The sequence below is a fragment of the Kryptolebias marmoratus genome, linkage group LG8 (genome assembly GCF_001649575.2).
Source record: "Kryptolebias marmoratus isolate JLee-2015 linkage group LG8, ASM164957v2, whole genome shotgun sequence".
NCBI classification, from domain to species: Eukaryota; Metazoa; Chordata; class Actinopteri; order Cyprinodontiformes; family Rivulidae; genus Kryptolebias; species Kryptolebias marmoratus.
This window is the reverse complement of record NC_051437.1, coordinates 24,501,303-24,645,481: the sequence shown is the minus strand read 5'-3', so window position 1 is coordinate 24,645,481 and position 144,179 is coordinate 24,501,303. Positions and strand designations below refer to the sequence as shown.

At 38.6% G+C, this 144,179-nt stretch overlaps 3 protein-coding genes across 4 annotated transcripts in view; 1 reads left to right on the top strand and 2 right to left on the bottom strand.

Annotated features, from left to right (window-relative positions):
* agrn (agrin) overlaps positions 1 to 34,352 on the bottom strand; it is a 278,848-nt gene extending 244,496 nt beyond the window's left edge. The window contains exons 1-2 of one of the 2 annotated variants that reach the window (XM_025004894.2): positions 33,879 to 34,352; positions 30,715 to 30,976 (exon numbers count right to left, since the gene is read on the bottom strand). In XM_025004894.2, coding sequence (XP_024860662.1) covers positions 30,715 to 30,976; positions 33,879 to 34,070 — 454 coding nt within the window. In that variant the 5' untranslated portion in view covers positions 34,071 to 34,352. The remainder of the gene's footprint in view (positions 1 to 30,714; positions 30,977 to 33,878) is intronic. The other variant, XM_017411271.3, reaches the window with a different exon arrangement.
* An 11,090-nt stretch (positions 34,353 to 45,442) lies between these two features.
* mtor (mechanistic target of rapamycin kinase) lies at positions 45,443 to 108,873 on the top strand. The gene is made up of 58 exons (XM_017411317.3): positions 45,443 to 45,611; positions 46,011 to 46,147; positions 46,371 to 46,479; positions 46,562 to 46,794; positions 47,146 to 47,346; positions 47,539 to 47,673; positions 47,755 to 48,030; positions 48,594 to 48,702; positions 48,892 to 49,075; positions 49,196 to 49,324; positions 49,421 to 49,665; positions 50,274 to 50,483; positions 50,617 to 50,822; positions 51,253 to 51,375; positions 51,593 to 51,676; positions 52,542 to 52,634; positions 52,796 to 52,930; positions 53,554 to 53,683; positions 57,281 to 57,531; positions 57,644 to 57,730; positions 59,689 to 59,856; positions 62,572 to 62,684; positions 62,991 to 63,153; positions 63,564 to 63,656; positions 63,955 to 64,101; positions 64,499 to 64,641; positions 64,866 to 65,028; positions 65,965 to 66,110; positions 80,080 to 80,155; positions 82,221 to 82,360; positions 84,962 to 85,062; positions 85,513 to 85,628; positions 88,212 to 88,289; positions 88,796 to 88,903; positions 90,230 to 90,355; positions 90,895 to 91,026; positions 92,961 to 93,076; positions 94,893 to 95,010; positions 95,501 to 95,698; positions 95,837 to 95,937; positions 96,110 to 96,206; positions 96,395 to 96,493; positions 96,586 to 96,708; positions 97,111 to 97,293; positions 97,960 to 98,094; positions 100,403 to 100,577; positions 102,081 to 102,216; positions 102,907 to 103,054; positions 104,634 to 104,756; positions 105,168 to 105,250; positions 105,333 to 105,405; positions 105,499 to 105,573; positions 106,039 to 106,174; positions 107,255 to 107,320; positions 107,414 to 107,494; positions 107,689 to 107,769; positions 108,081 to 108,186; positions 108,336 to 108,873. The coding sequence occupies exons 2-58, from the start codon at positions 46,019 to 46,021 to the stop codon at positions 108,349 to 108,351; spliced, it is 7,551 nt and encodes a 2,516-aa protein (XP_017266806.1). The 5' UTR covers positions 45,443 to 45,611; positions 46,011 to 46,018; the 3' UTR covers positions 108,352 to 108,873.
* Positions 67,882 to 71,219, bottom strand: angptl7 (angiopoietin-like 7). The gene is made up of 5 exons (XM_017411318.3): positions 70,661 to 71,219; positions 69,477 to 69,577; positions 69,201 to 69,395; positions 68,745 to 68,940; positions 67,882 to 68,623 (listed from the first exon to the last, which is right to left on the bottom strand). Exons 1-5 carry the CDS (start codon positions 71,019 to 71,021, stop codon positions 68,454 to 68,456), a joined length of 1,023 nt encoding a protein of 340 aa, XP_017266807.1. The 5' UTR covers positions 71,022 to 71,219; the 3' UTR covers positions 67,882 to 68,453.
* Positions 108,874 to 144,179: the final 35,306 nt, after the last annotated feature.

Below are 144,179 nucleotides of genomic sequence, written 5' to 3'. Positions count from 1 at the left end.
GTCAAAGTTTTCTTTAGGAAAAACAGGATTATTGAATTTTCTCAAGATTGCCTATTGACATCTTCCAGATTGAGATTGGAAAAAGAAAGCCTGAGGCTGAGCAGGTGTCCGAGGTCGAACACGTCGAACATGTCAATGGGACAGTAACTTAGAATAAGCTCCACTCACAGTCCATCTACACCACCCCTACGTGCAGTCTATGGGGGGAAATTTGGCCAAACCGTGGCTGAGACTTCCACCTCATTTGTGTGTGTTGCAGACTGGGTGTTGAGACTTTCGGTCATGCAAAAGCTAATTTAACAGGTCTTGAAATATCAAAAACACATACACTACATTTAAAACCTGTGCTTTTTGTGTACGCCTGAACTAAGTCAGGAGTACAGTTAGAAGAGTCTTCGCAATGACAGTAAGATACACAAGTGATGTACAGTCATTGCATGATTTGTATGTCTCAAAGGTACAACATAAGTACGTAGTAAGGGCTTGGCGGTGCTGTCATCATCATCAACACAAAAAAACAACAAAATCCTCCTCCTCCTCCCTCTCTGGTGTTTCAGGGTTTCTTGAGGATGCTCTTCAGGCTCTTCCCCTTCTACATGTTCAGGAAACTTTATCTTTGCTTCCTCCTTCTTCCTAAGTGCCATTTTCTAACAATCAAATTGATGCGTTTTACAAAAAATTTACACAACATTCATCAGTTCTAACAGACATGAGATATTCTGCAGACATGCTGAGGACATGTTTTTTTATACCAACTGCTCACACTGTGTCAGAAGCCAGGAGTCACTGTCACGTGCTGACCACTTTTCACAAGTGCAGCCTGTACTCTTGGCACACAAGACTGGTTAATTGCAAGTTTGTGCAGGCTCACAGGGCAGCTGGTGCTTATCTCCAGTGCTCACTGGGTGAGGGGTGCGGTACACCCTGGACAGGTTGGCAGTCCATCACGGGCTCACGCAGAGACAAACAACACATCACACTCTCACTCACACAGTGACAATTTAGAGTTACCAATTGACCTAACATCCATGTTAGGTTCATTGGGTTAATCAGTGGGAGGAAACTGGAGTACCCAGAGAAAGCCCAGGCTTGAACAGGGAGAATTTGTGAACTCCACATAGAAAGGCCACAGCCAGGTTGTGAGCTGTGAGGCGACAGCTCTAACCACTGTTCTGCTTTGCTGCCAACCTGCACTTGACAAATACGTTGTCCATACCATTTCTCAAACTTTGTTGGTGATCACCAGGACCCTGCAGCCTGGCAGTGAGCTATCAGTCCCTGGAGCCATGCGCATCCACAACACTTATGGTTGGTTGTGATCTTGGTTTTGCTAAACACACACACACACACTCTGTTCAAGAATACGTCATACAAAACCGCAGCTACATTCCTCTGACTTGTCCCCCAACAAACAGGGACATTCACTTTTAGGAATTGGCTTGACCTGTTCCAGCCAGAATCAGTGATCGCAAAGTGCTTTGTCTTTTTCTTCTTTTACAACCGGGACCACACACAGACATAAACTGTGACCATGGCCACAGTGAAGTGTCACCCCGGTGTTGTTCACATGGGTTGCTACGGTGCCTCTAAAACAGTCTCATGAAGAACAGAAAGTGGCCACAAATTTAAAGTAAGTGAATAGCCTGAGTTCAGCCTGCCATCAGTGCTGGTTGTAGAAAACTGAAGTTCAGAGGAATTCTTACGTACACACCAAAACATATCTTAAACACAAACAAATGTTTCGCGTCCTGGTAAATGTTTTAAGGTAACAGATTTTGAGGTAAAATTTCACATGAAGGACTATTTTCTGGTGGTTTGTAAAAAATATTTTGCGTGACAAATCCAGACAGAACCCTCCTCATTAGGTATTTAAATGAAAGGGATTATGAAGGATTCAAAAGCGTCTGAATTATGTCAGCCATGTAAAATACTCCTAATCCTTTTGTCAGACATAATGCAGTTTTGTCTTAATAACCAAACTCGTGATGAATCTGTCAGCTTCTGTTCTGCAGCATGCAGAGACTCTTTGATGAAGATCCTTAAAAAAATAAATAAATAAATGAGTGACTAGATTTCTGGAATAAAATTTTAAATCTGTGGAATTTTAAACAAAATCAAAGTGAAAAGGCTATTGATTGAAGTTGTTACAGTAAGGCAGAAGTGTCTTTTTGAGGACAAATTGTTCAATTCATCAGGTAAAGGATGTTTGAGTCAAGTATTAGTTGAAAAGACATTCTTTTAGGTGTTCTAGTCTTAAAAATGTAATTTGAAATAAGAATTCAGATCTTTTTAGGTGGGGTTCTTTAAAAAAAGGTAATTATTAATATTTTACAATTATATTATATAACATGTCGACAGTCACTCGCTATTTAAAATCAGTGTGCCAGCTTTTTCCTGCACTCAGAACAACTTTTAAAACCGTTTTTAATTATACCAATTCATGATGAATATATTTAAAATCAAGGCTAAAATTTTAATTTAATCACAATTAGACTACTGAGAATAAATTTCATTTTTAATTTATTCCAAACATAGTGTCAGCTAATGCTTTGTCTCTGGTATCCCATGAAAAGATTTAAACTTTAGGAACGATATGACAGAAAAACTGAGTGGTTTTGACACTGTGACACCGTGATTCACACTGAACCCCGTAAACAGAACTATACAGGACTCAGATTTTGCAATAATGGGATGTGATCTGAAATTATGGAGAAGATTTGGAGAAAAAAAATTGAAATTACAAGAAGATCACACAAAGAACTTACAGTAAGCTTACCTTTCCATCAATTTGCATTTGTATGCAGTGACTAAACAAGGAAAAAACAAATTAAAACAATCAGATCGAGCACAAAGATTAGTAGAAAAATCTGACTTCTCTCCAGGTTGAAACAATGCCTCACAGGATGCCTTTATTACAGCTCATTTCTAATATCATTAGCAGCATGTCAGTCAGTGTAACGCTAATGACGGTTTAACATGACAATGAGATTTTCTGAATGAGCAGTCGAGAGAAATGTAGCGTTCATTTAATTACACAGCACTGAGCTGCAGATCACAAGCTCAGCACGATCTGCAGCATTACACCAGTCGTGTCAAGGTTTGGTTTCCAGGAGGCAGACGTGTTTTCAAGCACAGATTTCCAGAAACCAGAACAAGCTCTACGCTTTGTTCTTTACTGTATGTTTAATAAGCGAACCTTTCCTAATGAATGTAATTGGATTTGCATATGAACAAAATTGCAACAAAGAAATGAATAATGTAAATGAGGAGAACAACACCAAGTGTCAGTCAAACCCCAACAGAAACACTGATTAAAAAAAAGAGAATGTTGCAGAGATAACAAGCAGGTCTGCCCAATAGGAAAAAGTGTTAATAATGGTAATGAAAGACGGCAAAGAAGAGTAATGACCTGGGAAGTTCCATCTGCATCAGCCCCACCATGGTGCCGTTGCAACAAAAGTCAATTCACAACAACAACAAAAAACAAGTTCAAATCATAAATCCTGTTCACATCCAGATTCAAATCCAATTCATTCATTCACAACATTCACATACAGTACCATTATGAAATGCAAGCAAACAAAATTAACTTAATAACTTAAAGCAGAAATAAAAAAAAGCTTAATCTGACTTTTGTGTCTAGAAATCGATTCATGTTATCAGTGTAGAGACTTTCATTGCTAAAAATTCTGATAAGACAACCAGTTACCTAAGTAAAACTGAAACTCAGCACATTCATCTTTATTCAATATAAACTACATTATTAATAAATGTTGTAATTTAATACTTTAACAGAGAAAAAAATACTCTTTTCTTTCAAGGATTTTCATTAACATTTAAGAAATGGATCACTTGGCCTATGTGCTTATGAAGAAAAAAAAAGTTACTAAAACATTTTTAATCAAAAACCATAATTTTGCTCACACACACAAGGCTAAAAAACAAAAATCAGCAAGCCTCAGTGCTATATATATATATATATATATATATATATAAATAATTGCGTGATTTTAAAGGGATTATAATTTTCTTGAAAAGCCTATTTTACAATGTACTTCAGGAACTCCATGTCTGGCTCATGCTCACTGGCAGTGGGTGAAATAGAGTACGTAGGTGTTAAATGATCTCCTGTGTATAGGTTACCTCCCCATGATTAGAAACATATGGCTCAATGTAAAATTGTACGTATAGTAAACAGGTTGAAGTGCGAGCTAAACAGCCTTCTGTCTCTAGCAGCAGTCGCATGTAATGCAATAAAAGCAGTTTAAATGAAAAACTAACAAACTAACAGGTGCCTCTCCACTGCTTTCAGAAGTTAGAAATACAACATTTCCTCTCAAAGCTCGGGGGGGTTAATCGAGAGGGAACATATGCTTTAAGGATCTGTGTCTTATTAAGTGTAATAGCTGCCAGCCTACACTTGGATCTGCTCTGAAGTGCCTTTGCCTCAGGCTATTTAGCTCCACACCAGCTGAAGTACAGCACCACTCCGTCACTGCAGCCAGGCGGCTCTGCACCACTCATCTGCTTTTCTTCCTCGTTTTCCTTTCCAGTTTGACCAAGTTAACCATTCATACTGTAAAAAGTGAGTTAAGGAGCTTGGAGGAAATCGACTGATAAAAGGTTTTCTAAATATTCAAGTCATCTCAGATGGAAAAAGAAGCACTTCCTGGGTCAACTGAGAAGTTGTGGTGCAAAGGAGACACTATGCAGCAGCTGTCGCAAACAGGATCCTGAAAGGCTGGGGGTTAATAAGGGTTGGCAGGGGTGTTCCCATGGTAACTGCCATGGTTACCTACGACCTCAGCTAAAAGATGGATGAAAGGGAGGTTGAATCAATCTGAGTGAAAGCCGAGGCGTAGGAGACCATTGAAAAAGGGAAAATTCGATCGACTAAAAACAAACTTTAGAGGCAATAAATACTGTGGAGAGACTGAAACATTTTTTTTATTAAAACACTGACACGAGCTCCAGGAGATAAACTATTTGTAGAACTGCATTTTCAGGAGCTGGGAACAGTTTCATACATACTTGACTGTTAGTACTTTCAAGTCCAAACTGGAGGATAAAACAAAAACAAATAAAAACCTTTAAAAAATTATTTTATATTTACACAACAATTAAACTAGCATGCGACCCTTAAGGCAAATGATTTTTTTGCAAATGTCTGATGGCTTTACAAAGAATTAAAACACAACCTCTGCTTTTGTGTGATTTTCCTGTATTTGTTATATCAATCACAACTTATAAGGCTACAAAGCAAAATTGTGTACTATTTACATACTTGTTCAGTTTTTCCATTTACCCTTCAAACTTTATTCTTAATAAGCACTATGTAAGGAAATGAACTGGATTTGTGAGGATGTCTGTCTTCTCTCAGAACTAAATGTCATGAGCATCATAGTGAAGTCATAAAGACTTTTCTTTATACTGTTTTAAAAGCTTCTGATAACTCAAATAAACACAGATAGCTACAGCATTCTAGGGATAAAATTATACACAACAGCACTTAATCATGAGTGAAAGGCAAAAGTTAGTTTGTGAAATTAGTTCTGAAAGAAAGATAAACGCAAACTTTCTGCACCACCATGTTTTCTGAACTCGATCTGTATGCTGTAAAATCCATGGGAACAGGAATTATCTGCTAAATCTTGAAAACTATTCGTGTTACCTAGCAAAAAGAATTAAACTTTGAGTGAAATGTGCCCTAAAGATAAAACTTCACAGTCAAAAGATGAAGACTACAGTGACATAAAGGTCTTTATAAATTCTTTTGCAGAGCTCCTTCTGGTCCCAATAAGAAGTGTTGTAAAATGATCTAAAAACTGTGGTGTTTGAACTGACAGGAGATATGATGCCTCACTCTCACAAAAAAACAACCCTAAACCCAAGGGGAAACGAGGAGGTTTTGAGGTTTAGTTGTGCTGGTTTTATCTTTTGTTCCACTGAATGGTTCGTCTTTGTAGCCCAGAGGGCTTACTGGACAGCAGCCTGCTTTACTGTCTGGGCTACGGTCCAGACCATTGGTGGTTGTGGATGCCTCCGCTTTAGGCCTTAACCCAATGGTCAAACCTAAGCCTCGCAGCTGCTCATTACTGTGCAGCAGAAGCCCTGGGATTGTTTTATGAGCCCTGGGAAAGTCAGAGGGATTCTCAGCCCACTACAAGCTAAGCAATCCAGTTAGATCAATGCTGAGCTCAGGGACACATGGCTAGTACAGCCTAATCCCAATATCCAATTTAAAATATTAAAAAATTAAATCCAGATGTCTAAAGGTGTGTGTTCCTGCCTTAAAGTCTAGTATGGAACAAAGCAAAAGACGTTATGGAGGAAATGGAACGTAAAACCAATCCACCTAGAGGAATCTGAGTTTAGAGATTTTTTCAGTTCCTAGGCAATTTCTGCACTGATCATTAAAGAACACAAAGGATACAACAGTAGTTATCATTGGAAAACTGTAAACAGAGATTCTGACCTAAAACTAAGAGTTTTCCATCATAAAAACACATTTCATTTTCCAAAAGGCATGCAATCAACTCTATAAACTTTTAGTGCACTGAATTTTAGGAATTAAAGTAAAAATCCCCAAGAATAAAAAACTAAAGCAACACAAATGTGCCAAAAACTGGCACCCAAAGAAAACTAATCCTATTAGACACAACTTTCCAGCAGAAACAAACATGATACAAAATAAACCACTGGCTGATGTGAGTTTGTCAATTTTCATTTGCTTAGCACAGTTCCATTAGAACAGGGGTGGGGTTTTTTTTGCATACAATTTAATATTTTTCAATCTACAAAGAACTTGTTAATCTGATACACCAAATGGTTTGATACATATACCATCTAAGAGTCATCCACAGATGATATTTTGTCATTAATAATTCATTCATTGTTTCTTTATGACATTATCCAGCCTTCTGTTTTCTAAACCATCGTGATCCTGTTCAGGGTCCCAAGGAACTTGTGCCTATCTGCAGTAGTCATTGGGCAAAAGACAGGACAGGTCCCCAGTCCATCACAGGGTCAAATAAAGGGCGAGCAATTATGCATGCACACACTTTCACATAGGGCCAATTTAGAATTGCTAATTAACCTAACGTGCATGTCTGTGGACTGGAAGAAACTGTAGGACCCGTAGAAAACCCACACTTCCACAGGGTGACCATGCAAACTCACATACAGAAAGGCCACAGACAGGTTTGGAACCAAAAACCTTCTTCCTGCATGGCTACAATGTTAACTTTACCATCATGCAGCCCACAATGGCAAAGTGGAACTAAACAAAAACTAATAATTTATGTAAAAAGAATTGGTGACAACTGAACTTCTTGAAGTCTGTTTCCCATTTCATATGGATTATTTAAATCACTATCCCTTGTGACTTCAGATTGAAAGCCAATCTTGTAGTAAGACTATGGGTAACAGTAAGAAATCAGATTCAGGCATACAATGTGTTTATCAAGCAGCTCAAGAATGCTGGGGTGTGTCAGATCAAGTTGCTTGTTCTTTCACATGTGCTGTAGTTGCACTACATGCTGATCTATTTAGGTTTTCATCTGAGATTTCAATATCTATTTTCTGAACACACACAAAAAAAAAAATCCCATTTGGTGTTTGAATCACAGATTCAAATGTTAACTTTTTATTCAATGTTCTTTCATTATAAAATGCCAGTAACAACAGGTACCTGTAGTTAGAGAAGTGATTATATTACAATAGAGCTCTCTACATTCCTGATTAATATTAAATTGGCATGACTAAAAAGCAGAAACCCAAATCTGTTGCTCACACAATATCTTAATTCATGCTTTCTATACCAAATTTCCAAGTACCTTCATTTCTGAACTGACTTGCTGCACACTTGGAGAACCTACCATCTTTAGGGGACACGGTTAGGTTCAGCACAGTACTTTTATAATTTGTATCGCAAACAGAGTTGATGGCTTACATTTTGACTGGTTCTGTTACTTAAAGTCAGCACCTCAGGACAGATGCTTTTCGAGTATGTGGCTTATATCCAATGGCTATGAAGAAAGCTGGAAAAGCTCTCATCACATTGGCTGCATTTAATATCAGTCAAACTGCTTAAGTGGGTCAAATGCAGGTTAACCTTTCACTATCTTTGCTGCCTAGCTACACCCATTAACAAAAGTTATAGCCAGTAACACCCAGTGGACCAAATAATAACCTTTGAAGGAAATTTAAAGCAGCTGAAATAGCCAGGACTTGCTTCATTATAGAAAAGTAGCATTTAAAAAATGTAGATAGATTATTTAATCTGCTTAGTCTATTCAACATGCTTATTTTGAAGTTATATATTAAATACATTGTTAACTACTTCTTCGCACTGAGGACATGTTTCATTTTGTCACACAACTTTTACAGTTAGGTGTGGCTGAAATCTGGTCATCCAAACCACCTCTGATGTTTCAGAGAATGTCAAAGTTGTCAAATACCAAATTAATACACCAACATGTCTCTATGTCTCTGAAGTTATCTGCAGACATTAAAAATGTGAGACAAACTCCTCAGATTCACTCCCTCTTCCTTGTTTTAGCTCATGAACTTTGTTGAGTGCATTTCTTGAGCTCTTGTGAATCATTACCCAGCTGCATTAATGAGCAGGTTGTTCACCTCAATCTCTGCCTCTCACTCTAGCCTGTCTTGCTTCTTATCACCCCTACTTGACAAATCCAAATGAGCAAACACTGAGTCACTGCATCTACATTTCCGACCTTCAATCGCAGCGATTTATCACTCTAGCCTTTAAAGGCATCTTCTCGCTGCACCGAGAGCAGGCAGTATTTACCTCGACGAAAGAAATGACCTAGAAGAGATCTTCTACCATGAATGACAGAGTACATTAAAGAGGCCCACTTCAACAACTGACACCTGATATTTAAATTAAGGCAGCATATTGATATCAGCTCAGTGATAAAATGTTTACACCAATACACTGTTTGGCATTTCAGTAAAGAACTGACCTTTAAAAATGGTCCACAAAATAAAGTAGGTGTTTTAATCTTTTGCAAACAGTCAGAAAATGTCATGTCTACAGAAAAATATAGTTGAAATGCCAAGTACCAGCTGAAGGGTTAGTCCGTTCATGGAAATGGCATTTTCCAATCCTGACAATCACCTTTAGCTCTTTTTTCTCTCACACAAAAAAATATATTTTTTAAAATATTTAAACTCTTATTCGTAGTTTTCTTCTTCTTCCTTTGAGTAAGTTGAATTTGGAGAGTAAAATACTTTTGGTTTGCTAAAACCTTTCTGCTGTCAAACTCCGTTGTAGATGCAGCTAGCAAGTTAGTTAACTTCAGAACAAAGAAAGAAAGAAATGCTTAGGCTGTGCATAAATATAAAAACACCTAAAACATACTTGTATTAACCTAATATACATATCTGTTCAATGATCTTAAATCTAATATCAGGTTGTATGGAAAGGAACCCAGATTCATCTGATAAAACAAAAACTGATTTCTTTAACAAAGAGAAAACAAAAGGCTGACATGGCAGCAAAACAACACGAAACAAAATACTGAGGATCGCGAGGAAACGCAAGAAGCAAGACCTGAATGTGGCGTGAGACCAACAACCAACAACGAACCAGCCTGGATGGGATGGAAGTGACTGAATATAAAGAGCTAAGGGTGAGTGGAAGATTAACAACAGCTAAGACTAATGGGTGAAGGGGAACCAGGAAAACACTGAGGAGATGAACTGCGGGAAAGAGAATAGTGATACAAGGAATGCAGAATAAACTAAAACGAATAAACTAAATATAAGAATCGCAAGAAAACAAAATACATCTATAGAAACACGAGTGAAAACAATTATAAAACCTTACACAAAAAATTACCAAAACAAAACTAAGAACAACAAATACTGACACCTAAGAATTTAACTCACACAAGCAGACTTGTTGTATTTATTTATCCATTTATTGAGCAGAAAGCTAACCTTGCCCAGGCTTATCTACACACTGTTGTACCTCCCACTATAGTTACACTTTTCCATGTAAGATCCCTCATAAAACACGGAGGAGAAAAGACTGATTTGTTTCATCAGTCTGAACACAGTACATCCACTTTAGGGATCTCTTCACTAAAGAATGAGCCTTTTCTTTCAATTTTTAGCTTATACTCATTCTTTCGCTCCTATACCGCAAAGAAAACCTCTGTGTCTACAACACAGGTTTTTGTTAAGACCTCCTTCTTGGAGGTAGTAATTTAGAGTGTTCAACACCAGTTAATTCCCCCTCTAGTGTTTGAAGTTGAGAGAGTAAAAGAGCGAAGAGACTATAACTGCTAAGTACGAAGTTGAACAGAATAAACAGAAAATAATCAATTACAGACATGATTATGGTAGTGTGTGTATTTGTCTATGTTATAGTAAATATGCATGAAGTATGACCAGTTTAGGGGTTTTGTTTGTTGCATACACCATCTCCAACTTCCTACATAGAACATTTTCTTATTTTCTTTGTTTATTAAGTCATAAACTGCTCTTTTAAATGTCAACAAAGAATGTCATAAACGACAGCTGACAGCAAGACTACCCACACTAAGGTGCACTTTACATAGTATTTTTTTTTTATATTAGAAGGTCAGTGATGTACTCACATGTTTCAACATTCACATAAAATATGAATGAAGGGAAGAATTCAGAAGTTAACAGGGCACTTATTTACAATACTTAGTAAAATGTCTTCCTCATGCTTCACAGTTAACCTAAACTGTTACTTATTCCAAGAACATAATTAAAGATTGGAACCTGTTCACCCAGGCTCAAACATCCAATGAGGTGGTTAATATTAAACGAGCAGACAGGGGACTTACAGAAACTGTAATGTCTGGCTATTTTTAGAAGAACGAAACGAGGACTACAACAGGAAAAATCTGAGGACAGGGGTTAAAGAGTAAGGCTGTTGGGAATCTAAAACATAATGTAACCAAAGTGGTGCACAAGCTCGGACAATAAAGAACATATGCTGCTTTCCATTTACAGGTGCTTATGTGGAGTTTGATACTTTAGGTACAGGTGAGGTTGTGCTAAACTGCAGAATTTCGGACTTAACACACACAAACACACACGCCAACTTGGTTTTATGACTACTTTTATTACTGGCTTGGAGGTGTCTGTGTGCAGCATCAACTTCAACACGCTGTTCTGTCTTTGAGTTGATACAAACATGACACTGATGCACAACAATGTCCTTCAAATTCCCACTTTCAACAAACAGTGAAATCCTTTTTCTTGTTCATTTTTCAGATTTTTTTTTTCAGCATGGATTTTGCTGTTCTGATAACTAAAACAAAATTGTTTGACTGATATACACTGAAACCTTCAACCTTCCATTCATCATAGAGTGTTTTACAACTGGTGACAAGCATACTTTGTCTGTATTCTAGTCAAACCCTTTGGTTTTGGTTGTTTGCCAGCAGTGGCAGCAAAGTTGCCACTTATTTTGTTCCAATGCTCATATGAGCTTAATGTTCAGTTGAGCTCATCCCCAACTCTATAACTTGCTCCAGCTTCCACTCCCCCTCTCACTTGTTCGCTTGGTCTCATCACAATCAAGTGCACCCGTCAGCATTGGGCATTTCATTACCTAAGTGCCAATTCCTAAGCAACCAAGCAGGTACAAGAGCACTTAGGCAGAAGCTGGAAACTGAATGCTAATTAGAAAGCCCAAGCTAGTACCTAGGCTTTACACAGCACATTTATGTGCTTGGCGTTAGAAGTTTAGATTTTAGAATGTGGGTTTGTACTAAAAAGGTTAACAGAGTATGCAGCTAGATACATTAGGCGGTTAAAAGTTTGTCCCATTGTGTCGTATCCTTTCTTAGAATATGAGATGTTTTCTTACCATTGTGGTGACTGTATTGCTTCTTCTTTATGATATATCAGTCAGCATGAAAGTGATCTCCTAGGGTCCATGCAAATAACTAATTGTTTTAAATAAGCTAGAGTAAGCATGGAACTTGCACAGCTATTACAACTAGTAGGAAAGTATACTAGCTCCATTAATTAAGTTATGCTTACAACAAATTTGACTGGAGTCTACAGGACTGGACAAAACCTCTGCTGGTAGTTGTCTTGGTGAGGCAAAGGGAATAATGTAAAAAAGTATCTGTATGGGGCATTTTATTTAGGGTGAATCAATATGTCTAAGTACTTCACATAAACAATAGTCTTTCTGGGCCTCTGCCAGTGGTCCTCTGCCTGTTCCTTTGTCCTGTAAATGTCACTGTAACTTGATTTGGAATGACTGATGGGGACATATTCTTAGTTCATGGCACAACCGATTGATTAAGTGGATCTGTGTGGCTAGTAAGAACTACACTGATACTGAACCTTGTGACATGGAAGCAATAGCTTGAATATGCAAGTAGTCAGCCCTGAATGGGTGGATTTGGGTGTAGGCATTTGTGTCAGCAAACATCCACATTGTTAAAGTGGTTTCAAACAAGAGTGAATTTCTGCTTCTGGATGTCTACACTGCAACTGAACCCTGACCTCTGACCTTTATGAGGAGGGGGCAGCAGAAAAGTCCTCAAAACGTTCAGTCAAGTGCCACGTATATTAATTGAACTGTTAAATAACCAATGACCAGATGGACAATAAAATAAATGCTTCTCTTTTATTCTGCAACACAATGTGGTTAAGAAAATGGTTAGTGCTGCCCTTAAAAAGGAACATTTTTTCATTTCAGAGTAATGACAGAGGCATCTCCCATCCCCCAGGCTAGAGATGGGAGAAATGGTCATCATCAGGTAAAATGATCTTTAATGCTCACTGAATAGAGCAGATAACTTTATGTGGCCAAGTCATTAAGGAGACAAAAGGGCTGACCAAACAGCAGGAGTGCACCCCCAACAACCAGACACCACACCCCCTTCCCCTAAATCACAGAAAGTCTCCAAATGTAGTCTGTCCCTCCCGCATGAGCACTTGTCTCGCCATGATTCTCATCAAACTTGAGTCTTCTGTGTGCACCAGAGCAGAACAGGACATTCAAAGATGGAAAGGAATGAAGCTATGTGACAAATCTGGAATGGAAAAATAAACTGAGATGTTTGCATTTGGCTCTTGTTTGGATGAAGTAATCTAAATAAATGAACGTGTGCTGAAGTTGATAATAGTCCAGCACAAACAACCGCCACTGCTGTATGGGAGAGGCTGACAGTCATCACATTGAGCATGTTAATGATGTTTGCAGAAAGGTCTGAGGCCAAGAGAAGACCTTAGGGCCTGAGGAGGAATCTGAAAAAGGGGCAGCAGAGGCTGAGTTTGTGTGGTTTTCCTGCTGACATGCTGTACCTGAACACAAAGAAGTCCATACAAATACACAAAAACGTTCCACCTCACTTTACAGTCAGTTAGGACGTCAAAGTGGCAAAGTGTTGGGTATGCGAGTATTTACAGCCCTACTGAGCGACCACAGAAATACTTCCATGCACCCAAAGTGAAACAGAAGGCCAAGCCTGGAAAGTGCAAATATCCAGAGTTATGGGGCTTTCAGACCAAAAGCGGTATGTGTTGAGCAACGGTGAGCTCTGGGAGCAAATTGCAGAGGAGTTCAGCACAAAATAAGTGGCGTTTTCAAAACTATGAGTATCAAGAGCTCATTGTTATTTTAACACCATGCATGCTTTCAAAAGCAGCTTCCAACAATACTCCATTTCTTCAGAACCACTGTGGTCTGTTCTTCCTGAAGCTTGGTTTATACTTGACCCATTGAACATTGAGCAAACAGTGCAACATTTTTGTTGTGTGACTATAACTATTTGTTCTCTTTTTTACTACATTTACATAGGTTATCTAGTGTATTGCCACCTGTCTTTTTGCAGAATACTGCACCAACGTATGTGTGACGTAAACGCCTTCACCGCTTGCTCAAGTTTGCAGAGTCCTGCACGACACTCTGAAGCACGACTACAATGAGCCCCTAATTCTTCTCCTCCCAACAGTTCATGCTTCCATGAACTTGAGTCTGGAGATGCACAACTGATGCTCGTTCTGATTTATCGTCCTTCCATCCCAACAAAAACATTGTTTGTTTCTGCTCATCTCAAAGGATGAAAAAGGTGAGAACTGAGTATATGACACTTAAAGTCTGGAGTAACAATCTGCTTATCTCCAGAGCTTTCATTATCAGCCGATGTTGGAAGGCACATAGCTGGGAGGGGAGGATTTTAAAAGGCAATAAGTCAACAACAAAGACAGCCCGTCAAAAAAAACCTCCATACCCCACCAGAGGCTGGGCTCCGAGTCTTTGTCAACACTGATCTGAAGAGAACAAGTTCGTGCAGCGACCTGACGGTGATCATTAATCTGCTCCACTGCCAAGAGCACAGGCAATACAATAAGGACTCAATAGCTGAACTCCAGCTCATTTTCTGCACTTAATAAAGTAATCTGAATAAAATAGCAGTTTTGTCTCAAAGTTTGGTTTTGATGGGGAACTTCTTAATTTTATATCCTTTTTAATGTAGCCGACGAGCGGCAGAGAGGAGGGAAATTAAAAAGCTGAATCGCAGGAGGTTTTATACTCTGCCCCTGCAAGTGAAAAAAACGCCTGGCAGTCCCCTTCATCCCAGTGAATATGCAAATACACTGAACAATTTGAATCTACATGAAGCACAGACACACAACAATCAGAGTGAGACATCGCACTCTTGTTTCAGCACCACCATCTACGTACATCATTAGTCCAGAATGGGGGGAAAAAAGGCTCTCTTGGGAAAGAACTTTTTAATAAAATTCACGCTCTGTCAGTTCTTCGCAGCGTGTGTGGTGCAGAATCATCCTTTATCCGGACTGTGAGCACTCAAACCAGCCGGGTGATTTGCATGGTGAATCTAATTTCAGCCTTTTCTGAGGAGCGATGGTCGAGTTAAAGGGAGCAAAACCAAAACTCATCAGCTGTGACTGACTGCAGATAACCCACCAACTATAAACTTATGAGATGAACCTTACATGACCAGCAGAGGGGGACTCAGTGTCCATTCATCCTATTCAACCTGCCCAATGTAATTTTCAGTGGAGGAATAATGTTGATTATGCATCATTCTGTAACTTTCACAGTAAAAGTTAGGACAGATTTGTGCTTACATTGGAAAGCCTACTAATTCCCACTGTGTTTATTTATATCTCCTGAATGACTGCACTGACTGGCGAAGGATGATATAACTTCTTTGGCATTTCCTTATGTGTTAATTAAGGCATAAATAGTAAGGTCCTCACTTCCCCTGAGGCAAAACCAGACCCCGTGTGTGCAAGAAAAATTGATATAATTGATATAAGTGTCCATATAAGTGTCAAGAAGGAGTCAAAAAATTTGTTTGGCCTGCAGGTAAAACATTTCAAACAGAGCAGCTAAAAAGTCTCCTTCCCAAGCCAAATAAAGCAAACAACAAATCAAAACTGTTGTTACAGTGGTCTGAATGATCAAGTATTGGGCTCTGCTTCACTGGGTGATTTCTGGTCTATTTGCTTATAGGGAGCGAATATGGATAAGCAAAAAAACACCTAGGGAGGTGTTCTGGACATGTCCAACCGGCAGAAGACCCTGGGGAAGACTCAGGACATGCTGGAGAGACTATGTCTGTTGGCTGGCCTGGGAACGCCGTGGAATTCTCCCGGAAGAGCTGGAAGAGGTGGCTATGGCAAGAGATGTCTGGGCTTCCTATGAACCAACTGATGGCTGGCTGGATTATAGTTTATCCTGAACATTGAATGGGTGACAAAAGTCATCAAAAACGCTGTCACATGCACAATGATGCAATGTTATTACACTGAACCAGGTGCAGAAAGTGAAAGATTGTTGTCATTGAAAACACACTATTTGCAGTTTTCTTGGCTGGTTTTGATTTTTGCACTGTAGTAAAAATCTGACCGGCCAATTCTAATTTTAGCTCATTTTATTTTCTCTATATGAACTATAAACAACATACAAAATGATTTATTTTTATTTTTATGGTTGAACTTAAAATTTTACTGTGTTCATAACAAACTGCTTACAGAAAAATATAGCATCAAATAACAACTTTCTCTCACAGTCATGGGAAATCTCTGCAATGTCCTCTAAATTATTGGACAAATAAAATTAAAATAAAAAAGATCATAATATGTCTGTTCAGTGTTCAAGAAAAGATTTGGGTAAAAAAAAATGATTTCCAATTGTTAAATGTACTCACCAGAATGTCAAAGATCAATGAAAGAAAAATTCATAAAGTAAGAAACAAAATCAGCACAATATTTCTTCTTATATCAGTGGGTAATATGTCCTTATATTAAAATCTTCTGAAGAAAACTGTGCTACTGTTGTCATCAGCAAAGTATTTGGTGGATTCTAGTTGCAATCTAGCATAAACTGGACATTATTATTTTCATTTTGTTTTATTTTATGTATTTTTAGTTTGTTATTTATTTTGTATTCTTCTAGACCTTCTAGAAATATTGTTTCTTTGTTTTTTTTCATGTATGTATAACAATTTTTAATGAATTTGTTTTGATTTGAATCTTAAACTGAACTCGAATCTTGGGTTGTATAAAGAGATTAAATTTAGTATTTAGTTAATTCTTTTAGTATGTTTTATGGAAGATTCTTTTCTCAGCCATAATAATGTTGAGATTTCTAATTATAATCCAAGTATTAAATGTTGTTAACAACAAAAAAGATGCCTCACATCCAACATCATATTTAAATTTAAATGAAGTTACTTCTGAATAAACCTCATTCTAAGACCAACCAATTCATCCCACCTAATGTCTACGGTAATTTATAGAATGGACCAGAAAAGCATTTATTTTGCCAAGACGTTTTCAGTTTGGAGAAATATTTTAATCTGAGACAATTTAAGCTTTTGTACAGTCTGCTGTTTGTTTGTTTATCAAAGCACATTCTGTCAAATGCTTGAAATTCAGTCTCTGAATATGATACCAGAATTGATGCCAAATTGAGCTTATGTTAAGAGATGATACAGCGTGGTCATATGTGCACAATACCATTTGGTCATAATGAATAGACTGCAAAGCATAATGTTGGCTCTGCCTTCCAAAGCTTGTTTAAGGGTATCACCAGATTGTGTTTGTGCACAACGACAACTGTATGGAGCCCATTATCCTCATGAGCACAGATGAAGTCCAGAAGCATTCAGTTTAGTCTACTGTCAAAGTGGTTCCCTCTTCATCCTTTATTTCCCATCTTCAAAAATAAAAAGACACACAATAAAGGAGGAGGGATGGGGCCGACTGGCAAAGGCACCAAAGCAGAGAGGACAAAAAAGGAGGAACAGAAGGTTCAAGGAAAGGAAAACAGAGCAAAAAAAGAAAAAAAGGGGAGAAATCGCCTCTCCACTCATACCATTGTTTAGATGTAAATTTGAGCTGATCAAGATTCTGCCAGCATCCTGAGCAGAAGTTCAGTCTGAGCGGGCTGAGCAGTCAGAGACAGAGAGGCAAACTGAGAAAACCTGAGGAACACAAAGACTGAGAGCAGCAACATGTTTCTGAGTGACTCATACATGAAGACACTCAGAAACAGACACAGGGACAGAAACAGGGTGACTGGCCTGAAGAAAAGCAGCAAATGTACCGCTTTAACAAACAATGAAAAGAAAACGCTTATTATGTTTATACTTTAAAGCACAAATCATACTTTTAATGTTCCTGTTCAGATTGTGAAAAAAGTTCAAATGAACCAAAAACAGTTGCAGCTTCCTGCTTGTTGGACCATAATCACGTTTAATCAGTTATTTCAAAGAATGCGTCTTTTGGTGACGTGGTCACGTGTGACTCTGATTCCACCTCTCAGCTTTAAATCCACTCCCCTTTGACCTCCGGTAAAAGCTAACTGGAGGCTGACGAGTCGATTTTCACTCCTCCCTTCATTTAACTCAAACAGAATATCTGGAGGGTGAATCTCGGCGCTCCTGAACCCTGGATCAGCCGGAATGAGGCTCTGGAAGTCAACAGGTGAAAAAAAAAAAAAAAGGACTCAAGGGGAATTCCAGTGGGAATTTTGTTCTGTTTCTAATCAAGATCGACTGCTTGTGGAAGATTTGTCCCTGCTGTCAAAGATATCTCAGATTTCCCATGGATGACAACTATTGTTTACAAAAAACAAAAGTTTTAGAATATATTGTATGTCTAAAGAATACATCCAGTCTTCAAAGATGGGTTTGTTTGACTTTTGGAGCACATTTATTCTTTTGATTAAATTGAAATGACACAAAGGAAAAGCAAATATTTACAGACATTCAGTAAAAGTCAGGACATCACATTTTCTCATCCACCAACAGCAGTGAGCTCACACACTGAATGAGTAAAGGAGCTCTGATGACCTCAAGCTGAAGAACTGCCATGAGTCACATTCATCAGTGTTGGTTTTGTGTCTCAAGTCTCTGCAATGATACCATTTGTGTTAATTATGAGTCTATTTACATTCTATTTTCCCAAAGCCTTTACAGTTTTTGTCTGTTTTATAAATGTTCTTTTAATTTTTATGTTACATACCCGCTTTGTTCATTTGCACAAATGAACTTGCCTTTTTAAGACTAATCAGAAACAATGTCAAGATTTCTAGACACTCAGATAATCAAGACAGCAATAAAATACAGAATCAGCAGCTGATGGGAGACTATGGATCAGATTGCAGAGGAGTTTTCAAAACTGAGTGTGCAGTGTTCTCCAAACCTTTGTATAATTATGATTATAAAATTATAAGCACTTGGTCAACACTGTTGTTGTTGGGAATATAGGCTAGTTCTTTAACTGATCAAAATCGCAATTTTTTTCTTTAAAATAAAAAATAAAGCTGTAACATTATTCTGAAATTGTTTTTTTTTAACTATTTTTAGATGCAGTTTTTCCACAGACTGGTGAGCCTCTGCTAGGGGTTGAACCAATTAGTCGACTAGTCGACTAGTCGACTCTAGGACGTCTCGCGAGTTTTTACATTTCATGTCGACTAGTCGCAGTCATGTGATTGCCGGTGGTGACAGCCTGTGCTGATCTGACAGCACAGTATACGTCACAAGACACAAGAAAAATAAGTTAATACATTAGTTTAAATGATATGTAGATGGATGCATATTTGTGGTTTTACAGTGTTTTTAAAAGGAGATGGAGTTGCAGCTGCAGTCAACTACAAAATACGAGCCGTCTAAAACTCGCCCCCTTCCCGCTAAGGATGTCACTTAGCCGGCTCGCGAGTGTCTTTGTCACGACGATCTAACTAATACATTATGATGTTATGTTGCTGATTAAATAAAGATCTGTGGTAATGACAGCTGCTGATTAAATAAAAGCCTGTAGTTGGTAATGACAGTGTATACTTGTCTGACATATATATAGCCGTGAGTTCGTGCTAAGAATGACACTTCGTGCTTAGAAGTGTCATCAGATCAGCTGTCAGAAGTGTATGACAGTCTGACAGCAGATCTGACAGAACACTGGCTACAAAATGGCGTCTTCAAAACAGATCGAGGACAAGCCTGCATCTTGTCAAACAGGTAGAAATTCGTCAACAGTGTGGAAATATTTCACTAAAGATGACTCTTCTGGTTTAACTACCGTAACATGCAAAATCTGCAAAGCTGTGCTGAAGTACAACAAAAGTACGACCGCGATGCACAGTCATTTGAAAAGGCATCCGCTAATGCTAGCTCCTGAACAACCGGCTCGATCCAGTCAGTTGTCAGTAACTTCATTCATGAAACGCCCAGCTGTGACAGGACACCGGCGGCAGCAAATCACAAATTTGCTTGTGAATTTCATTGTCAAAGACATGAGACCACTAGCTGCTGTCCACGGAGAAGGATTTAGAGATTTGCTACAGTTTTTCGAACCTAGCTAGGGGTCAATATTTGCCGTGAAAATAGCTAATAAAGCCTCCAAGTAGTTGTGAAGAGTTTTTGCGCTTACGTCACTATGACGTCACCGCGACTAGTCGACATCGACTCGACTATTATCATGATGTAGTCGACCTTAAAAATATGTAGTCGTTCAACCCCTAGCCTCTGCCCATCTTTACTTCTGAGAAATTTTGTTCTTTATACCCAATCCTCCTACTGACCTGCTGCCTAATTTGTTGCTCCTCCAACTGTTTATTTGTATAACTTACTTTTCCAGCCCTCTGCTGTCCCTTTCCCAACATTTTTGAGATGTGTTGCTGCCATAAAATTCAAAATCACCTTTTTTCTCCAAAAATAGCACAGTTTATCAGTGTCAGCACTTCATAAGTTTACTATATACCGTTGTGAATAAAAGATGGGTTTATGAGGTTTGCAAATAATTGCTTTCTGTTTTTTTATTTACATTTTACACAATGTCCCAACTTTTTCAGAATAAAGGTGTTAAACTTGCAATACAGTGTCCAGATCCTTGACAGTTTTTGCAAGCCTCAAACCTTCTTCCAAAGTAAGTTTTCTAGTATGTAGCTGTCAACTTGAACAAGCAATGATGTCGAAACAGACACCGCACTCAACAGAAGAGCTGCTGGACAGATCCGCAATATTCCTGATCTAACAGCCAGTCCAAGCAAGTTAGATGGACTGTTGATAACTACAATAACACAAACCCAAACTCTTCACATTAAATGCCTGCAACCTTTCCAACCCTAAAATATTTCTCTAAGAGCCCTCTCCAACATGTCTGCTTCAAGTGCTCTTCCAGACAATCTCTATACCCTCTCACAGAGCAGGAGTGCCAACCTTTTGTTGGTCCAAAGAGGATCTGGGGACATGTCAAAATGGCCTACAGCAATAAACCATGCAACTCAGGAGGTTTCAGAGTGACAGTACAGAGGAATTCAGAGACAATGACCAAGGCTGATATTAACATCTCACACAGAAGTCATCCCCTTCATGTCAAAAGCTTCCCCACATCACTCAAATGAAGTCTGGCCCCATTTCTTTCTTCTCTTTTTTTAACATTTGCAGTTTATTCCTGCTAATTACAGCATTGTAGACGCGTGTGTGAAAAGTTGTGTTTAGCCAAATTAAATTAAAATATAAGTGTCTGTGATGTCTGCCCAATAGGTTCAGTTTTATGTTCTGTGAGAAGTAGATTGTTTCAATTTCTTCCCAGTTTCTCATTTTTCCATTTCCTTTCCAGCTCATTTTACAAGCTCTGACTATCAGCCAACAAATCATTTCTACTTCCATTTCCTGCTTTATTGTTTCAGAAACTTCTTCTGTTTCTATTTCTCCTTTTGTTTCAACGCTCTCCATCACTCAAATGCTTTAATTTTGGACTCCTATGTTTTTTATTGCACTGCTTAAACATACTTCCATTTTCTTTGTTGCACAGATAATCCTCTTCCTTACAGTTGCAGTATTTTCTCCAAGATAATAAAATATGTTCTTACAACACTGAACCTTAGAAAAACAATTGTTTTTCCCCAGTGCATTAGCTACTTCATTGTAAGGCTGCAGTGAACTCTCCTGCCTGACTTGCACTAAATGATAACCATGTGTTCCACATGTTTCAGGACCAACAGCATTTATCTTACAGCTGGCCAAAAATCACTGCATGCAAATGCCATTTGCAAGCACAAATATGTTTCTTATTATCTGCTTCTGAATGTTTGCCGAACTACTCAAAGATTTCTTTGAACTTTCATAGTTTCTACCCAGGTCAATTACATGATTTCATATAATTAACCTCAGATTATAGTAACTGATCCCAAGTTATTCTGTAATCCAATCAAAATCAAATCAATGACAATACAAGATTTTACTGAATACAAATGATAATTGCTACGATGTCTCTTTATAAGTGGCAGCACAGTCGCAAGTAGTCCTTCCTGCCATTACTTATGACTGCTTCTTACATATTACAGCTGCACAAAATCTAAAAATTTTATTGTTATTGCAATATCAATGTGCGCAATATCAATATCTGAAAAGACCACCTGGAATGCCATAAATCATAGACTATTATTTTCTAAATGTGTACATTTATCCTCTGTAAGCTAATAATACTGTAAATCTGTCCATTTCCAAAGGCTCGCTGCTCTGGATGCTCACAGCTGGTTTAGATAATAGCCGTCAAGACAGTAAAAACACAGAGAAAGAATTGTGAGCATCATGATGAAGAAAGACAAAAAAGGAGTTATCACAACTGATTGTATCACTGCAGTATTCAACATAATCAAAATTGTATGTTTCTTCATCAAATCAAGTCGTTCTTTTGCAAATTTAGTTTCATTTTATTGCTATCAAATAGCTAAAAATTAGACCAATCTGTGCTGAGAACACCAAGTCATGTCAATAAATTAGTTTTTACTAGTTTGACTCAATATTGAACAGAATCACAAATCTATGGCTTGACCAGAAACGTGTAAATGCATGTATTGCATTTTTTCTGATGAGGACAGGGTAAAGCCTGTTTGTGTTTGTCAGTATGCTCACAGACACAAGCTAACGCTCAAGACAGGGAGGTATCATTTCCCACACATCTCTGTTCGTCTCTGAAAGTCATTATGTCCCTCACCATTGTTGGCTGCATACCTGAAAACTCTGTCAGTCACAGGGGTGGGGGTGGAGGGTGTAGCTCTCCAGAGAATTTCCATCTTCAGCAGTTTTTCAGAACACACTTTAGATTTGTTTCATGAAATCCTGACTCAAGAAAATACAGAAAACTAAAAATCTTAAAATATTTTCAACTGAAAAAAAGTGTTAACTTTTTATTTGAACTCTTTTGTGTATTCACCATCTAAATATTAGGGTTCATCTATTTGCATCATCTTGAAGAATAATTTTATGGATTTGATCATTTGTTTCAGTGGTATTCCACTGATTTGGCTGTGTATCATGCTGGATATTAAAACTAACACTGATGAGGCTGAATTCTTTCAGTTCACATCTGGTTTCTTACCAAATCTTTGTTTTAACATAACTGTATGCACTATCATGTACAGAAGGTGAGCTGGCTTCTTTCTAACTCCACAGTTTTTGTTGTGTTTTTTTCTTTTTTCCAACATTGCAGCCTTTAGTCTTAAATGCGACAAAAGATTTACCCTGAGGTAATTTCACAGACTTTGTTCTGCTCCCTCAGGAAGCACAAACCACTCTTTTTCCTTTTTCTTTTACACAGAAAAGTTTAAAGAAATAGTTAGTGAATCCTCACAGAAAAGTCAGGACTATTTTGTAACTGGCTTAATAAACTGACTGTTACTTTGGGAGGAAGCCAACAGAGATAAACAGAGGGAGTCACATGGAATTAGGTCAGACGCTGCACAAAGTGCACCTGGTTGTTAGGACTATGACAGTTTTACAGAGCCTGGGATTCCAGCCTAATTACAGGTGGAAGTAAAGCAAGTAAAATAAAACTTGGAGGAAGAAGATGACTGTGAGAATGCAGCAGAGGGAGGCCAGAAGAGAGGAGACAGGTGGGACAACAGAAAACTTTCAAGGTAAAAGTGAAGATTTAAAATGATGGGTCAGCAGGCTGCCACAAAGGTGTGACAGCGATCCACCAGACTGATACCTGACTGACACATGTGGAAGTCATCATTAGGAATGTGAGAACATGATTGAATATCACAACTGAAAGTAGGAAGCGGGACAAACGCATAATGACAAATGCAGAAGGAAATGGAGTGGAAACAACACAGGGGAGAGAAGGGTCTGTGGAAGCGTCGTCAAGGTACAGAGAAATAAATGTAGGGGAAGAAAAGGAAGTAACGAAGACAGAGCTGGTGTCCAAGGAGCAAAAACACAGGAAAAACCTGAACAGCCCATGATTTGAGTGTAAACCTGAGACCCAAAGCTGCCAAGTCTCTCCTGTCCTGAATGTGCAGCGATGTAATGAAGACAGAGTTCAATCTGGAGGAGAATGGAAATAAATCTATTGATCCAAAGCTCTCCTAAAACATCTGGAAAACTACATATAAGACAGTATGAAGGTTTGCAGCAGGTGCATACCTGAAGAGAAGAAGAAACAACAGTTGTTTTTGACCCACTGAGTGAATGAAAACACAGGTAAAGCTCAGCTTATATGTAGAGTTAAAGGAGGGTAACTTGTCTCTCTCCAAACAATAAAAGTTAAATAAAGAATCCTCCAGTTTGCCATGTTTCAGGTCTTTTACTTATTTCCTTTCCCCAATGTTTGTTGCTATAGTTGGTCAAGATGAAAGATCCATCAATATCCATCCATCCATAAAAGATCCATTAAAAACAAGTCCAAGTGGAAACAATGTCTAAACATTAATTCCACTTGTAATTTTTTAGGCTTGAAAATGAAAACAAAATAAAAATAGCTGTGGTCACATGTTGCACCCTATAGTTTGAGAACCACTGTCTTAACCTGTCAAACTACATTTAAAGCAGATTTTTAGAGTAAAAATATTTCGATTTAGATGTTTATAATGTTCGATTTAGGCTTTGTTTTCAGTCACCTCCAGATTAACTAACCTGGTGTTAAGTAGCTTTAACGTTAAGATCATCGAAATTGAAATGATCCCCATGGCATTCTACCCCTTAGGTAAACTTTGTCAAACTAATTTCAGGGCAAACATTTATAAAAGAGTCCATTTTACAACAAAATGAATAACAGGACAAGAACAAAAACGGGGTTTCCTTTTGTTTCTTGATCTGAGAAGCTCTGGAGTTACAACTGAGCTGACCTAAATACAAATCACATTTGGGCCCATGCGACCGTCCCCTCCCCCGGTGTCTCCTCAAAACCCCCTTTTTCTCTAAACCTGATGTTTTTGGCGTTGCGACAGTAAGTAGCCGCACTTGCCACAGCAGCTGCCCTGCTCCAGAAATGCGGCCTCGGTATCAGGAATTTTGTCACGGATCCAGTTCCCCGGAGGGAGCCCAGTTCTCATGCAGGCTGCTGCTCCGAGCGCTTTATGTTGGGGATAGAAGAGGGAAGTTTCCGGGTCATCGTGCATCCAAGTGCTCTGCTTAGAGCCCCAAAAGTAAATTTCAATTTCCCGACCTTAACTAAAGATGTGCTTAACTGTGACTTTCACACCAGTGAACTTTACATCTTCCTTACGTCATTAGCTTTAAAACAACGTTTGTTCAACTACAGCTGTATCACCTTTATATTCAAGTTAATTTGTAAATTACTTAATTTTACAAATGACATACTTCAAATGCAAATGGGTACTTTGGGTTAGTGCAAGCAACCAAATAAATAAGAATACAGAGTTTTTGGTTTTTGCTGCTTTAAAAAACAAGTGTCCTTTTTCACCTAATATAAATTATACTGAGACAGGTTTAATGTTACACTTTAATATGTCACAGTCTGTAATGACAGGCTTGCTGCTACATGTGAGATGTGACATGCTTCTGGTGTACTATCGATACCATCTGTGATTCTTATCAGCAGCACAGAGATACACTCTTGGTTCTGCTGGGAAACAAGCCAAGGTGAGCAGACTGCGGTTAGGAGGTCCATTCCTCCTTTGCTCTCTTCCATCTTTCAAGGCTTTTTCATTTCAGAGTCTTTTATCGTGATGCCAAGCAGACTCACCGCTCCCACAGTTTTAATTAAAATCTAAAATCTGCAATAACTCTGAAGACTAAGGGTTTGCTGGCAAATGGGTCCAATGATCTTGTTTCTCCCTCTTAAGTCTTTGCTGTTTATTTTATCAAAGCCTTCAATCAAGCTTTTCCATTTGCCCACCTCTGTTCACTTCACAGCATAAATGCTTTGACATAAGCCAAACAGGATACTGATTTACCAAGGGTGCACTTTTTTAAAGAAGAAAAAAAAAGCTGTACACCAAGCAAATAAACTCTCACTCCTCGTCAATACTCTAATCCATTCAAAGAGCCTGAGAAAAATCCAATCCTTAAAGTCACTCCTCTTGACTTCCCATGACTCCCTGAAGACAAAAGGCTGCCTGTGTAGACACGGACTGGATAAAGACCCCAGTGCTTTAAGTTCAGTCATCTGGGTGCGGCTGCATCATGTTCTCACACAGAGACGCAATAAAATAAATTCCATCTCCCCCTTCGGAATTACCCAAAAGCTATACGTTTCTCTACCTGGGACATCAGAGGCTCGTCAAGTTTCACACTGCAACACAAATGATCCAATCTATCTGGAGATTTTCTTGGTGAGATTAAAATATGAGCAGGTGGTCGGGAAGCTTAATATTTTAATTATAAGGCAGAAAACAGGCAGCAGGTTTTCCCAGAGTGCTTAAAAACGAAGGCGGACCACCACCATGCATGGAATAAAGAGAGCCTCCATAAAACTCTGAGGAAATCATTAAGTTTGAAATAACATTCAGATAACAACATCGGCTGGAACTTAAGCTAGGATGGAAACATCTGCTTATAAAAAAACGATATTCTGTACTCTACAATATAAGAAGGCTCTATGATTTGTGGAAAATATGGACAGAATCACAAAATTGGATGTAAAAAATGAAATTTACTGTAAAACACAGAATGTTGCAGAGTTTGGTAATAATTTGATTTCATGTTTGACATTTGCAATGAGCAAAACCATTTTGGCTGCTGCAGCCACCTGTAGCTGCCTGTGATGAGAGGAGGGGATGGGGTTAGGGGGGCAGAGAGACAACATTCAGAAACTGAAATAAAAATCACTGACTGGACAGGGTGGTGAAGAGGAAGGCTGTTGTCTACATAATATTGAATTGTGAGACGTTTCCACTACGAGTGATGTCATCAAGGAAAATGCAACAACCAAACATTTACTAGACAAACATATGCAGGCCCACACAGGCCATCCATGTTAGAAGGGTGTAGAAAAAGAAATAACAAGAACCAGCGTCAGGTTTGCCACTTTTAGCTTCTAGTTACCGCTGTCCTACTTATATTTTTAGCTAGTGTTTTGCTCCTTCTATCTATCTTTTTGCTACTTTTAGCTTTTAGTTAGTGTTCTGCTTTGTTTAGTTTTAATGACTCAGTTGTAGCTTTTTCCACAAATTTCAGCCCTCACTCAGCATTCACACTGCATTTTCACAAAAAACAACAACATAATTTCTCTAGTTGTGTTTGAAATATGGTGTCACCTTAAAAAAATGTCCAATTTAAATAGACAAAAAGCAGCATAATCAACATACTTCTTAGTAACTTTAATTAACCAAAGAATATTTCTGTGCTCAACATCTTTACCTGCAGGAAACACCATGATTCTTTAACATTGAATACACAAAATCACTGTTTCACCTGTCTCATTTGCTCTTACATCATTAAAGATAGAATTTTTTTTTAAAAACGAAACTTCGAAAACTTAAAACAGTTTTCATTGGGTCCTATTACAGGTGTATTTACCGGTCTTTAAAATAAGTAGTCAAACTGACCTGCAGTGAAAATTACAAGTAAAGACTGAAGTGTTCAGTCCGACCCACTTTGTTATCATTCTGTTATCTCTTCACATATCAAGAAGGTAATGGGGGAGGAGGCAGCCAGGTTAGGAATTCCTAGCCTCCTCCTTGCACAAACAGTGGTAAAAAAAGCTCAAAGTATTCTGCAAGGCCACGGCTCATTCATTGAAAGAAGCAGTGGAGGAGAAATAGGAAGGGGGGGTCACTCAAACAGTCATCCCACATCCCACCCACCCCGTGAAGCATTCCACAGGTCTGTCTGCTCACCCATCATTAAGCAAGACCACCTGCTGGCAAATCAGAACCCCCATCATGTTCTCAAGAAGCCCGGTTAACCTCATTACCAGTGAGCCACTGGACTGCAGTACACACATATCGCATCAAGTCAGCGTTAGGCTGTGCAGTAAGACACTGCTCAGTAACATTCCATACAGACAGCGTGCACGCTAGCTGCCCTCAGATTTGTAGATTTAAATAGACACAACACAAAGAGGACAAAGAAATGATTTCTGAGACAGCTGTTGCATGACTATGCATGGAGTTCTGACTGGCTTGTTTCTCTCATTGTAAAAAGTTGGAGATAAAAAAAGGGAAGGGGAGGAAGAGATCAAGACTGAAGAAAGAAACAGCCTCTTTGTTACCGTTTTTCGTCAGGGCCCTCGGGGAAAGACTTTGACATGAAGTTATCAAGAGCTGAAACAAAAGCAGCAGATAAACAGTGCGAGGCAGATACAATCTCTCTGCCTGCTCAACACTTCTCCATCAAGAGCGCTTCCTCTCTTCGACGCCCAAACCCCCCCGGCTGCTTCTTTTTTTATTGTTGCAAAAACTAAATGGAAATGATAAATACTGCACAAACTTTTCTGATGAGCCTTCATCCACTCATAGAAAAACACAAGTTTAGTTATGTTTCCAAAGAGGCACTAAGGGACTTTGCTGGATTCTGTTTGACAAACTATCTGTCAGCTCTGAATGACAGAAAACACCATTCAGCTGAAAGGACAGGAGCAATGTTTCATGCCTGAACAACCCTAAGCAGGTGAGCAGGGAGACCATTTTCTTGGGGGGACTAAAAAGAAACAGCAAAATCGGTAAAGAGGCAGATGACCACCTACAATTTGTTTCCTTGTTACAAACCTTACGCTAAGCCCAAGGCTGTTAAGAGTTTAAACTTCTTTTGAAGTATGCTTCTGAAAAAGTATGCTTCTGAAAAAAAAAACATTTGCAGGGCCAGATAGCCCTACCACTTCACCATTTCCCTACATCACAAGAAAAAAAAAAGGACACTCCTAGCTCTTGGTGGGAACATGCAAAACGTAAGGGTAGGGCTAAGTGGCAGGGGCAAGGGGCGAAATAGGATTTAAAGGGAAAAGGGATTTATTTTCATGAACCTCTGATCTAAACTCAAACATTGCATCTATTACATTTCATCTCACATGATCAGAAAAACGTGTTTTCCCTTCACGTTATATTGCTGATCTTATTTCTCCTTATACCCATGTCTCTTCCAAGTCTTTCAGTAGCAAAGGCACTCACACAAAGCCTTTTTTCTTCCACCTCAGACAATGCACCTCCCCACCTAGCCCGCTGCCAGGCATTCCTAAGTCTATCCTAGCTATCGAAAATGTCAAGAATGAGGAGAGAGCAGAGGAAGGTGCAATGAGTGCTGCGGCAGGTAGAGTCTTGTCCCGCTGCGCGCACTTCCCACAGTCTCCGGGGTTAGTGTTTGCGTGGAGCGGATGGGATCTGACTCAACTTTCTTAATTAAAACTCTTCACTTGAACAAGCCTCAAAGCTCATTCTCCTCTGGGTAAAGGCTTTCAAGCTAATTATCAAGGCCAGTTCCACTCACCAAAAACAAGAGGAAGATATCATGATCAGTCTGGACATGAGAGGTGTCCTCAAATATGACTTGTTGGATCATCAAAGGACAAGAATCTTCTGAACTTTGCTAGGCTGTGGCTAAATCTTTTCAAACATGAATCCTTTCATGAGATTTGTGTTTAGATTCTGTCTAAAGGCCCTTTAAAGTATTCCCTTGTCACTATCCCTTTAAATGCAAGGCGATATGAGAAAACCAGGTTATGCAAAGTAAACCCTCTTCAAACATAAAGCCTCAAAACAAAAAAGGCACATTCTCAACAGTTTTTCAGAGCCAAGAAACTCTCCTTTCCCTTGCAAGAGTCCAAGACGAAGAAAAAGGGTGCTGAATAAAAAGGTTAGAGGAGCAGTGTTTCGTGCCTGGACAGACAAACAGAAGAAGTTTTATGTGTGTGCCAAATGCAACTTAACACTGCAAACAAGCTCCATCCACTGGAACATCCTACTACCCTGAACCGTTCAGAGAAAAGTACTAAGAACATAGACAACGGGACTCTAAAACAGTGGCCGCCTCAGAAAACCCTAAGTGAGGTGATTCATGCTCTGGTTTACCTTGTTTCCGGCACTCCCGGCTGGTTAAATTCAGAGTTAAATTCAAACTTTGAACAGCTGCCAACTTTGTCAAGCCCCAGTAAAAAGTTAAACAGCAGCAGGCTTACTGTTCACTGGTGAAGGGGCACAGCCTGCTACAGCCTCACAGACACGGTCAGAGGTAAGATTTATTAGTTACGCCTGCATGATTATTCTTGTAAGCATCTGACAAATTACCCCTAAACCAAAAGAAAGATTTCAAAGAATAACAGAACTTAATTAACTTGGTCCATGCTAAAGCTTGTTATGCAAAGAAATATAATAAACAACCTTCAAAGATGAATAATTCCTTCTTTTTTTCATGGGGCCATGGTTGATTCACTGACTCAGGGCCTCAGCTTGTTGTCTTACATTTTGTTTTACAATAAAGTTAAAATGCAGAAGCCTTTGAGTCACCTGCAAAGATTTATATTAGCCTGTGCTTCCCAGTAAATGTCCCAAGTGTTGTGTGTGTTTGTGAAAGTGAGAGAGTTCAAGTTCTGGCCAAATAAAATGGCCCGGCTACACGGTGCAAAGGTTGAGAATCATCCCTTAACCATGTCCCCGAGCCGTTTATTAGTCACGCCCACCTCAAGGCTTCACTGAATGTCTGAAGCAATACCATAGCAACAAAGCCTCTAAAATGACTCAGTGTTCTTGTTTCATGAAGTTGGGGGAAACCTTAACACACTGACCCTGAGGCTATGTCATTTTAGCAGCCAGTGTGAAATCCTGGCTGCTGTAAGTGACTTACAATTACTGTGAGTCTTCAAAAACAAGCATGTTCCTCATGTTGTAAGACATGCTACAGAAATATATCACAGGTAATTGACTCATAAAATATGAGAAGACTATGATTTGCCCATTTTTTCCCCAAACATGGCATAGTGAAAGTTTTTTTTTTCCCCATTACACACATTCTGACTCCTTACCTTCTACGCAGTGCTCCACGTCCTCCAGGTTGCGAAGAGTAATCCTCATCAAACTTGAGTTGAGCTGGAGTTCGTTCTTGTGCTCTGGCCCTACGGACTCTGGGGCAAGGTTGAGAAAAAATATGCGAGTGTCGCCTGTGGCTACTTGGTTGTCACAGATCCGGGGGTTGCCAAACCCGCCGATCATCACTTTGTTGCCACCATCCAGAAGGATTTCACGGTTGACGTTGGACTTCCCTTTCAAGTAGCGCCAGACCCTGACCTTTAGAAAACCACAGATAAGGAATGCTCATCTTAGAGTTCTGTAAGCATCAGAAACATGCATTATATCTATACCAAAAAGTTTCATTAGTATCCATCCAGATGTTTACGAAATGTTGCGCTAAGCAGACAGAGTTGACTCCAAAGAGTTTTTGGCACAATTTGACAGTGTATCTGTGAGTTATCAAAGTTCTTTTAATGTTTTAGTGATGATAGGTAAGTTGGAATCGGAATATTCAGACTCATAACCTTCTTCACAAATAAGCCTCATTTAGAAGCTTCAGCTACAGACTAAGTAAGGCCACTGCTACAGCCTCCTGTAATGCTGCACGCATGAATAAACACTACATCACAGCAAGTGAAGAAAAGGCAACTTTATGCATAGTCATGGAAATGCTCTCTCCTTCGCTTACATATAGGCGGTCCTGTCTCATTTTAGCATTTAGTGCTGGTTTCTGTTTACAGACTGCGAACTGTGTGCCTCTAATCTTCCCCATTCATTCACCAGGACACGGGAAGCAAGTGGGCGCAAAAGGAAAAGAGGAGCGAGGGAGCTGACCAAACACAACTTGTTTATTCTTCACAGATTATAAAGTGGCCTACCACAAGTCTGCCATGGTGCAAAAGTTAGTTTCACAATGAAAGGGCCAGAGGGGGGGAGAGGATGCAGGAAGGGGTGCTTCCTGATTGGAAATCAGCTTTTTGGGAGGAGGTTTTAGTCAATATGTGCTACAATAAAGTCAATTAATCAGAAACAAATGTGACAAAACGCAGAAACTTTATTTTTAGGGTTTGCTGTCTTTTGCAGATACACAAGCTTAGCTACACATACAACTACAATTCCAAAAAAGTTGAGACATTGTGTAAAATTTGAATTAAAACAGAATAAAGTGATTTCACAAACCCATATTTTACCTACAATGAAACATGGTAAATATGCAATTTTTAGGGGGAAAAAAAAGGTAGTTTTCAATTCTAGGGCAGTAATACATCTCAAAACAGTTGGAACAGGGGCTACAAAGGGCTGTAAAAGTAAGTGGTCCAAAAAGAAACAGCTGAAGGAGCATTTTGTAACTAATTAGGTTAACTAATTAGGTCGGTAAGAGGACTGGGTATAAAAAGAGCATTTTAGAGAGTCTGACTCTTACAAAAGTAAAGATGACAGATTGAATAGTCTTCAAAAAACTAAAAGCAGTAAAACAACTTTAGAATAATGAACCTCAATGGAAAGTTGGGAATATTGAATATCCCATCATTTACAGGTAAAAATATCATCGGACGTTTTAAAGAATCAGGAGAAATCTCTGTGCTCAAAGGACAAGGCCAAAAGTCAAAACAGGTTATTAAAAACTGAATTAAAACAGGTCTGATTCTGTTGTGGACATCACTGCACAGGCTTAGGAACTCTATCTGGAAATGCTGCCATCTTCTCTGGGTCAAAGTTCATTTTAAGTGGACTGAGGCAAAGAGGAAAACTGTTTGGTGGTCAAACAGATCAAAAACTGACTTGTCTTTGTTTATTTGTTTGAAAACCAAAGACGCCATGTGCAGAACTAAAGAGGAGAGAGACCATTCAGTCTGTTATCAGTGCTCAGTTAAACGCCTGCTTCTCTGATGGTATGGGGGTGCATTAGTGCCTCTGGCATGGACAGCTTACACATCTGGAAAGGTGCCATCAAGGCAGAACAGTACATACAGGTTTTATAATAACATACACTCCCATCCAGGACTGTTGAACAGCTAGAATCACACATCAGACAAGAACGGGACAACATTCCTCTCCAAAAACTCCAGCAACGTTCTCCTCAGTTCTCAGATCAGTGGTGTCCAATCCTGGTCCTGGAGGGTAAATATCCTGCGTGTTTTAGATGTTTCTCTGCTGTGACACACCTGATTTGAATGAATGAGTGACTAACAGGCTGCTGAAGAGCAGGGAAACAACTAAAACATGCAGGATGGTGGCCATCCAGGACTGGACACCACTGACTTGGATGTTTACAGGCTGTTGTTAAAAGAAGAGAGGAGGCTTCAGTGGGAAACATGGCCCCGTTCCATCGTTTTTAAGATGTGTTGCTACCATAAAACTCAAAATTACCTTTTTTCCCCAAAAGATGGTAGTTTTAAACATTTTTATGTTGTGTTTTCTATAATCTATTGTGAGTAAAATGAGTGTATGAGGATTGAAAATCTTTAAATTATGTTTTTATGTCCATTTTATATAAGTTCCAACTTTTTCAAAATTAAGGTTGTAGTTATTGTCACAGCCACGCCTTGCAGCACTTCTGCTAAGCCAGTACACATAATCTTCCTAATAAAAGTGACTTAAATTAGTTTTTTTGTGGCAACCCAGTGATCTTTCTCTTAATTATGTACTTAGGTAGCCCCTGGGATGCCACTGTTAACTTACTGCCACTTGTAACACATCTTTTGTCAACTACACAATAGATTAAATCTAGATTCAACACTTTAGTCCTGCGGCTACAGAGAAATGACAAGTTGCATATTTTCAATTTTTATGACAGTAAGTGAGAGCTGAGAGTCAGGGAGTGGGGGGGAGGGGGGGCACAGAGGGACCAGTTTTCCTGCTGCAGTGTGTTTTGGATGATTACATGCTCGGTTAAGCCTGTGTAATTGGTGAGTGGAAAATAAAAAATAAATAAAAATCATCATCTAAGAGAGGATTCACTGTCTGCGTCCATGTAACCACTGCCAAATGCTCATGCCTGAATGAGTTTATATGGCTTGTTTTTCAAAAGTTCTAACATAAAGTGTTAGTAACTTTTATTAGCTACACATATACTGCATAAGATGAGTTTTTTTTATCATTTAAAAGCCTGATAGCAGGTGTTTTTACCCTGCAGAGAGCGGACATACTTCACCTGTTAGTCCTTTCAGACACTCACCTTGCAGGAATAGGTGTTGTGCACCGGGTCCATGTTTATGATCTCGTCCACGGTTCCGGTCAGAACCACATTAGCTTCCTCCTCCCTGGCCTCCAGGTCTTTCTCGGGACAAGTCGCGGCGCCGAGCGGCCACAGAGCCGCGAGCAGCCCCGCGAGCAGCAGCGCCGTCCGGCCGGCCCGGAGCGAAGCCATGGTGGCGACCACAAAGTTCACTTTTATTTGTTTGTTTGGTTCTTTTCTCTCTAAATAAATATGGGCCACCCGGCGCGTCCACAAACAAACTCCAAAAATAAAAAGAAGAAAAAGGAAAAAAAAAAAGAAAAAGAGGAGCAGAACTTGGAGCGGGGTTTAAAATGTTGCACCGAGCCTGAACTTCCCGGCAGCGTGTGGTTCTCCCTCCTGCAGCCCTGCTGCTCGCATCTGCAGCCCGGGTTCAAAATCCCTGCGTGCCGCCGCCGGCTGGGAGAGCAGGAGGAGGAAGAAGGAGGAAGGGGCAGATCTCTCTCTCCAGGAATGCAACTACACTTCTCTCTCTCTCTCTCTCTCTCTCTCTCTCTCTCTCTCTCTCTCTCACACACACACACACACACACACGCACACGCACACACACGCTCCAGGATTTGCATGCAATCTGAATTGCTGATCCCACAAGTGAGGATGAGGGGGGTGATGGTGGTGGGGGTGAAGACATGGATGTCTGAAAGTGACTGTCCAACGCCGCCCCCAGTCGGACAGACAAAGTCTTTACCTCTGGTCCCTGTCAATGACACATGACACCCCCCACCACCACCTGAAACACACACACACACACACACACACACACCACCACCCTCCACAACCTGTACATCCTCTGGGATCAGTGGCAGCCAGAAATGAGTTTACAGCTGTGCCTGGCTGAAAGCTGGCAGGCCACCAAACTTGAAAAAAAAAAAAAAATTAAATATATATATATATATATATATTCACAAGGTTCATTTCAAAACGAATAATTTCTCTTGAAAAGGGTTCAAAAATATTCAAACGATACCAAGATCACATATCTTGATTGAAACAAATGAAAGCATTTTAAAATCCAAGATTCTGGATTCATTAATGTCCTTGAATTTACACTGAACAGTGTGAAGAGCTGCAGCTCGTCTTAGATATTCTTAGATATTGGCATTTGTTAAAACCTTCAACAAATGCCATTCATTAAAATCAACTGAACTGAATTTAATTTTTTATTGTAACAACTGTTGGTTGACGACCCAAGGATGCAGGCAGGTTGAATCCAAGAAAAGGGGGATTTATTTAAAAGAAGACAAAACCAGGAGTTGTATAATTAGTGGGTGGATTGATTAGTAAATGGAAGCAGGTGAGTTAATTGCAAATGGCTGACAGGTGAGTAGCAAGGCAAGGCAGGCAACTACAGCCATGGAAAAACAGGGATTTACTCAACTAAAAAGCAAGACAACAATAGAAAACACTAAAAAACACAAAGTCTTATAATTAGATTTGAATTTGTTGTGTTATTTTCCCTGTAAAGAACATAAAATGACTTTTCCTTGTGGCCTAAATCAAATCGGTTTTGATTTATTATTAGAAACTTGTACAGTTATCAGCTGGTTTTGTTTCAGCACCTTGACATTCGCTGATTTGGGTCAGTCTCTTTGACTTCACACCCTTTCTTAGGACTTCTTCTCTCAAGGAAACACCCAGGGGTCGGCCTACAGTGATGCCAAGGCAGTGAAGCAGCATTTACCTGCTGCAGGGGCAAACGTTCTCTGAGGAGCTGATGGGAGAAGAACACAGAGAGGGAAAAGAAAGTCCGAACTGGATCAGGAACATGACTGTAAACCTACCAGAATGGTTCTGTGTGTCTGATGAAAGTTTATCAAAAACAGACAACTTATTTGTATTATAAACTGACCAAAACAGCTTCACATGACATGATTTATGTTGTAAAAAAAACTATTTTATATATTTTAAAGTGTATATTTCCTATCTGTATATGTTGTTTTTAGATTTGCATTATTCAAACTCTTTCATTTCTATGTTATATTCTCTATAGCCTCCAGCTTCAGGTCACTGAGAGGCGTGATTATTCCGAATGTTTATCGCCTGACCCCTCCAGCGATTGAACATGTAACTCACGTATGTTGTGTATTATTAAAGATTCCCCTTTCGTCGTAAAATGTTTCAGCCTGTAAACGCAACCATATGGGTTTTTTGTTTGAGGTTTCTTTTAAGAGCAGACAGAGCGTAAATTTCCTCTCTTCAATTTTAACTACAGATCTATTCTCGGGAAAATGACAGGTTTGGTTATGCACAGTTGCTCGCAAAGATATTATTGCAGAAATTTGTTCAAGTAGGTTTCAGCTGAGTCGACCCAAGTGAACCCAACGTGTGTGTTGAATGAAAAATGATAGTTTGTCGCAGGGTTTTCTGCAAATTTATGCAAAAGCTTTTCATTCCATGAGAACGCTCTCTTTAGCATGCTTTCTTTCTGGTCATGTGAAGTGAAGTTTTCAAACACAAATCATGTCCTAAATCATCCGATGACATAATGTGGAGTTAAAACGTGGAGCTGCCTCGCTGAGAGCAAACGGCAGACTCTGTGGTCCTGAAGCACATTTTCATTGGCTTTCACATTGGAATAAACTTTATTTTATAACAGTAATGACTACTTTAAACCAGAGTGCGTACCAAAATACATAAACATCTCAACTGCAGGTTGTTATGTATTATAAATTATTCCTTGAGTGTGTTGGTGTTGGACTGGGATCGTAGCTGTAATTTGCCCACCAAACTGATCTTCATTCGTTTCTCTGGTTTTATTGCAGGAGTTAAAACTTTGAAACTAAGTATTTACTGTATAAAACACACAAACACACAAATTCTTTCTGTTACCTTTGTTTGTGAGTCTTTTCACAAAGAAATTTGTAGTTTTAAAACTAGCCTTTGCTTTCTCCAGTTTGATTATTTTAGGACAATTCCCAAAAAGAATAGTGAAGACTGTGCAGCTTCCCCAAAACTGTGGGGATGAAAATCCTGGAAACAGATTTGGATCTGGATACACACCAAACGTTAAAACCAACAATCATACAAGTACCGTAGGGACACGTTCTGTAAACCTTGGATCTGTGCTAACCTGGTCCACCTGCAGTCCGGACCTGTTACTCACTAACACGTTTATGAAATAAATTAAAAACATAACATTCTTTGCAGGAATGCATGTCACCCGCCACCTTTCATGCCAGAGTTTCAGTCTAAGAGAATCCTATCTCGAAAAACTAAAGTTTTAGCTGTTTTGGTCAAACCTTGAAAATAATGTTGTTTTTAACGCAACATAATGTAACACAACCTCATGTGATATTGTGAGATGTCATGCTCAGTACATGTTGTGAGTCTCAGCTACTACCACGTCAAATTCTAGCTCCATCTCTGTAGAACTGACTGAGTTATAGCTATTTTTTTAAGGTTTCTTAGCTGTGGCAACCATCTTAAATTAAATTGATGCCAACAGTTAATTGGTTGTAGATGAACGTGCAACGCTTAATTTTTTATTAAAGTTGTATTTAAATTCACCTACTTGTTCATGAGGTCTTTTGGTAACAGACCGACACACAAACACGCACAGACAAGGGCAAATACATACAAAAGTAATGAGAAACAACTGACTGGATGAACTGGATCATATGAGAACAGCAGCGAAGATAAAAAGGAAGTGGGAGCAAAAAAAGTTTCATGTTTTTTATTTTTCTCTCAAAGGTGTTCACTGGTAGAAATGGAGATGATCGGAATAGAAAGTTTTGATCATTATTCTGCTTTGAAACATTAAAAACACAGAAGACAGAGTTAGATGGAGGTGGGGGACTCGCTGTGGCGACCCATGAAAAGGGAACAGAAGAAGACCCAGCATTAAAAAATGTCATTTCTTAAACAAGACATCAACTCTCAGCAGTGGCCTTATGTTCTTGGCATTAATACAACAAAAGATTCCATTGCAGTCAATCTTCTTTTTTTTTTAATCACAACCTTTTTGAATAAATGATGTTGATGGCTGACACACCTGCGCCTGGAAAAAGCTGACTGCATTCAGACGTGTGTCACTGGAAAAAGAGCTGCAACCTGAGACGCAACATTTAGGAGCCAATTTGAATGCTGTCTGAAGGCTGCGTTTTCCTAAGAAGCAGCTGCTCTGCTGCACCTCTGCTCGTCTTTGTACCGTGGTGAAGCAGAGAATCGCAGAGCAGCACACAACCGAAAACCAAGCCGGCCTTCTGTCTTCTGTTCTGCTCGTGTAAGTGATATCTAACACTGTGTGCCGCATAAATAATGCAGCATCCTTTCCAAACGTATTATTCTGCATCTTTTGAGTTTATGTTTCCTCTGTTTTAACAGCCTTCATCCTGATCGCTCATTTCTTCTGTTCTGTTTTAAATGGCCTCCCAGATAAATGTGCGACGGACTCATACTCTGACACAGAAAGACATTCCAGCGTTATCAGACTAGGCTGCTGTAGCTCTTTTGTTTTTCTGGAGGACAGGCCCACACCTCTTTATCAGGTATCAGCATGAGAACAGCTTCGGCTGCCTGGCATCTATCTGCTTCAGATTACAGACACAGTGTTTGGTTTCCCTCTCTCTGCAGCCTCTTCAGACCTGCATGGACAAATAGTGAAGAGGAAGTCAGAAGGTTATGCACTTAAAAACAAGACTCTCAAAAAATCTAGTATTCCTTGAAGGATTGTGACATCACCCGCATGCCAGAGTCTTAAACTAAGATCATCTTATGATGAGAAGGGATGGAGTAGCTGAAACATTATATGATAAGATGTGTTTGTCAATGTTTATCCAGTGATTTCTTTCTGACCATCTCATTAGAATGAGTGGTTCGTGAGATATTTTGCTAATAGACAGAGCTGACTATAATAGTTAATGGCAAATTAAAAAACAAAAAACAAAAAGAAATGTGATCAGTTAGCGCTCAGAGTATAAGTTGGGGATCAGTCTCAGCTACTACCACAGCAAAGTTTAGCTCAATATCTGTTAACTTGTTTAGTCAGTTTTGTGTTAGGTATGGTAGCTTAGCTGAGCTGGTTGACTCCAAAAGTTAATCAGTTATACCTGTAATTGATTATTTACTTTCTGCAAATTGCATTCAAATCGGTTCAGTGATTCAATGTCCATCCTAAAAATTCAATAGTTTACTTTTAGACGTAGAACTGTTTGTTGGACACTGCAGCTGAGTTGGATTGTTTTGTCCCTGGAATAAATCAGGAGCAGGTTAAATTACTGCAAAGATAGATTTGTTGATGTCTCACATTTATGTTAATAGAACATCTGTAGCTCGTCTCCATTTTATTCCTTTGTGGATGAGTTCAGGGGAGGTCGAGAAGCAGATTACATGTTTTCCCACTGCAGTCTTATATTCCTGGAGCTGCGGCTCTGCTTTCCCAGGACAGCAGAGGCAGACAGTGGAGGTAGAGGAGCTGCAGCAAACAGTTGGCCGTCTGACAGAAAGCCAGATGGTCCTCTGCTTCGTGGTGTCACGTCCGAACAGCAGAGTGTGGTTTTACACTTGATTTTACTCCTCTGCAATTAACTGCAGTGTCAGATAGTTCAGTCTCATGTGGAGCTTTTCCTATTTTTTTTTAAATTTGCCCAAACTTTGTGCTTTAATCCAAAACGTCCGCAGCTTTTTGCCTATTTTTAAGCTATTTTGTGCTTGCTTACAGAGACACCATGTGCATACATCATGTTGGACTTACACATGCCTCCCTTTTCTCTACCTTAATATGCAACATTGCTCCAGTTACAGCCTCAAGGTTTTCCACCATTATTATCTGCCGAAGAAGCAGTTAATGTTTTTGCCTGTGTCTGTGTAATTGTTTGTCTGTATGAAACTTTCAGAAAGTAATCACTGGGTTGACATTTATAGCTGAATAATTTTTGGCAACAGCTCCAGTCCAGATGACTGCCACAGTCAACTGACCTTACAAAACACACAAATAGCTATAACTCGACCAATCTTACGGATATTGAACTAAAAATGGGTGTGATTGTAGCTGAGCAACACATACTTTGAGGGCAGCACATTGTGCAACATTTTTGCTAAAAAATTTGGCATTACCTGTTGAAGTCATTCATGTTTGTCTGTTAGCAAAATATCTCATGGACCACTGAATGGATTTTGATTCAACTTTCAGAAAGTAGTCACTGGATGTACATCTATAACTGATTAACTTTTGGAATCCACCTAATTAAAGATAGCCTCCACTGCTAATCAAATTTAGCCTACACAAATGTGGCTATACTTCAGTGAGTTTTATAGATAGCATGCTAAAATTTGATGTGGTAGTAGCTGACAGTCATTCACAGCACATACTCCAAGCACCAAAAGATCACGTGAAATATTGCGTGAGATTGTACATCATGTTACCTTCGGTTTGATCAGAACTGCTACATCTTCGTTATTTCTTATCTTACGATGATCTAAATCTAAAGGTTTGGCATTAAAAACCACAACCAATATGCTTTCCTTCAAGCACTACTAGGGCTTAATTTATAATCTTATCTCGAAGAACTGCCACAGATAAGGTAGAAAGGAGACAAGATAATGGAGTGTCTATGAGGAACACCATGTAGACTGAGTCTGCCTAATTATAGATAGGGAGCCAGATAAAGATCTACCGTTTTCTCTTGTCAAACATGGCAACTGTACTGCCTCTAGTAATAGATTTAGTTTGAAATGTCTTCACAACAATATACAATCCTTAAATGTTCTCCTAGTATTGGTCTTCTGCACGGTTTGCAGTAAAAGCAGGAATCTATCAGATGAAAAAAAAACATCCAAACTGGAGTTACCAGCAAATCTCAAATGCAACGTGCTTCAGCTAATCATTATATCTAAAAACAGCTGTGTCTTGTTTGCTGACCATATTGGCAGGCAGTGAGTGACTGTCTGACTGTGTGTCTGTCTCCATCCGTTTGTTACAAAACCCCCACATTCATCTGCTGCTGCTCATTTATGCAGAGTGGCCACAATTTATAGATGGCCATTTTGTCTAATGGAGGCCATTCATTCATTCCCAGTGTAGTGTTTGGCAGGCGCTGACCAGGGTCCATTAGGAAATGAGTCCACCATGAATGCCCTAAAATTGTGACTTTGGAGATGGATGACTGAGTCAACACTGTTGGACAAATGTTGCTTCTACATGTGTGATAACTTATTCGATGTGAAATTCACGACTTCAATCCAGCATTAATACACACTATTATGTGGTTATTGTTTGACAAGTCTAAATTCATCACAGCTTTTGGTTAAAATAGCTGCTTGCAAAAATAAGACGCAACACTTTATTAGGGATAGTGATGCTATTTAGAGACAGATGACTCGGGATTTACTGACATGCTCTCTAATTTTAATAAAGACTCCTTCAAAAAGTCTAATTTCCATAAACTGGGTTTAAAAATCCCTCTGCTGTGCAATTCATGGATTACCAGGAGTGTTTGATAAATATATCTCACCACTGGAAGAAAGATAGATCAATACATTCATTCTGTATGTGTGTTTGTGTGTGTGTGTGTGTGTGTGTGTATACTTGGATTTTGTTACCTTTTAGGACCTTTTCCTGCAGAATCATCTACTTCGTGAGGACTGGTAGTCCTAATGAGGTCCAAAGCTCAGTCCTATTACAGTGGAGCATCATTTTTTGGTTACCTTTAGAGATGAGGTGTGAATTGGGTTTATGTTAGGGTTAGGTATACGCAGGTATATGGTTAGGGTCAGGGTTAGGCTACTGAAGTGAACTGAAGTCAACACAATGTCCTTACATAGATAGAAATATATGTGTGTGTGGGTGTGTATGTGTGTGTGCAGCTGTCCTTCCTAACGTCCTGGAGCTGAGCGGAGTTCCAGAAGACAAACTAAGCACTCCGGTAAGAAAGTGCAGCATCATCATGGATTTCTCCTCTGCAGACCGTTTGATCTACAACGCTTGTCAGGTTGCATTAGCTAAATGCCCACTCTATTGTCTCTGAGCCACGCTGCACTTTTTCATCCAACCAGCTCTGCTAATTCAATTCAGCCTGACAGCTTCATCATTTAAGTCTACTGCCATGGCTGAATTTGAAACGACCTGCACTCATAAAGAGGATTACTAAAATTACTGATTAGGCAATTATAAAACTTAAACATTTACAGATTATTGAGTCTCTACATGGAGTGCAGTTGTTCTTTTTTTTCTTTGCTTGAGATCTGCTCTAACTGATCTCTCTCGCTGCGAAGTATGACTCAGTAGATCAGCAGAAAAGTGGTCATCTTTAACTGAAAGATGTGGAGAGAACAAAAACCCCTCTGCTTGTCAAATGGTCCTTAACCAAGACACTGAACTTCAGATAATTACAGACTGCAGGAAAAAGGACTGCATATGGAACATATAACCATACTGTAAAGTGCTTTTCAGACCTATGAAGTTATTGCCCACTGCAGAAAGGCATGTTTGTGTGTCTGTCACCTAAATATCTCTTTAACTACCACACAGATTTTAATGAAACTTGGTGAGATTCATCATTGGATGTACATCTATAACTGATCAACTTTTGGAGTCAACTTGACTCAAGATGGCTGCCACAGTAAACTTATCTTAAAGAAAGAACAGAAAAATGATCTATAACCCAGTCAGGTGTACAGATATCGAGCTAAAACTTGGTGGTTGTCGTTGAAGGTCGTTCACAACACACACTCTGAGCGGGACTCTTGCATAACATTATTTTTCAGGTTTGACCAAAATGACTACAGTTCTATCATTTCTCAACATAAGATGATCTTAGTCCTAAACTCTGGCATGAAAGGACACAGAGGATAAACATTCCTGCAAGAAATGCTAGGTGTTTTTTTACAGTACACGTTTCCATGACTGCATAGATGAAAACAATAAATCCCCAAGTGATGACATTATTGCTTTATTCTAAGGTAATTGGCATAATATTTGCTACTAAATGTTGCTTAATTGATGTGTTATTTTGAAGACGGGCCTGCTGCCCAGGCAGGTAGGCAGATATGTTTAGACCCAGATATAGTCCTGGTCTGCAGCCAGGTTGGGGATAAAAGCCCCCTTCAGCATCCAGAACCAGATGTTACCTCATGAATCCTTCCTCAGGAATCTGTGACTCATCCCAAATCCCTCCTTCCGCTCCACAAAAATCCCTGAAGAACCTGCAGAGGATTGAAAACTTGAAGAAGAGAGACAGCGGAGAGTTGCAGGAGCATAAATCATGAAATGCATGACAGGGGGAGGGATGTGTAAAGGTAGGAATTAGCAGACGGACAGGTGTAGATGAGTGAAGTGGGCGGAGAAGTTAAGTGCTGATGTGAGTTTGCCTTCTCTACGTCTTTGGAGCAGAATGAATGATGGGCTCCGTCAGAGGGAAAAAATTTTAAAAGCAGGGCTGAGTGAAGATGCAAAGCAGAAAATAAAACAGGAGCGATGCCAGAGGAATCAAAGCATCCGACAGATAAACGTGTTCCCAGCGTCCTGTCTGTCACGTCGCAGAGAGACTGGCTGCTTGTTGGGACAAGAGCCTCTATAGCTGTGAGTGTGTAGACATCCATACTTATGTGGCGTTCAAGTGTTGAAATCAACGAACTGCATGTGGGCCTCACCTCCTTGAAACACCCCTTGCTTGCATTTCTCCTTTTCTCACGCAGACACACACTTCAGTGAAAGTAAGTCTGAAAGAAAAGTGAGTGTTGCTGGCTGAGTGAGCGTCTCATCAGTGAAATATGTCCTGTTTGGCCGAGCCTAAGAGAAGAGGAAAGGCCCTTGGGTGAAAAAGTAAGGAGCTACTCCCCTTCTAGAGTTGTTTTATTTCTCTGCAACCACCTCACTGCCTCATTGTCTCCTTTTCTCCAAGTAACACAATATATTTGGGGTTCCTTTTCCTCTGTAAACCTCACATGTACATTCTCCCACATGTAAGGTCCAGGCTCAGGCCCCTAATTTTGTAATTAAGGTCATTACTGTATGATGCCCTGGGGCTACGGTGGCTTGGTGGTCAGTGCTGCAGTCTTGTGATCTTGAGGCTGCATGTTTGAGCCCAGGTTGCAGCATTCTGGTGGAAAACAATTACCAAATCTTTAGTTTACTTGCTGTGGTGACCCTTGAAGAAGGGAGCAGCTGAAAGAACAACAACACTGTATAATGAACGAGATTTACAGAGAAAATTAGGGATGACTGCTCTGTAGAGGATAAATACAAATGATGAATGTGTTCCTAATTTATAATTATTTAATTAGTTTGGCATTTCATTCATTTTTTTTAATTTGAAAGTTTGTAGATAAGAAGACAAAGAGGTTTTAAGTTTGTGTTTTATTTCTACCTCTTTTAATGGAAAAAATGCATCTATATGAGAAACAGCCTCAGAAAAAGGTGGATGTTGGGAGGTCAGAACCTCAGCGTGGTCAGGTGGATATACCTGGACAATGTCTCCCCCCTGTGGCTAAAGATTATTCCGGCAATTGTGGGGAGAATAAAAAATTAAAACAAAAATAAAATAATATAAAAACATGAAACACCTTTTTAAAATTAAATAACCAAAATATGAACAATTATATTAGGAACACTTCAGAGAAGCTAATAGAAAACATTGGTAAATAGTCTATCTAGTCAAAAATCATCTCCTAATTTAAAATTTTAAAAACTTTAGGGAAGAATCATCTTAAAAATGACAAAACACAATAATGTCTGGCAGTGGTTTAAACTCTTGACCCACAGTCATACTGACCACATTTCCTCTGCTGTCATTACTTTCTCCATGTTTGTATAATTATTGCTGTCATCAACCTGCTTTTCTTTGTTTTGTTTTTTTCTTCCCACAGAAACCACACCTGGACCAGTCATTCAGTGAAGACGGTGGTTCATACTGGTTCTGTTGGAGGTTTCTTCCTGGTAAAATGAATCATTTCTTTTCGTAGTCGCCAAAATGCTGCTCAGGATGGGGGATTGTGGTGGAGATTCGATCCAATCAGCTGGCTTCCTTAGATAACTTTTACTAACTGGCATTTCTTAATGTGCTATATGTGGATGGTTTGGTACAGTGCCCTTAGATGAGTTTTGTTGTGAATTTGCACTATACAAATGAACTGAAGTGACTGATTGTGTTCCATTGTGGGTTCTAATCTCCAGGATATATCTTCACTTCATTAAGTGTGTTTGTGATCATTGTTGTGCTGAAAATCTTAGCCATTGGCAGTCAGAGGCTTTTCAGACTGTATGTCATGGTGGATCAAACAGATTCCTTATAATTTAGTTAGTGACAAATTGTTAAAAAATATCTACATCTGGTTACTTGGTGTGCCACCATAACACAGGTTTATGTCCTCAGATATCTTCTTACACTGAATTAAATAAATCAGAAGTTATATAAGTGGCTAAAATTAGGAATAAATAAAAACAATAAATAAACAGAGCAAGAAACAAAAAAGAAATAAAAGAAAAAGGACCATTGTTAATTTGTAGACACTTCAAGAACGTCTGAGTTGCGTTCAGTTCTGCGCAGTGAGTCTGCGCAGTTCTGCGCAGTGAGTCTGCGCAGATGAACCCTGAGGTTTTCTGTGTTCTCCTCTGGACTTGATCCAACTCAAGCATACCGCAGCTAGACACCTTGTGCTGTCCGAGCCAGGCTGTCGTACAATGACAGAAGTTCAACCTAATACCAGTTAAGAGTCAGGCATATTAATACAAAACACGTAAGTAATGCATTGTTGGTACTTTGCTAACTCTAGTAGGCTACATAAGCTACATTAACCTTAGCATTAGCTAACATTAGCTAAACTCAAGCATGATTCAAGATTGTGAGCCTTAACTGAACCTGAACGTGTCAGACTTGCTAGGAGTGCAAGAAGTTATGGCGTATTTGCTCCGTGTAAAGTTTTTGTTTTGTTGCGTTTTTAATTAGGTGTTTATTTCACTCGTCAAGCAGTTGTGTTAGCCAGCTAGCTTAGTTGTAAACAACATTGACTTTTAGAGCTATCACTGACCGAACTCCGCAGAGATAACCTCTCTTTCTTGTGTCCTTATTCCTGTTTATGGTCCTTTTCGGATAACATGAATATTTTCTTGAAATGTCACCCATTAATTGTTCACAGATTAAGCCATGGTGATCATGTCAGGCACAGCAACTGTGCTGCAGCAGTTTGTCAGTGGGCTGAAGAGTCGGAATGAAGATACCAGAGCAAAATCTGCCAAAGATCTGCAGCACTACGTGACCACAGAACTCAGAGAGGTATGAGAAAAATAATAACACCTAATGCGAACCTGTCATAGGATATTTCATCACACACTGCACATTAAATGTTCAGTGTTGCGCTCAAGAGCTGGGGAGTGATCAGATATTGATGTTAATGTGAATCATTGTTCATGTTCAGCAGTGACACTTAGTTTATTATTGTTGTAGATATTTAATTTTCTTTCTGGTGTGCATTTGTGACTCTGGTTTTGTGTCACAGTTAAGCCAAGATGAAGCCACTACGTTCTATGATGAGTTAAACCACCACATATTTGAGCTGGTATCCAGCTCTGATGTGAATGAGAAGAAAGGGGGAATTCTTGCTATAGGTAACCTTAACCCTAAGCAATTTGTTTATTGCATCACAAGGTTTGTTTGCATCAATGTATCATTGTTATGGCTTCATTCCAGTGAGTCTGATTGGAGTCGAGGGGGGAAATGCCACCAGGATCAGCCGATTCGCCAACTACCTCCGCAACCTGCTCCCTTCCAGTGACCCCGTGGTGATGGAGATGGCTTCTAAAGCCATGGGCCACTTGTCAATGGCTGGAGACACTTTCACTGCTGAGTATGTGGAGTTTGAAGTGAAGAGGGCTCTGGAGTGGCTGGGAGCAGATAGAAATGAAGGCAGACGCCACGCAGCAGTAAGTTATTAGCAGCAACCACTGACTGTGGTGTTTGTTGTTTAAATACTACCACTCCTCCACTTGGTGGTGGATATGAGGGCAGGCGATAATTGCTTTCTGATGACCACATAGCAATGTATTTATTTTATAACCATATAACTTTTATAACCAAATTTATATTAGTTACATACATTTATTTTTTGAAACACTTGTCAGTTTCAGTCATGTTTCAATTCACCTCAGCTGTAGTTTAACTGCTAATGTATTTTGAAGAATATGTAAATTTGCCATTAACTTAACGTGTATTGGTGTAAACCTTAAGGCACCAATCACCAACAATGACAAACAATGGGTTTCTGTCTCCTCCAGGTGTTAGTGTTGAGGGAGCTGGCTGTGAGTGCACCCACCTTCTTTTTTCAACAAGTGCAGCCGTTCTTTGACAACATCTTTTACGCAGTTTGGGATCCTAAGCAGGCCATCCGAGAAGGTGCAGTGTCTGCCCTGCGAGCTTGTCTTATCCTCACCACACAGAGGGAGACCAAAGAAATGCAGAAACCACAGTGGTACAAAGTAAGCCACTCAACTATAATTTGTCATTTATTCTTTATTTGTCCAGGTATAATTCTCTTATTTTCAAGAGAGCTGGCCAAGAGGGGAGAGAATTTTTAATATCAAATAATGATCCCTCTTTTTATTATATATTTGCCGTGAAAATACTTAAAAGATCGGTGACATGCCTTAAGTGTTTGTTTTGTGAAACAGCAAACCTTTGAGGAGGCAGAGAAAGGCTTCGATGAGACTTTGGCCAAAGAGAAAGGGATGAATCGTGACGACAGGGTCCATGGAGCGCTTCTGATCCTTAATGAGCTGGTTCGAATCAGCAGCATGGAGGGAGAGGTGAGTTCTGGTTTCACTCTGAAACTTTAATTCACATCGAGAAGTTCGCTTAACATTCTGCTCACTTTTATTTTCCTCCAGCGTATGCGTGAGGAGATGGAGGAGATCACACAGCAGCAGCTGGTCCACGATAAATACTGCAAGGAACTGATGGGATTTGGAACTAAGCCCCGCCATATTACACCCTTCACCAGCTTCCAATCGGTGCAGCCCCAGCAGTCAAACGCCCTCCTGGGATTGTTGGGCTACAGCACGCCTCAAGGCTTCCTCAGCTTCGGAGCCACTCCGGTACCTGCTAAGAGCTCCCTGGTAGAGAGTCGATACTGCCGTGAGCTGATGGAAGAGAGATTTGATCAGGTAGGACACATCATTTTTATTTTCCAGAATGCAACAGGTTATGGAAACTGAAAATATTGATGCTGTTTGTTCATACTAGCATTCAAGACTCTGCTGCCCACTGTGAGCATTCTGTTACTAAGAAGCTTTTATGTGATAAAAATATCTGTTTTGAAAATGCTGCTTTTGACGGCAAATTAAACAGTTTTAGTTCAAAATAAAATTATGTGTTCACGTCTAGGATATGACCTCAAGTGCTTCATGAAGTTGTTATCAGTTTTGTTACTTAAGATATTTAATATATGAGCTTAAAAATATGTTGTCCTCTTGCAAATGAGCAATTTAAGATTTCAAATGCTTTAGTGGATTCAGTGGATGCAGGTGGTCCTGACTGAACCAAAATGATGTACCGTATGTTAAGATAATGCCTCTGTAGGTTAGACAATTTTTTTCTTGTTTTTCTGATATTTTAATGGTTTCATATAAAGGTAGATCTGATTCATTCCCACAGCATTGTAACACAAGGCCAATACTGCTTTATTTACAAAATTATATGGGTCTTTTTTTAACTTGTGTCCAACCAGGTGTGTCGGTGGGTCCTGAAATACAAAACCTGTAAAAACCCTCTGATCCAGATGACCATCCTCAACCTGCTTCCACGCTTAGCTGCATTCCAGCCACACACGTTTACAGGTAGGACTTTCAGAAGGTTCAGAGTTTAGTTGATTTCTATTTTAATACATTAACTTAAAGCTATGTACAACACGAGTGTGACCTTTAGAAATAGGGCTTTTGTTTTGTTTAGCATGTTGGCATCCTATAGAAAGCCCAGTAAATGAGATGAATTGTTTTTTTATTTCTGGTTGTCTCTTTGCTTGTCAGACCAGTACTTGTCAGACACTATGGGATATCTGCTGGGCTGTCTGAAGAAGGAGAAGGAGAGGACGGCAGCTTTCCAGGCTTTGGGGCTGCTGGTAGTGGCTGTCAGGACAGAAATCCAGCCGTATCTCATGAAGATCCTTGAGATCATCAAAGCTGCCCTGCCACCCAAGGACTTTGCACACAAGTCCGTAATCTAAAATTATTTGCTGCAGTTTTTAAGATTACATCATATTTATTATGATATGTTATAGGCTGAGATTGGTTAAAATAAATTTGTTTTTTTTTGGCTTTTTGATGTGTTCAGGAGACAGAAGACCATACAGGTGGATGCCACGGTGTTCACTTGCATTAGCATGCTTTCTAGAGCAATGGGTCCCAGCATCCAGCCAGACATCAAGGAGCTTCTGGAGCCCATGCTGGCCGTGGGCCTCAGGTGGGACAGACAAAACCTTTTGACATTTCAAAAGAAAAAAAAAAACTTACAGTTTAACAGATGTTAATTGTTGTCTCTTCCTTGTTTTTGGTCTAGTCCCGCACTTACAGCAGTTCTTTATGACCTGAGCCGTCAAATCCCCCAGTTGAAAAAAGATATCCAGGATGGTTTGCTGAAGATGCTTTCCTTGGTTTTAATGCACAAGCCCCTGAGACACCCAGGAATGCCCAAAGGCCTGGCTCACCAGCTCGCCTCGCCAAGCCTCACAAACATTCCAGAGGCCAGTGATGTTGGCAGCATCACTCTGGCTCTGCGCACTCTAGGAAGCTTTGAATTTGAAGGTAAGATCTATATATGGGTCTGTATTCTCCCGACACGATTATACTCACCTAATCATTGGCTATGATGACAAAATATATTATTATTTTTACTAAAGCACACAAATCTGTTAATAATTAATAAAGCCTTTTTCTTATACATTGCTTTGTACAAAAAGGGAACTAGCATTTTGGCTAAATACATCTCAACTGGTTTTTAAATAAACCAGACAAAAAATAATATTTTGTTCACTTGCAAGTTTTGTGTTTTTATAATCTGAAGATACCCAGATGATTTTAATCATAACTTGAACTACAAGAACTTACACTTACGTTACTATACATTGTGCAGATAAATTCTCTCCATCTATACTTTTATATTTCCCTCGGTCCAGACGGACCAATTTCCTAAAGACTCAAAGTGATATTCCAAACTTCTGTTCTTCTAAATGATCAAAAAGTCTAATCTGAATAGAAAATAGTTCTCAGATTTTTAATATGTTCACAAAAGTTAGATAAAAATAGAGGATGAATTAGACATTAATAACTAAAACTTTGGAAAACCATTTAGAAATGATGAGGTCGCTTTATTTTAATCAGTATTTTAATGTGTGTGGTTTTTTTTTTCTCAGGACACTCCCTGACCCAGTTTGTGCGCCACTGTGCGGATCACTTTCTGAACAGTGAACATAAAGAAATCCGAATGGAGGCCGCCCGGACCTGCTCACGTCTCCTCACACCCTCCATCCATCTGATCAGCGGCCATGTTGTCAGCCAGACCGCCGTTCAGGTGGTTGCAGATGTGCTCAGCAAGCTGCTAGTTGTTGGCATTACTGATCCAGGTAAAGCTTGTAGATTGTGGACAGTTAACAGAAATGCATAATTGTGCATCTGGATTGTACAATCTAAGCCCATTCTGATACATATAAGAAGAGTCATAGGATAGTACAATTTCTTCTTTTTGTTCCCTCTCAGATCCTGATATTCGATACTGTGTTCTCGCATCTCTTGATGAGCGTTTTGATGCACACCTTGCCCAGGCTGAGAATTTGCAGGCACTGTTTGTTGCACTGAATGATGAAGTGTTTGAGATCAGAGAGTTGGCCATCTGCACAATAGGACGCCTCAGCAGCATGAATCCTGCTTTTGTCATGCCTTTCCTTCGAAAGATGCTAATCCAGGTAGGAGAGATCCAGCTGCTATTACTGAAATAATGTCTTTAACTGCAATACATGTGATAAAATGATATTTTATAAAATATGCACATTACATAAGAGTCCCGGAATTAGCTTACCCAAACAGCATTTATTTATCTTGGATTTTGTCAGTTTTACCTAAGAAACTAACTACCGTAATTGAAAATTTAAATAAAAATTAAAATCTAATCTCAATATTCTGCATCTTCTCTGAAATATTGTTTGCTGTTTCAGTTGACTACCTGTAGAGGGCAGCAAAGCCCTTATCTTGGCACAAACCTCAGAAAATCTTTTCCTCTATAATCTTTTGTGGCATAACATAAATGTCTTAAGCTTTACCCATTAGAACCATAATGTGGACCATATTTTGCCTATAAAAGGCATTGAGTGCTTTATGGTTATTTTTATTTTGTAGATTTTAACAGAATTGGAGCACAGTGGTGTTGGCAGGAATAAAGAGCAGAGTGCTCGTATGCTCGGTCACCTGGTCTCCAACGCTCCCCGCCTCATCCGTCCATATATGGAACCCATTCTCAAGGTAAAGTTCTGCAAGTTCTCCATGTAATTTTGACTATAGGCCACACTTTTTTTCCTGAGAGAGGTTTTTAAACTCAACTCCCCCCACACACAAGTAAATTCTCAAGTTTATTACAACTTAAATTCTGTCAGTATCTCAAATAAATAAGTGTTTTTCTAATTTTCAACATGGAAAACAAAGCTTTGGCTGAAGGACCAGCTTTCTTTTCTGTTTGCAGGCTCTTATTCTCAAGCTTAAAGATCCAGATCCAAACCCTGGAGTGGTGATCAGTGTCCTTGCAACAATCGGCGAGTTGGCTCAGGTAAACATGTTGGTTGTTTTATGCAAATTTTATTACATGTTCATATTACATCTGCTGGTTACCTAAATTTATGCATTTAATCAGTTTGTTGCTTTCTCCACAGAAAACAATGAGTGTATTGTCTTAGCACACACACAGCTGATCCTTTTTTTTAAGTCCTGAATAAAGGGTGGTGCCCCACTCATGACTTTGCCTTGCTCCATCCTGTCTAGGTGGTTAAATGGTTCCCACAAAGGAGTCAGAAAAGAACAGTTAAAGACAAGCATACATTGCAGTGCAGGCAGAGTGCAGGAGATGCTCAGACATACCAAGTGTTCTCAGCTGACTCAGAGCAGGAAGAGGCAGAGGTGCAGCTGTTGAGGACTCAACACACAAAGAAGATGCAAGGCAACGTAGGGAACATGTAGTAGGCATTGATTGCAGTGTCAGTTTGCATGCTTTAATAAAAACATATTCCAAAGTATAACTGATGGCAGGTGTTGAGCTCAGGAGTAACATTAGTTCCATTTAAACATCTTAAAATTTTTACAGATTTTCCACACACACAGGCAGGAATAACTCAGTCTTCTTTTTAACAAATGCTTTGATTACACCCTAATTCTACACTAAAACACTATTAATTGATAAAGACAGATTAAACAGATCATTAAATGCACTTTAGTTATTTTGGTAACACTAAAATTACAGATCTGGATGGTAACTTTATTATATTAAAAAAAAAAATCTGAGAAATAGAAGAATAATGTCATGAATCTATTTTCAAATAAGCTCCTTTTATAATTTTCTAAGCTTCTGTTGACAGCTCTTTGATCACTTGTGAGAGTTCTATCATTTGACTTTGTTGCTTGTGTGCCTGACCTGTCAGGTGAGTGGCCTGGAGATGAGGAAGTGGATGGATGAGCTTTTTCCCATCATCATGGACATGCTGCAGGACTCTTCCTCCTTGGCTAAACGTCAGGTATGGAGAAACGAAATGTCAGATTCTAGTAGATTTGTTAATCCATAAAAACTACCATAAAATAATTTTGAATTTGCTTTTTGAATGAACAGTTCATTAGAAAGAAAACTGCCTCCCAAATGTTATACCTCCTATGATTTTGGTATTCTGCTTTCCTCCAGGTGGCGCTGTGGACCCTGGGGCAGCAGGTGGCCAGTACAGGCTACGTGGTGGAGCCCTACCGCAAATACCCTTCCCTTCTAGAAGTGCTGCTCAACTTCCTCAAGACTGAACAAAACCAGGGTATCAGGAGAGAGGTATGAACCGGCCTGCCTGCATCTTTGGCTCCTCGCTCTTTGTTTGCCTCGACAATATAAACCAAGCTTAGCTTTGAATAAAGACTTTTTACAAGGACAGGAACATTACCTGTCAGCATACAGTAAATAGATGAGGTCTGTTTAAATGTGCTGACTTAACTGTGTAAAGCTCTACACATTTTTCATCATTATGTGGAATGTTTTCAGTATAATTACAAAAGTCTTGAGTTGTGTTATAAGTCAGATTTGTCATAAGTTCTTTTTTTGCCAATTAGTTTTTGTGAAGCACAAAGAGTGTATGATCCATCATGCTTTATTAGATTAAGATTTAACTTGAGGAAGCCAAGTTAAATAATAAGCAAAATAATTCTATCATAGCCGAAATGTTGGTAAACCAGAGATATACACATATGTGGAAAACACAGAAAAACATTTGTTTGTAGATTCTGAAAGCTTTTCCTGCAACCCAGCATAGTTTTTCTATTGTTCCTTTTTATTTATGTAGAAATAATTTTATCTAGATGTAGTACATTAAATTTGGTTTCAGTGACTGTCTGATGAACTACAGGGGAGGCCATACATAACAACCACACAACCAAAGGACTTTATCTGCTGTCCAACAGGCTATACGTGTTCTGGGTCTTCTTGGTGCTCTGGATCCCTACAAGCACAAGGTGAACATCGGCATGATTGACCAATCCCGAGACGCCTCTGCTGTCAGTCTGTCCGAGTCCAAGTCTAGTCAAGACTCAGGTAGGCCTGTGATTAACGTTACTAACAACATGGAACAATAATTCTTCAGTAGCTACATGGTAGATTTATTTAACTTCATTTTAGTGTATTTATTAAATAAAAATGGCATAAAAACTGGTAAATTTCAAATTAATTGTGACACTTTTACACCTTCTTTACATCACTTGGATCATTTGAAATATTTAGTGTGTCTGTTATTATGGTGAATATTTTTTACAGCACCAGTATGCACACAATCAGACTCTAGGATTCATGTAAATTCAGTCTTTTTCCCTTTTAAGCTTTATAGACACAAATGACTTTAGTTAAGTATAATAACTTAAATCTAGGCCCCAAAATAAAGCAATCATTGTCATTTTTAACTGCTGCCTCATTGCAGAAAATCAAGAAAGAAAAACCCACCTACTCCACATTATCTGTCTCTCGTTTGAAATGATTTCCTAATTAAACAGTTTGCTCACAGCAGTATTGAGGTGTTTGGCTTTGCAACTAAATTAATTATGCTAATATTGATAGATGCTTGTTAGAACACAAAAAATTAAACCCCTCAAGAGAAACACTTAGTCATGCTAATTCTCGTCTAAGGTGTCACAAAAACATATCACGAGTGCACACCACAATGATGTGATTAAAAGAGCTAAATAATGGAAAGTATGATGGAAGTAGTAATAGAAAATGATGTTTCAGTCAATTTCATGCAACTGATTTGTCGAGATGAAGGGAAATTATAGGATTGAAATGTAGAGATGATTGATTAGGCACAGCATTGAGCTCAGACGGCTGCAATCAGGCAGTTATTGAATGATTGTAACGAGGTTTTAATTTATGGACCACAGTTCTTCATGGGTCAAAGTATAATTCATCCTCAGAGAGTCTGCTTTTGTCTTCAGTTTTAAAAAATATTGACTAACTCAAATAAACCAATGAAACCTTATCTGTCCAAGCCCACTTACCTACAGTTTGGCTGAGGCTCATTTTATAAATCTGCAGCTGATTAGAAATAAGAGTGCAAGGAATCGACATGCAGCCCAGAGACAGCACATTTTTAAAGTCTGATTTCTTCTTTTGAAAGCTTAACAGCAATTATAACTGGATTTGCAGTTTTTGTAAACCTTTAGTTCCTACCCTCTCGTTTCTGGCTCCCATTTGATCTGAACCCAGCTAAAAATCATCCAAAGTGAGGCTCCCCCAGCTCGGGGGGGTTGGCGGTGATACTCTATTTAGGGTGATCCAGCTGAGCTCAAGTTTTAAGCACCTGTTTTATCGTCTGTCAGTGATTTCCATCAACAAATCTTATGCAGGAGAAGTGATTATGTTTACAGTTCATGAAAGTTTCAGTCTGTCATGAAATGAGCTGAGCCTCACTATTTAGGGCTGTTTTGTCTATATGTGTTTGCAATTACAAATAATGAGGGGAAAAAACAAAAATATAAACTTTAAGTGAATAAACACAACCGCTGAGGTATGTTTTTACTGTGGCAGGTTCATACTTTTCCCATCAGACTTTGGTCCTGCTCTGACTTACTGACTAATACTCGAGCTAAAATCTAATTCTTCTACCTTTTGCTCTTAATATAAACAAGTGTACTGTATTGTTATTGGGTATTGATTATGTGGTGTAGCAACCTAAAATGTCCTTTAAAACAATTGTACCAAACCTGGGGTTGGGACCTCATTGTTTTTCATTAAATACCAATCTCCAGATGTCAACTTACATTTAAAAATGATTGATTTTGGCATTGTAACTGTTAAGGCTTTTTGTGTTGTCATTGTTTAATAGAGTTATTAGCAAAATGTGTATATTTAAACCAATAACTGAGGAGTTCACATGCCTCCATCACTGTTATTTCGTGGGTCAGAAACTAAAAGGATCGGGAACAGCTGTTCTAAAATGACAGTTGTTGAACTTCTCATGATAATTCAAGAGGGTTTCACAGGAAAATTCCATTCTAGTTATGATCATCGACAAAAATGTATCTCTGTCCTTTGTCATATGAATAGAGACTGTAGGCGTGTACATTTTTGACCCAGTTATGTCTCATAGTGTGATCTTGGACATTATGGCAATGATTTCACCAGTTTGTCCTTAAACTAAATAGACTGTGACCAGAACTGGAGGCTGAATATCTGTTGTCAGGTTAGTCAGGGTCACTGTCTGGAGCACAAGTATCTTTGACAGCATGCTTTTATGTGAGAAAAGAATGAATAGGTTCATTTCCTCACTTGACTTCAATTTTCCTAATCACATCAAAAGAGAGCAGAAGGCTCATAAAATTGATCAAATGCTTCCGTCTTAGTAAGTTCAAGCTCTGTTTTATGTTTCTCATTATGACCATTAAAATGCTCATTCTTTCTTATCCAACTGAAGGCTAAATTACTGCAACACTTGCTTTAATGAACTATATTGATGCCTTTTTGTGAACTGTAAAGTTTCAGACGCTCAGCCTTTGGTCGCAACTATTTATTTTTAAAATAGTTCAGTTTGGAAGAATAAAATCTCTAACTGTAAAGCTATCTTTCTAAGTCTGAAAACATTCTGCAGGTCTGTCTGCAGAGTCTCAGGGGAGACAACTAGAGCAGCTGAAACAGCACTGCCGAATAAAACATTTAATACCAGACATTTGGATTTTCAGATGCCTTGTAAAATTCAATAGCCCTGCATATATAAATGGACAGCAGGGCCCCATCTGGTTTTACTGTCACAAATATATAACTTGAGCATTTTATTCAAAAAACCAATTTATTACATTGTGCTGTGTTCTTTTTTTAACCTTTTGTTTGTGTTATTTGTGTCATAAGACTAAGTATTAGTAGTCACATGAACCACTGGAAAGTTTAATAAAATTTACAGAAAGCAGTCATTGGATGTACATCTACAAATGATTAACTTTTACAGTCAACCCAGTTTAAAATGGCTGCCCTAGCCAACTGATCTATAAAACAAACAAACAAAAAAAGCTATCAACGAGTCAATTTTACTGATACTGAGCTAAGATTAGATGTGGTAGTGGCTGAGACGGAGCCCACTGCTAACCGATTGTGCAAGCTCTTCGTTTATTATTTTACCATAAACTATTTTAAGTCATCTCTGTCTATTTATAAAACATCTCATAAGCCACTGGAAGGATTTTAATGATACTTTCAGATAGTAACCTTTGGATGTGTCTCTACAACTCACTAACTTTTGGAGTCATCTCAATTCAGGATGGCCGCCTCAGCTTATCAACATTAGCCAACACAATAATGGCTATAACTCAGTCAGTTTTTCAGATATTGCGCTAAAATTTGATGTGGTAGTTCCTGAGAATCATTAACAACACATACACTGAGAATGACATCTTGCAATAACTTATTAGATTGCACATAATGTTCTTTTCAAGGATTGACCAAAGTGCTAGGCCTTGAATTTAGATTTATTTGACTTGATTATTCACCAGTAATAGTGGTAGATAATAACAGTCAACATGTGCTTCTATAAAGAACAGCTGAGAATGTTTACTGTGATTATACCTCAAGATGGTAAAATACTAGTATTGGTGTTTTATTAGTTGGTAGAAAAATACAAACTCAGCCCCTTGTTTTATCTCTTTCTCCCAGCGGACTACAGCACCAGTGAAATGCTGGTGAACATGGGGAACCTGCCCCTGGATGAGTTTTATCCCGCTGTGGCGATTGTCACTTTGATGCGCATCCTGAGAGACCCCTCACTCTCCAACCATCATACCATGGTAGTCCAGGCCGTCACATTCATCTTCAAGTCTCTGGGCCTGAAGTGTGTCCAGTTCCTGCCGCAGGTCATGCCCACATTTCTCAACGTCATCCGTGTTTGTGATGGCAGTATCCGAGAGGTAGGCGGTGGTCCTGATAAATCTGAGAGTGGCTGGCTGGTTGGTTTGTTCTCTGGTTGTTCGCTTAGCAGGTTTTATATTCTACGGTATTTGTGCTCTTCTTGTCTTTCAGTTCCTCTTCCAGCAGATGGGAATGGTAGTGAGCTTTGTGAAGATTCACATCCGCCCATACATGGATGATATTTTCACCCTCATCAGAGTGAGTAACCGTGTCTCTTTTTCCAGTGTCTAAACACCCATCATGTAGCTTTTTTCTTCTTCTTTCATGTGAGTCAGTCAAACAGCTGTAAGCCATTAATTGCACTCATTCTTACATTGGACAGCACTCATTAGAAGTATTGGGCTCTGGGCCCCTGGATAGATTCTGACCCCATGTCACCCAACGATCCACAGCATGTATAGTGTTGGATTTAACTAGCAAAAGACTGTAGTCCTGTGAAAATGAGAAACCTTTTACTTTCCCTCATAGTTTAGATTTTCCTTTTTATTTGCAGTGCTTGATGTTGTCCTAAAATTGTTTCCTTTCACTCTAACAAGTTTTTTTAGTGGAAACCGATGATGCCTTCTGACATTTATTCTCATCACGTGATGTGCAGCAACTGCTAAAGCCATTGTCCTTGAACTTGAAGAAAACACTTGTCTAGCACATAATTATATAGGAAAGCAACAATATCATATGGCTGTTTTTGTATTGGAATTTTTGTAGCGCTCTTACTGAAACTTCTGCTGTGGCAGTAACTCATTCTGATAGTAAGTAATTGAGAGAAGTCGACCGCTTTGCCTCAAGTCCCTATGATTTAATAAATGGAAAGTGAAACAAAGAATCTATTCATTATTGCTCCAGTTCTGCCTCTGCATCCAGATGAGGGGGCTGGTTTAGCCATTCAGGATGTACTGCCACAGGCATGGAAGGCAGGAAGTTGGGTGGGGGAGAGCGAAAACCTTCTGCTAACCGTGAAAACACCTTTGCCAGATCTCACAGCTGAAGCTCATTGACTGATTGACATATTTCGTGACTTCAGGTCTTCCATCTTAACAACCACCTTTATTATTTCCAACGTGCAGAGTGACTGTGCTCAGATTCTTTATTGTAATATTATAATGAACACAAGCAAAATATCACTTCCACTTGACAGGAAATTTTCTTCATTTTTTGCCGTTTAGTGTGGTTCATTCTCTGTTTCTGGCAACTGAAATTTCAATATCTCCAGAGAAAAGTATGTGCAGGTGTTTCTCTCACACACTGTTGATGAAAACACATTTTAACCCATTTCTGCAGACTTGCTTAGGATCTCAGATTTGTATTTGAGCGAGGTGGATGACGTATTGCAAGGTGCTTTGGATGAACCGTCCTAATATTGTTGTATTTTTTTTCACATTTAGGCATTAGGGTTGATTTAGGTCCTGGTTCCCATAGATGGGGTTGGAACCTCCCTATTGGTTATGCAACATCAAGTCAGAGGCCTTAAAATGATCCCTGGAAACAAAATAAAATTTAAAGAGACTGCTAAAGGCAAATTTCTGCCTCCTTATATTGCAAGATATAAAAAGTAGTTTTATAAATGGATAAAATGGTCTTATGATTGCTGAGGCTGTTTGTGTTGTTATTATGCCCTTGTTTAATTGGCCTATTAGCAATTTATGTACACTTCAACCAAAGATATATGGGGAAACAAGTGTCTGTCTTTGTCACTTTGTGGGTCTGGGGCTGAAATGATTGGAAACCACTGATTTGGTGACAGTTCCTGGGTATCAAAATTAAGTTCAAACTTCATAGATGTACAAAGACTATAATTATTGTGTCTATCACCTTATTTTGTAGATATTGATAAATATTTTAGAGAGAGATTTGGCCACTTTGTATTTAATAGACTGGTATAAAAATGTGAAACAGCTCAGAAAGGTAGTGAAGTATTTCTGCTTCAGAAGATATTATTACACAGTGTTATTGCCAGAAGACTGATTTCAAGCACTGAGCCACTGAGAATGTAAAATCACCATCTAAAACTCTACAGGCTGCATGTTACTGACCGCAAATCTCAGTACAGCTGTTATGTAATGAAATTTACTTGTTTAGTTTTTTTGTGAAGAGCTCATAAGTATGAAACATAAGAATGGTTTCCAGTCAATATTAACATATTTTGATCTGTGTTGTAGGAGTACTGGACACCAAACAACCCCATGCAGAACACCATCATCCTCCTTATAGAGCAGATTGTGGTGGCGTTGGGGGGCGAATTCAAGCTCTACCTGCCTCAGCTGATCCCACACATGCTGCGTGTCTTCATGCACGATAACAGCACTGGGCGCAGTGTTACCATCAAGGTGAGTACGTCACTTTGCAGCTCAGAGGACAAAAGCATCTTGTCCTGGTCTATAATTACTCTCTTCAGATTGAAGCAGTGGCTCTATAATTCTGTCTCATTTCTTCTGACTTTGTTGTTGTGTACACTGTAAAATATTCATTTACCTATCCCATTTTATTGTCTAGAGGTTGAGACTTCACCTGTATTTTGGAAAATTATACCTCAGCGTTTGTAGTATAAAAACTTATTAAAAAGCAATGAAAATGAGCTATGAGTTGAGATGAATAAACTGCATAAAGATACTCAGGTTTAATAAACTGAGACTTTGCAGAAATAAATTACGTCTGAGGCTTTAGTCATGGTTACAGTTTAGGCTGAAATACCCCATCCCCTCCCCAGCAGGGGATTAACAAATTAAAAGCATATTTCATGAATTAATGTCCCATGAATGCTTGCCTGCCAGAGTGCACAGCAGTCTCTAAAACTAAAAAAAATTAATGAAGTTGTTTCATAAAAGCACTTGCTGCAATCTCTCTGAAAGGAAATATTAAAAATGAGACTTTGTTTTATGGAGTCGCTAATTTGAGATGTGTGGGTGGTCTTTGTGTTCCTTTTATTCATTTTCACTGGAGGTGCCAGTTTAAATCACAACCCCAGCTTTCTTATTGACTTGGGCCAAGATTGTTTTAATTTTTTTGTTTGGGTTCATTGCCATTTCCAAATATAGTGGTTTTTCATGAGTTTTTCTTATATTTTGTATGTCATATTTGTTTTGTATTGCTGTTCTTGTTGTTATCAAATTATTACAAGTATTACAGAACTGGTAAATTGGCATTTAGTTATGAGAAAGGAAGAATTAATCACCTATCATTCTGTCCAGATTCATTGAAGGGTACTTAAAATAATTTTTGACCACTTTCAGCTGTAGGGAGCAGTTGTTTTTATTCATGAACCCTGTAAAAGCCGCATGAAACTCATTCCAGCATTTATACCAGTGAGCTGAGGAGAAAATATATATGCAACATTTAGATTTTTGTTTGTTGTGACATATCCAAAAGCTTTACAAAGTACCAATATTAGAACAAGAAATATATGATTTTATTTTTACATTTCTGCAGTTTGGAGTCTTTTGCATGCATTTACACATGAGACTCTACCAGCATAATGTGATGTGTGCAGTGTCATAAATTTCTTAGTTAATGCACAACATCAAGATGAAATTTAAGATTTTATTTTTAGTGTTGGTACTGCCAAGAACAGCTGATGTTTTAAAAGAGCTTCCATCACTCCACAGTTTTTACAACTCTGAGCTGACTTGTTGGGCTGCTGTTTTCTGTTTGCGGTCTCCATCAGAATCGTAGAGGTTTAAGCTTTTCACTTGTAATATGTCAGTTCAAAGATGCCAGAAACCTGAAAGTAACACACTCTCTGGTTTCGGCAGCTCATGCCAACGCTGTCAGGATTTTTCCTACAAACCCTAAATCACAGTTTGTGTAGAGAACACAAAGACAGAGTCATAAGCAGAATGGTCATCTAGTCATCCTTTTCGGTATTCTTTTGTCTCAACGTTTACAATGTCGCATAATTTAGGAGCCCGCAGTCTGGATAGTCTATAAGTCTGGTCTGGGTCTGGAGTCTAATCTCAGGCACAGGATGGGGGTCATAAAATGAAGGAATTGGGAGTCAGATTACATTCTGGGTCAAAAGAGAAGAAAAGAAAAACATACTTCCATCATTTCATGGCACTGTTCAGCTGAGCATCCCCCACACTAAACCACACGCACACACACACACACACACACGCTCGTGCAACTCACCTCAGCTTCCTGCTGTCTCGCCGTGTGAACTTTAGACAGGGGTTGACGGTGCAGAAGTGGTCATGGTATATGTTGGAGATCACTGACGTCTTTTAAAAGTCCTAATTTAATGATAAAATGTGTGTTTGTGATATGTGAACTTCATGACTTGATGCATTGCAGATCTTTGCTTTTTTTATTTTTATATTACCACATATCACTCAAACACCCAAACACTTTTATGGAGTTTCTGTGATCCTGTGTGCTCATACCACGTGCAATACCTTTGTGCATTGATGGTAATAACAGCTTTAGGCTCTAGTTTCTTGAAGGTGTCATGAGATACACATGGTTGTTTTTTGTTCTACTATATAGTTTACTATAGTTTATTTTACTATTACTTTTATTACACTGGTATTGTCTGCAGCTGGGCTAAAACTGGGACCTGAGTACATTTATTCCACCTCATGAAGCATGTGATGTGAATTAATTATTTAGTGAGAGAGAAATTAGGCAGTGGATCATCAGCAAAATCAAAAGTGTCAAGTTTTAAATGTGTAACAACAAAAAGTGAGTTTTTAAGAAATTGTTTGGTCTGTTTTTTTTTTTTTTTAAATGTTTTAAGAATTTTCATTCGGTCACTACCCAAAGCTCTTGACCATAGGTGAGGGTAGGAATGTACACCGACCGGTATATGGTGAGAGAGTTTTGCCTTGCAGTTCAGCTCCCTTTTCATCACAGCAGAGTGGTACAGAGTTCACAGTACTTAAAGATGGATATGTTTTGGTTTTAGATTATAAGAAACTGGAGAATTCTTGTTTTGAAAGCTGTTTCTCGAAGCCCTGTGTTTGTGCTGCTAACTTGTTTAAACTAAAAAAAGCTCCTGATTTACTGAAACAGCTGTGAGATTAAGTATAAATATCTGTTTTCTTTTTCAGCTGCTCATTGCCATCCAGCTGTTCGGCGCTAACCTGGATGACTACCTTCACTTGCTGCTGCCTCCCATCGTCAAACTGTTTGACGCCCCTGATGTTCCCCTGCCAGCCCGAAAGTTAGTACTGCTTTACTCACTTAGTCCTAGAGTGAGTTTTAGAGCAGAGATTAAAATCACTTTCACTTGATTTTACAGTGGAATCTGTTAATTTGACACAAATGAAATTTGTACCATAGCATCACAGAAACTAAAACTATGGTTAGATCAACTTGTTTACTTCTAATAGCCAAAAAAGTATTTAAAAGTAAAAAAAATTCTAATATATTTCTATGGTCCTATTCAGTAGGGTGTGTTTTTGTTTGTCTCTGCCTCCTACAATACTGAAGTGACACTGAGCATTTTCTGCTTTTCTTTGCGGCTCAGGGTTGCCTTAGAGACACTTGACCGTCTCACGGAGTCCCTGGACTTCACAGACTACGCTTCACGTATTATACACCCAATCGTGAGGACACTTGACAGCACGCCCGAGCTGCGTTCCACCGCCATGGACACCCTGTCCTCGCTAGTTTTCCAGTTAGGAAAAAAGGTAGTCCCGTCTGTCTCTTCACATGAACAGCATTTCTGCAGCACTTTCTCCCCCAGTCTCTCTTACTTCCTACCAGACTGCTTATGTCACTGACTGTGCCGGCGGGTGGTGATGTTTATGAGTGAATGAGGTCACGTTTTGCACTTCCTCTCCTTGTGTGCCTTCTACTTCGTACCCCTACACCCTTGTATTGTTTTGAGGTCTAAACTCGGAACCACTAGAATTCCTTCCAGCTATGTTTGGCAACAAACATGTGGAGGAACCTTTGATGTGTGACTTGCAGAGGTTAAATGCTCGTGCTTCATACCCACTTATTTATTTTATGGTGAAAGGAAAGACGTATCTAGACTAAACCACATGAAGCACACGTTGAGTTTTATTTACTGAAGGTCCTTTCTTTGTGTTTACAGTACCAGATTTTCATCCCCATGGTGAACAAGGTGATGCTGAAGCACAGGATCAATCACCAGAGATATGACATACTCATATGTCGTATTGTGAAAGTAAGCATTTATTATATATTCAGGTTCAGATATAATATCAGTCACTAATTTAAAGCGTATCTCTTTATTCATGAGCATTCCTCAGCCAGGTTTAAAAAACAAAAGTTTCCATGACACAAAATAAAAACAAATCGAAACAAACATTTTACGTACAGTTTTCTGTTTATCAGCATTCCCCACTCGGAGGAAATGCAGATTCATAAAACATGTTTTGATGCTTTGATCAACAGTTAGCATGCGTGTGGGCTGTTTGCGTGTGGCCTCTGTGAGTTTATGTGTGTATTTGTGGCCATAATAGGGTTATACTCTGGCAGAGGAGGAAGAGGACCCTTTAATCTTCCAACACCGCCAGTCTCGGGGGAACCAAGGTGATGCTTTGGTCACTGGCCCTGTGGAGCCAGGCCCTATGAAAAAGCTTCACGTTAGCACTACCGCACTTCAAAAAGTAAGCAGAATTTTTGTCTTTGAAAACTGAATTCCTATTTCTACATCCATTTCAAAAGACGGCACATAAAAGTGCAATGTTTGTTTACTGGTGTTGTTGCAGGTGCTGAAAATCTATACAGTAAACATGTCTGACTGCAAACCCATAGTTTATTTCTAGTGATGACAATTAAATCAACAATACAATGATAAATTACAATAAAAACTTCCACAAATGAGCAGAAGAACACTACGAATGCTGACGCTTACTTTTAGAGCTCATGGGGTCACGAAATGGTTTGAAAATGAGAAGCGTGTGCTTTATTTGAATGGTTTCAATATTCTCAAGTCTGGAAAAACTGATGCTCCCACACAGTTCCCGATGCCTTTTGAAATCACTGGTTTCTCTCCTCTTGCAGGCTTGGGGTGCTGCTAGGAAGGTGTCCAAAGATGACTGGCTGGAGTGGCTGCGGCGCTTGAGTGTTGTCCTGCTCAAAGAGTCATCTTCCCCAGCACTGCGATCATGTTGGTCTCTGGCACAAACCTATATTCCTCTTGCCAGGTACACCATAACTGACATGTCTACTTTTCTTGCTCCACTTCCTCCTCCCACTAGTTCTTCTCAATTTTGTTTTCTTGTCTGTGATGTTCAATTCTTCACAGCTTTTATAAACCACCAAAGCCAATACCATTCACTTAATTTCTCGTCAGGCAGAGATATAAAGTGTCAAATCTTTGATTATATTTTATTTGACTTTGTAAATGCTGTTTTTTTTTTGTCTACAGAGACCTGTTCAATGCAGCTTTTCTGTCTTGTTGGTCTGAGCTGAGCGAAGACCAGCAGGATGAGCTGATCCGAAGCATCGAGTTGGCTCTCACCTCCCAAGATATTGCTGAGGTCACACAGACGCTGCTCAACCTGGCAGAGTTCATGGAGCACAGTGACAAGGTGGGCAGTAAACAGCATCCAATCCCAATTGTTTCAAAGTCCTACTCATTTATTTCTTTATTTTTGTTCTGTTTTTACTCATTGTTCCACATTAATAATTAGTAGTTGTGACTGTGCTGTAATTTTCATCATCCTATAAGATGGCACACAAATGACTTCATTTTTGTTTGTTCTTCTTAAGTCTAAATTGATTAAAAATGGTTCCATTATAAACTGATTAATCAAAATGATCAAGTGATCAATTTTTAAGCAAGCAGGGGGCAGAATACTTCTTAATTTAACCAGACAAATACTTCCACGTACTGTTTTTCATTTACTTTTCTACAAAGCCAGCAGTGCATAAAAGTATTCACCGTGTGTGTTGAATTGTTACTTAGATGAGCCAGAAACTGACTGCTCATTTACTGTAATGTTTTGTTGATCTTCTATTATTTTTTGTTCTCTTCACTTTGGATATCTGTGTTACACAGTGCAAGTGGTCTTGCATGAAAATTAATAGTGTTTTTGTGCTTTAAGTAAAAAGCTAACCTTTACATCAGAGCAGTCTGACAGTGAAAACGTTGATCAGAAAGCCTGAACCCTAAAATTATATCAATTATTGGTCACTTAGGTGTTGTTAAACTACTCAGAGATTAACAGAGCAAGCATTTCCAGATGAGAACTCGTCTCTGCTTTTCTGTTTGACCACACAAGTTGAGCTATGTAGCCATGGCACAGTTACTTTGAGGGCTGAGACTGTCATGGTTTGATCATTATACACCATTTTAACGAGGACTTCTGTAGAATCAAGTATAACGTCTTCTATTCATACTGTGGGAAAATAAGGAATTTGGCTGCCGTTGGAGTTTGAGAATAGTATAGATAAAAAAACAACAGTGTGTACAGTCATTTGTAAATTTATGTTGGTTATTTTATTTAGTCTGTTTCTTTTTCCAGGGCCCTCTACCCCTCAGAGACGATAATGGCATTGTGCTGCTCGGAGAGAGAGCGGCCAAATGTCGTGCTTACGCCAAGGCGCTACATTACAAAGAGCTGGAGTTTCAGAAAGGTCCCTCTCCTCTCATCCTGGAGTCTCTTATCAGGTAGGAGGGCTGAAAGTCCCAGAAATAAATGGCATCTTGAGGACAAACACACAAGGCTTTCGTAAACTTTATAAAGTTGGATTCAATTCTCTCTAAATCACATAATCTAACAGAAAAAAACCAACAAAAGCTGGGTAAATAAACAGAACATTGTATTTAATTGTTTGGTGTGTGGTACAATAAAAACATTAGTATTTGTTGCTTAAAACACACAAACTTTCTTCTTGGAGCCAATCTTTCATCTAATCTGTAGAAATGATATCATACATATCAGTCTCCCCCAAAACTCTTCGATATCTTCAGTCATCTTTTCCATTCCATTTTCTTTCTTTTTTTTCATTTCTGTACTATTGGCATGGCGTGGAGAAATCTGTTTTCCAGGCATCTAATTGGACGCCTGCTTCTTTTTCATCTGTGAGTGTCTGGACTTGTGTTTCTTTGAGGCCTGTTTTCAATTTCTTGGGAGCCGTGATGATGATGAATGATGGGAGCCGGCACTCTGGTGTTATCCCCATCTGTTTCTCACCTCTCTAGGATTTCCCATAAAAAAATTTAGAACCCAGGATGCAAAACACTAAAAGCCTTCATTTTCTCAGTCCTGGCTGTATTGGAAAAAGAAATGTTCTGAGGCACTCGTTTTGATGACAAGGAAGCATCATCATGATTTTCCAATTAGTACAGGTGTTTATTTCATAGATAACGTTCAATGTATTAAATCCTAATAACTGAGAAATAAATATATTTTTCATGATTAATGAGAGATTTTTACATCAGCTGAATAATTGGAAAATGATCCAATTCTCAGATCCGAGAAATTAAAAGGAAAAAAATCGTCCTTATTCTTTAGCAGCATGCAGGAATACTGTTAATTGAGTCTTTATGATGGGGTAAAACCTGATATAAGAATCATAAATATCTGTAAAAGATTGTTTTATCTTAATCTATATAGTTAATAATTTTATCTTGTGCTAGATTTAATAATCAATTTTCTGCTAAACTAATTAGGTGTAAATATATGAATGTTTAATTAATTGCTTTCACTAGTCTGTGAAAAATATTTGTTGAAACCCATTGTTATAAATATTTTGCTTGATAATGACAAATCTATACACCTGTTTTATAAATCCAAATGAATTTTTGAAAAATATATTTTTAACAGAGTGACAAAGTATATCCATAAAGATTACACAAAAGTCAAGACCAGAACTCTACTAAGGTAGTCTCTGTTGCTGAACCACTCTATCTTTAATTTTCCCCTGAAGGAGTCTTCCCAAGGGATCAATAAAGATTTATCTATCTTTATTGATAAATAGATCTTATCGATCTTTTTCATTGTACTCTAGGATCGATCTGTCTCAGTTTAGTTTAAAAGGAGCCTGTAAATGCAGAGCTCACTGGCTGCAGGTTGTTGAAGGCTCAAAGAGATTCCTAATTGGTCGTAAGAATAATAAACTAGTGTTTTGCTTTTCATGGTAGGAAACCTCAGAGGCATTTAACTATATGGCAGAGTAGAGCATGTGTGGTCTCATTCCTTCTTTTGGCTTATGTACCCTTTGACCTTTTGGCCAGGATGTCAGCAGATGACCAAAGTGTTAAAGGTTAGGAGCTAAAGTCAGAAATGTTGCAATTACTTCACATAAATGGAAGCAAGAACTGGATTTCCATTCAGATTTTTTGTTTTTGCTTAATTAAAACATGTACTGTAGTTAATGATTTAGTGATAGGGTGTATTTATAAATACTCATTTGATTGAGTCTTTGGGCTATGTTTCTTTTAAAAAATATTTTTTATTTTCTCTCATATAAAACATAGTTAAAGAGCTGTACACATTTTACAAATTACACATTTCCATAATGAATTTTCAGAGTTTTACAAGGAAACAAATGCTGTGTGAGTTACAGGAAATACCTTTAGGGGTACATCAAATCCACATCAAGTCATTTAGACTCGTTTTAAATATCTCCTATTAGCTTTTATGGTTTAAATCTGATTTGAACTTGTATGAAATAAAAACAATCCTAGTGCTTTCAACACAAGTGAGAGAAATGATCAAAATCCAGGAGCCCAAATGGGTCAGTGGTTAAAAAAAACATTGATCAAAGCCTTAAAAAAAATCAAAACAAAATATTTTACTGATAAATACTCAAAATTAACTACAATTTACAATCAAATACGGCATAAACATTACACATTCATCTGACTGTAATTTACCAGACATCACAAACAGCCATTTCTTTCTTTTCGCAGTCAAAGGAAAAGCCACAGTTTGGTTGAGCAGGTTATTAGTTAGATCTCTTGATATTTGTATGTATAATCTTGGTCCAGTAGGAGCAGCTGAAGCACTTATGGTTGAAAATTCATTGGCCGGACCTTCATCTCGACTCTCTTGAGAGAGTAGTTGGGGCCGTGCCACGCATACCAAGTGATCCCATCTGTGTTCGTTGTGTGCTCACCGTAGCGGTAAAAAACGCCGTTCAAATTGGAGTCAGTGCAGCAGTTATACCAGTATCCACCTGGGAAGGATGAGGAAAAAATAATTAAACTCAAGGCTGGCTAAAGAGATACATCTAGTTTTTTTATCTACTGTAAACGAATACCTAAAATGTTTTGACTGTGTTTAGCTTTGTGTGTTACCTTTGCGCAGGGAAGCGCAGTCATCCACACATTTGTCGTTGTCCTTGTTGATGGTGCTGAAGTTGGTGTTGTTGTGGTAGCGCAGTGAGTTTCCAGCATTTCCACTATAGTTGGCTAGGAAGAGCTTGTAACTGTTGAGCTCATTACTCACAGTGAAAAAGCCATACTCAGCATAGCGTGTTTCTCCTTCCCAGTCCTGCATTGGAAAAAAAAAACATATAACATGCTTTAATGAGGGCCAGTTAAAGAAACTGAGATTATTAGCTCTTGTGGTCTGCGGTTATATTGATTTATTAGTAATTTTCTTTCTTTCAGTACTAATAGATATAAAGTGGTCCTGTCTATATTCATGGATTCCAACCTCTGGCTATGAAATGGTTTACGCATGGTTTAAATAACCTGCCCTGCAGTGCGTCAACCCAAACCCACATGACTGCTGTGCTTTCCAACACATACCTCCATCTCAATCCTGAGTGTACTGGGCTGCCTTGTTAGGCGGAAGATGTTGTCATTGCCTAGCCAGAAGTCCCCTCGGATAGATCCAAATCCCCTTTTGTACTGCTTCCAGTCTTGTTTGAAGGATGTCAGGCCAATCTTGCGTCGTTGAATCAGAGTCCAACCACCGCCGTTTGTCTCCATGTCACAGAAGACCTGAAACAAAAGAGCAGTTGTTTTGGCTGACTGCTGTGAGAACAAGAGAAACTAACAGCGCAAGATGCAAATCAAACTTACACTGAGCTCAGGTGTACCCAGAAAATCATCTTTAGGGAGTTGGTACACGCCAGAGATTTTGTAGTTTCTGCCAAAAAGTGATGCACAGTCATATATGGCATCTGGAAAAGAAAAATATTACAAGTTATGCTGAAACCATGTGAAGTTTTATGTGTGTTTTTGGAAAACTGGCTGCTGTAATACAGTGCTTTATGGGTTATCTGATTGACTTGACAGAGAGGAAAAAAAAGACCTTTAAGTTCAGTCAAAAGCAAACAGCAAAAAAAGTTTCACACAAGTCCCACTTTTTACTCTCATATCCCTTTTAATGATGCAATTAAAAGGACTATGATGTCACTGTGGAGCAATGAGCCCTATATGTGACGAGATATGGAAACTTTTCACTTCTTTTAATCTGCACATCCCTTCCTGTCCGCTACTCTCTCTGATTCACTCAAGTTTGACAAAGGTCTCTATGTTCTCTTTTTGTGTAGCATGAATGAGTCCCTGTTAGACCACACCGTTCAGGTACTGAAATAATAAACGACGTAATGGTTGGTTGTACAGCAGCCAGCGCTGATTAGTGGTGTGCTGAATGGTGCAGAAGATATGGCTTTGATGGAGCTATTTATTGACATCCCTGCAGATGGAACTGTGCAGTTCCAAATTATTACTTTTTACTCCTGTTGGGCAGCTCACTGTGTGCACTGTAATCAACCCCGCAACTGATTCCCAGCAGCTGACTTGGGCCCAGAAAGCAATGAACAAAGGCTGATTATAGTACTTTGTAGCTAAAATAAATACAGTATGTGATGCTGTCTGTGCCTATTTGAAAACGGCTCACATTCTACTGGGTGATAGCCTGTGAATAACTTAAAAAGTTTCCCTTTTTGGCTCTCAAAGAATGGTCACTTCTTATTAACAATATAACTAATACTAATAAAATAGAACAAAACCTAAATGTCAAACGCAAATTAAAATAAACCGAAAGAAAGAGTATGTCAGAGATTTTAATTTTCATGTTTAGTTTACTCTGAATTATTTTTCTTTACAATAGAAGATGTTTTAATACCTCAACAGACAAATGTCTGTAAAAGACATTTTAAAAATGCACCAGAATCACAAAACAAAATGCATTCAGCTAAGCAAAAATTGTTCCTAATTTTCAAGTTATTCAATCATTTTTTTAGAGATGGAAAACTCACCTGATGAAGTTTGTGTAGCTGACTGTAGAGTTTGCAGCTGCATGATCTCCACTCGGTTGTTGACCTCTGAATACTTGCTCTCTGCCTCTGTGACTCGAGTATCTAGCTGCTGCTTCTGCTTGTCCAGCTCCATTATTTGCCTCACAACATTAATCAAGTCTGTCTCCTGCTTGCGACTCATTTCTTCAACGATACTGGTCAGATTGGCCACCTGAACTTTGAGAGAGCGCACCTCATCGCAGCACTGTCCCTTGGGGGTCTTTGGAGGCACCAGTCTTTTCTTGGGCTTCTGGGCCTCAGTTCCTGCTAACAAGAGCAGCACAACTCCCAAGGCTACAATGCTCAAATTCATTTTTGACATTCTTCTGATTGAAAAGTACTCAATCCTCCTGTTTTAGGTGTCTTTGAATTTTTGTGGTGTGAGCTCTCGTTTCTAAAGTATCAAAAGACTCAGGTTTAGTGAAGCTAAGAGAAATGTTGAATAGTTGAGTTGAAGTTCTCTTTTTGACCAGCGGCTCACCGATGGTTTGTCTTCATTCCTCTGAGAAGCCTTCTCTGGTTGAGCATCTTAAATAGTTTGCATATGGGTCCTCCCCCTCTTCACTGTTGTGCTGACCCTGTCCAACCCTGTGGGTGGAGGACCTTTTTCAACTTTTTTTTTCTCTTCTCCCTCCACTACTCCACTACGTCACTTTCCTGTACAGGATGAGTGAAAGTAATCGCCCACGTTTCCCCCTTTCTTTGTCAGGTGTTTAAGGTTTCTGAGCAGTAATAGTTTTTTTGCTTGTTGCTGGAAGAACATCATGAGCATGAGAAAAGAGAACAAGGGTTACTGTCTGGACTTGTGGCATTTGTTAGTATGTGATCATGCAAAATCTTTAAACGCTTCGACTTTACTTTCCGGAGTAGCTGAAATATTATTTAAGCATCCTGAATAGCTGTTTCGTGCTGTGGAACAGCTGGAGGTAATTTCCTTGTCTGTTGTCACACTTAAGTTATCACGTTAATGACAGATTTTACTTTATCCTCAGGCCTTGCCACTTTTCTTGTAAATTTGGTCTTCACTTGCTGAGAAATGTGTGAAGTCACTAAGTACTCCTAATTGTAGGTTTTGTTTTCTGTTGATGCCACCCTTTTTGGCAAATTTTTAAGAAGGCATTTTTTTCCCCTCAACAAAGCCTTTTAGAGTATAATTTCAAATGGGCGTTATTACAAGAAGAATAGCTCCATAAAACTTTAAAAGGAAATAATCCATCAAAACACTGAAAATATGCTCAGATCCAAGTAAAACAAGACTGAGTACTGTATGATGCCTGCATTTTTTTTAAAGCTTAGCATTTTGCCACCATGCATATAGATCTTAAATATTTTATATATTTTTAACCTCAAAATAACAAAAGGCTTTAGTAAACATTAAAACGAACCACTCACTTGTATTTTGTCTTTTGTATCATAATTAATTTGCATTTCCCTATAATGACCCGGATAAAAGTTAAAGACCTGTGTGAAGGAGTTGTCTTGAATATGTTTGACAGAATAATTGCCTCAATAATTCTTTTCAAAATGCAATATTTCCATGGAAGAAAAACCTCTGGAAGCTAATACACACCCACTGAGAGTGACTTTTGCAAATACAAGCCAGATCCAGGTTTTTAACACCTGTGGTTTTGGAGGATACAGTGTAACTCATGGCCTGGAAATGTTGTCCTCCCTATGTTAACTGGTTTGTCAGACCCACTATTAAAATCTGCAGCTGAACTGGTGTTTGTGTGGCCTAATAATAATGTTTGCAAAATGTCAACTTCTGGGTTGTCTTCCCTTTTAAAAATGTCCAACTTGTCAGTCACAGAAAGGGCCAGAATGGTGCTTTTCGTCTTTCATTCAGTTGTAAAAAAGCATTACTGTTAGTCTGGTAATTTTTATACAATCATAAAATAACATTTTTTGTGATGATTTCAAAATATATTATTATTACTGAAGTATTTTGGTCATATATGCTTTCTTTGGAACACTAGTGACATAAGAACTAACTTACTTGAAATTTAAGAAAAACGGATATTATTTAGCATAAAATTATGTCTGGCACAAATTGGCCTAAAGTGGTGCAAAAGGTTGATCGATTTTTAGAAAACCAAAGCTTAACACTTGAACAGGCATCTACTGTTATATTACATAACCACGCACCACCAATTTTACTTTATACTTTGAAAAGGTCATGCCTTTTCTGTTTCTAAAAGGCAGAATGTTTGGCAGGCATTCTCACATAATCACACTGTCAAACAAACAAATAAGGAAAAGGTTAACCAGTTAATTTAGTTATTTTGTGTCACAGGAACTGGAGATTCGAGAATAAAAAAGTGCTTGTCTTCTTGTTCCAAAGGATTACATAAAAAGTGCTCTTTTTTAATTTGTTTTGATGTTTCACAGGGTTGGCACTAAACATTTGGGCACACTGTCCTTTTTCCTAGCTTCACTGTTTCCTGAATACTGAGCCTAGGAAATTAGAATTGGTTTCTAATTTTCTGTTTATTCCTTGAGAGTTTCTTTTAGTTGTCTTTGAAAGTGTGTTTTGAATTATTGCCATCCTATTAGTTTAGTTTTATCTAAATCGATTAGGAGGTAAATTTTACTCGTTTGTCAATTAAAGAAAAAAAGGAACAAAAACTTCCTCAGCTAAAACATTTTATGATTTTGTGGCTTCCCTAATGTATAAGTACAGTAAGTACAAGTTAGTCACGTGGATATAGTTGTGGTTTCAACCTAAAACACAAAAAAAGGGACAATTACAACATGAGAAAACAAATTGTGTTTGTTTATGTTAATAGAATTAGCAGCAGCTAATGAAGCTTCCTGAATGGGTGTCTTATTGTAGTGAAATGATTTCCTTGAATTAGGAGACACTCTCTGTCTGTCTGTCTCTCAGTGTATAATGCTGATTATAATATTACAGTATTATAATGCTATCTAGCACCTTCCGTACTGTTTCTTCTGTTTTTTTTGCTTTTGTAATCAAAGATATCTTTGGTTACTGGATCCCCTGACTACCTGTTGGTCTTCCTGTAAATATTAACCTTTATGCACTGATGTGTGCCAGTTTTTCTTTTCTGCTTTTTCTCATTGCGGTAACTGCTCTGTGAGTCACATCTTACTCTTAGCAGAGCTTCCCAAAGGCATCCTTTTCTTCTGGCCCAGGACTTTTTCAATGTGTGTTATTTCTCTAATGTGCAGTGGAATCTTGTTTGTAGTGATAGCTTCATGGTGTTTTTCTGCTTTGAAGCAGCTTCTTAAGCTTCTTTCTTCAGGCATTTTTATGTCCCCAAGAACAGTAAAAAGCCATTCTGTAATCAGAGAGTGATTACCAAGTTTAGCTGTCAGCACAGAGAGTTCATTTATAAGAAAGACAAGATGTGAAATCAGCAGCCAATAGATTCCAAATTACAAAACCTCATATAATCTTTGTTACCAGCAGCCTTTTACACATATAGGTTATGTGAGCACAGAGGCTAAATGAGAACATTTTGTATCAAAAATTAAATATAATTGAATAGTATTTTAATAATCTTTGCAGCTAATGCACTTGAGTACCATTGTGTCAAAAATTTTTATATTATGTGATTAGATTGACAAAAAACATGTAACACTTCTTGGGTATATTATTAAAGTATTAGGGTATTGATTAAGGTTTGACACAAACAATACTAAGGCTAATCACCCAACACCCTGGAGTAAACTTTCCCTTGGAGGCTGATAAGTGTGATCCTTTTATGGACCCTCAACAAAGACGCGTCCCCCTGGGTTGTTATTGGAGTGCTACAAGAATATGGGGTAAAGTGGTCGCTGTTGTGGGCTTTTCTGTCCTTGTAAAGCTAACAAAAACTTTGTTTGTTTTGTGGGTATAAATTCAAGCTTGTTTGTGGTATGAGTTGGACTCTGCCAGTGCTCCACCTGTTACCAATCCAGTTTGTGATGTTCATGGAAAAGAGTTTAAGGTTTATTCATGGGTTGGTAGGTCTGGTATGGGAACCTTAGAGCTTTGTTTTTTGTCATATAATGTGACAGTGTTGGCTTCTTAAAACCATGGCTTTTAGTGTGCACTGGAGTGATTTATGTTTAGGAGGAGCATTTGGTCTCCAGAATTCTTTAAAATTCTTCAGAATTCTTTAGAATTCTGGAGACCAAATTCTGCAGAATTCTTCCTTTAGGTTGGGGGTAAATCTCTGCCTCAAGTGGAGGAGTTTTAGTGTCTTGGTAGCTTGTTCACAAATGATGGATGGATGGAGCAATAGTTGAATAAATGTATCAATGCTTTGTCAGCAGTAATGATGGTGCTGCTCCGGTCTGTGGTGGTTAGAAGGGAGCTGAGAGAAAAGGCAAAGCTCCCGATTTACTGTTTGATTGGGTTGGATCGTAAATGTCTGAAGGCAGGCAAACAGGCTTGGATTTAAAGTCAAATATAATAGAGTGAGCAGCATTTATTTTAAACCTGGTCATATTTAGGGATAAAATAAACTGTTCCATTCTTTCCATAATGAGGGACACAGTATGCACCAGGGCATCTTCTAGCTGAGGGCGGCAGACTTTGTGCCCTGGAAGACCATCAAAAACTCTGGTGCCTTAAGCCACCAGATGGCTGCCAGGTGTTGTTCATTGTCGTACTGTATATCCTGAATACAGGCCAAGTTGTTGCCGTCTGTGCTCAATTAAACAAACTCAGTAGCTGGGACTAAAAACTGAAGAGGAAGGGAATGGATTAGGTACTATCCATTTTAAATTGTTTTCTCTGCATTTGTGTAAGAGCATCTGCCATGTGGTCTTTTCTCAGAAATATATTTCATGACACAGTGGTGTTATTGGCCATTTATCTGCCAACTCTAAAGTGTTTCTGAGCTTTGTGGCTGTGATGATGACCTTGGAGATATATAGTACATAGCTTTTACTGATGTCTAAAAAGAAACTTTAGTTAACAATACATTTAGTTGATAGTAATTTTTGTTGTCACTTAATATCAAAAATAGTCAAAAAAGTTAACTTTGTCTCAGCTATGTGTTTAGTTTTTAAAACACGTTTGGAATAGATTTCCTAATTGTTAGGTTGTGTTTAAATGAGACACTGTAAATATAACTGGGAGTTTCCTGTTTTACATTTTGCCTGAATAAATTTGCTGTTTCTGCTGCTGATGTCAGTTGTTCAAGAGAGAAATCAGTTATAGCTTGATTGAACTGAAATTTAATAAAGCAAACAAAATATAAGATAATTGGACTAAAATGCAGTCAGTATGTTTCGTGGGGAAGGTACAGTTGTTAAACAAAACGTTTAGTACGGATCATTCTCTGCAGCAGCATTCCATTAAGGTGACCGTCATGTGTTTTCCTTTCTGGACCAATAGAGACACTTTGTTCTGTTGGCTTCTTGACCTGAAAGGGAGGATTTCAAGGGCCACACACTGTAGTCGTGTCCCAGTGTGGGCAGTAGTCTGGTGTACATAGGAATTGAATAATTTCTCCCGTTGATGTCTCAGTGGCCTCTTAACATGCCTAACTTACTTCAGAAAAAAGAAAAACATAAAAATGTCATCATGTTAAGTTGTGGGGTTATTCAGTGCTCTGTTTTTCTCGTGAGTATAATAATAACAGGCAGGGTTTTGTTCTTTTAGGTTTGTGTTTGTTCTTTTTTTAAAAAAAAAGCTTTCAAGTGGTTAATTCATACACACAGCATATATCTAATAGTCTTTTATGTTTGTACTTTTTATATATGCAGCACTTTTTTGACTCACATTTTCAGGGGTATAGAGAGTCAATAACTTGCCGGAGGACAAACCCCCATTTTCCAACTGAAGGATGTTATGGCCTCTTAGTTTTTAGTTATTATTGATCAGGTCCGATATACCTTCTATCATGTTTTTAAATTTAATCCTTTATGGCTTATTTCTATGTTGACAAAGGGTTTTACAAATATATCTCTGTTTTCTTGCTTCTGTTCATGTCTGATTCATGTGTCAACAATCAGTAGAACAGTATAATTTTCTTTCAAAACTCAGTCGAGCCTGTAACAATATTCAGCTGAAAATGTGGGAATGTTTTCAACTCATTAATGTCAGTCATTTACCAGTTGTGCATGACAGATGTCTGAATGAGATTGTCTGTGCAAAAGAAAAATAAAAGTTAGTCTATACTACACTGGCCACTATGATCCAGTGAACAAATCTGAATAAATGAGATTTTCCCCATAAGAAGCCAAAAAGGTTTTATGGTATTGCTGTTTATCTTTTTGTAATTATTTTTCTGAGTCTATTGTCTACATAAGATTATTTTTTCTTACAATGGCTGTTTTGTGTTAAGAATTTGTCCTATGCACTTTTGCCAATCCAGGCTCTTTGTAGCTTCGCTTGAGTTGTTTTCTCATAAACATGAGCTCATCTTGGCTGGTAATCTCCTTTTTAATTTCCCCCAACAACACCCTTTACTCCTGGGCGGTTTTTGTTCCAAAGACAGTGGTTTGTTTCAGCTGTGTTCTCCTCTGTTTTGTACCAGTGGAGAGTCTGCACAATGAAGATCCTCTTTCATGGCATGTGATAAATCACTTCCTTTTTTCCCTGGAATAATATTGATTGCAGTTTGGCTGGCCCGCACATGAACAGTTCTTTAGGTGAAAAGCCCAAAAGTGTTTTTTCCCCACATTCTACATGCATTAGCAGTAGTTGCTGGCTAATAACAGTCATTTATAAGGATCCATACCTTTTGTCCTGTAGCCTTCAACCCCCACCCATAAAACAATTCTGTATAATATTAAAATATTTTCAACTATATAGTCACACAGATGGCCTACTTGTGCCTCATTTAACTACAGCTTAAAGTTTACTTGATGGCTATTTCATCTCCTTTGTCGTAGCTTACTAATTATTTTTATGTGTGATTTCTGTTCTTAGTTTAATTAACAACTGCTAACACTGTGCCTCTATCCCACAACATTATTCAGTTTAACCTTTAGCAAACATGTCAAAATACCTGGTTTGCTTGCTGAGTTCGTGTAGAACCATTATAGCTTCTGTATCTAGTTTGTGTAGGGTACATCCAAATTTAAAAACATTTTTGTATTGAAATAAAATTAGGTAATTACGACATACAAAATTGACAGTGATATAAATAAGTTTTTTGCATGTTACGTTTTTACTTCAGAAGAGCATTATGCGGGCCTTTCCATCTGGATGTATTTAGACTGCTTGTGCTTGAAGCTGGGAGCCAGATGGCTTCAGTGGAGGGACAATGAAATCTCCTGGGTCTACAGTAGAAAACACTCTTATTCTGATTTGTCTTCAGATAAAAACACATCTGGACATCTTTGATATAGATGTGTGGTGGAGAACTTGCTGTTTTTTGTTCATATGTTGTTTGAAAGGTTTTTAATTTGCAACAGATAACAAAGTGTCCAGTAGAAAGGACAGAATATACAACATATTTATGTGATATCGTCATTGTTTTTAGAATTCTTTGTGGAAGTTGTGTTTATTGGAGGCTGTGTAATAGTTGTGTAATTGACTGTTGAAACAATGGCCTCCATCATCCTCCGTGAGAGTCACAAACAATGCTTGTTTACTAAAATGACTTCATTTTATCCAATTACACTTTGTTTAGTTTGATTTCCACAAAGTCAAGTCTTGTATTTTATTTACACCAGTGGCTTTTAAAAATTGCAAAGTGCTCACATATGTTGCCAAACAGTATTTATTATCGTTGTAAGATCTAAGATTCAGGACTTACGTTGTGTTATTATGGGCCAGTACCTGTTATTTAGTGATAAAATATTCTTGAAGGATATTTTTTACACATAAGTTATAAATAAGTTGCTGTCTTATACACCAGGATAGATCCAAATCACCATGTCAGTGGTATGAAGTTTTATTTCCTTAGTTTTTTCCTAACAAACCAGATTTAAACAGGACAAAAATAAATCAGAATCAAAATTTGGAAGAATTTACATACTTTTGTACATCTATTTGTAGTCATAGCCATAACATTGAAAGATTTTATTCTTTAATGCAGGTTGCCCTCTGTTCATAAATAATTTAAAGAGGTCAGGTGGTGTTTTTATGTATGTGAGATTTTCTTTTCTTACCTTTCATCATGCAGGTGGGGTTTTTTTTCTAGATTTTGCATGACCTTTCGCTGTGCAAATTTATCATATTTTTTGACTGTGCCCTACTTCAAACCAGGTTTTTGACTTATATGCTCACATATCCTTTATCAGCCTTTCCCTGCTGTCCTGAGGACCTTCAATGCATACCAATGCTCTTCAAACATTACGTTTTTCAGATGTATTGGCTGCTCAGGGTTTTTTTTTAGTGTAAGAAATATAACAGACTGGTGGTTTGTAGAAGTGTTTCCAGATGCGGTGGCAGCACGGAAATTGTGGTTTCTTGACAGACAACACATTGTTTGTCAAATCAATGTGGCGAATCCTAACAAGTACATTTGCGTGTCACAATACCTTTGTAGGAAAATAAAACATTGATTTTTGCATTGTTGAAATTCACTGCGGCAGCTTGCATGGTTTAATGGTTCTGATAAGGGTTTTTTCCATGGAAGAGCATTGAAGAACCAGGTGAGGGATTATTGTCCTGTTAACACAACAACCTACAGGTTATTTATCTCGTTATGTCTTAAAAACATGTTCTTCAGTGAGTTAATTTAGATTTGATAGGGAATGGTGCATCATATACTTATTAAAGTTGTTAGTCCAGAGTAGGATGATATTTAACCTCTTTAGTTTTACCCAACTTCAACATCAAACCATACTAATAGAATTAACTTGACCTTTTCTGAGGACAAAGGTAGAACATTTACATCGCTTAATTTCATTGAATACCTTTTACTCAAACCTTTTACTTTGTCTTCTCAACTTAATCACTGACACATTTGTTTTGACAGTGCCATTCTGTTTCTGCTGCCATTTTTCTTAACTAACATTCATTCTTCTAAAGAAGAATTGCTATTCTTTGTTTGGGCTTCAGTGACTCAATAGTTTTATCAGCCAAGAAAGATTAGGACGAAGGATTTAAATATGTTGCTTTTTTTACTCTTAATCAGCTACAAAACTACCTAAATCAGGGGGGGCTTGTATTTCACTTCATTTCATGTGAAACAACACATTTGAAAGATTTTATTTTTGTCTGTCTTGATTGTGTCATTTTTCTGTTTGATAAATTGATAAATAAACCAAAGCAAGGTGTACTAACACAGTTCTGGGGCGGGTAGGCCTAACTCCTTGTTGATAATAGTGTTAGTTTCTTTTTTTCTTTTACTTTGTCATCCATTAGTGTGTGCATTTTGTCCACATTTTAAAACATTATTTTGCTTAAAATAGTTTTCAGGATTTGTCTTGAACTAATAAACTAAATGATGTTGTTTTTGGCAAATTTTCAGCATCAACAATAAACTTCAGCAGCCCGAGGCAGCATCAGGAGTGCTGGAATATGCAATGAAACATTTTGGTGAATTGGTAAGTTCTTTTTTTAATCCTACCACAACAAACAGTCCTGAATTGTTATTTTTTTTTATTTTGTTTTCCTAAATAAAATCTGTGCATATTGCAAGTGAAATATCTGGAAAATATCTGGAAATATCTGTATGACTGCTTTATCTAGATTTCACTTGAAAATGATTTGCTCCTATAATTAAGTTAATTAATATTGTGCCACAAAAACAGTTTCACATTGTAGTGTCTTTTCTTTCATTTCAAAGGTATCCTTTTGTTTTCTATTAAAGCCTACACATACTCAGACTCTTGGGTTTCTTGATCCCTTTGGCCTAAATTCTGTGTTTTCTTAGTGGCTTGTATTATGTGAGGTTTCCCATCTGTGCAAGGTGTCCTTTCCTGATATACATATTTTCACATAGATGATGGTTATTTAAGGTTATTTGGTTTTCCACAAGCTGCACATTAAGAAAAATGTGTCCCTAATGTGCAGTATGTGGAAAAGCCATCTGTTACGCTCATCTAAGGTGAAGGAGGAGAATTATGGACTTTTTGTTTTGTTTAATTAACAGGAATTTTCTTACACTTTTTAACACCTTTTATGCGTCTCTTGGGTGAATAGTTTCAAATCTGCCTTGAGACTTCTGTATCCTTTTTACAATTAATAAGTATTTAATGCTTTAATTCCAACTATATTTCAGTTTTAGTGGTTTACAAGGTCCCTCTGTTAGCTGACATCAGTATGTTAGGTCTGCTAACTACAATACAATCTATCATAAAACTCTTTATATTTTTACTTTGATAGTTTTATCTCTGGATTTTTCTCCTTCACATATAGAAGGCTGCAGCTCCTTCATATTAACAAACATTCACATGTAGGTGGGCTCGGTCCACATATTGCTTAAATGTCAAACAGTGGACATGATGGATTGGACAAATTTTCTACATTTGTTACATAATAAGGAAAGAGCACTTTGTTATTCTTAGCTGTCTCTTTCCTTCATTCCAGATATAGAAACTGTGTTTTAATTTTTTATTTCTTTGAATTTTATTTGTTTAACGTACAAAAACAAGGATTTTAAGATTTTTTTTTAGATCAGTTTAACAAGTTTTGCATAACTTGTCAGACTCCTCTTGATACTGAAATTATAGATCAAAACAATATTCTGGTCAAAATAAATTCTGAGATGCTTTGGGTAGTGAAATAAATGCTTTTATTGTAATAGATTTGCGTAGGGTTTTTGTACCTACTGAATAAATGTTACAAGTAGTGTTGATTGTTCCCTCTGGTGTCCTGAATTGCCATAAATCTGTTATGAACAGACTCCACCTGTACAGTCAGTACTGAGACGAAGCTGTGAAAACATTTCAGAAACCAGGTTGTGTGCAAGTAATAACCTGAACACAGTTTATCTTTTAAAAAGTCTGGACTTAAGTCTATGATTTGATCAGAATGTCCGTATGAGAACTCAGATGGAAAAGGTATTTTCTTCTCTTTGTTCACCTCCTTTATTTCTCTGTAAAAAGACAATAAAAACTGTTTTGCAGTTCCAAAAAGCATATTTATGAGTTAAACATTTGGAAGGTTTTTCTACAGGAAAATGTAAGCCTTCCCTGTCAAGTCCCGTAAACAGAAAGCATCACTGAAGCACAGGAAAGATCTGTGCTGTTAATGTTGGTGGCTCCTTAAATAACTCCTAAAAGTCAGTTAGATGCACCATGTCCTGGTTTAACTGATAAAGCTTTAAATTTCAGATATTCACTACTAAAATTGAACACTAGCTATTCCAGATTTTTATTTAAATATAAATAAACAGGGATTGTTGGGTGAAAACTAAAAACTGAGTAAATGGTTCTATAAGTGATCAGGAGAGGAAAGAAATAACTTTTTACCCATTAGAAATGTATGGTACAAGGTTATTTTTGGTAAAACTATTATACAAGTTCAGTTAGTCTCTTGCCATACTGGTGTATGAGTTTAGAATGGGTCAAAGCTTCTTTTTTTAAGTGCATTCTCTGTGTTCAGTTTCTGCAATTTCGACAGATAGTCATGTTTATTGTATCTACTGTATCTTCTTTTTTTTATTAGGAAATCCAAGCCACTTGGTATGAGAAGCTCCATGAGTGGGAGGATGCGCTGGTGGCGTACGACAAGAAGATCGACATGAACAAAGAGGATCCAGAGCTTATCCTTGGGAGGATGCGCTGCTTAGAGGCCCTGGGAGAATGGTATGTCATTAGTTAAATCTATTGTACCCACAATTTTATATTTTATTTACCATTATGAATAAAGATCTTATTGGATTCTTTATGGTTTTGTTACCTTGACTAAAATGCATGCAATTTGTATTCAACATTTTAGGCTTGCACCTACTTTTGCAGCTTGTTCCAATGAGACTTAACTTTAAGTGTTTACTCTAGTTACTATGACCTGACCAAAGCCATTTTAACAGGGACTTTATTAACAGACATCCATTGCCAGTAAGAGATGGCAGCAGTAAAGTCAAACCTCACCACAGCTGAGGCTCAGCTCCAGGACAGCCGTTCTCTTTAAAAGAACATTTTTAAAGGAAAAATAGTCGCAAGATGCCTGAAATGTCTGTATTAATAGATCGGCTGAGGATTCAGTACACAAAGCAGATGTTTATAGAACCTGCCATTAGTGTGTGTTCGTTGTACGCTCTGTGATTCATTTCACAAAAAACGATTCAAAAGTTTTAAAGGAAAATATTTCATGCTAATTGGAGCAGTGTGTGTGTGTGGATGCTTAGGGCAGGGCTTGGAGATGATTTCATAGATGACTTAGTTTTGAGCCTATGGGATCAGTCTTAAGACACATGTTGTCTCTCACTGATATTGTTCAGATCTTCTCTGCATGAAGCCAAAACCAATTAGAGAGACTGCTAAAATGTTTATATCATATAAAGTTGAACTCAAATCATAATGAAGTGCCATTCGAAAATTAGATAAAGTTGTTCATTCTTCTGTAAGGATGAGAGTCGACAGTAGTAGTTATTTTGAGGAGGAAATTGAGGAGTGGAGAGTGTTAAATAAAAGTCCGGAGCTAAGATCAGATGCAAATAAGTTCTGCCTAGATATTTCGAACTAATGGGAGAATTTCCATACCTGATCAAAACTGATCGTTGAATTTAGTTGTAAACAAAGACGAAGAATATTTGCTGTTTTCCAATGTAACTTTTCCAAAAACTGTAATGACTTTTAATTACATTACCCTCAAACAATTGTTTGACGATGTAGAAATTGTGTTAGAAGTATAAAAATGGAAATGGAGAATAGATTTTAGCAGTAATGTAAAATAAAAAGCCTCTTTAAATCCTGTTATTCCTCACCTTCATGGATAGTTTGTTGCTGGGTGTAGACACTTTGAAGTCTCTCACTGAATTGTAAAATACAATTTTAAAGCCTTCAGGTGGGACATTTGTGATACTTGAAACCTAATTAAACAAACGTACCTCTAATTGTGACAATTTTAAATTATTTTTTAAACTGGCTGGTTTATATACTGATTAGAAGTGAGTAATAATTTTGATAAGTGGTATTGCACTTTAAGAAATTGACTTGCTCTTACCAAATGTGGTCATTTCCACCTTTTACAGACAGCCTATGGCTGGTAAAATAACTTTTTTTAATAGTGTTAACACTGCAAAGCTATTACTGCTTATGTTGTGTCATTGACATGGATTTTTTTCTTGAAGACTTGATAAAACTTAACTTTAATGTCTCTTCTTTGCATTAACTTTTTTGATAAGTCCAAATGCTATGAAAAGGTCTCCTGCAATATACTGTATAGCCCTTAAAAATCTTATAACAATGTTAATGTCTCATTCAGGTTAAAAGAATTGTTTTTTTATACATTTTCTAGACAGAAAAAGACTAAAAGGATTATTTTCTGTTGATTGTCTGATGCAGACACCCACCCACACACAACGTTTCCTATTGTTGTGCTGTTATTATTCAACAGACAGTTGGAAAACTTTACCGACCTCCATCTAAAGTGGCTTTTTTTCCTGTCTGTACATCTGTCTCTTCTCATTGTCTTTAAAACCTAAGCTCCCTCCAACATCCTGCTGTTACACATATAATTTGGGTTTGATCTCCCTCTGTGCAATGCACCGATTTTTGTAAATAAATAATTAGACTTGGTTACACTTGTCCCCAGTGGGAGCATCCATCTGTTTTCCGTGCTTGATCTTATCAGACTATTTTGAAAGATTCAACTGGTTTGAGATGTTCATCTCTAACAACAAACGAATAAATAAATGATGGCAGATGTTGCTGAAACGTAGTTTAACTTCAAGTGAGTTTCCTATTAATCCTTAGCCAAAAGTGCTTGCATGCTAATGTTTCTGTCAGTACAATCTCCTGCAGGAAAAGTAAATTTGTATATATCATCAATAAAACATGAACCTTAGATGAGTGCTTCCAATATGTGGAGGTTTGAGTATTGTATGTTACAAAAATAATATAACATCCCTGTAGAGATGCAGTAAAACAGTTGTTGTGAAATTTAGGCAACACTAATATGCCACTTAATAGATGATGAGAAACTTTTACACACCATTTGGACACTGTTTGATATTAAGTTTTTTATACAAAGTACTGTGAAAGTGCATACTTGTCTTGATATCAATGTATCAAAACTATAGTAATATCACTTTATTACTCTGTCGATCTAAACAGAATTAAGTTTTTCAGTTATTGGTATCATCTGTTTGTTCTTTCTGCCATATTTGTCTTTTATCTTTGTGAAGATGTCATTGATATTTTCTGGGTGTGCTTTTCCTGCCGTCTGTGGTAAATGTTTTCCAGGGGCCAGCTGCACCAGCAGTGCTGCGAAGAGTGGACACTGGTCAGTGAGGAAACCCAGGCCAAGATGGCTCGTATGGCTGCTGCCGCTGCCTGGGGATTAGGTAACTCACATGCCTCGTGTCAGCTGTGTGTACCAATCATTAATTAAATGTACTGATCTGAAAGATGATTAACAGAGACGATATAAATGGTGGTTATGTGTTGCCTGGTGTCCCTTGCATGACCAGACGTGGTTAGTGTCTAGAAACAAATCAGAACATGGAAAAACAGAGAAAATTATGACTAATGTTACAGAGCCTTATTGATCTTTGGTTTTGACTTAATAAACTCAGAGCTGGATACTTAAGTGGCACCTGGACAGCGGAATTGTTTGTGTAGATGTTTAATATAATAAAGCTTTTTGTTGTAAAGTGTGGTTCAAAGCAGCCGTGGTAGCCAGCTTGTTTAGGCTTTTCATTAGTCAATATAAGACGAAAATATTTACCAGTTATCTCCAACTTTCTGCTTCATCGTCGCTTTGTTTTTGCCTAATGTGATTAATATTTCTTTAGGACACTGGGACAGCATGGAGGAGTACACTTGTATGATCCCAAGAGACACACACGATGGTGCTTTTTATAGAGCAGTTCTAGCCTTACATCAGGACCTCTTCTCATTGGCCCAGCAGGTGTGTGACATCATTACTCAGCACTATAAAGCAATGGTCAAAATACACATGGAAAGTTTATACTTTTTGGAAACTTTCGCACATAAACATGCTTTTTGGAAACTGACCTGGTTCTTGAAACTTCTGGAATTTTACTTAGTTTTTATTTTTATTATTTTATTAGTCCTTACTGCTGTTCCAGAGGGGATTGAATTCCCTCCTCTGGTTTTGGCTTCTCATTAATAGTAATAAAAATGCACCAGGCTTGTTTGTTTTGATTTTTCCTTTTTTTTTATTACGAGGTACGTTTTTGGTGTGGAAATTTCATGTAACTGCTAAAATCCAAGCTCATCACAGAATTTAGCCTGAAACAAATCGAGGGTCTGTTATTCCTCCTGTCTGCCTTTTAACAAGGTCTGGTGGAAGTTTGGGGGGTGTTTTTCTCATTTCATGACGGTTGGGGGTTCATAGATGAGCTCATGGTCCCTGGAGCTGGATTTGTTCAAGCTGGATGCTGGTACATCCGACACACACGCTTTAACACCCGACAACAATAAACACTTGCCCGTCCAATTGCTCTGTACTCACCCTTCCAGTCTTGTTTTTACCATTAAGCCCTGGAGACCTGCTTTCTGTGCCCCCACTTCTCATCACCGCCATACTCCCCCCTCTAATTTAAAGATTCGATCCAGGTGTGGCTTATAGCTTCTGCTGAATGCAAAAAGCAGGCTTTTGACTTTCGCAGACAATGACCGACTCTCAATGAATGAGGAGGAATAAGAAGCAGATGGAGCAAGGATTAGAACGCAAATGTCAACATGAGCTCAGTCTAGTTTTCCGGATCTGGTTGGTAATCCTTGCACTAAAGTCCTTTTGATTCTGTAGGGAAGGTTTTTTTTTCAATACCTTTAAACTCCCCAACAACCAAACATGCTCTATAATTCATGGGATGTGTTTGTGTAAATTGTCTTAAGTGTCTTTAATTTAAAAGTCTTACTGTTTGATCTGAGGTGTCAGACTTGGGTCAGTAAGCAGTACCAGTATTTACAGTACATTTAGTCTTCCACTGTTTGTTTCATTTGCTGGGAGGGATTTTCAAACTAGCGTCCCGCTTTTAACTTAACATCATGTTTCTGTTTTGTTTCTCGTTCCATTCGGACAATTTGGTCCTAACCAGTCACAAACATGTCTTCATGCCACTCTGTAATGATAAAGTTACATCACAGGACCCTAAACCTAGGTAACTAAGGGCAACCTTTACGTAAGAGTTTAGAAGATTTGGTTAGTTGTTGCTTAGTGCTGCCAGAAGCCAGACACTGCATTTATCAGGAGTCGTCTGGACTGCACATTTCCAGTAAGGCCTCAGAACACTAATTCAGGAGTAAACAGGACTGTAGCTATGTGGAGAGACTATAAAGCAGCCTCATTGTCACCTTGTATCAACCAGCCTCCCCAAACCCCACCCCTTGTTATGCAGGCCTCAGGAGATGTTTTGGCATGCCATCCCTCCCTTCCATCCCTGTGAAAAACAATAATTGGTGGGAGTCAGTTTGAAACAGCTGTGTGTCCTGGCCTCAGAGAGCTTCCTCCGTTATTCTCCCTCCTTTTCCCGTCCCACTAATAATAGTTCTGAAAAACATTGGTCAAAGAAGAAATCAGCAGACTTTCAGCTGCAATATTTGTGTCCTTGTTTGTCCTTTTGCTAATCTGTCTGCCTTTTCTCTCAGTTACTGTTTTTCCACTCCTCAGGGTACTCACGGGTGATGGAATGACTCCAGTATACATGAATTAGAGAAGTGTAGTTACGACGGGAACTGTCAGAAAGCTGGAATCTTACTAATGAGTCATTAGCACACAGTCATGCACAAAAACAGGAAGACGCTAAAAAAACCTTGAGGAATGAATGCATCCTGACAGTTGGCTGATCATAATGTTTTCAGAGTTTGCAATGCTGTGTTGGCAGGAGCAAAGACCAACAGCTCCAATTATGAATTCTCATTAGTCACCCTCCACTTCCTCTTTATTCCACTTAGTGCTCAAACATTATAGGCTATTTTCTAAAGTTCATTTGACATCCAAAACTAAGGTTACATAATCTCTGCACTGTTGCTCTCAACACTTCTTTTACCTCTCCTCGTAAAACCTTTGGCCGTCAGCAGAGCATCGAACCATTTTTGCCATAAAAGAAGGGATTCTAGTTCTAGTTTCACAAATACATCACTATTGGCAGCTTTTGAGTTAGAAGGGTGTGAGCAGCGAGCTGTAACACACCTTCAATTATTTGTACAAAATCTTTTGTTTCTTGGCAAATGTTCAGAGAGAATATCCTAAAGGAGAACCGTTTCAGGGCCCGTAAAGTTGTATGTTAGTACACTTAGGGGTCATGCTAACTTGAGGAAATGCAACTAAAACAGAGCAAGAAAATTAAACTCATCATATTGAGTTTTACAAATGATAAAGAATAACGGGCTCAGAAAATCAGTTGCTTAAAATATACTTAAACCTTAAAACAAACTTAAAGAAAAATGTGTCCATTTAAATAAGTGATGATATAGTTATTTTAATTTAGGTTTGAACTTTGAACATTGTTTGTTTTGAATCTAGTGTATTGACAAAGCGAGAGACCTTCTGGATGCTGAGCTGACAGCCATGGCTGGAGAGAGCTACAGCCGAGCGTACGGGGTAAGTCTGGCTTTCAAACAATAGGAGGGGAAAAAGTGTCATGTTTTACTTAAACATACCAGTTCTCCTAGCTTTCATGTGTTGTAAGATTACAGCACAGCCACAAAGTATTTTTGAAGCAATTCTACAACATTGTAATCTCTTATATCCTTTAGATGTTGAAATGTCTGATTTTTAGTATGTTGCTGTCAGATGTTTTCTACCATTGTTTTTATGAGGACTAACTGATCCTAATATATTTAATATACATAGTGTGGTTGATCATCTTGAACCTGGCGTAAGATAGACCTCTAACAAATCCCAGATCATGAGAAATCCATCTTTTGTGGCTGAAATTACAGAAATGAGCTCAGTGTTAGCTGGATGTGCTAATTGTGTATTAGAATATTTACAAGCCTTAAACATCCTGTCACTGAGCCCAGACAGGACCTGTGCCTCATCTGGACACTATAAATGCTTTAACCCTAATAATGATGTGGATGAATGTGTGCGTTTTTGTTTCTCAGGCCATGGTGTCCTGCCAAATGCTGTCCGAACTAGAGGAAGTAATCCAATATAAGCTGGTGCCAGAGAGGAGAGACATCATCAGGGAGACATGGTGGGAGAGGCTTCAGGTAACTGCAGCACATGGACACACAGATACTTACGTGTGCAAAAGCTAATGCAATGTGAAGCAGATGTTGGAAAAGCTACTGTTACTAATGGAAAACATCCACTGCACAGGCATGTTGAGACACACACCAATATCTCAAGGTCTAAAGCTCCTGTAGTCTCCTTTTTAAAAAATAGTTCCCACGTATTGTTTTAAAATGTAAATGAGTCATGAATTATTGGATGGAATAAATGTTATCTTATCTATCTGCCTAACAAAATGTACCAGTAACATTCTAAAGGTTTTACATGATAAATTCAGCAAAACTAGTTTGATATCAGTGGTTTATTACATTTTAGTTATGTCAGTACATGTCACTTACATGTTAGCACATTCCCAAAGCATTTTTTTACAAGCTTCCAGAGAAGCTGCTACTGTATATATGTTGAGAATCTGTCTGTCTGTTTGTGGGTGTCATCGCTGTAAAACGTGAACCCGATGACACCCAACGTAGCAGGAAACTATCACATGCTGTAGATGGATTTGTGTACTTTGGCAGGTGTTCATATCTGTCTGCCTTCTTTCTGTCTGTGTGAACAGATTTGTTTTCAGTACAGTAGCACCACAACCATGAGATGTTCCATCAGGAAGGTTTATACGTATAGCTGAAATACAAATAAAATCAGAATTACATTATGAGTGAACCGAGCTATGGTTACTCATATTAGTCTGACCTTCATGTTTTTTAATGTGTGTGTGTGTATATAATTTATGACTGCCTTTCAAAGGAAATTTTATGGGGGGTTTGAATAGGGCTGCAAAGCAAGTAAATCTTCAGTCCAGACTGAAATATCAGTTTAACATAGTTTTAAAGGTAATTTCTATTATTTATGATTTGGAGCCTAAAACACTCATATAAGGGCAGCAGGTAGTGTGCAGTTAGTTATAGTTATAATTAAGTCGTGTCGTTTTATCTACCCTCTATACATTTGCCTAAAAATCCAAATTATACTGTAAGGATTATATAGCATCAGTATTTGATTTTTTTTTCTACCGTTTTGTCTGTGATGTCTACCTCTGTAGCACTTTGTTATAATATTTGGGCTAAACGAATGTTAAGTAGAAGATTAAGCAGCTAGTTAACTTTTATATTGGTTTGCCCCAAATGTCTCATTTTCTACCATGTGAACTTATGTATGGTCACATGACATTTGGTAGAATAGTAGTATTTTAAGCAGACATCCTGCCCACAACTTTTTGTTTTCTTGAGTTTAACAAATGTGCATTTTTCTTTTTGAGGCATTACCAAAGAATCTTGTTTTGTTTTTTATTTTTATTTTTTCTCCAGGGTTGTCAGCGTATTGTAGAAGATTGGCAGAGGATCCTGATGGTTCGGTTCCTGGTTATCAACCCCCACGAGGACATGAGGACTTGGTTAAAATACGCCAGCCTTTGTGGGAAGAGCGGACGCCTTGTGAGTACATCGACATATTTATCTAATGTATCCTGAAATTCTTCCAGGTAATTATCATTACATAACATTCTAGATAAATAAATTGGAGTTTTGTTTGACATGAAAATAAATTTCAGCTCTGAAGAGTTAAATGTAGTCATAAATTCCACTTCATGTAAAGTGGTTTTAAGCTGCCGCTAATGAAAGCTGCACACCACTCTGAAATCACGCTGTTTAGGAAACCTGAAACTGCACATCTACCTAATTAATGGAGTGCAAATTTTCCATTTTCAACCTCACTGTTATTCTAATCAGTTGAAGAAGTTTGCAGACAAGCTTGTTGTTTTTAAGCACACACATTTTGAGTGCCAAATCACTAAATGTGCTGGAATTGGAGAAAAGAAATGTATTATGTTTCCAGTAATTATGGGAGAAAATGTATTCTTAATGGTGAATAAAAGTCTCTATATGAACAACCTCTGTTTAACTTCTTGAAAAATAAACTTTCTTACAGTTCAGTTACTTTTCGTGAAACTTTGCTGCTCTCTTCATCCTTCTAGGCTCTGGCCCACAAGACCCTCGTTCTCCTTCTGGGCGTTGACCCCTCCAAGCAACTCGATCACCCACTGCCTACAACCCATCCACACGTCACGTACGCATACATGAAGTACATGTGGAAGAGTGCCCGCAAGGTAAGAAAATCTTCTTTGTTGTTTAGAATTAGTGTTATAAATTGTATGTTCTTAAAAATGACTGCTGTATATAATTAACAATTTGTCAATTAATCTAATTTGTTGTAGAATTGTTAGTGATATACCTACAAATAAACACAGATGTAAACCTGTAACACCCATCAGATTTATTGCAAGTTTAAACTACTTTTTGGTTTCTGTAGTTCATTTGTTTACTTTTGTTTAGCTCTTGTTGTTCTCAGTATAATATTTTTACCTCAGTACATGGTTGTCCCCACTATAAGGACTCTTTGTGATCATACTCAGGCCAGGAACTTCTTTAAGATAATCTAGGTTTAAACTAGATTTTCTAAACAATTAACATTGAGCACTGGCTTTTAAATTATTTGAATAATTCCTATAATAGTCAGTGGAGACAGTCAGGCTCGAGGGGATTTGGTCTTCTCCATGGCCAGGAAATCTGTTCCAAACCATTTCAGAACATTAATTAAAGGTGTGAGGATTCCATTATGTTACTGATTAAGTTAATAAACTTTCACAAACTGTTTGCTTCAGTTGGCAAACCTCAAGGGGAGAAAATTCTCTCACTAATGACTCGGATAACTACAAAAAACATGTTTGCAATGACATTTTTAAAGAAAAATAAAATTAAAATCTTAGTAAAAAATAAAAGTAACAATTTGTAAAAACAAAAAAAGAAAGAAACCTTGAATATTTGTCAATAAAAAAATATAAAAAATTATATTAAATTTTTTTTATTTTTGAGAAAAATTAAACACTGCAGTTATTTTTAGCTCCCGCTAGATGTGAACTAGTAGGAATTAAGCAGATAAAACTGCCTGTATTTTACTTTTTGTTTTGTCTTTGGCATTTTTTTTATTTCATTTTTAATTTGGTGACAAATTTTGACACAAGCAGAAAGTTTAGAACCAACACTAACTATACAGCCATGTTGTTGTAGAGCACACACAGTCTGGTACAGCTTTCTTTTGTTGAAATAAGCAAGTCAAGACAAACGTTCTCTGAAGTTGTCTTCATGGGAACATATGCTGCTCCAATTCTTGAAAACATCTTTCCAATGTGTAATTTTAAATCTTTGCATTTTTTCTTTAAGAAGTGGATTAGAAGAACCATTCTGCCTACAGTATTTTAAGTAAAAGTGTTATTAAATGTTCTAATTAGGGCAACAATGGGTAAAGCCAGAACCTTTATTGTAGAATAGTTATTGAAAGTTGGTATTTTTGTAGAAAAGACTGTACAACCAACGTTGGTGACCTGTGATTGCTCTGTTTGTTTCAAAGCAGTTAGAGCTGCTCTGTTCATTGCCATCTGTCTCCCAAACAAACACCCACACCTATTTACACGGAGTACATGGACCCTCTGTCTCACACACACACACACACACTCATTGCCAGGTCCTGAAAAGTGTTTGCGGTTTGAGAAAGACTGGAAGTCTCAGTAGGGGACTTAGGTAAGTGTGAGCAGAACCTCTGCGGTTGCAGAGACCAGCTGTGAGTCTCAGCTAACAAATCAAAAGGGATGTAAACATACATGTCCAGAATAAAAATGAAAAACACCCATTTGCTGTTTCCAGCGTATTCAGTATTGTAGCTTTGTTGATCAAACTGATCATACATGCCATTGCGTCAATATTTCAAGAAACAAAACATTATCCTTGTTACCCCATGTTCTTAATGTATTTGATTAGTATTCATCTTTTCCCTTATCATTAGTGTAGAAATACTAATATGACCATATAATACAATGAATATATATTTATTTAGATAAAAAACCTTTTATTATCTAGCAACATGGTTTACAAAAATGTTGTGCCAGTCAGTTTAGTCGAATCAGTTTTATCGGTTCACTGTTTATTACACTGATTTCATCAAGATGGAAACCACCACCTTAGTAACTGTCTTGTATCCCACCAGATTGATGCCTTCCAGCACATGCAGCATTTTGTTCAGGGCGTGCAACAGCAAGCCCAACACGCCATTGCTGCAGAAGACCATCAGTGCAAGCAGGAGCTTCACAAACTGATGGCCAGGTCAGTCGCTTTCTGGAAGCACAACACCAGCAGCCATTTTAACAGTTTACTCAAACCAGTTTCAGCGGAGGACATGTCACAGAGGAAAAGCATATATGTGGTAAAAGTGTGACAACTTCTTACTATCATTGTATTCCTTTGATTCATTGTGGGAAAAAAGTCTTTGAAGTCTGTTAAAACCTTTCTTGAACAATCTACAGGAAAAAAAAAAACCTTGACAGTCTAATAACATGGTTTATCATGTTGTAATGGAAAGTTTCTCAGTCCCCAAAACTATTTAGATCCTCAAAGCTTTAAAACAAGATGCTTGCACGCCCATTTTGGCTCCTCAAAATATTAAGGTTAAAAGTTAGCTGCCTTTCTGTGCCGACAGGAGGATGATTACATTTTATAAAGAACTTGTTCACATTGTGTTGTTTTTTTATGCTGGTCATGTAATTTAAAACAGGCACGAGGTGTGTCATAGGATCAGGTGAAATCCCAGGTACAGTAAATCATTCAGGAGGGTCTTATGACCATATGTGCCAACACAGTAGTGCGAACCCTCCTACCTCCTAAATCATGTGTGACTATACACAAGCAGGCAGAAAAGGCCTTTTTCATTGCTGTGTCTTCCACACAGCGACTCCGACCTCCTGAGGAATGCGTGTCAGGGAAACCACCTGTATAATGTCAGTCAGGATTCTCACACACTTTCATGGATGCAGGTCAGCTACGTGGCATGGAGCACACCTGGACCGTTGAGTTAGACTCGCACGTTCACACGTTTACACAGATAACTCCACTCTCTCCCCACAGGATCCGGGTAAATTTCACTGATGGGATTAATAACTCTGGTGTCTGCTGTCGAAACGAGCGTGTTGTTTCAACATCCCTGGACTCGCCGCTCCTCTCCTGTGTGTTCTGTGAAAGCAGAACCTGTTAACAGATTCTGGAAAGAGTTTGATATAAATGCTTTAAATCCAAACTATACTCTGGCATGGAGGAGCACTGAAAGGGAATTGTGTAATGGTTAAAGGAAATTTATTGAAGATTCTCTGCAAACGATATTCTTGCTGCTGATGGATGGATCAGCAAAATGGTGTTTGCCTTTTGTTCACTTTAGTTTATGAGCATAAATTCTACATCTTGGCCCCACAGTGCACATTTAGTTTGACTTTTGTCTGCAAGCGCCAGTGTTTGTGGGGGGTGAATAGTGCCAAGTCATCCTCGGGGATCGCACAGAGCTCATTGTGTGCTTAGGTAAATAGAAACTTGGATTGAATCATTGAAAATCTCCATATGTTCCCACAGCAGCAGATAAATTATAGCTGCCTCAGGTTGTGGCACTTCTAACTGTCCTGCTGTCCTTTGGTCAGTTTGACTCAAGGACAGCAGGAGGGTTAGGATTATTCTGCAGAAGTTTTAAGTCTTATCACATTATACAGTAGAATTTTCTCTTTTTTTAAGAAACTGAAATTGTTTTTACCCAAAGTCATACCCAACTTTTTACACAATTTGACAAAAAACAAGTCTCTAAAGTCGTCACTTCTTTTTCTTGTTCCAACAGTGCAGTTTTTTTCATGCCTACTAATGGAGTCATTGGGTTACTTTTACTGCTGTTTATGGGTTTGACCTCTGACCTCATTAACTTTCATGCTCTACAAAAGTTTAGTTTTAACTAATAAATGACCAAAAGAAGTTTTATTAATTACAGAACAGCCTATAAGCCTATCATCTATGCTGCACCATGTTATCTATAAAAAACTAAGATTTATAAATATTGTATTTTCTGTCCAACTAAATCTTATTTTGTTTCTGATTTCCGTCTGTGCAGATGTTTCTTGAAGTTGGGGGAGTGGCAGCTCAGTCTGCAGGGCATTAATGAGAGCACCATCCCCAAAGTTCTGCAGTATTACAGCAATTCCACTGAGCATGACCGCAACTGGTACAAGGTCAGTCCCTCCTTCTCACCTTTAACCTTTCACCTTTCACTTCTTTCTGCCTGCTGTTAAGTTCCAGCTGTGTCAGCAAGTGAACCCCCATGGTATTGTCTTTTAGGCAGATATATGAGTTTAGTTTGTTACTTGTTTATTTTCTTTATTAGGTAGCTTTACACGTGGCTCCTATTTAGTTTGGGGTCTTAAATAAAAACAGAGACTAACATTTTTGTTTTCTTTTTTCTTGAACATGCCTGTTTTGCACATTACGGTTGACATTGTATCTCCTACCCTCTTCGCATGCATCTTCTTTTAATTTCAAATTGTTTAATAGCTGGTTGCATAACACAGCAAACATCAAAGTCCTGATCTTCAATTACAGCTCCATGGAAGATATTTGTCCAGATGAAACCAGAAAATTACACCCTAAGCAAACGTGAAAGTTATTTCAGATCATTAACTATTAGGAATCCAGGTTCACTGAGCATTTGCCTTCTCTCTGCAGGCCTGGCATGCCTGGGCTGTGATGAATTTCGAGGCGGTGCTGCACTACAAACACCAGAACCAGGGACGAGACGAGAAAAAGAAGCTGCGACACGCCAGTGGTGCCAGTGCAAACAGTGAAGCTAGCAACAGTGACAGCGAGGTCGACAGTGCTGACCACAGTCCTGTGCCCTCACCTGGCCAGAAAAAGGTCAACGAGGTGGGCATCACAGAGAATTCACAAAGATCATTTCTTTTCTTTTGCTCTCAGTGTTTTCAGTTCATGCAAAAAAAAAAAAAATCCTAATCTGTAATTTTTAGTCACACATCAAAAGTGTCGTATTCTCTCTTTCTGCAGGACCTCTCGAAGACTTTGCTTCTGTACACTGTACCTGCTGTTCAAGGATTCTTTCGCTCCATTTCCCTATCCAGAGGAAATAATCTGCAGGATACGCTTAGGTGAGTTAAATGACTGTAACAGAAACAGGTGGTCAAACATAATCCATTTATATCCATGTCTTGCTGATAAGCTATGTGAATATAGGAGGACCTCTAGTGGCTGATTGTATAATCCATAATAATATATAGGGAGAATATTCAAGTATTCTTTTTTTGTTTTTAAACCATTCAGGGTTTTGACTTTGTGGTTTGACTACGGTCATTGGCCTGAAGTGAATGAAGCTTTGGTGGAGGGCATCAAAACCATCCAAATAGACACCTGGCTACAGGTAATGTGTGTACTCAAAAGCATTTTGAAGTGAAGTGGTGTTAGCCTTGAAGTAGAGTGGGTTTGATATCTCACTGTTAGTGAAAGGGAAAAGGTTAAGATCTGGTAGAATATAACCCACAATTTTAAAAAGAACACATTTTTTTTCCTAATAAACCGAGCACTTACTTTCGTTTTTTTCCTTTGCAGGTGATCCCTCAGCTCATAGCTCGAATTGACACCCCTCGAGCTCTGGTCGGTCGTCTCATCCACCAGCTGCTAACGGACATCGGGCGATATCATCCACAGGTATCATTACTTTTACTGTCCCGGTTTTTTATTCAACATGATAAAACAGAAACTAGACTAAACCTTGGTGCTCCTTCTGTGTTTACCTCCAGGCTTTAATCTACCCTCTGACTGTGGCGTCCAAGTCCACCACCACTGCCCGACATAATGCTGCGAACAAGATCTTGAAGAACATGTGTGAACACTGCAACACCCTGGTTCAGCAAGCTATGATGGTAGACCGATTAAATCAGTCACATTTATCAAGCCAAATAAAATGATAACTGTCTTTCATCTTAAAAATGTTGAGCTTTTATCAGTTTAACAATGTGTTTTTTTTCTATGTGTAGATGAACCAGTTGATCTAAAATTTATAATGTTTACCTGCTATTACATTCTCTTTTAATTATAAATCAAAAGAAAAGTGAGGAATAAAAGTTTCTGCGTTGGAGTTTTGTCTGAATCTAATAGTTTGAAATTTCTTCCCCAGTGATATGACGTACTGTTCTCTGTAATATAAAAACTCTATAAAAGGCTTCAGCTGAGCCCCCCGTGTTGTTTCAGGGGCTCAGGGATGTGCTGTGAAATTAATATCAGAGAGCAGGCTGACCTTTTATTTGTTGTCCTCCTCCATTCAGGTGAGTGAAGAGCTTATCCGAGTTGCTATCTTGTGGCATGAGATGTGGCACGAGGGCCTCGAGGAAGCCTCTCGTCTTTACTTTGGTGAGCGCAACGTTAAGGGCATGTTTGCTGTGCTGGAACCTCTACATGCCATGATGGAGAGGGGACCACAGACCCTCAAAGAGACCTCTTTTAATCAGGTTTGTCATCTTAGTATGAGCTTTAATTTGGTCTTTGTGAGTGCAGGGCCACAAAGGGTGACCTCCTAAGGCAATAGTTGTCAAACACTTTGTAAGAATTACCACCTCAGAAAACACAAAGCTCTTCAAGTAACACGTATTGCAGTGAACATTAAAAACTGCAGTACAGTACAAGCTGGTGTTCATATATGATATAAATGAATGAAGTTTAAATCATGCTGGTTCCAAGCATCCACTACTCTGCATTTTGGCTCTTTTTCTGCCTCACAACAACTGAATAGAAATTTAAGACAAATCAGATTTCCTTGCTGTTTTCCACCTTTTGTTGCTAGCTGGTTCTGTACAGACTTTACTGCTGTTGTTTTTCTACTTCGCAAATGAATCTTCACTGCACTTAAATTTCAAGTAGTTTTCATTAGATGCCAAGATTGTAATTTGCTTCTTGGCTAACTCTGCTTTTTACCTTTACATTACAGTTTTATGTTGGTGGTTAATTAGATTTTGTTAAGCTTGTAAATAGTTAATACCAAAGTTTGAGAACCACGGTTCTAAAGGATGTGGTTAATTATCACTTTGGGTGCAAGGTTTTTGGTACTGAGATGCAAAAGATTAACAATTAAGTCCTCATAAAAGGGTTGTTCACTGGTGTTTTATTTCATGTTGCAGGCGTATGGAAGGGATCTGATGGAGGCTCAGGACTGGTGCAGGAAGTACATGCGCTCCGGAAACGTAAAAGATCTGACTCAGGCATGGGACCTTTACTACCACGTGTTCAGACGCATCTCCAAACAGCTGCCACAGGTGGGTGAAAAAATGGCGCTGCTGCAAGTATTGTTTTTTTTAAACCTTTTTTTTAATAACATATAAGGTATAAGTGTGAAGAAGTAGACATCAAGTAAGGCCAGTAAAATGCATCTTTGCAAACTGAATCCAAGAATCCAATAAAGCAGCTCACATTTTGGAGAAATTAGAGCTGACTTCACCTTTTCTACATTCCTCTGCTCATCCCAGCGTCTCATCAGATGTGATGAGAGATTTCACGTCCTTTGATTATGTGTTGGCACACGTTGTTTCTTTTGTAAATTGACTTAAATTAGAATTTGACACTGGTTGATTTTATTTTGCCAGCATACCAATGTTAGAGGAAATAAAACACTTGAATGATTGAGAAACAAAATCATCTTTTTATTATTCTGTAACTGTAGGAAGTCATTGAGCAAGATGCCAAACGTTGTGTTGGAGGATGATGAAAAGATAGCAGAATGAATATCTAGGTCCAAGAGGAATGGCAGAACATAAGTGAAAATCATCTTGCCTTTTGTTGCCAAACCTTCTGCAGATGATTTCTGAAGTAAATCACAATACAGCAGGGTTGTATTATCTCCAACAAAAAGCAGGATCTTTTCTCATGCTGATTTCTCCAGATATAGGTAATTTTTTCTTTGATAAGTAATTTTACTTTGCTGGTTTTTGCCTTTTTTCTTTTGGCTCACTGGAATTGTGCTGCTACTGTAAACTTAGTTCTTTCTTTTACTGTTTGTTAAAAACTGTTTCATATTTTTTTGCTTTTGCATCTTGCAAAACTCAGTGGATTAAAGTCCTAGCATTCCTTGAAGTAATGTGAATTTCCTGCCACAGTTTCTACACCTAAATTAATTTTGATGAGAAGGAATGCTGATACAGCTGTTTTACAGCTCAGTAGCCGTAAAATTGACCGAATTATGGCCGTTTTTTGGTTGGATAAGGTTGATCAGCTGTGGCGGCCATCTTAAATTGTGTCGACTCCAAATGTTAATGAGTTATTGATGTACTCCTGTTATCGATTACTTTCTGAGAGTTTCATCAAAATCCATTTGCTGATTCATGAAATATTTTGCTAACAGACAGACAATGTTGACTCTAATGCCAAAGTTTTAAAAACAGATCTTGCACAACCAGTTAACTAGTATTTATTGGGAATGACTCTCAGCTACTAAAACACTAACCATTAGCTCAATATTTGTAAAATGGACTGATTTACATCCATTTTGTGTTGGCTAAGGTTGCTTTGCTGTGGCGGCCATCTTGCGTTTTTGGCTCCAAAAGTTAATCTGTTGTAGATGTACATCCAGTGGTTGCTTTCTGAGAGTTCTGTTAAAATCTGTCCATTGGTTTGAGGTATTTTTTAAATGCTACAGATAAACGACCATGCTTACACTCAAAGACACGGGCAAAAACATTATCACACATTTGCATTTGGTTGCGAGCAATTAAATATCAAAAATATAGAAAGATGGCTGTTTTCTCATTTTAAGAACGAGATTGTTTTTTCTTCTCTAGGTTTTAATATGTTTTATCCTTTTAATCAATGTCTTTCTATACATTAAGCCACCTTCGTATGAAAGAGCATTTATATTGCTGTATACCCTTAACATTATTGTTTTTATCAGCCTGATCATGGTTAGGGATGTAAATACTGTGACTTTCAGGTGTGTGAAAAGTTTAGTCCTGCATGGCATCATGGGTCAACATTTTTAACTCAAATGTTTGGTTTTGATTCTGTTGCAATAAGTAGAAATTAAACCACTGATGTCATTCCTCATGACTATCATTACGTTGTTGAAGTGACATTAGGCATAGCTCTTACTCCACATAATAAATGGAGATGGAAATGCCGTTTGTCATTGTGGCGTGGCCTTGCTTGCAGCGATGCTTCCTGCTGGGACATTACTGCACGCAGCATGAAAAACACAGCAATATAATAACACGCTGGGAGCAGTGCAAATATTCTCCCACAGGGTATTACCACAGAAATAAATCATCTCCAGGATGCATCTGTACTGCAGATTTAGAGCAAGTTTGGGTTGAAACCATACGTGGTCGCTGTAAATCAAAAAACTCACAAATTAAAATGTAAACAGGCAGCAAATAGATATAGACAGTTCCAGAGGTTGTAATGAGTGTTGGATTGCAAATAAACAACTTTTGTGAGATAAAACCTCAACTTTTATATAAGCCAGTGCCTGGTTCGATTTGCTTATAGCTTTAGGCTCTGTTTTTGTGCACAACAGTCTCAAAACCAATTGTCTCTTTGTGTACTACATCCTCACCTCATCAACTTTCCCCACAGCTCACCTCCCTGGAGCTACAGTATGTGTCTCCAAAGTTGCTGATGTGTCGGGACCTGGAGCTCGCCGTTCCCGGCACTTACGACCCCAACCAGCCTATCATTCGCATCCAGTCCATCGCCCCCTCCCTGCAGGTCATCACCTCCAAGCAGCGCCCACGTAAACTCACCATCATGGGTAAGATAAGGAGAAAATTGCACCGGCCTTATATAAGAAAAGCAGATTAAAGAATACTTGGTGGTGGTGTGCTTTTTCAGGCATGAGCCGCCACATCAGAGAAAAGTCAAAATTAATAGAATCTCTACTCAAAACAATAAGCAGCCTCAGGGATATGGTTTATTTAAAATTCATCAGTCTAGGCAAGTGCTGTGTTTGGTTAACATATGAGAATAAAAAATGCCTCCTCTAACAAAACAAAATTAAAAGCAGTAATGAACTTTATGCAGAAATAAATCACAGTTCCTGGAAAAAAAAACAGGCTCGGTTTTCTATCTGCTTTGCATTAAAGAAGTCATTTATTTTTCATTTTCTATCTCAAGAAAAACAGCACAGATTGAACTGTCAAGAATCCTTCTATCACTGTGCATCAACATTGAATGGAATACAGAAATAAATAATAGAAATAAATCATTCTTACACTGTCACTTACTCTGCTGTGTGAAATAAAATATCGCTGTAAGGACCGTCTGAAATGACACAGGGGTATAAAGTCACTTTGTCTTGAAGCCAAATCCCCACGTTATCAATCACAAACAGTTCAGGCTGCTTCACACCTTTCACTGGAAGGTTTGATACCTTGTTCTGATGTATCCCATCAGTGTTACACAGCACACTGTGTAAAAAGATGATAGCCAATAAATCAGCTGACCTCTGGAGCAAGACTTAAGATTAAGACCTGTCACCCACTGCAGGCAGCTTAGATTTACTGTCGAAGCTTTTGTCCCTGTTGTTGCACGCAGCACGTTGCTTACTGAGACTGTCATTAGAGGCAAATGCAGAAAAGAACAGGGGCATTGTTTGACTCTTTCCATTAAAATATAACGTTGTTCATTAGAACAGTTTCACTTCTGGTAAAAAGTTGAGTCATTTAGGAGCATCATCAACATCCCAGGAAGTTTAAAAACAGTTTCTCTTTTGTGTAGAAAACTTTTAAAATTAAAAGCCTAGCAGAGTTTTAGATTAAGATCACCTTATCACATCACTTTTACCTTTTGGTGGTGGGTGAGAAAAATCTCAAATCATAATTATCTAATAAACTTTACATGTTTGGTGCGTTGTGGCTTCTTTTATCACAGGGTTAGTTTGGTGTTTTGACCAAGTCCCAATGACAGTGAAGTAGGGTGGTAAACATTTTTACTCATGAGCTGATGTTAGTAATGAGCTTGATTTCAGCACCAACTTCTCCTAGCTTTTACGCACAGCTACCAGTTATGTTTTAGCACCACTATGAAACCTGCTCTGAGAATAATGTGCTTCTTATGAAATAATTTATTCCCTGCTGAAACTGGCCAGACGCTGCCTCAGGTTATGATAGTAGAGATCATGATGCAGAACAGCAAGGGAGCTCCCTGCAGACACCAGCCAGTACTGCCAAATCCTGGCATATAATTACCTTTACATAAGTCAGTAATTCGCTTGAAGCAACGTATCAATAATGTATTTATGGCTCCATCTCTGCAGGAAGTAACGGCCATGAGTTCATGTTCCTGTTGAAGGGCCACGAGGATCTGAGACAGGATGAAAGAGTCATGCAGCTGTTCGGTTTGGTCAACACTCTGCTGGCTAATGACCCTGCATCTCTGAGGAAGAACCTCAGGTAGGTGCACGGTCAGCTTCTCATACGTGAAAATCACTCACACACAGGCTGTTATTTATTTTTTATTTTTTTACGAATTAACTCTGAGCCAATTCTGACAAGTAGTTTTGGACCTTGTCTTCACATTCCCTTTCACACACGTCCGAAACAGCAGGAGATTTCTTTGTTTGAGTTTTATTCTGCCCACTGGAAATACTGAAAACTGCTGCCTATTTACAGCCCATAAGAAAACTGAACACAATGCATACATTATAAAAATTGCAAGTATTTGTTTGTGACATTCTTAGGATACTTCAGTTATTTTACCATGCCTTTACTGTTGGAGACTAGTTGTGGCTCAAAAAATAAATGAGAAAAAGGTGCCGATTGCAAAGCAACAAGCTAATTTCATCTGCATACTTACCATGAATTTTTCAGACCATACTGAGTTCAGTTCTAATTTCATACAAACATTATCAAGACTTTGTATGAGAGCGGCGGCTGCCTAAACTCTGCACAAAGTCTGCTCCAACTTATTTACCTTTACATTCACACATGCAGAGCTCATGATGTCTATGAGGTTTTTTGGCTGCTGTACATGTGTAAAAAAAAAAAAAATTTTTAGAGTCTAAAGGAATTGTATGTTAAACATTCTGACAAAGAAATGTGTGTGTGTTTGTGCTTGCCTTTGCTCTGCTTCGGGACCATCAGTATTCAGCGCTACGCCGTCATCCCCCTGTCGACCAACTCCGGCCTGATTGGCTGGGTACCCCACTGTGACACCCTGCATGCCCTCATCCGAGACTACAGAGAGAAGAAAAAGATTTTGCTCAACATTGAACATCGCATCATGCTCAGGGTGAGAAATTACTGCTGAACCTCAACAAGTTTACACTGCCTCTGTTTAAAGTCATTTGGACTTTTACACTCGGGTTCATTTTCATTGTTCAAAACTTTGTATTCGCATCTAGACTATTTAACAACATCAGCAATTATATTCACACGATGGATTGTGCTAATTTATCTGAAAAATTAGCTATTTTGGGACAGCAGTTGGTCTCATTTTACAAAGATTTGTAAAATTGTGATTTTTATAGTAAGTCATCTATACTAAATAGATTTAATGTTGCCCCAGAAACATCTGTTTCCAGTAATTAGATTAAAGAAGAAAAGCAATATTTACTGAATTGCAGACCCTGTCAAAACTTAATTACATATCACTTCTATGGAGTTCCTAATGAAAACGTGAACAGTTCTTGTATACATGTCACTTTAACTACATTGTTAAAAAATAAAAGTCTGTCTATTATTTGAGACGGTGAAGGTTAAGACGGGAACACCTTGTTTGCGGCGAAGGCTTTTGTCTGAAACACCAGAACACTCATCACAATAAAGAAAAGGATCAGGCTTGTTGGTCCTCAGTGAGATTATTGTTTTGTGTTCATCCACGACGGTGATGAATGACTCAGTGGGGAAAAGGAAATTGCAAATATTGTTATATAATATTAACATAAATATAGATAAGATATTAAATATTGTTCGGAAATAAACAAAAGATGTCTCAAAACAAAAGAAAACAGCAAATATAAATATAAAACTTCTTGTTTTCTGTTCTTACAGAGTGTTACTTTAAGATCAGGCCTTATTCCTGAGGCCGCAGGTTTGAGCCCAGGTTGTGTCAGGAAGGCTGCAGCCGAAAGGAAAACAAACTCAGCCCTTCCACATGACAACTTCAAATTGCTAAAATAATCCACTTCCAGCTCAGACCCAAACCGTGGCTCATTATGATCTCAGAAGGGAAAAAAAAGGCTTGTAACGTTTGAGCAGCTACAAAATAACTTATGATGTTAAGAAAAAAGTAAATATAACAAAATGAAAATCATGCACCTTGTTTAAATTTGTTGAATTCAAAACAAAACACGTCGAGTCAATACATTTTTTTAGTATCAGTGTTCATGGATTATTTTCAAGGAAATATAAGAGATAAAAAAAAAACTCTTTGCTTTTAAGAACCAGAGCTGTGAAACTATAGTTATTAAATTTAGGACATATATTGACTTACATATGTTAGACTTTTTCTTACCTCCCCTGTCTAATTTAAATACAAACCTTTTATCTGCATATAGTTTACATATTTTTGAAGGTAATTTTCATTCTGGAAAAGACTTCTTCCTTTTGGGGTTTGCATTGTTCATCTCAGTTTCTTTTAAGTGAAAATTAACACCATCCTGCTGTGCAGTGATGATATTTAGAGCACAGTCACTCCGGTGGTGACAGCTCAACTTAAAGTACGAGCGGCTTTCTGTTTTTAATGATTCCCTTGAGCTTTTCCTTCATTTTTCTGTTTTTTAATCTGCTGTTTTCAGTAGTGTCTGGCAGTAAGCCTTAGATAAAAAGTTTATACCGCGTGTGTGTGTGTCTAAATGTGTGCGTTTCAGATGGCACCAGACTATGACCACCTGACGCTGATGGAGAAGGTGGAGGTGTTTGAGCACGCTGTCAATAACACCGCCGGAGACGACCTGGCCAAACTCTTGTGGCTGAAGAGCCCCAGCTCAGAGGTGAGAAGCCCCTCTTCTTTAAACTCTCCGTGACGGGGAGGAGGTGATTGAGGTCACTTGATGTTTTCGGTGCCCGTTCTCACATTTTAGTGATTTCTGGGTAAAATGTTAAGGACTCTCAGTTATATGGCCGTTATCATACAGATTTAGAAGTAATCATTTACCCCATGAGATGCCCTACCCCTGACAGTTTAACTGGTCTGCTGGGTTCTATATTCTACTCTCAAAGCACTGATTTAATTAACAAACCTTCAAATTCAATCCATTTTTAGGAACATAAGTGCCTCAGGCTCTGCATACTTCATTTAGCGCCTCAATGCTCTTCTTTCCATAGTAGGAAATGTTCTATTCCATTGTTATGAAGGAAAAATAAGAAGGGCTCTCATAATTCAGGAGTCATTTCTCCTACAGGTGTGGTTCGACAGGAGGACCAACTACACCCGCTCCCTGGCTGTGATGTCCATGGTGGGCTATATTCTCGGCCTGGGTGACAGGTGAGCGTCCCCTCCCAAAAGACCAGCGTTCACAGCATTTTAAAAAACTTGGTTAATATTAATGAAAGTATTTATTTTCCAGGCATCCATCCAACTTGATGTTAGACCGGTTAAGTGGCAAAATCCTCCACATTGACTTTGGAGACTGTTTTGAAGTGAGACATTTTCTTTCACTACTTTTGTTCTTGGTTTTTAGGGTTTTTATTTTTTTTATTTGCCGAACCTCTCCCTCGTATTGCATTAAACAGGTGGCAATGACCAGAGAGAAGTTCCCTGAAAAGATCCCGTTCAGACTGACGAGGATGCTCACCAACGCTATGGAGGTACAGAGCCCCTCGGTGTGAACCCTCTGAACTGACTGGTTTATGTAGTTAATATGTGTGGACTTGTTTAAACATGACAAATTACAAACACTTCATACAGAGAGTTTTTTTTTTACAAAGTCATAAAGTCTCCACAAATTTTCTTTTATTTTCCAGTTTGAGCTGCTGACGAACAGAATAATTATTGGTCTTTTTCAAAAGTTTTATTCAAAGTCATGACTCGGTGTATCTTGCACTTAATGAGGAAAGAAGAAAAGAAATAAAAAATTAACACATGAAGAAATTGGATACAGCTTTGTAACAAGTTTATCTCTTAGACAGTAGGAAGCTTTTCTTTTAGTTTGAAATGTATTCAAAAGTAAGCTAAAACTTTCAAATGTACTGATGTTTTCACTGAAGACGGAAACTTTTGATGTTGAAGAGCTTTGTTTTCACCGTTTGAGTTTGTGTGTGTTTGCGTGCCAGGTGACCGGTTTGGATGGGAACTACAGGATCACCTGTCACACGGTGATGGAGGTGTTGAGAGAGCACAGGGACAGCGTCATGGCTGTTCTGGAGGCCTTTGTCTACGACCCCCTGCTCAACTGGAGGCTCATGGACAGTAAGGAGCCGATTAAACTGGGTTTAAACTCACACAAACTACTACTTCAAAGATGTGTGGTTAAAAACAAAAAAAGAAGACTTATTCTGCACAAATCAAGCCACAACAAATCTGTTCAGGACAATAATTTATTGAGAGTCAGTGCAAACAGTCTGTTTGGTTGGTGTTTTGGAGAATAAATAACCAAACAATGACTAATTGTTGGTAATTTTTTAGCTGGCAGAGAGTCATTCCTGGGTTCAACAAACTAAAAGGATGTTGACACAGTTCAAGTGCACATAATAAAAGTGCAAGTTTGCCTGCAACAATATTTAACGCCACAACAATGAAATGCATTAGTCTCATCAGAATTGTTTGCTTTGTAGGATTGTTTTATGTGTTTTACAATACAAACACAAACCGTCCAGGACAGTTACCATAGTAAAACCATTCACTACAGGAATATAAAGGTGATATCAGCACACATTAACATTATATACTGAGCTGTGTCAAAAGAATAGAAAGAAAAGTCTGATGTTGGATGTGAAAACAAAATGTGAGTGCCTGTTTATGCAGTAAATCAACACTATCATTGTGAAGATGATCAACAAGGGGCTGCCAAATGTTATAAAAGATATTTCTGTTGCCTTTCAGTGGAGCAGTTAAAGGTTCCATCAGAAAAACCTGAAATATTTATCTGTATCTTTGTGAAACTGAGAGGTTTCTGCTGAATCCAATGGAACAGAAGATATCACCTTACTAAAGGTAGAAGCTTACAAATAACAAAATAGTTTTAAAAAAAGAAGTATTAATGCAGGACTTAAGACCAGACAGCTGTTTGCCAGAGTTGGTAACCATAGCAACAGTTTTTTACGCGTCTCGAGAAGACCTTCATTAGTGTAAACAATGCCAATCGCATTCTTCAGGAAATGCAATCTGGTTTAAAAATGTTTGTTGAAAATCTCTTAAATTCCAACTTTCTAAAGAGCGACATCATGCTGAAACTTCAGCTCTGATAAATGAAATGAAGAGTAACAAATAGAAACTGTTGTGTTGTAGAAAACACTACATTTACACACACTTTGTCTGTTTCATGTGCAGCAAACACCAAAGGCACCAAGCGTTCCCGGACCAGGACCGACTCATACACTGCTGGACAGTCAGTGGGTCAGTACACGACACAAACTGCAGCCAAAACCGCTTCCTGCTTTATATTTAACACAAAGACACGTTGAAACTGTAATATGTTGTCGTCTGCAGAGGCTCTTGATGGAATAGACCTCGGAGAGACCACACACAAGAAACCAGGGACCACAGTGCCTGAATCCATCCACTCCTTCAGTGAGTTTCTCTTCTGAAATCTGAACTAGTCTGTTCTAATTTAACCACAACACTTCTTACTGTCATAAATGACCAGTGCTGCTTGTTGAACCTTCTTACATTTCCTTCCGCCACAAAGAGCCTTAGTATGAAACCCAATTTCCTTTTCTAAAATTGTCAGGAGTTGTTAATAGCAGCATGTTTGTGTTTTTAAGTCGGAGACGGCTTGGTGCAGCCTGAGGCTCTCAACAAGAAAGCTATTCAGATCATCAACAGAGTGCGAGACAAACTCACAGGTAAGTCAAGCTGTGGGAATGTATTAAGGGACAAATCTCCAAATTTGGGTCTTTAACACAAATTTTTACTTGTATATATTTTTTAAAGGATTCCTGGTTTGAGTGCTGTTGATTTAAAAATAAATAAATAAATCTAAAGTTCAGACCTTTTCATTTTTATTAACATAATTATACATCCGACTAACCAACCAAAATTGTGTTTTGTTGGAAAAGTCTTTTAAAATCCTAAGCTATCACACATCCATCATCAGTTTTAATTAAAATTCAGCTTTGGTTGAGGTTCAGTGGTGTGATGAGTTTGTTTCTTGTAGGTCGAGACTTTTCTCATGATGAGACGCTGGACGTGCCGACCCAAGTGGAGCTCCTCATCAAACAGGCCACGTCCCATGAAAACCTGTGCCAGTGCTACATCGGATGGTCAGTACTCGTTTCTGCTGCAGCCGTGAAGTCCTGTGTGCCTTTTTAAGCACTCTCTGTAATGTTAATCTTCTTTTCATTTATCGCTGCTGTCCTGCTTAATCTTTATTCTTAAGGAAAATTGTTTTTCTTTTTCTTTTAACTTCCAGGTGCCCATTTTGGTGAAGAACTGTCTCTTTGAGCCAAGGTTACACTTTTACAATTCTTTCTCATTGATAAACCAAGAAGGAGCAGACAACAAATCGTCTCACTGAAAAATGTCCTTGAGCCACAAAGAAGGGCCTCAAAGTGTTATTTTCCTTTGCTTTTCTGCTGTAATTGTGGGATTTCATCATAGCGGCACGCTCAGAGATGATGAAGTAGTACCTGAAGAGCTCCGTTTTTCTTTTTGTCATAATTTAATACTGTAAGCTGTATTCATTGCCTATTTTTTAACATCATAATGATTTGCTAAAAGCTTTCTATAGTGGCCATATTGTGATGATTTAACACATTTCTTACTTTAAACAGGCTTCTTACAAACTTACCATTTTCTTGTATCATTGTGTATCGTTCTGATATATTTTTACTGTCCTTTAGTGATCTTTCAGGGTTACATGTGAACAGACAGGAGAAAAGTTTGGTGTGAAATGATTATAATGTACTGTAAGGGCAGTATGTGTGCCATTAAACTCTGTACAGATAACACTCTGACTGACACATGTTATTTGATTCATCTTGTTACACCAACTGTAGTTATAAATTAAAGGCCTAGCATTCCTTGAAGGAATGCATATCACCCATTGCCTTTTAAGTCAGACCTCATAGACTAAGATCATGTTATGATGACAAATGACACTTATGGCCAATTTGGTCTAACCTTGTAAATGATGTGTGCGATCTCACAAGATGTGTTTGGACCTGGAGTGTGTTGAAGATGGCTCTGCTTATTACAACCCAACATTTAGCTCAATGTCTGTAGAACTGAGTTAAAAACATTTTATGTTGGTTAGCTGTTGCGACCATCTTGAATGTTTTTGACTCCAAAAGCTAATCAGTTGTAGATGTACATCCAACCGTTACTTTCTGAGCTTTTCTGTAAAATCTGTCCAGTGGTTCATGAGAGTTCAGTCAGAAACATTATTGCCTTCGGCGGTGAGCAATAATGAAAAGTAGATTGAGTTTAATCACAAAATGAAAACTATCACAAGAGAATTCTGTAAACTATCTTTCGAAGATTGTGTAAGAGTGTGCTGGTTTGCTTCCGTCCTCCACAGAGGGGCACTCTCACTCCTAATAAGATCCTCGTCCCTCTGTTCAAGGCTTTGAGCTCAAATGGTCCCAGCAGGTCAGATATGATAAGACCAGACCGGTTTCTAGCCTCAAACCGTGAAACGAAATTCTGAAACGTTGAACATTTGCTCTTGAGTTGAGCTGAGATTGCGTGTTCTAACAGCAGCTGTTTTTGTTTCTTGCCATCTTGCAGCTGCGGTGAGATGCCGGCGTTTACTCTGCTGGCCTAAAACTGAATCAGATGGTGCAAATTGCAGAGGCAGCTCTGGAGTCTGCTATTAATTTGGCTTCCTGTTCTGTTATCTGTTGAGTGCAAGGTAGCCTCTGTTTTATTTGTGCTCATTGCTATTCTCTCGCTAATTTCTCCATTTATTTCTCCCCTGCTTTCTTCTCTGAAGGTTAATTACTTATAGATAGTTAAGGATTAGAGATCAACAAAAGGCAGCCCATTGATCTCTTCCCTGCCGTGCCCACCTCTGCAATGTCACACTCTTTACACATTGGAACAGAGGCCTGGTGATTATCTGTTCACATCGATCCATTTCTCCTCTGTTTTCCCTCGTTTTTACCCTCCCTTGCTTCCTTTGACTCCACTCTGTCTCTTTCCTTCCCTCCTGCTACCAGAACCTCATTATCGAAAATGTGACTTTTCATACTCAGTGCCACCATTTCTGTTGTTCCCTCTCCCTTGTTTAATTTGTTTGTATTTTTTCCTTTTAGTCTTTCAAGTCTGGTGAGGGGCAGGCGAGTCAATAGCTTAAGTTAAATAGGCTGCATTGATTGTTGGAGGGATTTAGCTGTTTACCAACTGTGGAAATGGGCTCGGGCTGCGGAAAAACAGCCTAGGTGTCTGCATGGAGCGAGTCGATGGTGACAAATGATACTCATCGGGAGACAATGCTCCCAAAATGAGAGAAGGTGAAAGGCTTTGGCAGTGGAAGCTGGGGATGCAAGAGGCCGTGCTCCATCAGCCTTTCAGGCTGTCGCATGAAGCTGTCCAGCCCCGGCAGCCCGAGCCAAAACATTTACAATGATGGGTTCTAGCAATTCATTCACTAAAATGTGCTCCCCTGCTGGGACCACAGCCTTTTGCTTTTGCATGTTCAGTTCCCCCACCCCCCCCTCATCTTGTCTTTGAGCGCCCCTCCAGATGTTATTCCACATCCGTGCACCCTCTTTAGCTTCCCATAACCCCCTGAGATTTTATAAATGCTCCTTCCAACTCTCGCCATGTCTCGAGTGCAGTCACACGAACCAAAGCACACTCAAAGGGGAAAGGTTTCTTGCTGGTAAAATAATGAAATATCATTAGAATTTTCAACATAATATGAAAGCCAGGCTTTAGATATTAGGAGGAAAAAATTACTAGACTTTAGGTTAGTTTTTAAATTTAAATGACAATTGATCGTTCTGCTAGGTCTGAAACCAAAAACTGTAAATACTGACAATGATCAATGTTTGATCAACAAAAACTAAAAGGAGGCTGTGAAACGGTAACACAATGCTAAACTGAAAGATAAAATATCTACCCTAAGATTGATTGCATTTGTAAGTATATATGTGTGTGTTATCTAAAGCCTTGAGATAACTCTTATGGATAAACTGACTCAATGGTAGGTCTTCAGAGATGTCCTTATTCGCTGTAACAGAATTGTGAAGAGTACTGTATGTTTGTTCCAATGTTGCCATCTTCGTTCTTAGGAAAGTAGCCATTGGTTGTCCTAAAAGTTGCTAGAAATTGCAAAATAACCTTATCTAGTTTGCATAATTGGCCAGAGACGGGTATGTTCACATATTGATGTCCGGTCACGCTCTCCTGAGTTCTCTGCTCTTCCAGTGAAGACAAAACTGCTGGTGGCCTCATCTTTTCTTCCGATAAGCTTGTTTTAAACACGTCTTACAATCCCACGGCTGCCACCATTTTGTCATGTCAAAAATAGTCAGGGAGACAGGAAGATCTATGTTGTTGATTTTTATCAATTTATTACAAAAGAAATGTCAAGCAGAAAAAAAACATCCCAGCGATGAAACGATTCCAAATGGAAGATTCTTTCTCATCTAACATTGTAAGACGACGTCTTTTAGGCTGGGTTCAGATGACCCACCACAAATATCACACGGTGTCAGACGTTTTCTGGGAAAGTTGTCATTTAACTGCTGCTGACTGATGTCTTTTTCCCAGCCATGAACTGTCTACCACCTCCATCATCCTGTCTCTCTATTTCCTGTTTGAATAGAATTAGAGCATCGACATCAGCGCTGAAGTTCCTTTTATTGTTGGACTGATGTCTCACTGGATGTTTTCATTTTTTTGGATCATTCTCTGTAAACTCTAGAGATGGTTGTGTGTGAAAACCCAAGTAAGATCAGTAGTGTCTGAAATACTCAGATCAACAACTTTGCCAAGTTCAAAGTCACTCAGATCCCCTTTCTTCACTGCTCTGATGCTCGGTTTGAACTTCACCACGTCTGGATGCCTAAATGCACCGAGCTGCTGCCATGTGATTGGCTGAGTAGCTCTTTGTGTTAACATGCAACTGAACAGGTGGACCTAACGAAATGTCCAGTGAGTGCATATAAAAAAAGAGAAGTTTCCATGTAAGTCTGAAGGTTTTAGAAATTCAAAGTAACAGAAGACTTGATTTGCAAATCGCCGACATTAGCTGCTGAATGAGGGACACGATTAATTTTCCCTTCAGGGGTCACAAGTGATGTGGGAAGGAGCGCAGGTCTCTGCTTCAGCTTGCCAGCTGTGAAAAGGATGTAATTAAGGTGTCGTGAAAATGTATAGCTCTTTTGAAGGTCTTGGAATCTGGCTTGAAGGAGTGGAACTACAGGGTTTCTCTTCCTGAGTTACCTGAAAACAAAACACTCTGTGGTTATGAGAACACTTTGCCCCTCGTGCCACTCACTCCCCACCCTCCCAACTCTCTTTCTCTGGCATGTCCAACAGCTGTGAAGGCAGAGACAGAGGAGATATTGACGGCCAGCTGGAGCAGTTCGATTGCAGGCTCTGGAGCTCGCAGCCAGGACTCAGGCTGTCTCTGTGCACTGTGGTGGAAAGCCAGTATCGATGAACTTGACAGCAGTTTAGCCCGCCTGAGATCTGCTGCTCTCTGAGGACGCTACAGAGGGCTTCTCCTGCCAGCTCTGGCTTTATTTACCCTGCCTGTGAATGCTCCTCAGAGCCGGGATGGCGGGGATGCTCCGGGAAAGATATTCTGTTCGTCTGATCGTTTCTCAAAACGTGGAGAAATCTAAATGTTATAACTGCAGGTGACAAAACAATCTACTTATCAAAATGAGTAGGTGAAAATAGGATGGCTGTAATAAAAATTAAAGGTCTAGCATTTCTTGAAGGAATGCATATCACCCGCCGCTTTTCAAGCCAGTTTTAATCTAGGATAGTCTTATGAGAAAAGGCAGAGTTGAATCAATTGTAGAAGTACATCAAATGATTTTTTTCCTGAAGGTTTTATTAAAATCAGTACAATGGTTCATGAGATATTTTGCTAACAGACAGACAAAGTTGACTCCAAGCAGGTAATGGCAAAACTTTAAACAAAGATCCTGCACAATCTGTTAGTCTGTCAAAGTCAGCTAACAAGACACCAGAGTTTAGGTCAATATGTGTAAAAACCTACTGAGTTGTAGCCATTTTTAAAGGACATTTAGCTGAGGCAGTCATCTTGAATCAGGCTGACTCCAAAGGTTAATCAGTTTATCAGTGATTACTTGCTGCAACTTTCATGAGTTATTTTGCTAACAGATACACACACAGGCATGAGCAAAAACGTAATTGTCCACTTTCACCTTTCAGTGTCGGGGGATAAATTGATATTTTTTTGTTTGAGCAAATTCTACAAGCAGGTCAAGGTGACATAAGACGGAAGAACAGGGCTATTTTATGTGTTATCAGCTCCAAATGTTCCATGTTTAATACTCAGTGACATCAGCAAATGTTGCCCAGTGGCCTCATGTTGACTAATCCCTGATAAAACACACAGACTCACCTCTGTAACATTTTAAAACAGTTTTCATGACACAATCTATCAAAATAAATAGCTCACAAACTCTCCTCCATGTTTATTATCAACTCTCCCGCCAAGCATTATGCCTTTATGCAAATATCCTGATAACAGCTCAATATTAAATCATTTTTGTCATTTTCCTACAGAGGCAACATGTATTTTTGATAAGTACTGCAGAGTAGAAGCTGATATTATGTTCAACAGCAGAACTCAAGAAAAAAAGATGATGCAAATTTTGCCATTTACTCCTGGAGATGTCTCGCAGGACCTGTCCTGGATGATCAACAGCCAAGACTCCTCACTGATGCTGTTTCTTCAGATGAAATCTCTGTAACTGCTGACCTTTAGCTCAGGGAGCACAGTTTGTGTATTCAACACTTAATTTTCTTTTTCCATTATTGTTTTACGACTTCAAACTCTTTCAAACTGAGCAAAAGTCGAGGGCGAAAAAGAATCCTCTGACAGTTGTTAATGAACTTTTCATCATTTAGAAAGAAGAACGGCGGCAGATAGCGGTGAACTCACTGAAAGAACTGCAGGCTTTAAATTCTCATCAGATTCTGTCCCGACAAACCAGTTCCTCTGATCTTTGAAAACTGAATCAAAGTGTGATTAAGGGAAGCATCAATACTGCTGAGACCTTTAACATTTATCATTTCATCTTTTCCTGGTTAATCTTTGCTGCACGTGATGCAGTACATGTTGAAAAACAGAACTTTTTCAGGTCAGTCAGGATGGCAATAGTTAAAACTAATACTGTCAAAAGAAGACCAAACTCCACTGTGCAGTTTTATTTGATTATTTTTTTTACAAAATAATTCTGTAAATTAAGAACTCATACAAAGAGTAGATAAAGTGCTTTATAAAATATTTGTTTTAAATAACTAGTTCTGTATTTTTAAATTGTAGCCTCTTAACTTGTGAAACAGTTTTTTTTTTTTTTCTTTTTTTCTTTAGCACCATTTTGACCAGAAAAAAAAAATAGATATAATAAATGTGTTTGGTTTAAATAAAGTCAAGTTAATAATGTTGAGTTTTTTCCTCCCCTAACCTACAGAAATAAATGTATTATTGTGAACGACTGTCACACAAATATAGATGTTTTTGGGACTGGGAAGCAGAATGAATAATATGTCAGACTACAGTCTAATTTTATTGGCCACATTTATTTTTTCATTATGACATTTTCCTCCGCTGAGATCTGCAGACACAGCTGTGCTGCCAGCTCCACGCGCTCCTACAAACAGGCCAGTGCACTTATTTAGAAGTCAAAACAAAGCCAGATTGAGTCTTTCTTGAAGTTTACAGCTGCGCTGGTCTCTGAATTTATTTGCATTTTGGTGACAAGCCAACATTTCCTCCAACTAGTATGCTGTCAGAGGCAGGAGGCAGGAGGCAGGTCACAGGGAGGTAAAGGTCTGCAGCAGCCGAGAGCCTCGGCTGAGTCACACATTGTATCCAACACAATGTGGAGCCCAAACACAGACGGTGTTGTCGTACAATCAGAACACTGACGCTGATGATATTCGTCGGTATCTGATGCAGTTATTGGGCTGTCTAACTGAACGTGGGCTCAGCTTTGGGTTAGCTTCAGCTGTAAGAAGCCGTCTGCAGCTGTGTGTGACAACTCCCAGGTGGGAGTGTTTGGGACTTTATGAATGTGCTTAGAGAGGCTGCAGACTCAGCAAAATGCTTTCCCTGGATAAATAAAGATTGTTTGTCTCGGTGCTCTCTGTTATAGTGCGAGTCCAAACGACTGATGCTCCTCGGTTTGACATTTCTATTGTTTCATCTCAGGTGAGAGCTGAGCGACAGAAGCCAGAAGCATTTAAAAAAAAAAAGCTTTTTGCACTATGTGGGGAAAAAAGTGTGAAAGTCAAAGTGTTGTGGAGCAGAAACCATATCAATAATGTAAAAGGTCATTTCTAACCTAATTGTATGATTGCTGAGTCAGCATTCACACTGTTGTTTTCCTGGTTTTTAATTTTCTTTTTTTCTTGCAGTCTAACTATGCTGCACACTTTGTGGTATTTTAGCCATTCATATATCAAAATCTTCAGCTCATATAGGAGATAGGTGTTATGATTTTCCTTTTTTGTAACTTTTAAAGTGTTTTTTTTCTTTTACTGCCTATTCATATGACTTTTGTACAGTGTACAATTTTAATATTTCAAGAATGATCACTTCACTGTTTATTTTTCCTACTTCAAGTTGTTTGAAGCTTTTAGCTAGCCCTTTGCTACTTTTATAGCACCTTTCTAGCCAACCAGGCTACTCAAAGGGCTTTACAGCACGATCTGCTCTCATTTACCCATCCACACACATTCATACAGCCCTCTGCTACATCTCCACAAAGCTAACCTGAATAAATCATTCTGTAGAGTCTAATCAGTGCTTTAATTTCCATTCATACACTGATGGGGCACATGGGAGGCACTGAGGGGTTCAGTGTCTTGCCCAAGACTTGTCTTGACACATGACGGCTGCCAGGAATTGAACTTCCAACTCTCATATTGGAGGATGACTGCTCTAACCACTGATCCACAGCTAACCTTTTGCTCCTTTTAGCCTTTAGCTGATGTTCTGCTTCTTTTAACTGTAGCAACTCAGTTTTAGCTTCTTCAGCAAATCATTCACAACTCAACATACACTCTGGGTTTTCACATAAAATACAATTTCTCTGACTTATTCTTAATTGGCTGCATTTATTTCAATCTTGCATGTGTTTATTTGTTGCAAAGCGCTTGTAAGATTTTCCAGATTTACTCGCACTATGCTGTATTAGATGTCGGTTTTCTTCATTTAAATTAGAACTTGAGCCCTCAGCATTTTAGAAATGTAACGTTTTACTCATGCTGTCTCATCAGCCTGGATGATGTGTGGAAGCTCTGCAGGTGAGTTTATTCAGCTGAGGTCACCATCTCACTGTGGGATTAAATCAGATATTTCTAAATCTTGCTGCAACATTTCAGCTTAAAAGATAAATCCTGTTGGACCCGTGAATAAAGAGGCTCGGCTATTCCAGTATTGGTATTATTGCACATCTTGTTAGCCCAGTAATCCCTGCTGTCACCATCGAACTCTGGCTTGTTACTCTGACATAAAGTCTGCAGCACAAATCTGAAAAAAACCTGGCTTTTTATTTTTCTATTTTTTGAAAAACAAACAAAAATGCTGCTGTTTTTTATTTATTTATTTTATTTTTCTCATAGGTGCACAATGTCTGTTGCATGAACCACAAGGACTCAGTGATAATAAGGCACAATTTCTACCACTGTCAGCAAGCAAGTGTTAATCCTATTTGAGTTCAAAATTTAGCAAAGATTTGTAGACTTCTACATTAATAAGGAGTTAATTAGAAATGTTTGTCTGTTGTTGTTTTGCTGACATTAGGATTAAACCAAACTGAGGTAATTAGGCAATTTTTTCCCCACAGAGCTATTACCACAATGTTAAAAATGTAATTACATTTTTTTAAAACTCTGAACAAACTTACTGCTTCTTCCTAGATTTGTCAGTTTATTGAATATTGAGCACTTTAAGCTTTTTGTGTCATTTTCAACAGACAAGTTGCACAAATTCACATAAAATTTTGAACCAAATTTTTTTTGTAAGATCATTTTATTTCATCGTTTTTGTTTATGGAGCAGTCCAGGACGCTTCACAGTGAGTCAAGCTCCTCTTCCAACTGCTCTCCTCTGGCCTGTACGAGTGTTTGGTCATTCTCTGGTCCCTTTTGAACACAAAGTGTTTTTTCTTTCAGAGCTGTCTGTGTATGAGTGTTGGTGTTTTCACACCTTGTTTGGAAAATGTGTGAAAATCTCTGGAGTTTAGATTGGATTTCTCTGAAAAGACATCATCTTACGCGGACACTCGAGTCACGTGTTTTCTCCACGTGTCCCTAAAAGCTTCCTCACTCTTTCTGCTATTTATTGAATTGAAGCTGTGTTTGAGAGAATGTGTGTGTGTTGGTGTGTGTGTGTATGGATGTTTTCCAGATGCAGCTGATAAAGTGGCCACTCAGCAATATTAAAGCCGTGAACATTGTTGTCCTTTGAAGGCTCAGATTGGATGGAGATGATCTCAGAAACAGCCTTCAGGTCTGATTGTTGGATTGCCCGCCCCTCCAGCTCTTCACAGCAGTGCACCTAATCATTCAGCCTAAGTAACTTGTTGACGTGGGACTGTCCTCCAGCTGTCTGGGCGGGCCGTGCTCTTGTCTCCCTGCTCAGATTTACTCACCGGGGGGAATTGCTATTACATCTCCTGTTATTATTTGCCATAAAAATGCAGTGAATGGCGACCAACTCTGAGGTGCAATAAAAACCAGTGGGGTGTGAGATGGTGTCTGCGCATCATCAATCAGACACACTGGTGAAACATTGGACTTCTCCACTGGGTAGTGGAAATTGATTTTTCTGTAAGTCTCAGCGATTAGGGTGTGGAAAAAAAGGGGGAGTGATGGTAGAATGGGGAAGAGATCAGCAGGAGCTGGTAGGAGTGGGATGAAGATGCTATATGAGAAAATGGAGGAAAAGTTCAGGTAGGTTCATGACTGTTAATGTGACCTTTGTTTTTCTTAAACCTTCAATCATTAGTGATGTTTCTCTGAGGGAAGGAGGAGGGGTGAGAGTCTCTGCAGTCTGTCACAAAACCCTGACTCTGAGCTCAGTTTGTAACGTGAACTAAAACGTTCAGTGAGATTCACCGATGTCAATGAAAAACCTTTTCCACTCAGACATGTTTATGTTCCAACGATAAAAAGCGCTGGCATAATTAACAGCTTTAATAAAGACTGCAGTAAAATAAGGTGTTCCATTTCCAGACCCTGAGATTGCTCGTGCTGGATCAGTCCAAGTGTGACGATCTGAGAAAGAAAAGAGGCAGACAACCAACAGTTTACAGGTAAACAAGGAAACAGGGGAAAAAAAGAACTAAATCAACCAGCAAGATTTGAAAACACAAAACTAAAATCCATAAAAAGAACAAGGAAATCATAGACTTTTTCAGTGGAAAAGTGTGAAAACAATCACAAACTGTGTAATGAGCTGATCTTGTGCAGAAAAATAAACTATAGGAGACAGTAAAGAGTAAAACTAAGAAGTCCGAGAACAAAACATTTTAAAATACAACAATTACAACCCAACTCATACATACTACATCAGCAACGACAAAAATTCTAATTTTTCTACAATCCTTTATTGTCTTTAAGTTTCAAATTGGAGACAAATAAAGGAGGATGAAAATAAACGTAGAAATACTTCATCCATTCATCCATTTTCTGCCTTTGATCTGAGACCAGCTCAAAGATCCTCAGACCTTCATCTCCCCAGCTACTTTCTCCAAGGGGGCTCCAAGCATTTCTAGGCTAGCTGTAAGATTTCTCCAGTGAGTCTTGAGTTTATCCTGAGGTCTTCTTTCTGTAGAACATTCTCAGAACACCTTTTTCTGAAGGCGTCCAAGCCATCTCAACCAACTCCTTTCAATCTGAAGGAGCAGTGACTTTAGTCAGAGCTCCACTTGATTTATTGAGCTCTTCACCTACAGGTGAGTCACTCTGTGGAGGAAGCTCATTTCAGCTTCATGTATTCGTGATCTATCATTACCCATAACTCACAACCATAGGTGAGAACTATAACAAAGACTGATTGGTAATTTGACAGCCCTGCCTTTTAGTTCAGCTTTCTCTTCACCACAACAGACCAGTACAGCATCGCTGCAGACACTGAACCAATGGGACACTTGAACACTTCCACTTGGGTCAGAAGCTCTAAGATCTCATACTTATGGTAAGCTTCATCTCAGCTGTGTCACACTTGGCTGCAAACCACTCTTCCAAACAGGAGACCCTCCACCCATTAGCTGCACTTAGAAATTCTGTCTATATAAGCTATGAACAGAATTTGTACCAAAAGGCATCGTCGAACTCTAACACTTATCAAAAATGAGTAAGGCTTGTTAAAAGCAAGACAAACCAAGCTCTCAACCTCATTATACAAAGACCAAATACTCTCAAAGTACTCACTGCTGGTTGAGAAAACTCCCATGCATCCTCAAATATCCTTGCAATGGTAAAAAAGCTGGTCCCGTGTTACCTGACCAGAATAAAAATGCATTGCTCCTTCTGCCTCTGAGGTTCAACTATCAGCTGAAATCTCATCTCCAGCACCCTACCATAAACCTTTCCAGGGAGGCTGAGAAGTTGGAGCAAACCTCCTGGTGTCATATTTTTAAAAGACAGATAAAAAAATACTTTGTTTGCAAATAATCATCCCAATGATCTAGTTCGTTTACAAGCTAAATGATTTGTCACACACACATAGTGCAGATGTTCAGCTGTGTCCAGCTTCTTGGCCTTATCTTCCATTCATTCTCCATACACTGCACAGTAAGCTATGATTCTCGCCACCATTCTTATCATAACCCAGGCATGGTGATGTTCTGCGGCATGCTGGTGCAGTGACCTCCTTCGCCTGCGTCTCCAATAAGCATAACCATATCTGACAAGGCCAGAGCGATTGAGAGGGGGGTAGATTCTCGCCTCCCTTAGATAGCTTTCCACCCTTCTGTTCATCTTGGCTTATTTCCACAGGCGCTTCATGGCCTGAGCCTTTCCCATCTGAAAATGGAGCAGTTTTCTTTTGTGTTTGTTTTCATATTGTTTGCTGAATCTTTTTTTTTTTTTTTTTTTACCCCACTTGCCTGCATCCTGGGGCATTTAGCATCAAGATGAAGGGAAAGTAAACAATAACTCCTTTTGTAGCTTTAGACAGAATGAGATCCAGCAAAGACGGGCAGAGATATGGAGTCATACTGTGAAGCAGCTGGATGGACGGATGTTTCAGCATATAAGCCCACCATTCATTCTCCATATTCCTGTAAGAATACTCAGGAATCTAAGAGGGTTGGATACAGGAGGCGTACACACACTTGAATGGATTTCATTAACTACCCACATACTGCTTTTTCTGAGTTGATCTTGTGTCTACAGGAATAATGTACACGCGCCCATTATCTCAAGAAGGAGCTGCCAGAGCGTGAGGGGCATCTTTCGCCTGACTGACTTTCATTTACAAAGTGGTGATGTTACTTTTGTGCGGGGAAATGAGATAGCACTGCAGCAGACAGTGGGCTACATTATCCTGAGCTGGGCGCACATCCTGCTTTCTTTTTTCTCCTTTTCCCCTTTATCAGCGGCTTTTTCTCACATTGTTCATCAGCCTGCTAGACAGAAAAAAAAAAAAGCTTGTCTCCCAGGATCAATTAGTCACTTCCAAGGGAGTTGTGGAGCAGAGAGGGAGCCGAGGAGACAAAAGCTATGGCCGTGTTAGCGTCGCAGCAAGGTGATAAAGTGACATAGTCTTTCTTCCAGACCATTAACATGACAAGCAGTCCTTGTCCGGGGAAGGTGGACCTGACAGCGGAGTGGTGCTGTGCCAGGACATGAAGATAGCTCTCAAAAGAGCATTGCCTTCTTTGACACACTTTCACACCTCTCAGCATCTCTACTCCCTTCTCTTTTTTACTCCAGCTGTTTTCATTCAGTCTGCCTGGTTTTCCTGCCTGTTTCATGTCTCCATGTTGGTGCTCTCCCAGGAGCGATTTTTTTCTCCCAATCTCTTCGGCTATTCCCACCACTTTCTTAAAAGCTGTCTCCATTTAAAGCTCCAAAGTCCTCCCCTCAACCATCCATTGTTCTACTTTTATCTTTGAATCTGCTGCACTATTTTATCCATACCTCTGGTTCTTCATTGGTATTTAAAAATGGTTTTGTCTTTAAATGTTACCTACAGTATCTCAAGCTGTTCCTTCACATCCACTGTTTCCTCTCTACCTGCTTCCCCTCGCTAAGGTGATTGAAGGTGACAAAGGCAATGCAAAAAGAGGGCGCTGTCATAGGGAGTCACAGCAGGACACAGGCCCAACAAAACACAAGAGGGAAAACACAAACTATTTTTGGGTTGCTGTCATCTCTCCTAAGGAACTAAAAGCAGGTTGGCTGCTGTGCATGAATGTTAAATGAAGCTATTCAGGGGCCAGAATTGCTTTGCTGTGGTGGTTATTGAGACATGTGGTGGGGGTATGCTGCTGGAGGCCAATTTTCATCAGGTCTAATGATCTGTCAGATGTTGAGATTGTAAGGACTGTAAGTATGCGGCTACAATATATTGTGGTTTTTGCTGAGCAAAACTGAATTAGTGATGATTTCTTACAACCCCAATTCCTACATAGTTGGGAAACTGTGTAAAATGTAAATAAAAGCAGAATGTAATGATTTGAAAATCTCATAAACACGTTTTAATCACAAACTCATTTTATTACATTTACTGGAAATAATTAGCAGAAAGTCATGAAAACAAATTTTCGGCGCACTGAAGGACAGGATTAATGTGAAGCAGGTTACGTAGGTTGGATGATTTCAAAGCAACAGACCGAAGTTTGACTCCTGCGATTGGACTTCAAATGTCACTTACCCTGCTTTAATGTCCGTTTAATTTAAAATGGAGTTCTACTTTTCAAAATTAATGTCCTGCTGTATTGAAGAAGACATTAAACCAATGGCTGAGACCTTGAACTTATTTGAAATTTGTGCAGTGATGTAGCACATTAAGTATGAAATAGAGTCTTTATCTTCTACAGCAGTAGTTCTCAAACTTTTTAAACCAAGTATAGCATTAATCAAAGATCATGCTCAAAAGATTCTTGGGCTTTAGATAAACTTATAATTAGTCTTCCTTTGTATCATAAAAAGTTAACTCTTGCTTTAGAGTGTTATCTTTGTTAAATCACTGTTAAATTAATATAAGCATTTAAAACTAGTTTAAATAATTCAGAATAATTACTTGATGCTAAAACTCCAATTATTCTCCACATTTTAGTGTTCATTTCTCCACCAAGGAGGTTATGTTTTTGGTAGTGTTGGTTGGTTTGTTTGCTTGTCTGTTAGCGAGATTACTTAAAAAGTAATGACCAGGTTTTCATCAGATTTTAAGGAAATGTTGGGGTTTTCACAAAAAACAAAGTCATTCAGTTTTGGTCGTGATCCAGATCATGATCCAGATCGTACAAAATTTTAATGAGATTTGCAATCTCCCGGTGCTTCTCGTTGTTGTTGTGTTGATTGTTCGTCATTTTATTGTTTGTCTGTTGATTTTATTTTATTTTTTATTCTGTAATAAAATCTTAAAAAGCAAATACAGTAAAATAAGATGAAAATTCCATGTAATGAGTGGATTCAGCCCTCAGTTGTTGAGATCTGATATATATTAAGGGTGAATAAAACAAGTAATCTAAATATTGCTGTCAATAAATTAGATTTTTGCCCCCTTTAATGAGTGCTTAAAACAGTAGCAAAGTGATGTAAAAGTGTGACATTAGAAAGACTTCTCACAGAAGTTGTAAATTAAATTATGTTAAAATTTGGTGTTATGAACCAAAATTTGAGATCAACCAGAAGTCAGCCCCCATCCATGTACAGGCCATGTAATTTGAATAAAATTATTATTTTTATTCCACTGAGTCTATCCTCATTCTTTCATTCCCACTGCTAAAAATACACCCCTTTAACCCAATCACTGTAACAAGCCCAACAATGTGTCCTTCACAAGCCCAATGGCGTGTCCTTCACATCTAACCATGTAGGAAGGCGAGCAAATGTGTTTTGAATATGTCAGAATTTTTTCTTTGTGTTGATTTGGACATGACGAAACTGTTAGATAAAAGCATGTTGATCCATCTCTGTAAATCTGACCACTGAGTCCTTTTTATATTTTTTCTGCTTGGCTGTGATTTGCTCCCTGAAGATAAAAAAAATAAATAAAAGGGTATCCATCCTTTAAAATGGTCCCTCTGTTTGTTTCATCAGCGAGTGTGAAGCATCTACGGATGGTGAGTAAACTTGTATGCCTGGACAAGCTTTATTTGCGCTGGCCCGTCACAAACTCATTCCCAATTGGGGAAATTGGTTGAACAAGAGACAAATCTTGCAACTTGTTAATTCTGCATGGCGTGTTCACTTCAGTGAATAAAAACACTATTATTTCTGCTTTTATGGAGTTTGACTGTGCAGAACTATTCCATGCCTGCGGCCCTAGTTTTCACAATGTGTGAAGTGAAGGATGGGAAGATGAGTGACACGTGAACACTGCTCCGCCCTACATGTCTCCTCCCATCAGCCTTGCTTCAAGGATAAGTCCACTGCTGAGTTTGACCTTACTACACTCACCCATTCATGTCCCAGTCAGGACCTGCTAAAGGTACAGAACATCATCACTTTTCTCTTCATCTAGAATATCTTCCAAATGTTAGTCTACTGTGGTTTAGTGGTAAGCACCTTTGCCTTAGAGCAGAAAGATCTTCAGTTCAAATCACCAAGCAGGCCAGGTTGGGTTGTCTCCAGGGACTCCAGTTTCCTCCTTAATCTGAAAATGTACATGCTAGGTTAAAGGGATAATCTGGTCATTTGTGAATCAATGCTTTATCAAACGATATCATTAATTAGTGCCTTATCAGCCAGGCATCAGTAAAAGAGCAGACTTATAAAACAACTCGTTTTGAAAAACAACATGCCGCTGTAAAAGAACACCACATTAGCTAATAGTAAATCTCTACACTTTCTTCTGATTTCCTGTTTGTTGCTTTTTTCTCAGCTGAACAACATTGATCACTACACAAATGTAGGTTTGCTGACTGTTACATGCTGATGGCGCTGAGAGGCTGCTGAATGTATCAGTCAGTCTAATCAGTCTCAATGTTCACTCAACTCTTGGTAAGGTTGGATTGATCCATTAAGCCAGCCTAATGTAGGTCAATGACATGACTCAAGCTTCCATGTGGCTTTTGGCAGATTCAATCACGTGCTTTATTTACATGGAGTGTGTACCTGCATTTCAGAATTGCATATCAATATATCTGGAAAATTACTGGAGTAAACACTTTCAAACGGCAACATTTGATATAAATAATGATAACTTTTTTTGTTTGATTTCATACTTTGCAATGAGTGACTTTACCTCACAGGTATTGTGCCCTTTTATTGTTTAATGTAGTTACGTTATTCATAATCTGTTTTATTCCCGAGTCTGCTTCATACTTGCCTGCATTTGTGTCCTGCCATCCACCGTTCATGACATGAACATTTGTAATCTTCAAAGAATGATTTGGTTGTCCCCTGTCTTATGATTTTTAACTCCAACAAATTGACTTTAATGGCTCTGGGATAAATGTTTTAACAGATCCTGCAAATTGTGGCACAAACATTAATCGTTCCCAAATGGCTGCATTAACTTAAGTAATACTCTATTCCATTTTTAAGTGACTTTAATTTATGATTTAATGGCAGAAGTGGGCATTTGTGTCTCAAGCATTAGAGCTGATTATCTACTTTTTTTGCACTGGCTGTTTGATCCAAACATCCTCCACTTATCAAAGTGTCCTCAGGATGCTGAAAAGTTGTTTCCATTGAAAAGTTGAGCATGCTGCCTGGCATCATCAGTGTGTTTTAATCTGTTCCCATTTCTATTCTTCTCTCTAACTCCAACGCAAAAAGCTGGCACCATTTTAGCCTTAGATTTTACATCAACGCAACCCAGTGGGAGATGTCATCCCCTGTTCAATCTAGCTTTAATTACAGGCTGGCTACACACTCCAAAATTAGGCAGAAACAGTTTTTCTTGCTTTTTCCATGAACTGATCTTTTAAAAGGGCGACTAAGCTCAGTCTTACTGTAGCCATATGAAGCTTTAAGTCTTGAGGCGCTGATGCCAAGCTGTTCGGCTGCTGAAGAAATGAACACATACTGTGGATGCCGACGCTTTCTGACATTTTCCCTTCCAACTGCTCCACAGGGTAACCAAAACCTGTTTAAGCTGCCTACAACTGTAGTTGTCCATTGGCTGCTGTAAAAAAATAACTTTTATTGTTGGTATTATTAAACTCCTGGGAACATCACAGTTTATAGTGACAGCAAATCCACCTTACTGGCACAATATTCCGACAGCAGCAGTCATGGCAAAGTTCTCTGCTGGCCTCTGTTCACCATTACCCCCATACAATACATACATACACATATTCACTCCGTCTCCTCCGCCCCCTTTACGTCGCCGTGACAGCTTTGTCACAAAGATGAATTCATCGTCAGCACAGCAGCCAAAACAAGTAATTTGATTGCCCCAACCACAAATTAAGTTAGTGTGATTCAATTTTCGATTTGGGCTTCTCCTGCAGCCATACATCAAGGGAGACATATTTCATTACACAGCGAAACCGCAGAGCAGGGAGGCCGAGGTGGCCCACTCCCTCCACAGGAAGACATCATGGGAGCATTATGGCATTTACTCGATACTGCTGCAGGTCCGGTCAGGATGGTGGCAGCTTTGGTGCCAATCGGTGGGCTTGTTATCCACAGGGCAACGCTGCCACACACAACAGCCAGCATATGTAGCTTGTTTGGGGAGCCGCAAGCCAAAAGTGACAAAGCCGCAGGAAAAGCTTGGCTGCACAAGATTCTGTTCTGAAGTTTAAACTCACCAAGCACTATCACAAATGATGTCACCTGTACTGACAAGTGTACTGAAGAAACATACTCTTTTAATCAGAACATCTGCTTTATTACCATCCCATTAAACTCCTTTGTTTCACTTTTATTTTGAGCTTTCCATCCCACCCCTATGACTACAAAATGGGTTTGAAGCCAGAGTGCTCCATCAGTGACTACCACCTCCTCCTTCTCCTGTTTCCACCCACCTTTCCCCACAATAGAGCCAAGACTTTCTAATTAAACTGCTGCCTGTTCTTCTGAGTAACCAGAGTTTGAAAGCTGTGAAGGGAACATCCAGCACTTGGCCATTAATTCAAATGAATATTGCTGAAGTGGTAATGAAATGTGTCTCCAGGTTAACCGTTTTTTTCTCTCTCTTTTAAATGTTATCGACAGCAGACCTTGTCCATGTGTAGAATGTTGTTGTACTTTACAAATTACATTGCTGTTGTATTCATGAGGTACAAGAGGAAAAAATACTTAAAATTAATGAGCCATGATTAAATACTCGGAGAGATTAGAAGATAAAGCATCCATCTATTTTCTTTACCCACTTTTTGCTTTCTGGGTTACAGCAGGAGCTGATGCCTATCTCTGGCAGTCACTGGACAGGTCGCAAGTCCATCACAGGCCCACATAGAGACAAACAACCATTCACACTCTCACTCACACCAAGGGACAATTTGGAGCTACCAATTAACCTAACATGCATGTTTAGTGGGAGGAAACTGGAGTACCCTTCTTGTTGTTAGGCAACAGCGCTAACCACTGCCCTGCCATGCTGCCCGAGATAAAGCATTCAAAATAGTAGTTTCCTAAATGAGATATGTTATTAAGGAATACAAGAGGAACTTGGCACAAATTTTTAGCTGATACTGTCGCTCAAGCTCCTTAAATTCCAGTTGCTGTTGAGAAGAACAGTGACTGATTTTGTTTTTCTGCTTTGGTGCAGAGGTGTGACTGGCAAGGCACTCTTGCAAAACAGCGCGCAGTGTTTGAAATGCAAATGACAGACACTTTTTGTGTGGTAGCTGAAGCAAAAATGCTTATGACAAAACTTAAAGTTTTGCTGTGTCTTTTTAGACTGTACAGGTAAGATATGAAACTTTAGTGCACTTGAGGACTGGAAAGCATCCAGATTCTTGACCTCTGGTCTGAATCACTGCTTTTTTTTGCTGATGATGGCATTCTTTGGTCTAAATAAATGGTGACCCGATCAGCACCTTAAGCTCTACAGATATGGCCAACTATGTGGAAAAACTGCCACCTTTTCTTTTTTTAATGTTGGTCATAATGTAAGTATTTCAAAGGTCTTGCTCACAGTTATTAGCAGTAATTTAACTTTACTTCAGATTGCATTCTTAAAAACAATGTAACAAAGTGCTTTGCAAGTAAACATTATACAAACCAGAAAAAAAGACAGAAAGACAAAGAATTAGGTGTTGCACTCCGCTGCAGATGCAGATAAAGTAATTTGTACCCTTTTGTTAAAGAAAAAAAAACTGACAATTGTGACTGAAATAACTTGAACCTGACAAATTAAAAGAAAGAAACCATAAAAATTAAACATTGCTTTTGAGTTGTTGTTTCAGAATTATTTTAAAAAACAAACTAATGAATCAGTCCCTAACAAAACAGATGGCATGCTAAACTTAATATTTGATTGCACAACCTTTTGAGGCTATCAGGTGATTTCTGTATCTCTCTCTGAGACTTGTCCACCTGTCCACAGGTATTTTGGTCCACTCCTCATGAGCAAACTGCTCCATCTGTCTGAAGGATGTCTTCTCTCTGAGGGTTTCAGCTCCTTCAACAGATGTTCTGTAGGTTTTAGATCAGGGCTCAGAAGGACACTTCAGAATGGTCCAGCGTTTTGTTCTGATCCATTTTTGGGTGTTTGTGTTTTGGGACATTATCCTGTTGGAGGACCAGTGACCTGCTACTGAGACCAAGCTTCCTGACATGGGGCAGCAAGTTCAGCTCCAGAATACCCCGACAGTCTTGAGTTTTCATTGTGCACTGCACAGGTTCAAGACCCAGAACAGAACCGAGCATCTTCCATGTTTTACTTTAGGTGCTGTGTCCCTTTCTGTTTCAGTTTTGGGTCTGTGAGCATAGAGCTGATGGGACTTGTTGCCAAAAAGCTCCCGTTTTGTCTCATCTGTCCAAAGGACATTAACCCAGAAGCTTTTTGGCTTGTCAATATTTTTCCTCTTGTTGCCACATCCAGGGAGGTTGTCTCCAGTCCTGTGGACCTTAAACTTCTGAATAATCTGAGCAGCTGTAGTCACAGGAACATCAGCTGCTTGGAAACTTATAGTCTTTACCTATAACAGGCTGCTCAGTCTTTTCTTTCTAAGCTCCTGAGACAACTCTGTCCTCAGCTGTCTGAGCTCTATGTTCAGTGTGGTACACACCATGATACCAAACAGCCCTGTGACTACTTTTCACCCTTTAAATAAGCAGACTGACTGATTACAGATTGAAGACACCTGTGATACATCTGAGTTTAACATGTTCCTGTGGTCAAATTATAAATGTCCTTTTTAGAAATACCATTCTTTTTATCAAGGCCAGTTTTATTTTTTATATAGGCTATATATATAATTTTGTTGAACCATAATTCAAAAGCAATGTTTGATTTTCATTAGTGTATTTTCAGTAGTTTTTTCTTATACGTTTGTCAGTTTCAAGTTATTTCAGAGACCTTTGTGGGTTTTCCTTTCTTTAATAAAAGTGTACAAACAAATTTATTTGTGTCTGTATGTACTGTATTGTGTTTCTCGGCTGCAAAGGTGGTGGTTATAAACTTTAGTTTCATCAATATACAGCTTTTTACACCAGCCTCTTAACAACTTGTAAGTCACCCTCTCCTCTGTTCAGGTTCGGCATGATGATTGATTATTTAGCTCTCAGTGCTGCCAACACGCAGCTAACCACACATCAGTACTGCTGCTATACAACCGCTGTCAGGCTTTATTTTAAGAAAAGGCAGCAAGACGGGGCAGTGGTTAGAGCTATCGCCTCTTAGCAAGAGGGTTGCAGGTTCGCCTCTTTGCCTGGGATCTTTCTGTGTGGGGTTTGCATGTCCTCCCCTCATCTGTTCTTATTCTCTGTAACTAGCTAAAACCAGATTTGAGATTAGCAAAAAAATATTAAATGAAAAGAAAACAAAACTAGAATTCCTTAAAGGAATACAGATCACTCACCACCTTTCATGCCAACATTTTAAATGAAGAAATTGTTGATCTGTTAGCACTACAAGTATATAACTATGAGTGATAATTTAAAGTGAAAATGTCTTTTGTTCAGTCAATACAAACACTTTTTTCCCTTTTTTATGTAAAGGCATATACTACAGTATAAATACAGTGTAACTGGTCCAAAAAATATTTAAAAACCATCTGATTTTATTTGAACGCAGTATAAAAATGCAGCATCTTTTCGTGCCTTTTTCCTCCACCTCCATGTGTGGCCGTTGAAACGAGTTGTAAATACTTATATCGAGGTCAGACAAAACTCCCAAAGAACAGTTTTGTTTCAAACATAACTTGGCTCTTGGGAATCTGAAGGTCGCGGCGTGCAACACCTCTCTTTAAATGCATTCATGGAATATAACAGCTTGGTGGGTGGGGTGGGGGGGGCTGAGGTAGACACTGAGCTCACAGGAGGATTCCACGGATCCCATCTGACCTGCAAACCCCTCTGGAGGCCTGAGGAAGACCTGTGCAGGCATGAAGTCTCATTCACTGCAGGTACATGCCATCAGCTAAGAGAGTTCATTAGTCAATTAATATTTTTAATGCATGTACAACAAATAGACTTTATCTCTTTGGGGTTTTGCAGCTTCCCTCTGGGAAATTAAACAGAAAAATGAATTATGACTGTGGTTTCTGGCTTTCTCTGCCTCGTGCTGTCTCCCTCCAGGAATAATGCACCTAAGTCCAGGGCCCGTGGAAACAACTCTCTTTGGGCCCTGAAATAGTGCATATTTATTATCCCTGGCCAAGCCAGCCATATTTAGGCCTTTTTGAAAAAGTGGAAAATATTCCCTTGTGACTATTTGCCTGTTAGATGGATGTGGGGATGTTGGGCGATTGTTGCTTAAAAGAAAATCCAAAATAGCACCGCACTCTGAGAGCGGGACCTAAACGTGTCCTCTTTGTCTTACAATTCTACCAATTCCCATTTTTCTTCACCGAAATTATCCGTCAGGGCGCAGTCTTTCAAGACTGACTGCTCAGGTGCTGTGGAGATATGCTGCCTGTCATAAGACGCAGGTTTCATTTGTGGTCCTTGCAGGACAGAGAATCACTCCAGAGACAGAGAGAGCAGAGATGGGAGGAGGGGGGCGGGAACTGGCGACAGAAATGCCCACTGATCGTTGACCGTTTCTGGCAAATGAGCTTCTGTTGTGGCTCCTGCTTCACCCAGATGCCAAAGCTGTGGGATTCCAAATTACGGCTGTAAATTTTGCACAACAGCCTCATGCTTGATTACTCCTGATCTGAGTTTTTGCTCTCCCTTTTTACATCGCTGCAATTTCTGCCTCTTTTGATTTAATTTGTTTTGCTTTATTTATCTCTTTTCATTTTAGCCATTTCTGCTCATTTCCCTCCATTTATTTATATCCTTTTCGTGTAGCCTCTGTTTGTATTTTTTGTCTCAGAATGTAATAACAGGCAATAATATGTCTTATTTACTGTGGCTCCTTCTTAGCATTGCGTGTCTCTCTCAGAATCTACAAATGAATCTTTAATTAAAGGCTGAGGATTCCTTCAAGAAATGCATATTGCCCACTGCCTTCATTGCCAGAATTTTCAACCAAAATCATTTTATGCTGATAAGAAACGGAGTTATAGTTGTTTTTGTCAAATCTCATAAATGACCTTTAGAGCTATCTCATACAATATTTTGAGACTTTGCAAGATGTGTTTGTGCTCAAATGTAGATTTTCACTCAATGACTGTTTTATGAAAGATTTATTAAACTCTGCCAAGTGTTACACAAGATATTTTGCTAACAAATACAGTTGAACTCAATAGGAAATGGCAACGTTTTAAAAATAGATCTCTATCTAGTTTTTAGATTATGTATATAACACACCAAAATGTATCTAAATATCTGTAAAACTGGCTGAGTTATAAGCATTTTTGTATTTGCTAAGGTCAGTTAGCTGTGGCTGCCATCTTAAATGATAACTCCCTCCAAAAGGTAATCAGTTGTAGATGCTCATCCAGTGATTACCACCTGAGACTTTCACTGTGATCTGACCAGTGGTTCATGAGATATTTTGCTAACAGTACAGACAAACAAACACGCAGACACATAAAAAGATTATCATTCTGCCTTTGGCTTCGGTGGCAGGCTATGATAAATATTGTGTCCTGTGTTTGTTCGTTCGCCGCCCGTAGCAGAAGAAGGCCAGACATTTTTTGGAGCGTCACCAATTTGATGAGTTCTTGTAGCACACTTTCTCATCTAATCTTAACACTTTAATATTTCATGCAGTTCAAGGCCTCCTTTGCAATCTGCCACCACAGCACTTTTCTGGACAGTATTTGAATTATGTGCCTGCTGGCCATTCTCTGATTCAGGCAGGAAGCTGTGCTTTCTGTGAAAAGAAATAGAGGTCACTTGTCATAATGGTGGAACACTTCTTTGCTAAATGGATGCTAAGATTAGCTCTTCTGAGAAAGGATGAATCATTATAATCTCTATGCAAAGTAAAGGCAGCAGCCGCTCGACATTTAAGTGGACAGCGCTGTGATTCCAGCAAGAATATAAAGCCCGCGCTCCTGAGGGACGTGAAACCAACATGAATGGCAAATGTCACTGTGCAAGTCAAGATTTTTTCACACCAAAATTCTAATTAAATTTTTATATTTTGTCTCTTTGTTTTAGATGCATTAACTGCTCCTTGGCGAAATATTAAATTGCATCACTGATAGCAAGGAAATATGAGGGTAAGCTGCAGAGACAAGGCTGCTGTTTCGGGACCACTGAGTCACTTGATGAGCAAACACCAACTTCCTGCTGTGGCTGTGTGCCTGGCTGGCTGCCACGCTACAATTCACCTAAAAAAAATTAAAATACATCAGGCGCCTTTGAAGAAAGATATTTATATTAATGACTTAACCCTCACATATTTACCCTTGGGATTTTTAACCAGCTAACATCATTGTATTTAATTACATTTTGAGATGCTGTCTTCTTCCACCCCAAAGTGAAGGAGGTACATGAAAGTTTCATAGAGTCTGCTCCATACCAGCTCACATCTCTCTCTCTGGATTTGCTCAGGCTTGTTTTATGGCCGAGAGAGTGAAAGAAAACTTGAATCTCACTTATAATTCAGCTTGTTTTCAAGCAGAAAATCACAACAAAAGTCATCTCAAGGTGCTGTACAGAGGTAGTTAAGTGAAAAAAAACTGAGTCAGGCTCTTGAAGGAGGTGTAACTAATGTTGCATTGAGGGCTGATTGAAAGTTAGTTGCCGCTTCTCCTCCTCCTCTGGCTGACAAGAAATTTTAGAGGTGCTGACTCATTCACACTAATATAATCTACCTAAAAATCAATATAAATCAATAAGGTTCTCTAGTCAAGCCATGAGCGAGCAGTCCTTTTCTCCCATTATAGTTGTAGTCATCACTTTACAGATTTTACAATTGCTTACACACTATAATAAATTTATTCCCCCACAGTTAGCAAAAACTTTACACAGTGGCAAAACACCAGCCCAGATCTGCACAATGTCAGCCTCACACGTTTCGCAAAACACTAAACTTTTTTACTGCTTTAGACAGAAATATATCATAACGTCACTTCTTTGCCATTTTAAAGATCTGGATTTTTAAATGACAACATGTATTACTCACATCCACCAGGTGAACAAACCATAGACTGTAAATAATGAGGACCAGAACCTGGAAGTTTTATTCTGAACAGAACCAGCTTCCTTATCGTTTGGTTTCAGTGCAAAATTCAATATGGCAGGTTCCATAAACTGGGTCCTGCTGGCTTCTGTTCCCAACAAAGCTAAAAGGCAGGGACATTTGGTCTATTAAAATAATGTGTCTATGATGCAGACACAGATAGTATGTGTTTAATTGAAAACAAATTAATTAGGTATAAACAATATAATAATTCAGCATTTGTGCAGAGATGGATTTAACACATGGAGGTTACTTTCATCCGGCCAATATAACCTGTGGGTTGAAGAAATGGAGTTAAGTGTAGATAAAAAGAAGAGACTAGCTATAGTAATTTAATTGTCATCACAATATAAATCTTTGCATTTATCATGTAGTTTGTACTTCCAACATTCCTGCAGATTGTTATCACCCATACAGCATAAAACAGAACCTCCAAATTTGGGTTTTTCACTCAACAACAACAGAGGTCCCAGATCGTCTCATCTGAGCACCACATCTGCTTCCAAGACATTACATATTCTCCAGACGTGATAAATATTCTACTTCAAAACACAACCAGAAGAGGGTCAAGGAGAATTTTTAGCAATGTGAGACACTGAAAGCAGGTAAACTGCTTCTTGCAGGACATGCACCGATTACTGGTGGAATGGGTTTTGACCCCTCAGAGGCAATATATCATTTCAGAAGTTACTTCGTATCATAAACAAGAAAAACACAACTGCACAAGGAATAGCCACCCACAGTAAACACATGTGTTAGACAGTGGTGAAAGAGAACAACACTGAGCTCAGTATAAATCTCAAGCATTGCAGGAATAATCAAATTCAAACCAAACTAAATGTGTTTGTGTTGCTGAGTGCAGCGATACAGCAGGGTGTTGATCAGCATCTTTCTTCACTTCTTTCTGTTCCAAAACTAGTAGCTGACTACAAAAACATGAGAAATACATTTGGAAGCTTTGATTCAAGTCATGTTAATCCAAAAGGATGACCCACGAGTCGCCTTAGTGCCGTATGCTTCTTCCTTTTCCCTTTTCTGTCTTCCTGAAAGTGCAATTTCAGGAGCAGAGATTAAATTACTGCCCATCATTTCTGCAGCTCTTACATAGACAGATAGGTTTTAAATTGCTGTAGAAGATCATCAAAAAGCAATCCTTATAATTCACACTTTTACTGGAGAAATGATTCAGTGTGGCCAATAAATTTGACTTGTTACATGAAGCCTGAAGGAGCGAGCGCTTACCTGCTGGCTGCTTCAGCTGTGGAGGAAATATGGGCTTCTTTTCGGCTGACAGATATTAGAAATGATTTTCTCTGCATCAGTCCTACTTTAACATACAGAGTGACCTGTGGAACAGTGATGGGAGGCATTGTGAGAGTTTTGGTCAATAAATGCATTTTAAGAGATAATTCTGGTTTGCTATCATAAGGCTTTTTTAGGGTAAAAGTTATTCTTGAGAAGCGAAATAGAAGGCAAATATTCAATTCAACTCAGAAGAGCTTGAAGAAAAATTCTATTTTGCTAGAAAATTAATTTTATGCCCCCTCCACATGAGAACAAGTTTTGTCAATATAAATAAGTTCTATTGCTTCAGCCTTGCATCCACACCAACACAGGCTTTTAGGACCCCCTAAATGGTATTTTTTATAAATGGGTTTCAGAATTAAAAAATCTTGAAACCCTTACGTCTTTGTGCAAATAGCCTATAACACAGCCTTTTGAAAGCAATGTCACAGACCCACCTCTAATCTAACCTACAACTCCAATTGTGACAACAATGACAGAAAACATGCTCAAGTTTGTTTTGCAGATGCTAGTTTCTCAATTATATCAAAACCTTTGCATGCTGTATTACTTTAATGAACAGACAAGACTGATGAACAATAAAACTAACTTAAATATACTGGAGTTATAAAAAAAACCCAACTTATTACACCAAATAATCTAAGACCAAAAAGGTTTTGATCACTGTATTGAACTGTCAACAATACTAAAGCCAACCTTGCAGAAAAAAATCTGCAATATATATCAAGTATATATTTAGAAAACGTGGAAAATGGAAATGTTTTTACAAGACCGACATATGTAAAGAAAATTTACAGTCTGATATACTGTGTATATTGTGAGGAAAACCTTTCCCTCCAGCCATCCTTCAATGGATGCCGTCCATTATGTTCACTAATTAGAACTGATATATCTCTTTGTGTTTGTGTTGTAGAGGAAAAAAAAAAGCTTGAAGCACTTTTTCCTAAAAAATGTAAGATCAGTAGATACAATTTACCTCCTACCTACTACACCTACCTCTGGTGGATGAAGATAATGATTTATCTTTATCTTTTAACACCAGGGTAAGCGATACAACAATTTAGGGATTTGCCTGCTTATGAATCCTCTGCAGAAGAGTTTGATATGAAAGCCTATTGGGACGACCACAACTTAACCAAGCAAGCCTCTTTTCCTGCCTGCCCTACATTCTTGTAGCCGTATTGTTTGCATTCAAAGGCAGTGCCCACACAACTGGAGGAGAAGCCAAGTCTCTCAGCAGATGAAGTATGCTGCCATTGGCTGCTGCAGCCTCTTTTCATTTCCCTCTGTTTGCCGGGGTGTCAGAGGCTCCTGGCCACAGCTGGAAGATGAATGTTGCTGCACTGCTCCACTTTGTCATGGTGTCCAAGAAGGCTCTAAATGGCATTGAGAGACTCTCAGGCTTTCATAAATGGGATCTCCGCAGCCCCGTGTAACCTTGTGCGCACACAACAGGCTGAATGTTTAAATCTACAAACATTCATGAAAGAAAATCAAAATTTTAAAATTTCTTTTGGCATAAGGATCCATGTTTATGTTCATTTGTGTCTAGCAATTATATCTGATGAACCACTCCACAGATTTGAATGAAATCCTGAAAGTAATTACTGAATGTACATTTACAACTGATAAACCTTAGGAGGTAATGCAATTCAAGATGGCTACCACAGCTAACTGACCATATCAAACACAAAAAGGGCTATCATGCAGCCAAGTTTACAGATATTGGGCTAAAATTTAGTGCGGTAGTAGCTGAGATGCTAACAGATCACACAAAAACTGTTTTTAAACTTTACCATGGACTATTGGAGTCAAGTGTGTCTGTCTGTTAGCAAAATATTCCACGAATCACTGGACAGATCTTAGTGAAACTCTCAGGAAATACCCAATGGGTGGATATCTACATGTCATTAATATTTGAAGGTATCCCAATTTAAGATGGCGGCCACAGCTAATCAACCTTAGTAAACATAAAGATGGTTATAAGTTAGGCAGTCCCTTCTCAGCATAAAAAGTCTGGTATGAAAGGTGGCGGGTGATATGCATTCCTTCAAGGAATGCTACGCCTTTAATTTTATGGTTATTTAAGGAAAAGTGTTACCTGAGACCAAACCAGCTACATTCAAATTAGGACCTCGGTCTTAATTTTATTATCTTAGAGGGATTATGTGTAAGTATTGATCTGTTTGCATTGTGCACATGTTCAACACCGCATGTGGATTCTAATTCAGCCATTGTACTGAATTTGCCTTTTATTTCCAGGCCGGAAAAGCAAAGATAACAGAACTCTTCCAGCGCCGCTTCCTCGCTGTTCAGCGTAGTTGTTGCTACACCAGGGGCGACAGCACCTACCTGCTCACGTCTCGTTGTTCTCATGGAAACACATCAAAGGAGCTGAAAGATTGACAGAAACAAGAGAGACGGCGGGAGGAAAAACAAGCCGGGGATACTTTGTTACTGTACTGCTGCACTCTTGATTTTCTCTCTGTTGCTTTTCTCAGCTCTGTCACACATCTCTTTTCCCTCCTGTCGGAAGTGAAGACCAAAGTGGAGCACAGCATGTTGCAATTCTTGGCGCCCAACTCAAGTCGCTCCAACTGAACACATTTGTTGGTTTCAGGGTGTGCTTATACATATTTCAGTGGTTTGTAGGTATTCACTGCCCCGTGTAGAGTATTCCTCATGTGATGAAAACAGGAGTGACACATAAGAGAAGCCTAAGGTCTGAGAAGTTTTGAAACAAGATTTAACCAGAGACGCCTGTAGGCCTACAGGCAGTGATTACAGCAGCTCCCATTAAATGCAGCCTTGATGGAAATCCAAAGAGGCATGTCTCCACGAGGAAGAAGCCGGTGAAAGATGCGGTCACGGCCGCCTTGTAGACATAAGGCAGTAAATGTTCTAGGGTTGGGAGTAAGTGATAGTCGGCCACGTGCAGCAGCAGCTACTGCTAACTGTCACAACATCTCACACGAAGCAAACGGGACACCGGAACATAGTTGGTAAAACGAAGAGGTAGAGTGTAGGAGTTGTGGTTACCCTTTCAGTCGTGTTTGGTGGGTCTGTGGAAATTCCAGACGACAAAAGAAACCTGCTGTTTTGAACACTTACCCGAGCGGTGCACACTAAAAACTCTGAGTTATTTTGTTGACCCGTAGGCGTTCTGTCGGTGCTGTTTTCAACAATGCTTTAACATTGGGATACAGACCATGGCATGAACTAAGACTTTATTTCAAATGTCAAGATTTAAAAGAATAATAAATAAATAAATTTCAATAATATTAACCAGACATAAACATTTACTAGCCGAACAATATCAAAAGAAGAAAAATGTCAAAAGGAATCAGTCAGTACCTGTACAAAAAAGAACATAATAAAAGCATCACAGCAGATTAGAGGGAATTTTTAAATATTTAATCTTTTTGTACCTTTTCTCTCCACACTCTTTTTATTGATATTTTATTTAATGCCACCGTAATGTCATAAATATTCCCTTCTTTCAAACAATATTTAAATATGCCAGTAGTAGTTTGTTTATTTTATTTTATTTTACATTTTGCTTTACACATAACAAGTTGTTTTCAAATGTACAAAGTGCCCAGGCACCTAAACTCTAAAATACTCATGTAACTTTATGATTATGTTTGGAAAATTAAACTAATTTTAAGAAACAAGTTAAAGCTAAAACGAAGTGTTTTTACAATGCCAGTAATAACATTTCACAATAACACTTTTGTTAGTTTGTCTTTAAATAAAAGCATTTGGTTTGGATTTTAAATCAAGTTCAGAACAGATTGAGAACACAAAATACTTTATATCGTGCAAATCCTACTAAAAGCACGCAGCACCCTACAGATAACAGCTCGGCCTTTCTTTCAGTTAAATGGTACTAAAGGAGATTACTAATACAAGATATCTGGAAGATTTATTTAAATAGATTAAAAGCATCTTCTGAGAAAATATGTTTTATCTTTCTTTTTGCCCAGTCAAAGGTGGTGCTGTTGTATCATAGAGTAAAGCAAACTGTAGCACAGTTGCTACTAAACAGGGTACAATATGAACCATTTTGATCACAAAATTTTGCACACAAGTGAATCCTCGCCTTTTGCAGCGGGTTACAAAAGCTGGTAAAAACAAGAGGCCCAGCAAAGAAGCGATAGATCACTGGCAGCTTGCTGACTTTAGCCTTCAAATGAAAGTTTTCTCTCTCCAATACCGACACGCTCTGTGAGGATGAGCAGAGAACTATCTGATCCAGCCTAGAGAGGAAAGGCTTTATAAAGTAAAGGTCTTTCAGTTTGTTTGGCAGTGAGTTCTGTAATTCCACTCAGAATAAAGAGAAACAAGAAGGAGCCGCACATCCTCGTCTTTCAAATGCAGAATCCTGAAAAATATTTAGTGGCATTTATTTACTCCATGCTGCGTTCAGCAAAAGGAACAAAAACAAGACGACAAAGCTTCATCAATATTCATCACAGGATGTTTTCTCCTTTTGCTCCACAGGTCTGCGTTCGGAGCCCAGCTCCTTGATGGAAAATTTCAGCAGTAGTTGGAGAGGTTTGTATCTGAGTTAGATTAGATGTGTGTGCAGCCATAACATCACTGTGTTTTCTATCAGTGGCAGCACAAAGAACCACTTAGATGAGGGTGCAGAGAAATCAAGAAACATGTTTTTCTGCGATTGCTTTTATTTTTGGACGTATTGTCGCCATAGGTGGTGCTTTGTGAAATGTTAGAAAAAAGTTTGGAGCAGGATTGAAAGTCCCACCTAGGAGGATTTAATTAGCGCTGTGAATGAATAACATCTTCCCCGTTTCTCTCTCTGTCCTTGGTAATCAGTTCTGGACCATTAATGAGAGGATGACTATCGACTGGTGGAGCGGGCTGCTGATAATTGAATGTGTAGAGCCCATTAAACATTCCTAATCAAAAATAAACACTCCAAAGCCACGGTTCCTGCAGAACAATAAGTAGCAACAACTTAAAAAGAAAGCTTCTCATCTTTTGTTTTCTCACCTTTTTTATTGGGCTATCAGTGCCAACAGTTCAGAATCTGACAGACCAGAAAATAGCTGAATTTCTCAGGGGCTTGACAATGTATCGAATTCCACAAGTTAGTGTTTAGATCCAAACAGCTAAGAGGGGACGCAGAAGAAAAAACACAATAATTGAAATGTTCTCAGAGGCTCTATTCCACATGCAAACAGGTCAGTAAATCTCTAACAGTAACTGTGGTGTGGTGTTGGAAATCCCTGCCCCTCTATTGACTCAACTCTATTGATCTGACTCCCACATCACCACAACTCATATGGAGTCACCGGGTCAATATTACTAGTTAACAATTCTAACCCTGTTTGACCTCTGTCTGAGCCTAATGGGTAGAACAATAACGTATGCGTGAAGTTAAGATGGAATCTATAAAAATCAAACAAAATTGTATTTTTTACATGTTACTGGCCTGTTTACATCTCTGAATTATGAAAATTATAGTAAATATAGTATACATACAGACATCGAGCCTGTGGCAGGAGATTAGTTTTTCCTGATGCCACACAGAGACGATCTCCAGGAAAAGGCAGTTTGAACCTTCAGCTATGGCACGAGGGGCCTTGATGTTCTACTCAAATTTGCTTGTGTTGTTCTTTCAAGGTCCACTGCCTCTTAAAAGGACAGATGCTCCTTTTGCTTTTCTTCAGCAACTTGTCAACATGACTTCCTGTGCAGCCGGGTGGAAAAATGAGTCCAGTCCACATCCTGTCTGACTGGCATGTTGCTCACATTGTCTGGATGAAAGCAGTGAAATGAGGGCTGCTCTTGTAGAAACCAAGCAGACATCCACGTGGAATAAGGAGACTGAATTCAGGAAGCCAGGTTGAGGACTGCTGTGACCATCCACAGATCACATGCCAGTATCGCGCTGCCAGAGGCCTCAGGGCTTGCATGTTTAACAAATTCTGCTCATTTTGATAGGCTGGGAGCTTTTTCTAGGTGCTCACACTGTATGAGCACTCCAAACAATGTCAGACATGATGATGATTTTAATTAGTGCGTTTTATTTAATCTGAATTTAATTAATATGCCCTGTTTATTATATTGTTTTTTAAATTTAGATATCAAATGCAGTTTTTAAACTTTTGTAGCAATGAATCTCCTCTAGCTTTCTTCCAAGTCTTCTTGCCTAAATATAGCTCTGCACACAGAACTTGTTGAAAGATGCAAATCCAACAGCCTACCAGAATCAAACAAATTCAAATCCCATGTGCATGATATTAAAATACTTCCTTTATATAATTTTTTTATTTCCTATCATTACACAGTCACCGTCCACTTTATTAGGCCCACCTGTTCAATTGCTTGTTAATACAAATAGCTAATCAGCCATATGCATGGTAGCAGCTCATTCAGGTATCTAGACGTGGTGAAGTTCAAACCGAGCATCAGAATGGGGAAGAAAGGGGAACTGAGAGACTCTGAACTTGGCGTGGTTGTTGGTCTGTGTATTTCAGAAATTGCTGATCTACTAGGATTTTCACACACAACCATCTCTAGGGTTTACAGAAAATGAGAAAAAAATATCCAATCAGTGTGGATGAAAATGCCAAGCTGATTCCAGAGGTCAGACGGAAAAGGGAGACTGGTTCGAAGTGATACAAAGGCATCAGTAGCTTAGCTAAAGTTACCATCTCTGAACACACAGCACCGCCAACCTTGAAACAGATGAGCTACAGGAGCACCAGACCACACCAGGGGCCACTCCTGTCAGCTAAGAACAGGAAACTGAGGCTCACCAACATCAGACAGTAACAGACTGGAGTCACCAAATTTAAGTCCAATCAAGCACCTTTGGGATGTGGTAGAATGTGAGATTTGTTTCATGGATGTGGAGCCGACAAATCTGCAGCAACTGTGGGACGATATCATGCCAATATGGCTCAAAATTTCAGAGGAATGTTTCCAACACCTTGTTGAATCTTTACCATAATGAATTAAGGCAGTTCTGAAGGCAAAGGTGGGTCCAAGCTGGTACTACGAAGGTGTACCTAATAAAGTGGTATATTGAGTGTATATTATAATACTAAACCAAGTTTTCTTCTGGCTTCAGCTTCTGGGGTCCAGTATTATAATATCTGTCAATGTCATTTCTTCTCTAATTTCATTTCTCTTCTATTTGATCTATAGTTCTTTTTTCTTGGAAAAAAAACTAAACTAAACACGAAAGCACAGAAAGGTGTGACACACTTTTTGCACCTGCTAGGCATCAATATGACACCACGTAACAAAACTGTCTGACCAGCTTCCCTGTAGGAAGTCCAGAAAATCAATATGATGTGTAACCACTCTGGAACATTTATGGCGAGCAAATCTGCACACAAACAGCATCTTCTTCATTCTTGTTTCACTTGGCCTGCTTTTCACTCACTCATCAATTTTGCAGCTACATCCTACATATATAGTACTGATGTCACCACAAAAATAGTCAACAATAGAAACGGAAAGAGAGGCTCAGCCACTGTTCTTGATGTGCTGTAGATAAAAAAAAGACACAACATCACAAAAAGTGCAGAATTTCCCACTTTGGGTTTTGTGTTGCTGCCACAGGGGATATTTCTCTGGAAGAGGGATGGATGTATTCAGTCGAACAACAGCAAACTCTGGGAGTAAACATCACTCTGCCAGTAAAAATATTGAAGTTGGAAAAGTTAAAGGTTTTGCTGTGGCCCTGACAATCTTCTCTGAGAATCTACAGGTGGACTATAAAAGAACAGGGACGACTGTGAATTTCACACAGCTGCCAGAGTTTTGCTGAAAAAAGAAGTAGAAAATGTTCCAACGAGAGCTGAAAGACTCCTAGCTGGCTACAGAAAAGCTTTTACAAACTGTGCTGCTTAACAAAATGACCATGAAGAGTGTTTAAACCTCTGCTTTGTGCATGTTTCTTTAAGATTATTTTAAAAGTTGGAATGCTAAAAAGAAGAAACTTTGTGTATTCAAAATGACCATAAACATAAAGAGAATTACACAATATAAAAATATTATATTATAAGACTGGGACCAGTATGAGAGAAAATGAAATAGTGTGAGGTTTGGGTTAAATAAGTGCCTAAAGTCATCACATCAATCTCCAAATGCAGTTTGTTTTATGTAAATCAAACAGCTCCGGTTTGAAATGTCTGCATTCCAGTAAAACAGCGATTGGGACAAAATACTCAGCAGATTTAATGGAATAGTTTGGAGTTGTAATCAGTATCTTACCTGGAGTAGATGAGGCTCAGAGCATCATGTAGCAAATGGGTGAAAGGATGAAATTCATTCATCACTGGGAACTCTTTAACATTTTTGTCCTTATGGTTTTGTTACAAAAATAAAACTAAATTAAGAAAATAGAATCAACAATTAACAATTAAGACAACAACAAAAATAAGACTTTTGGGAATATTTCTGAGGAATGACTATTAAGTAGTTTGAATGAGGATTTATCAAGATAAATATTTTGTACAAATGTTCAGTAGCAAGGACACCCAATGGAGTGGCTTAATGGTGAAGAACTTGAAGCAGGACTGGTCATGCTTATGTATTGCCGATAAGCCACATCCATGATCTTGACAACCCAGAACAGACCTGTAGATTAAAAATTAGCAGTTATTAGCAAGAAAATTATATTTGGCGAGTACTAGGAGCACAGCAAAGTTATGATAGCCTCCTCACTGAGGGAGGTTTTCCAAATTTGCTGCAATCCAGCCATATTCTAATAGGTCCTGTGGGTCATGGAGAGCATACAGGAGTCATCATGTAGTGTGAACAGAGCCTTATCAGTAATGGTCCACATGAAACACCGACTGCAAAACAGGAGGTCGATTGAACTGCTATAAAAATTTACTGGTAATTGATGAAAAGAGCTATACGAAAAGTAAAGAATTACAAACTTCTAAATAAGCTTCTAAAGCAAATGTAATGTCGGTGCAAAGGTTTATAAAATGGTGACTGACTGAACCGCAATGAGATTGAGAAATGAGTTGTTTTAAGACACCAGAAATCTGCTTTAGAGCCGGCTCTACTTGCCTCCATCCATGCATAGAGCAAGTTTTAATGCAGGTAAGATATTGATCACAGATAACAATCCCATAAAACACCACTTCAAGGACTCTGAACTATTAATTTTAGATATGAAAGGTATACCTGATCAACAGTTAAGTCTTCTACCCTCAAAAATATATACTTGTGAGAATGTAGTGGCTTTTTCAACAAGTAACAAGAGGGACTCAATAGAATGCACTAACTGGGATTTTATTGACAGAAAAACAATAGACACTCTTGAACAGCAAAACCCAACATGGGGTAACAACAGGGGGATGTTTATACTTTAGTCTGACATATTTCTGGCATCCTTGAACATTTTCTTAACAAACAGTTACAGATACACACAACAAAGAAGTCTTTTGGCATGGAATATGTTTAGATCAAACTGCTTGGTCTGGTTGACCCAAATGGAGGATCTATAAATTAGTTTATTTTCATCTTCATCGCTGCCTTAGGTCACCTGGTTGGGAGCCCACACTTTTCCAAGAAACAGAGCTTCTTTTCAGGCACAAACAATTTGTACAGGTGGTGTTAAAGCAGTAATTTGTTATTTAGATGAGACTTTTTGTCTTTCTGCTTACAATTGACCCTGCAACAGCAAGAACACAGAGGTCAGACAGTTTAACTCCTCATATAAAGTGGAAATAATTACATTTACAAACAAGTTTTTTCAAAAAGTGTCCAAGTATAATTGGTTTTCAAAATTTTTTAAATATAACTGGTTTAAAACATGAATTTTATTAAAAAAAAAGACCAATGATATTATTCTACCCTCTACATTGAGATTAGTGGTGTGATGTTGAGCAAGTATTTGTGTCTCATCTCAAGCTGATCGAGG

Coding starts and splice junctions, on each gene's coding strand:
- angptl7 (XM_017411318.3), bottom strand. CDS start 71,021: ATGTCAAAAATGAATTTGAGCATTGTAGCCTTGGGAGTTGTGCTGCTC. Junction 69,578..70,660: donor AGCTACACAAACTTCATCAG/GTGAGTTTTCCA, acceptor TTTCTTTTCCAG/ATGCCATATATGACTGTGCA. Junction 68,624..68,744: donor CTGCGCTTCCCTGCGCAAAG/GTAACACACAAA, acceptor CATCCTTCCCAG/GTGGATACTGGTATAACTGC.
- mtor (XM_017411317.3), top strand. CDS start 46,019: ATGGTGATCATGTCAGGCACAGCAACTGTGCTGCAGCAGTTTGTCAGT. Junction 49,076..49,195: donor CCCAAGGACTTTGCACACAA/GTCCGTAATCTA, acceptor TGATGTGTTCAG/GAGACAGAAGACCATACAGG. Junction 107,321..107,413: donor CACTGCTGGACAGTCAGTGG/GTCAGTACACGA, acceptor TGTCGTCTGCAG/AGGCTCTTGATGGAATAGAC.